The sequence below is a fragment of the Dama dama genome, chromosome X (assembly GCF_033118175.1).
Source record: "Dama dama isolate Ldn47 chromosome X, ASM3311817v1, whole genome shotgun sequence".
NCBI lineage: Eukaryota > Metazoa > Chordata > Mammalia > Artiodactyla > Cervidae > Dama > Dama dama.
The window spans coordinates 37,885,009-38,029,187 of NC_083714.1; the positions used below are offsets into that span (position 1 = coordinate 37,885,009).

Below are 144,179 nucleotides of genomic sequence, written 5' to 3' on the forward strand. Positions count from 1 at the left end.
CTCTCTCTGCCTAGGATGAGGACCATCTAAGTTTCTTGATATTCGATTTGTGGACAGGATGACTCACTCTCCAGCTCATGCCTAGACGTCTTGGAGCTGGATGAGCATCACTGGGACACTGGACTCACTGTGGAGACTGACAGATTTGGGTTCAACTCTCAGCTCCACTGGGCTTCCCAGGTGGTGTTAGTGGTAAAGAACCTGCCTGCCAGTGCAGGAGACGTAAGAGACACAGGTTCGATACCTGGGTCGGGAAGATCCCCTGGAGGAAGGCATGGCAACCCCACTCCAGTATTCTTGCCTGGAGAATTCCATGGATGGAGGAGCCTGGCAGGATACAACCTATGGGGTCGCAAAGAGTCGGACACGACTGAGCACAACAACACGGCACAGCTCCACTACTTCCAAGCTGGGTGGCTCTAATCCTGAACCCCGTTTTTTTCTTCTGTAAAATAGTGTACAACAACCAGTACAGCAGAAGTAACCACCTCACTGGGCTGCCAAGCATAGTTGTTTTTCTTTTTTAATCCATTTATTTGGCCATGCCAGGTCTTAGCTGCAGCATGCAGAATCTTTTAGTTGTGGCACATGACCTCTTAGTTGCGGCCTGTGGAATCTAGTTCCCTGGCTTGAGATGGAACCTGGAGCCCCCTGCATTGGGACTGCACAGTCGTAGCCACTGGGCCATCAGGGAAGTCCCTTGCTGAGCATGTTAATTGAGAGAGGGCATGTGAAGTGTTTAGCCAAGTGCTTGACACATAACAGGTATGGAGTCAAGGAGGCCTTCCTGGCATAGTCTGCTAAGCAGTCTGGAGTCAGCCTACAGGTGACATCACCATGGCCCGCCATCCCTGACCATGGTGCAGGGCACTGGAACTGGCATCCTTGACAGAATGTCACCCTCTCCTCAGTTGCCCCCCATCACAATTCTAACCCTTTATTCACTTGTATCAACTCTTCTGACTGGGGACTGGAATATTGTCTTCTGTGTCAGCTAAATATTTCACAAGATGGTACCCACTAAGGCAGCTTTTCAGTGTGGATGAATGTTCACCGTGTCTTTCACCAAGTTCATTTCCCTCTGCTGCTCTAAGCTTGTAGCTTTCTGCATTCTCATGCCTTTTAGTGAAATCTGGATTCTGAAAATACATACATAAAAAAGTAAATCCTCTTCTAGGTTTTGCTCTCAAGCCCGGTTAAGTCTAATCTGGCTCCCTCTGATTAAAAATTGATTTTCACTTAGGCGGTGACATGTATGATTTCTCTAAACTAATTTTTCTCTTTTCCTGGGTTATTCTTATAAAACCTCCCTCTTCAAGCCCATTTGGGTGACAAAGAGATCCTTTTCCTGGGAGCCACTTTGCCCTCAGAGGCTAGCTTCCTCTAAATCCTCCAGATTGCTCTGAGATATAATTTTCAGCTTTTGTATTTTATTATTTAAAACTAGAACTCCCACAGAGACCAGCCAGGAGATCAGCAGTGGGCGTGCTCGTCTCTTGCAAAGATCCCACAGTAAGCAAACAAGTGGGAGTCTGTGGGCCAGGCAGGGCCATTCTTGCTTTTGTTATCATCATTATTAAAACCGACCTAGGGCTTTTGTGTCAGTGGGAGGTCAGTTCTCAACACTTTTCCCCAATCCTTCAGTTCTGACTTTCCTTTCCAAGTCAGCAGAAGCCCGGAAGGTTTCTTTTCAAGTTTCTCTCTTACCCATGTGATCTAAGAAAGTTGCCTCCTCTAAGTCCTCCTTTGGCTTTTATGACTCAGCCCCAAGCTTGAGGTCATCTTTGGTAGAGCATTTTTACTCGCACAAAGGCGAGAGAGAGTGCGGTCCCTCCTCAGCTCTGCTTGGTAGCTGGCATAACTTAGATCACAGCAAGTTCCTGCTGGGACCGGTCTTTGGTCTTAGGAATCATCTGATACAGCCCCTCCATTTACCAAGGTCAGGAGCTAAATCCCAGAGAGGTCAAGAGACTAGTCCAGGGTCACACAGTGAGCTGGAGGCAGAACTAAGACTCAAACATTGTTTTCTTTGCCTGTGATGGGGCGCTCTTTCTACTCAGCCAGGGGGAAAGGGTGTTGCTGGCCCAGCTCTGGCTCACGCCGGATGAACACAAAACTGACCGTGTTTTTCATGTCCGCTGTGGTTTGCCCAGCTGATCAAGTCGAAACTGCTCTGGCCAAATCGACCATCAACTTTTGAAGTGAACAGAGTTGAAAATTACTGTCAATAATTTATAGAGTGGGGCTGGCCCTGTAAGTTCTGCACCTACTTAACACCCTCCGGCTCAGCTCCCCAAGCATCTCCTCCACTGCCATTATGCCTGTTTCACGGTGTCTCCTGGTGGGGATCATTCCCCCCCCCCCCTTTTGTAGATGTCTCCTGCCAGGGTTCACGTGGACACGTCTCATTCCTCAGTGTGATTAAATGGATCATTTTATCCTTTCGTCACCCGGGGGAAACCAGCTCCGGAAAGCACTGGAGAGATGTGAAGGGAGGGTGAGACAAGAAGGCAGGCAAAGAAAATGGGGTGGGGGCAGAGCCAGCCCCACCCCCGTCATTGAATATGTGTATGTTACTGTTGTGGGAAATATAAACCAAGAGCTCAAACCAAAGATATCAGAGTCGAAAGCCAAGAGAAATGGACATTTACACAAGGTGTACTCTTTCCAGGAACTCAACTGAGTACCTCCCACAGACTGTTCTAGTGAACTCATGTTACAGCCCAGTGAGGCTGTTATAGCCCCATTTTCAAGGATGAGAAAACTGAGGCTCTGAGACAGCTCAGAGAGCCCTGATGAAACCCCAGGGCAAGGTGCTCTCCAAACCCATGCCCTCTCCTTTTTAAAATAAACTCATTTGAGATTGGCTTCCTCTTTATTCTACCCCTCAGGCAGCTTTCGGAAGGTACCTGGTCAGGCTATTTTATGAGTGGAGACTGAGGCCCAAATAAGAGACATGAGTGTATCAGGAGTGGAGTCTGACCTGCTGCCCCTCGTGGTTGCCAGGCCTTGGCTTGCCCTGGCTTTCAAAGTCCTGCCTGAACAGACTCCTCCAAAGGCTGTCGGTGAGAAATGGGGGTTTCACTGTTGGGGAAATGGTGGGCAGTTCTCATCAGGAGAAGGGCGGCCATGGGTCTGATGTTCAGAGTTGACCATGAACCCTGGTCTAGTGCTTCTTTCTCTTGCCTTTGCAGCATGCATTCATTCAGTATACACATTACCCCTACATCCTCCTCCTCTTTTCATTCCTTCAACCCCATGTGTTTTTTTTTTAAAGGCTAAACAGATAAATTCAGTGCTTCATGGGAGAAAAATAGACAACCATTGAGAGTGCTGTCTATAACACACCGAACCTGTTTAGAATATTAAAGTCAAATTTCGGAGCAGTGCTTTCATGAAGCAATGCTGTTCATTCAGTTTGGAGAGATGCAGAAAAACAGCAACGGAGTGACAACAGTTTGCATGTCTTCAATCCTGGTGACAAAAATCACCTATAATTGATAGTATGAGTTTTTTGTTTTTTTTTTTTTTAATTAGCAACAGCTGGAAAGACAGCTTTGAGGCAAATGCTCGGGGCAAGGGGAAAGCATATTTCCTTAGTGTTTTATACTCTATAAAGAATGGCAGCATTTTTAAAAGTAAATTTATTTACTTCAGTTATTTGCCAGCACTTTATCTGACATTAAGTTTCCACTGTTTCTGTTTCAATTTGAACAGGGGACCCTGCTGTTACCCCTGTCACATAGGCTCAGGACAAGTCCAGCTGCTGATGGCCTAATGGGTCCCCACCATGTGACTGTCACAGAAAGCGGGAAGGATTGGGTTCTGCCCTGCGATGAGGCGCTGAGAGTTTGGCAGCACTCTGGTCCTTGAAGAAGACAAGAAAAGCAAGTGACTTACCGTATTAGAGCAGGACAACTCCCTTAGGGCACAACACCACGGTGACTTCTTACGAATAGGGCAACTGAGCCCAAGAGCGAATAGGTGTCTTCGTCGTGGTCATACAGGGTCCTGTTCTCGGCAACCCAAGTCTCTGGTCTCCCAGGCCAGGGCTCTCTCAAACACTTCCTACCCTCCTCTCAGACACCAGCAACCAAATGAGTAACTGGGAGCACACTGCTTAGTATGCAAGCCAGCCTGACCTTTATGCTCCCAGAATTGGCAACCTTTTGTGGAAACCATGGGAGGACAAGGTTCTGGATAAATGATGAAAAGAACGGCACACTGTGGAGACAACCAGAAGCCCTGCTCAGACTGCAGAGTCCTCCTCATGTTCCAAGTCCTGAATCCCAGATATATACACAGACGACCACTCAGGCTGCCCTAAGAAAGAAGATGCAAAACCACAGACCTGTTCCTCATCCCAGTCCTCAAAAGAGGGCTGATTTCAGAGTATGAGCATGTGTGCTAAGTCGCTTCAGTTGTGTCTGACTCTTTGCGACCCCATGGACTATAGCCCACCAGGCTCTTCTGTCCATGGGATTCTCCAGGCAAGAATACTGGAGTCGGTTGCCATTCCTGACCCAGGGATCGAACCCACACCTCTTATGTCTCCTGCATTTCAGGTGCATTCTTTACCACTAGTACCATCTGGGAAGCCCTTCTAGAGTATCAGGATCTTTGTTACTCAATTCCTGAGGGGAACCAGTTCCTGGAAGATGGGCCCAGCCCAGCAGTGCAAGAGGTCTTGGAATGTCCTACGAAGGCCCAGGCATGGCCTCAGGAGAACATGGCTCTCAGGACACACACGGGAAGAATTCCCTCTTCTTAGCAGGAATCCTCTTCACCCCAGGAACAGTCCTCTGAGACTTGTTCCCTACTCCCCCGCAGACAGTTTCTTCTCACTTTTAGGAACCCAGATATATGAAATCCACCACGAGAGAGTAATTCCTTTATTTTTCTTACAGGATAAGGTTAGAGGAACATCTTAGAAATGCAAATACCCTCCAGTGAGCTGGTATATATAGTCACACTAGAATACACTCAGGTGGCTCAGTGGTAAATGATCTGCCTACCAATGCAGAACACTCGGGTGATGTGTTTGACCCCTGGGTCGGGAAGTTCCCCTGGAGGAGGAAACGGCAACCCCCTCCAGTATTCTTGACTGGAGAATCCCATGGACGGAGGAGCCTGGCGTGCTACAGTTCGTGGGGTCGCAGAGTCGGACACGACTAAGTGAATGAGCGCACGCATCCAATCTCAGAAGCCGGACTTCACAGCCTCATCCTGCCCCTTCTTTGTGCAGAGCAAAACTACCAACCTGACTGCCCCTTCCTCTGAGAATCAGATTGACTGTGTGCATGTGTTCCTCTTTATGACCTAAATGAGTAAATCCTGACTGTTTCCTGTACTGGTTACCAGTGCCCCACCCCCATCCAAGGCACCTTCCCATGTTTCAGTTCCACTGATATCTCTTAGAGCAGGAACTCCAGAGTTCTTAAGAGTCACTGGGGGCATGAATGTGTGACCCACTGTGTTCTAGAAGTGTTTCCCTGGGGACCCACTGAATGTATTGGTGGGTGGGAGGTGGTCCTCATACGGCACCATGAAGAGAGCCACCTACTGAAGAGACCAAAGGAGTCGAATGGGTGACCTGGGAGCAGGCAGGGACAACTGGCAGGTTGAGCTCCTCGGTGATCCTCATGGCTCCCCTGGCTCTCCCCTCACCTGCCCTTGCAGATGCGTCCCACAAGCCTGGGGGCATCTGGGGAGCTCTCTGGGAGGCCAAGAGGTCTGCCTTGAAAGTTGCTGCATCTGACTCCTTAGTCTGACTCCTTCACCCATCAGCTGATCCCCCCATCCCTCCCCAGGACACCCAGATAGGTGAAATGCCTGAAATGCAGGATTCTCAAGAATCCCTCATGCTTGCCACCAGACGAAGGGACTCTCACTGTCCCCAGTAGCTTGGGGGCCACATGGAAGTTCAACCAGGACTGGGGACGTCTGGGGAGGAGGTAAGGGTAAGGGGCACAGCTGTGAAATCTCCTGAGAAGGGCCTCTGCCTTCACTGGCCCATGACTCAGTTGGCACATCTGAGCTTAGAGCAGGAGGTAAACACTGCCTCATATTTGGAATTGCTCAAACCCATCCCTGGGAAGCCCTGGTGGTTCAGCAGTAAAGAATCCACCTGCAATGCAGGAGATGTAAGAGATCGGGGTTCAATCTCTGGGTCGGGAAGATCCCCTGGAGGAGGAAATGGCAACCCGCTCCAGTATTCTTGCCTGGAGAAATCCCATGGATAGAAGAGTCTGGTGGGCTACAGCCCATGGGGTCGCAGACAGTCGGATGTAGAGACTAAACATCAACATCAAAGGCCATCCTCACAGTGACCTAGATGGTCAGAAAGGAATTAGTCCTATTTTACAGCAGAGGAAACTGAGGCTCAGGAGGGGCAAGTCATAATCCCAAGGCTGCCCAGCAAGCAAATGACAGAATCTCAGGTCTGGAGACCAGTGCTCGCTGCCTTACTGCACAGAGAGAATAGATGAGGGATGAACAGAGCTCAGCAAGGGATCAAATGTTCTAAGCGAGATCCTGGGAGCGCCTGTCTCTGGAGGGACTTACTGCCACCCCCAGGACTCCGCTCACGGGCCCCCACCTCCCCATCAACACTGTTCTGAGACACCACTGCCAGCCCGAGCTCCTTCTGCAGGGGTGGGACTGGACACCGGTGGACACTCATTCACAGAAATACCAGTTCCCAATACCTGATCAATCAGATGGGAATGGTCAGAGTCCTGAGTCCTGGGACCTTGTTCTAAAGGGACATTCCTTCTTTCCTTGCCAATCCTCACAGTGCTGGTCCTGCAGCTGAAGAGAGCCTTTCCGGACACTTGGCTTGAGGGCGCTCTGCACCTGTTTATTAAAAGAGGTGGTGTTAGGAAATGGATGGCTTCCTGGGTTCAAACCCTCAGGCTCCGCTGTGTGACCTTGGGCACATTCCTTTCCCTCTCTGGGCCTGCTTCCTCATTTGTCACACCACCTTGGATTAGATGCCCCCCCCCCCCTCCATGTAGTATTTAATCATGTGCCTTTCTTTTAACGAATCTTATGAGTGAAGCCTTCCTGTAGACACGGGGCTTGATGCTGGGGATTGAGAAAGAATAGGGAAGTAAGGACCAGTCCCTGCTCTAAAAAAGCTCAAATTCTCATTCCGAAACGTTTTTTGTTTTTGGGGGGTTTTTTTGGTCATGCTTTTTTCTTCATGCTGACTTACCTTTTCAGAAAATGCCCCCGCTTCCGCTGGAGAATGGAAATTGGCAAGGAGAGAGGGAAAAGGCCCAATTTGCACCTTTGCTATTTTAGGGGAGGCTGAAATTACGAGCCAAAGTGTAGTGATGTGCTCACTAGAGTGACCTCCGTCCCCCCAAACCGGAGAAAAGCCAGGTCTTTTGCTTAAGTGGTTTGAGCTCTTAGGCGTGAGGCATTATTACGTAAATTCAAGCTCGCTCCTGATCCTTAGTACCCTGAGTTGCCTGAAGGGGGGAATGGCACTGCCTGCGTGTGCAGCCGGGGCGCTCGGGCCGCCGTTGCAACCGGAGCGAGGAGCGCTCGCCCGCACCACCTGTCCCCGCCGGCATTCCAGAGTAGAGGCCGAATTGGCAGCAAGCCGGCCCGGATCAGTCGCCGCCTCAGTCCGCGCGGGCCCTCCTAGGGGTGTGTCTCGCGGATTCAACTCCCAGCCGCTCCTGGACGAGCCCCTAAAGGCTGCTGCTTCTCTGGCGGGAGCCGCGCGCGCCCCTCTCTTCGCGCTACTGCTCCGAGGCCGCCGCAGGCGGATGCACGACCTCAGGAGACGCTGGGACCTGGGCTCCCTCTGCCGGGCCCTGCTCACCCGGGGCCTGGCCGCCCTGGGCCACTCTCTGAAGCACGTGCTCGGCGTGATATTCTCCAAGATTTTCGGTCCCCTAGCCAGGTACGTTTTAGGCGAAAGCGGGACTCGCGCTTCCGGGCCAGGGCGCGCGGGAGCGGTGCGGGAAGGGAAAGCAACCGCGAGGAGAGGAAAGGGCGCAAAGTTCCGGCTGGCCCGCGGCGGCCGGGCTCGGGGGCTCGGGGGCTCGGGAGGGGAGCGGCGCGCGTTTGGCTCCGCTGCGGCTCCTTCCCCGCGCTTCCGCGGGCACCCTGAGCGCAGCGTCTCAGCTAGCAAGTCGGGTTGCTCGCGGACCCCCTTCCCCCAGGGGAACTCCGAACGCCGGGCTCTGAGCTCCCTCGAGGCGGCCCCCAAGGTGGGCAACCCAGTGCGGGCAAGAGCAGGGCTTCGGAGGCGCACGGTGAAGGAGCCCGAGATCGGGCAGGCGAGGGGGTGGCGGCGTGCGCGCCAAGGGGACTGGGGGCAGAAGCCCCGGGGAGAGTCCGGTGGGCGAAGCGGGATGGGGATGGGAGCCACGGAGCCACCGAGAGTGGAACGAGATGCGCGGAGGCTCGGACCCGTGCTATGAGTTGAGGAGTGGGGCAACCGGGGCAGGCGGGGTCCCACGGGGACGAAACCCCGCGGAGCCGCTCCAGAGAGCCCCGGTGCGGGGAGAGGGCAGGCGGCCAGCGGTAAGGAGTCGGGGGGGAGGGAGGAGGGGTGTGCGGCAGAAGCCACAGCGCTGAGCCTGCCGGGAAGGAAGGAAGCGGGGAAGGGCGCCGCCGCCGCCGCCGCGGTGGAGCACTCGGTGCCGAAGGGAGGGGGAAAGGGGAGCAACCGCGGCGCCAGGGGAGGGGGCGCTGCGGGCGCGCGGCGAGCGCGGGCTGAGCTGCGGGATTGACGTAAGGAGCTTGGGTTTCCCCCAGCGTCGGGAACATGGATGAGAAATCCAACAAGCTGCTGCTGGCTTTGGTGATGCTCTTCCTATTTGCGGTGATCGTCCTCCAATACGTGTGCCCCGGCACAGAATGCCAGCTCCTCCGTCTGCAGGCGTTCAGCTCCCCGCTGCCGGACCCGTACCGCTCGGAGGATGAGAGCTCCGCCAGGTTCGTGCCCCGTTACAATTTCAGCCGTGGCGACCTTCTGCGCAAGGTAGACTTCGACATCAAGGGCGATGACCTGATCGTGTTCCTGCACATCCAAAAGACCGGAGGCACCACTTTCGGCCGCCACCTGGTGCGCAACATCCAGCTGGAGCAGCCGTGTGAGTGCCGCGTGGGTCAGAAGAAATGCACTTGCCACCGGCCGGGTAAGCGGGAGACCTGGCTCTTCTCCAGGTTCTCCACGGGCTGGAGCTGCGGACTGCACGCCGACTGGACCGAGCTCACCAGCTGCGTGCCCGCCGTGGTGGACGGCAAGCGCGACGCCAGGCTGAGACCGTCCAGGTGAGTGAGCGCCCGCGGCCGAGCGGGGCCCCCCGGAGCCGAGCCGGGGTGCTGACCCGGCCCGGCGGGCAGGCAGAGGATCGGAAGGCGCGGCCGATCGGTGCGGGTGACCCAGGGAGCACCTCGGCGTCCCTGCAGTGGCGCCCGGGTTGGGCTGGGCAGGCGCCTGGCGCCCTGGCGCGTGGGAGCAGGGCGCTGTGGCGGCTCGTCCATTCCTACCCGGGACGGCTCCTGTGTCTGCACACGGGTTGGCCTGCTTGGCGCCTCGGAGTGCGCGGGGGGAAGCGGCCGGGAGGCCTGGGACGAGTGCCCCCCGGCAGCCGCCGGGACAGAGTACCGAATGTAGATTCCGCACTGGAGCGCCGGAAAGAGCCGCGCTTTTCGTGTAGCCTGCCTAAGCCCCTCTAGCCTCTCTCTTTTCTCTGCACCCAGCTTCCCAAGCCGCCTTTCTCTTCTTTGACGATCCCGCATTCTTCCCCCTCCTCCTCGGCCTTTCCCCTCGCTTCGACTATTCGCCTCTCCTTCTCTTGCTTGGGATCTTGTCAGCTCCTGGCCGCTTGCTCTTTCCTTTTCCCTCCGTTTTCCTTTCTCACTTTGCTTCCCGTCCTTTCTTTAACCTTTTATGTTTTTTCCCCCCTCTTCCTTCCGTAGTTTTGTCGCCTCGCTCCTCCTTTCTTTCCGCTGGCTTTACTCTCCTTGGGCGAATGAATGTCCCTCTGCGGCTGTTTGCGGACACCCAGAGAGAGCTTGCGCCCCTGGCTACTGGCTGCACGCGGGGCATCCCCTGCGCCTTGCGAGTGCAAGGGGCACCTCACGGGCCGAAGGGCGGGTTGGGACGCTGCTGAGGATCCGGTGTGGGGCTCAGTCTTGAGAAACCTCTCCTGATTTACAAACTCCTGAGCCCTAGAGCAGGGAGCTGCCAGTCCACTTGTGGGAACCTAGGGCTGATGCTGAAAGAGCTGTTTTATGAAAAGCCTGTCACTTTTGAAGCGAGGGCATTTTCCTCCAGCCAGCTGCAATGCCTGGTTGCTGGCGGTCAGGGAGTGCCATAAAGGGGGGAGTAGGAAGGACTCTTTGGGGTGCAGTTGCCCCAGTCAGGGCTCCCATTCTGCTGGTCTCTATAAAACAGAGCGGGCTGCTGCAGGGGATGCCGGGAATGGATAAGGTGAGTTTAGTTGACAAGGCCATGCTCTCTGCCTCTCCACCGAGCTGACCACAGGAGGTTGCTGCTGCTACAGAGGCTGCTTCCCTGGACAGATTCCCCATTCCCTTCTCATGGGGAGGGCTGCTCTGCTCCAGACACTGTCACCTTTTGTTGGTACCTCTTGGAATGCAACAGCCAATGCGGGTTTTTCTGTCCAGCCCCAGACGAATGGAGCCCTCCAACTTTCTGGTCATCACTGAGATTTAGACGGAACCTCACTCCCTACTTACTTTCCCATCCCTCAGTTTACAGTGTCCTTTCTGAATGCTGGAATTCTGGGAGAATCTGTTGAACTTTCATTTCCCTTCCAGCACTAACTTCCCCTGTCCCCAACCTCCTAAGCAAACCTTGACCTTAGGAAGGTTGCCACGTCAATCCATTGTGAAAATTGTACATTGTCACTACAAGACTTTAGGGTTGAAGATGTTCACAAACAATTTGGCAATATTGAAAATAATTCCTCTTGCTGATGGAGCCTGTAGGTGTAGTGAGAGGTGCTGATATAAAAAAAGCTCTTGAGGGCAAAAATCGAATTCCACAGCCATGGCTGTGGCAGAGGAAGAAAAATGAAGTCTTGGCCACTATGGACTCCCCGGCCCTCTCTGGAGTTCCACGAGGCACATGTGCCTTTTAAAATCCCTTTGGACAGGTAGTGTGACATAGTGTGTAAACACACATTATTAGTATTGTGATCTTGTGTATTTGATGGCCACTGTCCTCTGGCAGATTCCTTCAGAAAATTCCCATAGGATAACGAGGACCCCTCAAGGGGAGGGCTTAGCCTCTTGGACAGTCCCCAGTGGAAGCAAAATTATTTGAAATGAAATATGATTTCCTTGGTCATCTAAAGGGTGATACCACAGTGCCATCTAGTCTAATAAAGGAAGAATCACTTTCTAAAGAGTCGGAGTTACTTGGATCTTCTGATATTCACCAAAATGAAGTAAAATTTGCTAGAGAAACACGTGGCTACCCCAAGGGTACTTTATTTCCTTAATTCCTACCCACCTCCGGAAATCTTCATCTTAAAGAGTAGTCATAGCCGAAGGGTTCCAGAATTTCCCAGGATGCTGACTGCTTACAGGACCAGTTCTGTGAACTCTGCTAATCTGTGTGAGAGAAGGTGTGCACAAGTGTGTGACAGTGAGAGTGTGTGTGTATGTTGAAAATTTAGAGACAGAAGCATCTGTGCTGGTGGTGATGCATGAGGCCGAGGAGCTGGTCTCAGGAGACAGAAAGTCAGCCGTGGGGAGTTCCTGTGTGGAGCAGCCTTCCATGCCAGTTGCTGGTGGGCTGTGTGGTCCGCTGAGCTGAGCAGAACAGCAGTTCCGTCTGTTAGGCCTGGGAGTTCTGACGCCTGGGCCTCAGTTCCAGGCCAGCTGTGAGCCAGCTGCATGCCCTTGGACCCTAGCCTCTCCCAGCCTTGTCTGTGTGGAGAGTGCATTCCGGTTCCTGATGAGCTTTGCCATCCCTTATCTCTGCTATGTCTCTGTAAAGTTGTGCTGTTGGTAGCAAGAAGGCAGAGTGGACAGAAGTCTCCCCATTTATCAGATGAGACAGAAGCCCAAAGGGGTTGAAGGACTTTCTCAAGGTCATTGGACTCTTCAGTGATACAACAGGGATCTTGCTCCAGCTTGGGCTGATTCCACAGCCCTGGCTCTGTTGACTGGAACTTCATGAGCAAGGTTTTTTTTTCTTTTTTTTTTTTTTGCGAAAGCACAGTAAGGTATCTCATGTGAGTCATTACCACAAAGTGAACACTCCATGGATGCTCACTGGTGTTATTATCACCTACATCATCACCGTTTCCAGTCGTTTTTACACATGTGTTTGAATGAGTGATTGGACCAGGGTTGCGCAGGCATTGGGAGAGAAATAGAATTCTACCTCCCTGAAGCTTTATGCTCACCAGGAGAAGGTCTGGTGGCTGGGTGGCAAAGGGGCGTCTCATTGCCAAGGCGGGAATCACTGCAAAGCTGAGCAGGGTGGGAGTACTCTGGGGGCCTGGTGAATAAGCGTCAGGAGGAGCCGTCAGCGGCTAGAAGGGACACCTTCTGATTCACTACATCCGTCCATGCTGGGGTGGGGGAGGCGGGCATGAGAGGCCACCGAGCCTGCAAGCCAAGACCTGAATCGTGCTCCCACTGCTACATTCTAGAAGTGCTCGGGTGATATGTAACTGCTGAGTGCAAATGGCTGCCATCACGCTGCCTGGAGAGGACAAAGAGAGAGTGCTTGGCTGGCAAAAGGCACCAGTTTATTAAGATTTGTGTTTGTTTAAAAAAAAAAACACCTAGAAATTGCATTTCATGCCTCTGTGTGCGAATATGTTGTTTAGGGACCAGAGCGAAATCCCGCTCATTCGAGAATTCCCAAGACTGCTTTTGAAAATGTATCAAAACATGGTTGCTGATCAGTTCTTCTGACTGCCAGATTCTGCAGGCTTTTTCTCAGACCAAATTCCCTCTGTTTGTAGCCAACTCTAGTGCATCCCTGAGTCTGTGGGAGGACCTCAGAATTGGGCATTGAGAAAGTGCACCAGGCTCATTCTTCCCCGGGGCACTGTGCTGGCTGGCACACTAGGGTGGCAGCTGGCGGCGGGAGAAGATCAGCTTCCTCGGCTACCCAAGTCAGAGAATCTGGTCATCATATTCATGGTGCATCTTAGACATTTAGCGTCTTTACATTTTGCAGCAGTCATAGGGGAAGAGTAATTAATTGTCACCTAGAATCCACTAGGTTATCACTGACAGGAAAGGACTATATGGCATTTCTACGGAGCATAGCTTTCTCTCTCTTTTGTCTTCTTTGTGGTCACTCCTTTTTAATACTTGTAGTAAAGGCTTCCTTTTCTTTTCCTTTGGTTTAAAGGTGGCTTTATTTATTTATTTATTTTTGGCCGCATGGCTTGCGAGATCTTAGTTCCCTAGCCAGGGATCGAACCCAGACTTCATCAGTGAGAGCACCAGGTCCTAACCACTGGAGTGCCAGGGAATTCCCAAGCTCTATTTTGACACAACCATGTCTTGGTAAGAAGTCCATGGTGCATGAGCCTGCTCATGGCTCAGGTGCCCATGCTCCACTCCTTCCCTCATGCAGTGAAGCAGGACGATGAGATTGGCATGTGGAACAGGGCGAGACAGCGAGTGAATGGATCAATTTAGGCAGCGGTGTGGTCCTTCTGGTCCCTCAAGCTGTAGGCCACTGGGTTCTCACAGGCGTAGCTTCAATTAGCCGAGGATGATAAGAGCTGTTATTGCCTCCTGCCCTGCACACATGTATTTCCCAGGAGAGGGGGAGAAATTCACCATGATAAATTAACATCTTTGCCTGGATGGCAAATACGTTGCTGGCATCCCAGCCAAGCTCAAAGTTCTCAAGGTGGTATAAAAAGCTATTTGGAATTAGATTTTCTTAATAGTAATTTTAGATTAGTGCTGTTATGTGGCAATAAGAATGTTAGAGCTTGTCTTTTCTAGATATCTGTCGTCAAGTAGTATGAAGTGACTTTAAAGAATAGTCACCTCTTCTATCTGTCATTCGTGAAGCGAAATTTTGTGAAGCTGCCCATTATATTCCAGGAGAGATGTGTCATCTTTGCTCTCACAGAACTTAGAGTAGAACAGAATAATTTGGTGTTTTAGATATTTAATAAAGAAGATGGGTTTTGTTTGGAAATGATTTGAATATCAATAATGCCTTCAAAATGTCATACCTTTATTGGGATATGTTTTAAAAATAGAGAAAAGTTCATCTGTTTATGTAACAGTTTAGGTCTAATCAGCAAACTTTGTGGAGTAAGTATTATGACCTCTGCCTAGTGCTGGCAGTTGGTGGAGATTAGAGCCCAGACAAATCCCCAAAAGTCGAGGTCACCGTCTTCAGCCTCAAGTTCATGATGGCAAAAATGTAGAACTATGGAGTATAGACAGGTGGGGAGAGGGGAAGAGCCAGTGATTTGGCAAGTCCACCCCCACTCTGTAAAATGGGAGACTTAAACAGGTTGCTTTCTAAGGCTCTTTTCTTTCTAAAAGATGATGAGCAGGCCAGAAAAAGGAGAGATCTGTTTGGAAAGCCTTCTGGGAATAGGTGGCTTGTTTTCGGGAAGAAACTGGCTTCTCAGGAGACAAGGGTTTCATCCCTGGGTGGGGAAGATCCCCTGGAAGAGGAAACGGCAGCCCACTCCAGTATTCTTGCCTGGGAAATCCCATGGACAGAGGAGCCTGGTGGGCTACGGTTCATGGGGCCCAAAGAGTCAGACATGACTTAGGGACTAAACAATGAACAAACAACAAAATTTAGAAGAAAGGAGGCATTGTGGGTGGATGTGGCATCCTCATGGCATCTCAAGGTCAAGTCCCCGAGAAGGTTCATGCCTGGGGGAGGGTTAGGGAGCCTCATTGTAGAGGTCCTGGAATGGCAACCAGAAGGTCAAACCCTAGAGGTATGAGAAACTCTTGCATGGCAGGAATGTAAGAAGCACAAAAGTAAATGTAGTCAAGTTAAAGAGAGAGCTCTGATTTCCGGTCTGGAGTCAACATGGTACCACTGACCAAAAAAAAGAGGTTGAGAAGGGGCTCTAATGAGCACTGGGAGGGTATTGAGAGTTGTGACCAGTCTAACTTGCCTAGGTTTCTACTGGCCAAGGCTTGCAAACAAGTGAGAACCGGAGTTCCGAACAGGTTAGGGCTTAGTTGTATACATAGGAGTCTGTGAACCCAGTTAATCTGAATTCACAGTTGGCAGTATTACTTAAATGATTGCTGCAATTTTGATGTGGGAATCTTAGCCAAGGAAAAGACTGTTTGAATAGAGGAAAAGATCGACAGTTATGATTATATAAAAATGAGAAATGTTTATCTGTCCAAAAATAACCAGAATGAAAAGGCATGTGTCAAACAGATGAAAATATGCACAACAAATAAAACAGACAAAAGGCTGACATCTTTCCTGGAAAAAGAGCTCCAACAAATCGAGCAGAAAAACAAAGGCTATGACCAGAAAATTTTGCAACAGGGAACCAAAGCTAGTTTACAGAAAGGGAAAAGCTTAGTTTTCAGTTTCTAAACTAAAGAAAAAAGTTTAGTTTCACTAGTACTAAAGAAATGCAAATTTCAATTGTATATAGGAAAAGCTTTTTGCTTCTCTAATTAATTAATTTCTCAGATTGAAAAAAGACAACTAGGTATACATCACCACCGCCGCCAAACAAAAAAAGGGTAGTAGTCAGTGTTGACAAAGGTGTAGTAAATACCATCATTCATATACATTGTTGATGGAAATGTAAATTGAAATGATTCTTTTGGAAATAAAATAGACAAACAGAGAACATCGGCAGTATTTCTTTGACCCAAGATTTCTTTCCTGGGTTTTACTGAAAAACCGTCCTGTACATGTCTTTCTATCACTCACTCATTTATTTATTCATTTATTTACAAATATTTATTGAATATCTCATCAATATGCTATGTGCTGGAGGCACTGTGAGGAACCAAGTGGACATGGTCCCTGGCTTCATAGAATGGGAAAGGTAGACATGAAACAAATAATTCATTACTGAAAATGTGAGAAGTGCCATGAGGAAAAAGCAGAGGGTGACATGATAATGGTATCCTAGGAGGCTACCATTATTTGTAAGTTATTTGGAGTTATTTGTAAGTGTAACAAATTGGAAAAATCTGAACAATGTATAGGAGAATGGTTCAAGAAATCTCAGTACATCCACTTGAGGGATAATTTCAAAGCCATTTAAACATCCTTTTTAGAGTATGGAAAATTGGTAGTGATTTAATGCTCAGGGGAAAAGAGATAGACAGTTATGGGCCCAGTTTGACAACAATTATGTGAGAGAGCGAGCAAAGGGGTGGGGGTGGAAGGAGAGAGGCAAATCATCTTTCCATCCCTCTCAAATCTAAGCATAAAAGGCAAAGAATGGAAGAAAAACACCCAAATATCAATGGCTCAGTTAGTGACTTATTTTCTTTCTCTGTTTCTTTGAAGGATTTTAATTTTCTTTACGAGTATGCATTGCCTTCATAATAAAAATAAATGTTAACAGTTTTTAAAATGATGCTTTATTATGGCTTTGATAAATTACACACGTCTGCTTTTTGGTTTCTAAAGACTATTGGCTGGTTATTTCATTAGCCTCTTGATATTCTGGGAGTCCTTAATGAGGAAAGCAGCCTTGGCTAAATAAACTCTGAGACTGAAAGGCAGAGGTATTAAGTTAGACATCGACTGTTGATTTTTCTGATGATTGGCTGTTATCACATTCCAAAGAATCCACAGAACTCTTATACTAGTACAGTACAGAGATATTTGAGTGGATTGCCATTGCTTGTTCTCTGTTTAAAAATTAAATGAAACAGGAAATTAATAATGGCACACAGAAATAAAAGGCTTACTCTCTTCAGCCAGAGCCACCCAAGATAGCCTGGACTTTGAATACTCATGAGCCTCTTTTCAAGTGAGCTGATACGAGAGCTAATGGTCTGATTAGAAGAGTGAAGTCTTGGGGTTGGGAGAAGGACTGTAGGTTCTAAACGTCCACAACTGAGGGCTTAGATCAGTTAGTGCATGTGCTGCCCTTATCCAGGAGAGAAGTGGAGTCCAGTCTGCTGCAGCAGCCTCCCCCTAGAGCAGTTTCACTTCATAAGAGCATTGCCCCCGGTTAACTGTAAATTAAGTTGACTAGACCAACGGTCGCCAACTTCTTTGGCACTAGGGACTGGTTTCATGAAAGACAATTTTCTCATGGACTGGGGATGGTGTGGGGATGATTCAAGTGCATTACATTTATTGTGCACTTTTTCTATTATTATTTTATCAGCTCCTCCTCAGATCATCAGGCATTTGGTCCCAGAGGTTGGGGATCCCTGGACTAGAACACTGCATTCCTCAACTGCTCTGGGTATCTGAGGGGCCACTAAATACAGTGAGGTTCAGAATCTTATTGTTGAAACTCCACAAAGACTACATTCTAGGGACAAGCTATTTTGACAGTGTAAAGAATGTGCTTCGCAGTTGGGAAGCTAATATCAACATTCTGTGCCAAATAAGATGAGATATTTAGTCACTGAGATTAGGAGAAAAAAAAGGTATAGATGGGAATATTCGGTCTCCCATTAAATTGTAATGAAGATTCCAATTAATGGTATATGTCTTCTAATACAATGTCATTGTAAGCTAGGAGAAATATTTGTCTAAACTTTTAGTAAAATATTTATTGGCAGAGAAGCTTTCCTAGCTTTGCTAGGTATTGGACTTTGCAGATTATTCAGTTGGTCTTATTGCATGCCATTTGTTATTTCTGCCATTTTGCCTCTAAGAACAGTGTTGAAGACTTTGACACATTTCAGAGCATTACACAAAATAAATCTGTCTTGCACATTCCACTGTGCTTTTTCTGGAATATTATAAATATTCAAATATAGGCACACTTGCAAATTCAAAATAAAATTCAATAATGCAAATTTGGCATAAATTCCATATTTATAACTTAGCAATAGCTTTGAACTTGTTATCCTATGATATAATTGTATCAAATATGAGCTCCTGGGAATTACCAATAAATATATTTTTCTGATTAAACTGTGGGTTCTTTTTTAGTCACAATTTAGGCTTCAATTCTTGTATATATTATAAGAGAATAATTTGCACTTCATTTACTCTAAATTGTCAAGAATCATGTTCTTTCTTGATGTAGATGTCTGCAAAGAGGGCTTCTTATTCAGTTTGATTGGTTTTTGAATTTTACCAGTGGAGATGCCCTACTGAGCCTAAGAGAATTGGTCTGTTTCTGTGAAGAGTGTAGTTCTAATGAATCACTTCCATGCACATTTCGGAAGGAATACAGAGCAACTGAAAGTGTGCAATGCATTGGTTTACATCGAGACCTTTGGAGAAATGAGCAATAAATCTAACAGGTTTCTTTGGAATTCTCCTAAAATTGGTAAGTCACAAGTTTCTACTTCTTAGGTGGCTCTACCTAAGACTTATTGTTTAGTCACCAAGTCATGTCCAACTCTTTTGCGACCCCATGGACTGTAGCCCGCCAGGCTCCTCTGTCCATGGGATCTAGTTCATTATTTCTACTAAAAATAACTTAGAGACTGAATTTCTTTCAAAGTGTGAAATTTGATGAGTGTGTGAGATCATGCGATTTTATTTCTCCCGTTTGGGCTTTCTCATCATTTATAACTAGAACTGAGAGCAACAAAAATGAAGCCCTGTAAGTCTATAACTTCCTACTAACCCACTTCAGTTTTCAAATTGCTTTGGGATTTTTATGAACCATCCCTGTGAAGTTCATAAAAAGCAAACACAGTTGACATGATATGTGAGAGAGAAATACAAAATGTTCAATATAACCATTTTATTATTAAAAACCTAGAGTCAACAGCTTGATTCAGCAATAAGTCCTAAGGAATTTCCTGGTGGTCCAGTGGTTGCGACTCCTTGCTTTCACTGCTGAGGGCCCAGGTTCTCTCTCTGGTCAGAAAACTAGGACCTCACAAGCCACATCTAATATTTATGAGTGTGTGTGCTTCTACACACACACGATTAGAACTGGTGTCAGCTCCCAGTCATGGTCAGGTAAGGGCATAATGGTTATAAAAGAGCAAAGTAGAAAGAGTGGGGGCAGGAGAGAGGAGGGATTGGAAAGAGAAACAGAGTAAAATTAATATTTCATGGACATCCCAAATGTGTCAAGCACTGTGCTAGGCATTTTCACTTACAATTTCATTTAATCCTTGAAGTATCCTTGCAGTGCATACACTTTCTAAATTCTCATAACACGGATAAAAATTTGGCAAGTACTGTTTTAAAGAGAGGAGAAGAGGAGGAAGAGGAAGAGGAGGAGGATTGGAAAGGAGGGTGAAAGGAAGGAAAGAGGTAAAAGAAAGAAGGAGGGAAGGAGTGTTAGGGAGGAGGGAGATGTCAAGCTTGCCTCATCTGAAAAACTTTGAATTTTTGGGACCCTGCATTATTTACCTCATCATTCTGAGCCTGCCCCTGCACCCCACCCAACTAAATCCAGTTGTTAAACTAATTGGATCATGTGGGTATAATGTGGATAACTAAGACTTGTTTCACACTCTGGAGGAATGAGATTAGGCCCAATTCACAGCTTTTCAACTGCTCTTATTAGCTTTGCAGGGATCTTTTCTAAAGAGGATACCCCACTTCCATGGGGATCTATTTTTTTATCCTCCAATTCTGCTTCCAGAACATTATCGTTTTGAACAATTCTTGCAAATCTAGAGGCAACAGATTTTGATGGTAGTAGGAAGTGGCACGCTCCTTACTCTTGTCACTTAGAACTGCATTTTGTAGTGAATGGTCTAGAAATCTAGAACCACTTTTTCCAAGCTCAAGCGTGACCCAGAAAAAAGAAAACCTCCTTGCATTCTTTTCAAAGTAATATATGTGATTTTGGAATTTCTGTATTAAGTCCTTTCTTCGTAGGAGAAAATAAAATCCACCTTAAAATGATAAAATATTCAATCCAGTTTTGCCAAGCGGAGTCTAATTTCAGTTCACATATTATAATTTATAATTCTGAGTCCTAGGAGCCAAAGCCCCCTTAGACCACCCCTTCTTTCCATCCAGGCTTATCATTTGGAGATCTCATAGCTTCCTTGTCTGTAAACACCATCTGGTGGAAGTGAGAACACTGCTAATGACCTACATGCTTTTGGGTACATAGAGACCAGGGGCTAGTTGTTAGTATCTCATTGGGGGAGTGGCATCTTTGAGAAGAGAGCTGATGATGCTCCCTGGCAGGAAAAGGGTGAGAGGGCAGGGGGGTAGGTACAGGGGAGAGAAGGAAAGCGTGTCCTGAAGCTCTGCTGTAGGCTTGCCAGAATCTGGGGAAGTGTGGGGTGGGGGAGGGGAGAAAGCCTTACTCACAGAAGAATTAGATGGTTAAAGAATTCGTAATAGGGACTTCCCTGCTGGACCAGTGGTTAAGACTGTGCTTCCACTGCCAGGGGTGAGAGCTCCATCCCTGGTCAGGGAACTTAAGTTCCTGCATGTTGCACAGTGCAGCCAAAAGAGAAAAAGGAAAGAATTCATGATAATTAAAAGGATGTTTTTGTGTTAAAGAGGAAGAATACAGCCACAAAAACATAATTACTGCAAAATATGCTGCACTCGACCAAATAGCCACTTGATGACTACCACTGTGCCTCTGCTAGAAAGAAACCAGCTCTTTCGTGAGAGGAAAAACATGGGTATTATGTCTATTTGCATGCTCATGTTAATGGTTCACAGTCAAGCCATTAATTAAACAATAAATCCTTACAAGATAGGACTGGATCAAATAATGCACAGTCTGGCAAGTAGTTTGTGAGAGGATGATTCTGGAAATAGGGTCAAGCCTGGGACTCGCTGGATGCCCAGCAAGCATCTGCAGTCCCAGGTCTAGAAGAGTATAGACCAGTTTGAATGAGATATTATATCTGTTTGAGGGGTTTTCTTTTCCCAAATGCTACTTTGTAAAGGGTGGTTTGCCTGGATTTATAAGAGAAGAGCTAATGAAAGAGAACAGCAGGACCATTCCAGGTGAGCCTGCTGTAAAGGGTTCCTGTTTGAGTTAGGGATTCAGCTGACACAGCCTGCAAGGCTATTAGAGTGATGCCAGGCTTTTTGGTAACTTTCCTGCAGTCTGTGGCCAGTGGGGCAGTTTCAGCCCTGCATGAATGGTTTAGTCGCTAAGTCGTGTCTGACTCTTGCAACCCATGGACTATAGCCCACCAGGCTCCTCTGTCCATGGGATTTTCCAGGCAAGAATACTGGAGTGGATTGCCATTTCTTTCTCCAACCCACGTGGATTAGGAGTTTATATTTAGTTAGAAACCCCTGTCCAAGAAGTTGAGGAGTCTTTTTTTTTTTTTTAATGTTTTCCCAGTTTGAGACATAATGGAGCAGACCCAGGTAAGCATGTGAATAGCATCTATTTACACACAGGCAGGGCTATGCTGTTTTCCTGGACAATCATTTTTTCCGCATTTCCTGGAGGAAGTCTTGGAATCACAAATCACAATTTGTGGCTCGCTCTGAGTAATGAGTCATTTGATGGAATTTCATTTGGTAGATTTAAAGAGAGTTAGTGTTGATCTATGAAGTCAGATGATTTAAGAAATTGAAGCAGTAACAAGTAAATTGCTTTTCTCTTGTACTGAAAAATGCTTTCTAGGCGTTTTCGGCTTTTCTTTTTAAAATGGATTTATAATACTGTTTCTCGCCACCTCAAGGCTCAAGTTTTGAGCTTTGCTCTGTTGAATCCTAAATGGTTCCTCATTTCCCACGAACAGATTGTCCAATGGAGTTTTTTTTTTCTTTTTTATTAGTTGGAGGCTAATTACTTTAAAACATTTCAGTGGGTTTTGTCATACATTGACATGAATCAGCCATAGAGTTACATGTATTCCCCATCCCGATCCCCCCTCCCACCTCCCTCTCCACCCGATTCCTCTGGGTCTTCCCAGTGCACCAGGCCCGAGCACTTGTCTCATGCATCCCACCTGGGCTGGTGATCTGTTTCACCATAGATAATATACATGCTGTTCTTTCGCAAGATCCCACCCTCACCTTCTCCCACAGAGTTCAAAAGTCTGTTCTGTACTTCTGTGTCTCTTTTTCTGCTTTGCATATAGGGTTATCGTTACCATCTTTCTAAATTCCATATATATGTGTTAGTATGCTGTAATGTTCTTTATCTTTCTGGCTTACTTCACTGTGTATAATGGGCTCCAGTTTCATCCATCTCATTAGAACTGATTCAAATGAATTCTTTTTAACAGCTGAGTAATATTCCATGGTGTATATGTACCACAGCTTCCTTATCCATTCGTCTGCTGATGGGCATCTAGGTTCCTTCCATGTCCTGGCTATTATAAACAGTGCTGCGATGAACATTGGGGTGCATGTGTCTCTTTCAGATCTGGTTTCCTCAGTGTGTATGCCCAGAAGTGGGATTGCTGAGTCATATGGCAGTTCTATTTCCAGTTTTTTAAGAAATCTCCACACTGTTCCCCATAGTGGCTATACTAGCTTGCATTCCCACCAACAGTGTAAGAGGGTTCCCTTTTCTCCACACCCTCTCCAGCATTTATTGCTTGCAGACTTTTGGATAGCAACCATCCTGACTGGTGTGTAATGGTACCTCATTTTGGTTTTGATTTGCATTTCTCTGACAATGAGTGATGTTGAGCATCTTTTCATGTGTTTCTTAGCCATCTGTATGTCTTCTTTGGAGAAATGTCTGTTTAGTTCTTTGGCCCATTTTTTGATTGGATCATTTATTTTTCTGGAATTGAGCTGCAGGAGTTGCTTGTATATTTTTGAGATTAATCCTATGTCTGTTGCTTCATTTGCTATTATTTGCTCCCAATCTGAGGGCTGTCTTTTCACCTTGCTTATAGTTTCCTTTGTTGTGCAAAAGCTTTTAAGTTTCATCAGGCCCCATTTGTTTATTTTTGCTCTTATTTCCAGTATTCTGGGAGGTGGGTCATAGAGGATCTTGCTATGATTTATGTCGGAGAGTGTTTTGCCTATGTTCTCCTCTAGGAGTTTTATAGTTTCTGGCCTTACATTTAGATCTTTAATCCATTTTGAGTTTATTTTTGTGTGTGGTGTTAGAAAGTGTTCTAGTTTCATTCTTTTACAAGTGGTTGACCAGGTTTCCCAGCACCACTTGTTAAAGAGGTTGTCTTTTTTCCATTGTATATCCTTGCCTCCTTTGTCAAAGATAAGGTGTCCGTAGGTTCGTGGATTTATCTCTGGGCTTTCTATTCTGTTCCATTGATCTATATTTCTGTCTTTGTGCCAGTACCATACTGTCTTGATGACTGTTGCTTTGTAGTAGAGTCTGAAGTCAGGCAGGTTGACTCCTCCAGTTCCATTCTTCTTTCTCAAGATTACTTTGGCTATTTGAGGTTTTTTGTATTTCCATACAAATTGTGGAATTATTTGTTCTAGTTCTGTGAAAAATACCGTTGGTAGCTTGATAGGGATTGAATTGAATCTATAGATTGCTTTGGGTAGAATAGCCATTTTGACAATATTGATTCTTCCAATCCATGAACCCGGTATGTTTCTCCATCTGTTTGTGTCCGCTTTGATTTCTTTCATCAGTGTTTTATAGTATTGTATAGGTCTTTTGTTTCTTTAGGTAGATACACTCCTAAGTATTTTATTCTTTTTGTTGCAATGGTGAATGGTATTGTTTCCTTACTTTCTCTTTCTGTTTTTTCATTGTTAGTGTATAGGAATGCAAGGGATTTCTGTGTGTTAATTTTATATCCTGCAACTTTACTATATTCATTGATTAGCTCTAGCAATTTTCTGGTAGAGTCTTTAGGGTTTTCTTTGTAGATAATCATGTCATCTGCAAACAGCGAGAGTTTCACTTCTTCTTTTCCTTTCTGGATTCCTTTTACGTCTTTTTCTGCTCTGATTGCTGTGGCCAAAACTTCCAAAACTATGTTGAATAGTAGTGGTGAGAGTGGGCACCCTTGTCTTGTTCCTGATGTCAGGGGAAATGCTTTCAATTTTTCACCATTGAGGGTGATGCTTGCTGTGGGTTTGTCATATATAGCTTTTATTATGTTGAGGTATGTTCCTTCGATTCCTGCTTTCTGGAGAGTTTTAATCATAAATGAGTGTTGAATTTTGTCAAAGGCTTTGTCTGCATCTATTGAGATAATCATATGGTTTTTATCTTTCAATTTGTTAATGTGGTGTATTACATTGATTGATTTGCAGATATTAAAGAATCCTTGCATTCCTGGGATAAAGCCCACTTCGTCATCGTGTATGATTTTTTTTTAATATGTTGTTGGATTCTGTTTGCTAGAATTTTGTTAAGGATTTTTGCATCTATGTTCATCAGTGATATTGGCCTGTAGTTTTCTTTTTTTGTGGCATCTTCGTCTGGTTTTGCAATTAGGGTGATGGTGGCCTCATAGAATGAGTTTGGAAATTTACCTTCTTCTGCAATTTTCTGGAAGAGTTTGAGTAAGATAGATGTTAGCTGTTCTCTAAATTTTTGGTAAAATTCAGCTGTGAAGCCATCTCGTCTTGGGCTTTTGTTTGCTGGAAGATTTTTGATTACAGTTTCGATTTCCTTGCTTGTGATGGGTATGTTAAGATCTTCTATTTCTTCCTAGTTCAGTTTTGGAAAGTTATACTTTTCTAAGAATTTGTCCATTTCATCCAAGTTGTCCATTTTATTGGCATAGAGCTGCTGGTAGTAGTCTTTTATGATCCTTTGTATTTCAGTGTTGTCTGTTGTGATCTCTCCATTTTCATTTCTAATTTTGTTAATTTGGTTCTTCTCTCTTTGTTTCTTAATGAGTCTTGCTAATGGTTTGTCAATTTTGTTTATTTTTTCAAAAAACCAGCTTTTAGCTTTGTTAATTTTTGCTATGGTCTCTTTAGTTTCTTTTGCATTTATTTCTGCCCTAATTTTTAAGATTTCTTTCCTTCTGCTAACCCTGGGGTTCTTCATTTCTTCCTTCTCTAATTGCTTTAGGTGTAGAGTTAGGTTATTTATTTGGCTTTTTTCTTGTTTCTTGATGTAAGCCTGTAATGCTATGAACCTTCCCCTTAGCACTGCTTTTACAGTGTCCCATAGGTTTTGGGTTGTTGTGTTTTCATTTTCATTCATTTCTATACATATTTTGATTTCTTTTTTGATTTCTTCTATGATTTGTTGGTTATTCAGAAGTGTGTTATTTAGCCTCCATATGTTTGAAGTTTTAACAATTTTTTTCCTGTAATTGAGATCTAATCTTACTGCACTGTGGTCAGAAAAGATGACTGGAATGATTTCAATTTTTTTGAATTTTCCAAGACCAGATTTATGGCCCAGGATGTGATCTATTCTGGAGAAGGTTCCGTGTGCACTTGAGAAAAAGGTGAAGTTGATTGTTTTGGGGTGAAATGTCCTATAGATATCAATTAGGTCTAGCTGGTCCATTGTGTCATTTAAGGTTTGTGTTTCCTTGTTAATTTTCTGTTTAGTTGATCTATCCATAGTTGTGAGTGGGGTATTAAAGTCTCCCACTATTATTGTGTTACTATTAATTTCCTCTTTCATACTCGTCAATGTTTGCCGTACATATTGCGGTGCTCCTATGTTGGGTGCATATATATTTATAATTGTTATATCTTCTTCTTGGATTGATCCTTTGATCATTATGTAGTGTCCTTCTTTGTCTCTTTTCACATCCTTTATTTGAAAGTCTATTTTATCTGCTATGAGTATTGCGACTCCTGCTTTCTTTTGGTCTCCGTTTGCGTGACATATTTTTTTCCAGCCCTTCACTTTTAGTCTGTATGTGTCTCTTGTTTTGAGGTGGGTCTCTTGTAGACAGCATATATAGGGGTCTTGTTTTTGTATCCATTCAGCCAATCTTTGTCTTTTGGTTGGGGCATTCAACCCATTTACATTTAAGGTAATTATTGATAGGTGTGGTCCCGTTGCCATTTACTTTGTTGTTTTGGGTTCACGTTTATACAACCTTTCTGCATTTCCTGTCTAGAGAAGATCCTTTAGCATTTGTTGTAGAGCTGGTTTGGTGGTGCTGAATTCTCTCAGCTTCTGCTTGTCTGTAAAGTTTTTGAATTCTCCTTCATCTCTGAATGAGATCCTTGCTGGGTACAGTAATCTAGGTTGTAGGTTATTCTCTTTCATTACTTTCAGTATGTCCTGCCATTCCCTTCTGGCCTGGAGGGTTTCTATTGACAGATCAGCTGTTATCCTTATGGGAATCCCTTTGTGTGTTATTCATTGTTTCTCCCTTGCTGCTTTTAGTATTTGTTCTTTGTGTTTGATCTTTGTTAATTTGATTAATATGTGTCTTGGGGTGTTTCACCTTGGGTTTATGCTGTTTGAGTCTCTCTGGGTTTCTTGGACTTGGGTGGCTATTTCCTTCCCCATTTTAGGGAAGTTTTCAGCTATTATCTCCTCGAGTATTTTCTCATGGCCTTTCTTTTTGTCTTCTTCTTCTGGGACTCCTATGATTCGAATGTTGGGGTGTTTCACCTTGTCCCAGAGGTCCCTGAGGTTGTCCTCTTTTCTTTTGATCCTCTTTTCTTTTTTCCTCTCTGCTTCATTTATTTCCACCATTTTATCTTCTACCTCACTTATCCTATCTTCTGTCTCCGTTATTCTACTCTTGGTTCCCTCCAGAGTGTTTTTGATCTCATTCATTGCATTATTCATTTTTAATTGACTCTTTTTTATTTCTTCTAGGTCTTTATTAAACACTTCTTGCATCTTTTCAATCTTTGTCTCCAGGCTATTTATCTGTAACTCCATTTTGTTTTCAAGATTTTGGATCTTTTTTATTATCATTATTCTAAATTCTTTTTCAGGTAGATTCCCTATCTCCTCCTCTTTTGTTTGACTTGGTGGGCATTTTTCATGTTCCTTTACCTGTTGGGTATTTCTTTGCCTTTTCATCTTGTTTAGATTGCTGTGTCTGGAGTGGGCTTTCTGTATTCTGGAGGTCTGTGGTTCCTTTTTATTGTGGAGGTTTTACCCAGTGGGTGGGGTTAGACGATTGGCTTGTCAAGGTTTCCTGGTTAGGGAAGCTTGTGTCGGTGTTCTGGTGTGTGGAACTTGATTTCTTCTCTTTGGAGAGCAATGGAGTGCCCAGTAATGAGTTTTGAGATGGGTCTATGTGTTAGGTGTGACCTTGGGCAGCCTGTATGTTGACGTTCAGGGCTATGTTCCTGCGTTGCTGGAGAATATGCGTGGTATGTCTTGCTCTAAAACTTATTGGCTCTTGGGTGGTGGTTGGTTTCAGTGTAGGTATGGAGGCTTTTGGACGGTCACTTATTACTTAAAGTTCCATGTAGTCAGGAGTTTTCTGGTGTTCTCAGGTTTTGGGCTTAAGTCTCCTGCCTCTGGATTTCAGTTTTATTCTTCCTGTAGTCTCAGGACTTCTCCAACTATACAGCACTGATAATAAAACTTCTAGGTTAATGGCAAAAAGATTCTCCCCCGTGAGGGACACCCAGAGAGGTTCACAGAGTTACATGAAGAAGAGGAGAGGGAGGAGGGAGATAGAGATGAGCAGGAGGAGAAAAAGGGGGACTCAAGAGGAGAGAGACAGATCTACGCAGTTGTCTGTTCCCAGAGTGTTCTCTGTAGCCCAGACACCCACAAAAATTCACAGAATTGGATTGGGAAGAGAAGGGGAAAGGAGGAAATAGAGGTGTTCTGAGGTAGAAAACAGAGAGTCAAGATTGGGAGAGAATAATCAACACACTCCTGAATAAAAATGGGAACTGAATATTGGATTCTTAAATGTTCACAATTTGTATCATATAATCAAAAACAAAAATTAAAAATCTAGAGTAGAGGTTAGACTCTTAAAAATACTATATTAAAAACAAAAACCAAAACACACACACAAAAATTTTAGAAATATATATGAAGTTTGCTTTAAAAATAGGGCTTCTCTTTTTTTTTTTGGTAAGGTTATAGTGTATTGAAAATGAAAATTAAGGAGTGGTAGAGGAGTACTAGAGGACTTTAAAAGAAATAAGAGAAAAAGAAACATAGAAAATAGAAGAGAAAAAGGAAGAGAAAAAAAAAAGAAAGAAAGAAAAAAATTTTTCCCTAATTAAAAAAATCGTAAAAATCTATGAAAGTTAAAGTTAAAGGAAAATAAAAGAGAAAAAATAAAAAAGAAAAAATTAAAAAAAAATTTTTTTTTTCTTACTAAAAAAAAAGTAAAAATATATCTAGGAATTTCTCTGGAGCTGTTGCGGTCAGTGTGGTTTTGGCTCAGTTTCGGATAGCTCCTTGTTCCACCTTACACTTCTCGATATCTACAGGCCCCTTCTGGTGTAGTCGGTGTTTTCTAAAGGGATTTTAATCTGTTGCACCGGTCCCTTCTGAAGCGGTTCCCTTTGTTTATTTGGCTTCTGTTTGCCGGTCTCTTCAGTGCCTCATTTCCGCCCTGTCACAGGCGGGCAGAGGTGGACTCTTATTCAGGTAGCTAGTTCCGTCACGCTGCGGGGAGGAGCTGGCGCTGCTTTCTCTGTCTGCGCTGCTCAGGCTCCCGGCTGCTCTATATGGGGCGCGCCCCACGCTGCGCGTGGTTCCAGCCCTCAGTGTTCCACAAAAGCGCGGAACAAAAAGCTGCGCCTGCTCTTTGTGCCTTCCCCGTGAGAGCAGTCCAGGCAGCCAGGGGCTTGACGGGTGCACTCTGCCTGGGTGCAGCGCACCCACTCCCTTCCGTGGTCCCAGTCTCAGTTTCCGCCGGCGCCAGTCGGGTGCGTGCGCCTTCTGCCCTCCACGTCCCCAGCCCCAGTCCCCGCCCGCGCCGGTCGGGTGCCTACGCCCTGTGTCTCGCTGCGACCCTCCCGGCGGATGTCGACCATCCAGAATCTCAGGAGGTCTTTGATTAGAAACTGGGGGCCTGTTTGCAGTGTGGCAGGGGATGCGGTCCTTGGGGCCGAGCCTACCCCCTTCCCCTCCCCACTGCCTCCTGTCTCCGGCGGGGCTGGGCCGGTCCGCAGCCTGCGAGCTCTTCTCTGGACTTTCTCGGTCCCTTTGTTCTGCGAATGGCCGGCAGTGTGTTCAGGCCAGTTAATTTTCTCTCTCTCTTTTGCTCTCCCACAGTTCAAGGTGGCAACTCACAAAAGCTCCCTCCGATTGTCCTCAGGGCACTCAGGCCCGGACCCTACCCCAAGCAATGCCGCCCGCTCCTCTCCGTTCCACTCCCACTTGCTGGTGGTGGATGCGGGTGTCTGGGGTAATTTTCTGCTGGGAGTTGCTTTTAGGCTCGTAATCTGTGGGTTTTATTTATTGTTTCCCTCCCAGTCAGGTTGCCCCCCGAGATTCAAACACTTCCCCCAGGCCCGCCAGTGCGAGGGTTTCCCAGTGTCTGGAAACGTCCTCTATTAAGACTCCCTTCTCGGGACGGATCTCCGTCCTTAGCTCTTTTGTCTCACTTTTTATCTTTTATATTTTGTCCTACCTCCTTTCGAAGACAATGGGCTGCTTTTCTGGGCGCCTGATGACCTCAGCTAGCGATCAGAAGTTGTTTTGTGAAGTTTGCTTTGCGTTCAGTTATTCTTTTGATGAATTTGTAGGAGAGAAAGTGGTCTCCCCGTCCTACTCCTCCAATGGAGTTTTGAATATCTTGTTTTGGACCGTATGAGCTAGAGTTTTTTTAATTCTCCTGGAAACACAAATGAATATATATTTCCTTTTAGAGGTTTTATGTCTTCTGACTGATCTCATGAAAAAAAAAAAAAAAACTATGCACATCCAAGTTCAAATTATTTACTTTTATAGTCAAGACGTGCCATTGACCAGCCCACCCTCACTTGCCTTTATTTATCTGTTTATCTGGGAGGGGAGAGGAGGTGGCTGCTAGAGGGGTCAGGGAAAAGAACTAGCCTGGCTGCTTCCTTCAGACCACTCACTGGCCTCTGAGCAGGAGAGATATGCGAGTGCACACTTCCTGGAACTGTTTGCAAAGTGCTGGGGTGGGCGCGGGGGCAGGCAGCTGCCTCTCAGAGCAAACAGGGTACCTCCAGGAAGGCCGGAACGGAGAATCTCTCTGCCCGAGAAGTGGAAAGACCAGAGAAGCTCCCAGTGGGCCTTTTCTGTCTTTCTAAGTTCTCCTGCCGTCCCTCCCCTTGTGGACATGTGCCCCGCCTCCAGCAACTTCAAGGCGCTATGTTGCCAGGACCCTTGAGAGTCAGTCATGGTGAGAGGCAAATTGCAAGTGACACATGAAAAAAGATCCCTGTATTAATTGCCTGCACGTCACAGAAATTCCACAGATCTTGAACTCATCGAGGGAAGATACGGTGTGACTCAAGGTTTGTAATCCCAGAGCCCAGCTGACAGTGTTGCCAATGGTTGATGCTCAATAAGTGTTTCAAGCTGCCGAGAAAAATAAAGTACCACAGGAGTCCGGAGAAGGGGACAGCTGACCCACAAATGGGGTCCTGGAACCGTGCTGAAGAATGTGTCATGAGGAATAAGATCTAGAATTTGAAAGAGGACTTGGGACAGGTCAGGGCTCTCACTACCAGAATAGGTGAGGCATTGAAATAGGAAAGTGAAATTAATATAGCATATTTTTCATCAGTCTGGTTCTCTAAACCACAGGGACCTCTCGGTGAACCTGGAGTTTGGTGGCTTCAAGGAGACATATAAATGTACAAGAATTCAATTCATACAGCTACAGTTAGATGAGGACTTCCAGGAAGATGCTGAAACGAGGAGTAATCATGGGGTATTGTTGAAGCGAGCAGCTGTCCTTACAGGGTTGCTGTCAGAGATGGGGGCAGGGGACTCTGTAGGTCTGTTTGCTGGAAATGGTCCTCTGTCCTATTTCTCCTGTTACACTGCTCATCCATACAGCTTTACCTCTTGTACGGATTTTCCACCATGGTGGCCTTTGTAAGACATAAGGTGAACAAACTGCTTATTAAGGTAAGTCAATGGAGGCCCCATTTTAAAAAGGTTAAGATGTACTCGAAAGTGTCAGAGCATCCCAGGAATCATTAACAGTGTACAGAATGCACAGCCTGGTATTTTCCAAAGGCCACACTAACCTTTTCAAGCATAGAGCAGGCTAAAAGGAATAGATTTCCTCACCATGTGATGAGTGAAGAAATCTTTTAAATGCTTATTTTCATTTACTCGCAGAAAATCATCTCTGTGGAGCTCAACACAGGGAAATGAATCTCGAACATTTTAGCAACTCACTTAAAATATCATTAGAGAGTACTTGGCTTATTAAAAGCTGAAAACCAAAGACCAGGAGACCTCTGGAACTAATAACACCTAGAGAGTAAGCCAGAGGCACCTATGCCCTTGTGTTTGCCAAAAATGTCTTTGAGTTTAAACTCCTCATTGTTAAGGAGGGAAGCTTAAGTTTTGTCAAACCTTTTTTTCCCTTTAAGTACACCCACTTTTCTATGTAATTGGCTCAACACTGCTATTTGCATAATAGTCATATTTTTCTGCTTCCCAAGAGGTCTGTTAAGTGGAAAGGTGAACTACAAAGCTTTGCCGAAGTGCACATTTGTGTGTGATGTGCAATTCGCAAATCACGAAGAAAATTATATTGTTTCCATTGAGTTTATCTTACATTTCGAAACTGAGGATTCAAAGCTTATTGACCCCTGAGCCACGTTTAACCTGCTTTCCTAAAACGCTGCCAAAGAACGATTTCCTGAGCCTTGACTCTTCGAATAATGTTGGTGCCATGAACCCTGAGTTTATCAATGCCCTAAAGCAAAAGCATTTTTCTTTCAGCTTTGGTTTAACGATAAGATTTTTCAGTTGGAATCAGGGATTTCCTCACAGCGGGGCCATGTGTTAGCTAGGAGGTTAACTACCAGATGAATCCTTTATCCGCCCCCCACCCCAAGTCTTGGTTTGTTGAACTGTGAAGTGAGAGATATCTCTAATTCCAAGTGTATTGGGCATTTGCGTCTAAGGATGTATGTCACCCAGGTCTTGATACATAGTAGGTATTTAAGAAATATGTGATATTATCTTTTTTTCTTTTCTTTTGGAAGAAGAGGACAGATACACGAGTATCTGTCCTGGATTTATTTATTTTTAAATTTACTTTTATTTGGCTGAGTGAGGCCTTGATTGTGTCATGTGGGATCTTTCCTTGTGGTATGCAGGCCCCAGAGCACACGGGCTCTCTAGTTGAGGCACGCGGGTCCTGTTGTAGTGGCGCTCATGCTGAAGTTTAGTTGCCCCATGGCATGTGGGATCTTAGTTCCCTGACCAGGGATGGAACCCACATCCCCTCCATTGCAAGGTGGATTCTTAACCGCTGGACCACCAAGGAAGTCCTGAGGATGACATTTAAATGAATCAGAGGGCTCGAACTTTGGCATGAGGAAGACTTAGATTTGAATTCTGCCTCTACTGCTTTTTGTGGCGGGGGAAGGGACAGGGGGCTGTGTGATCTCAAGCAGATTACTGAGCATGGGAGCCTCGGCTCCTTTATTTGCCGTGTGGCCATAGGTAACATAAATATGCATCTCCAAGTTTGTGTTGTGAGGATTAAGTGAGATAGTGCATATAAAAGCATGTAAGTGCTCATATTGCTGTGGTTGGTATTGTTATGTCCTTCACAGTGGTCATGATCAGTTTGGGGTTACTGCTGATGGTGTCCTGAAAACATGTTCCCTCCAGATTTGCTGGGTTTCGTCTCATGACTTCTTGTATTCGGAGATGGTGAAATGTGCAACTTCCTTTCCTGTGAATGCCCTTGGAAGCCTCTTGCCCACTTCCTTCCTGAGTATGGGGTGGGGTGGGGGGGGTGGCTAGGTCCTTGCAGGTTTCCTGATTGCCGAGTGCTTCTGGATGTAGCCGGAGGGCATCAGATTGCAGTGTGGAATGGAGGAATGGTATTCTGTGTGTGATAGTGATCAGATCAGGAAGATAACAGGATACTTGGCATCCGGCATCTGACAACTTGTCACACAGGTCACTTTTGAGCCCTAGTTTCCCCTTGACAAGGTTAGCCACTCATGCCAAGGGTTTCATGGCCAGAATTCTGGCTGAGCAATAAACCCTGACAGAGAGGGAAAATGTAGGCTGGCAGGAAGGCTGGCATGGCCCTTAGTGTCACAGGCTGGGACTTGCATTCATATGAATGAATCGCTCATCAGTTGGTTTCGCTCAAGGACCAATGCAACATAAACTGATCAGAATAAAGGGGAGTGGAAAGAATCTAAATTTCAAATGACAAGGAGTTAAATGTGTTATCATAAATCTACTCTCTGGATAGATTACTCTGTGCAATTATTTTTAAAGGAAAACTTGGTAATTAACATTAGAAAAAACTTATAATGTTAGCTGAAACAAAACATACAAACATAAATATATTGTATGCTATATAAATTTAGTGTAATTAGAAACTTAAAACAAGAACAGTAGGCAAATCTACAAAGACAGACAGTAGATTAGTGGTTGCCTAGGGTTGGGGGATGATGGCTAAGGGGTGTGGGGTTTCTCTGGGGACTCATGAAAAATATTCCAGTATTGATTGTGATTAGGACTGTACATATCTGTGAATATGCTAAGGAACCTTGAATGGTACATTTTAAATGTATGAGATGTATGTTATGTGAATTATATCTCGATAAAGCTGTTAACAAAAATCAATAGCAACAAACCTTATATATTATTTGCTTACAGCTTACTAACTAAATGAGAATTATTTAACCAGATATTCATATCATCAATGTTCTTGGTTCTGCCTTATTAGATTTACATAGTTTGTTTCTGAATACATCTCCATCCAGTTACTGAAAATGTATCAAGAGCATATCTTGCTTTAAATATAAAACTCATACAACCTGAGTCAAAATTGTCCTTTGGAAGAGTCAACAAATTTCAGGATCTGATTGGTGAAAAATGTTAAAACTTAGACGTCTGCTGTTATTAACACTCTTACTAGAAATTCATTCCTCCTGTGTTCTAGCCTCCTTTGCCTTTACTTTGAGCACAACTAAAATCTTCTTCTTACAGTGTTTCTGTGCATAAGTGATTGTATGTGTGAGTGTGGTATGCATGTGTGAGTGACTGTGTGTGCACAAACTGTATGTGTGTATGTGATATTAATGTTTTACTTTTTATGTGCATGGAGGCCTACATAGAAAAGAAATAAAGAGCCAAAGAGGTGGTTAAATACTGGGGGCTTAGATGCCATTTTAGCAGAGGGTGATGTATTTGTGGAGAAGTTGAAAGGGCTTCCCTTGTGGCTCAGAGGTAAAGAATCTGCCCACAATGCAGGAAACCTTGGTTCGATCCCTGGGTTGGGAAGATCCCCTGGAGATGGAAATAGCAACCCAGTCCAGTATTCTTGCCTGGAAAATTCCATGGACAGAGGAGTCTGGTGGGCTACAGTCCATGGGGTCACCAAGAGTCAGACATAACTGAGCGACTCACACTTTACTTTACTTGAAAAGGCAAAGGAGAAGGGGTTTGGGATTCTAGGAGTGGAATATTGTGGGAAGGTAACTATATGGGGAAAACTAATGGCAGAGAAAGATTTTTTTGGTAGGGCTTGTTTGTGCAGACCCATCTCCATGTTGATTTTCTGTCTCCAGTGATATCACTTGTCTCTTCCTGGTTTGGGAGACTGGACAGAGGCTGCTTTTCACAGGGAGAAATTTATACCCTGCTTTTTGGCTGAAAGGGGAAGGGCAGAAAATTCCTCTATGTCCCCTGCTTCTCAGTTGCCTTCAGCTCAGTATAACTCAGTGGTAAAGAATCCTCCTGTCAATGCAGGAGATGCAGGGGACACATGTTTGATCCTTGGGTGGGGAAGATCACCTGGAGGAGGAAATGGCAACCCACTCGAGTATTTTCGCCTGAAAAATCCCATGAACAGAGGAGCCTGGAGGGCTACAGTCCATGGGCTTGCAAAGAGTTGGATACGACTGAATATGCATGCTCTCTCAGTATAATTCTTATGCCAAAGAGGCATCATTTGGGGCGGTATATTCTGGTCCTCTTCATAATCATAATGCAGCTCAAATTTACAAATCTTGATCTTAAATCCAATTTATAAATTCAAACAAGAATTAGTTTTTGTTAAAATGTTCAGAGAAGTGAGCTTCAAACCATGGAGACTGAAGAACTGGTGGGAAGATGAACTTTTTCAAGTGAATAATTTTTTTAAATTAATTAATTTATTTTAATTGGAGGCTAATTACTTTGCAATATTGTTGTGTTTTTTTGCCATACATTGACATGAATCAGCCATGGGTGTACATGTGTTCCCCATCCTGAACACCCCTCCCACCTCCCTCCCCATCCCATCCCTCAGGGTCATCTCAGTGCACCAGCCCCAAACACCCTCTCTCATGCATCGAACCTGAACTGGTGATCTGTTTCACATATGATAATATACATGTTTCAATGCTATTCTCTCAAATCATCCTACCCTAGTCTTCTCCCATAGAGTCCAAAAGACTGTTCTTTACATTTGTGTCTCTTTTGCTGTCTCGCATATAGGGTCATCGTTACTATCTTTCTAGATTCCATATATATGCGTTAGTATACTGTATTGGTGTTTTTTTTTTTTTTTCTGGCTTACTTCACTCTGTATAATAGGCTCCAGTTTCATTCCCCTCATTAGAACTGATCCAAATGCATTCTTTCTGATGGCTGAGTAATATTCCATTGTGTGTATGTACCACAGCTTTCTTATCCATTCATCTGCCGGTGGACATCTAGGTTGCTTCCATGTCCTGGCTATTGTAAACAGTGCTGCGATGAACATTGGGGTGCACGTGCCTCTTTCAATTCTGGTTTCCTCGGTGTGTATGCCCAGGAGTGGGATTGCTGGGTCATATGGCAGTTCTATTTCCAGTTTTTTAAGGACTCTCCACACTATCCTCCATTGTGGCTGTACTAGTTTGCATTCCCACCAACAGTGTAAGAGGGTTCCCTTTTCTCCACACCCTCTCCAGCATTTATTGTTTGTAGACTTGATAGCAGCCATTCTGACTGGTGTGAGATGGTACCTCATTGTGGTTTTGATTTGCATTTCTCTGACAATGAGTGATGTTGAGCATCTTTTCATGTGTTTGTTAGCCATCTATATGTCGTCTTTGGAGAAATGTCTGTTTAGTTCTTTGGCCCATTTTTTTTATTGGATCATTTATTTTTCTGAAATTGAGCTGCAGGAGCTGCTTGTATATTTGTGAGATTAATTCTTTGTCAGTTGCCTTGTTTGCTATTATTTTCTCCCATTCTGAAGAATGTCTTTTCACCTTCCTTATAGTTTCCTCCATTGTACAAAAGCTTTTAAGTTTCATTAGGTCCCATTTGTTTATTTTTGCTTTTATTTCCACTACTCTGGGAGGTGGATCATAGAGGATCCTGCTGTGACTTATGTCAGAGAGTGTTTTGCCTATGTTTTCCTCTAGGAGTTTCATAGTTTCTATTCCTATGTTTAGATCTTTAATCCATTTTGAGTTTATTTTGTGTATGGTGTTAGAAAGTGTTCTAGTTTCATTCTTTTACAAGTGGTTGACCAGTTTTCCCAGCACCACTCAAGTGAATAATTTGATAAAAGCTAGTCTATCCATTGAAGTTTAATTCTGAAGGTCAGTGACTCCCTAGTTATCCCTCCCCTCCCCATGGTCACATGTTATTATCTTTTGTCTCCTATGATTTTGTCTTCTTCAGCCTCCCCATCCATAAAACTCTTGGTTGTCCTACAGTTTCTTCCGTTAAATAACATAGTCATAAAAACTACAGAGAGAAGAGAATGTTCAGAGTGGTCTTATTTATACACCAGCAGCCCCTTTTCCACATTACTGCCATGCTTTTTATACTGAAAGGCAAGGAACAGCTGCTTCTCTTGGCTTTGGTGTCCAGCTCAGCTGTTTCATATTCATCCTGTTGCCTTAAGCATCTGTTGATAGGTGGGAAAGCTCACTGTGAAGAGAAGCATTGTTGCCTTGGGTGGCTTCAGCCTAAGACAGGCCTGACCCCTTTGTCTGACCCTGGAGCAGAACGTGTGTGTTCCTCCCGGTCCTCATTAAGTACAGCTGTTGGGTACATTTTAGTAGATGAGAACCGTTTCCGCAGCATCTCTATTCTGAGAAGCGAGCAGCAGTGTCCAGAATATAACTGGACGAGGCCTGTGTGCAATGGAATGTCTGTAAGTGGCTGGGCCTCACTGTGGAGAAGCCAGCCCGTTATTAGTCCTCCTCGTCTCAGAAATAGAGCTTTTCACTCAAATCCCCTCCTAGGCCCTCATTTTGGATCAGAGAACCTGGCAACTGGGGGTCTCTTTGGTTGCAACCCTTCATTTTACAGACGAGATGGATGTCCCTGTTAGCAAAGTGTTTTGCTTTTTAATAAAGCCAGTTAGTGGTGTTTTGTATGTCCCTAATAATCCACAGTATTTCAGAGTTATTTCCTGGCCTCTTTTGGTCACGTTCCTGGAAAACCTCTTTCTCTTCATGTTTATGATTTGGGCTTTAATCCAGGATATTGAAATGGTAGATTGCCCACAGGATTTATAGTTAGCTTTCAGAGATACCTTAAAAGGAAGAAAAGTTCTAGAACAATGAAAGGCCTGAAACAGTTTCTTGAGAACTGTTCTTGTTTGAAATTTGAAAAACAAAACAACCCCCAGCATCCCTCTGCCCCCCCCCACTACCTTCTGTTGTATTCTATGGATGTCACCATTGCCACACGCAGTGGTGGTCAAGTATGTGTGATGAGTGGAATTTATGTATTCACCCGAGGTAAAATGCCCTGAGACTTTCCACATTGGATGTAAAAGCTTGGGCCTGAGAACCTCACTAATGACTTTTTAAGAGCAATTCTTTACAGAGCCCAAGTCTTCAATCTTGTAACTGGACCATCACCCCCAGTGACAGCCCACTTTGAAGGAGGCCTCATAAAGACAAGGTACAGGCTCTTTCTAATGGCTTTAGCTAATGGAAAACCTGGAAGGGGAAAGTGAAACTGTCCTCAGATTTCACAGGTGAAAGGAGAAAATCTCTAGAAATTTTGAGAAGTGACAAAATATAAAAATTTTGGTTTGAAATGCAAGAAGTAGCAGGGGATGATGAAAAACACTTGAAAGTGCTTGCTTTTGTTATTGGCAGTGATAAAAATGTCTCAACTTGCTTGCCTCTGGATTATTCACCTAGCAGAATAAATCAAGGGTGATCAAAATTTCTTAGGAAAAAGAAAGAATCTGAAGGACAAAGCTGGTCACCTAAAGGCTTTACCTCTGTGGTCATTTCCCCATTTGGGGCACTGGGTTCCTGGTCTATCCTAGCAAGGTCTATGTGGCCTGCGGGATCCACAGGCCCCTTTACATTTGCGTTTTTATTATAGGCTCTTTCTCTAAATTTGATGCATTCATGTAAAAGTGTTCTATGTAAAGCTTGGTACTCATATAAGAGAGTCAGTGTAGGGTCTGGTATTATCTTGAGAAGTATGACATTATTAAGCCAATGTTCATCTTTCTGGCTTGATATCAAAGACCCTGGTGCGACTGATAAGAGCAGGACCATCCTGACACCCTTAGGTTCCCTATTGTTTGATTTTGTAAAAGTGACATAATTATATTTCATAGGAAACACAAACAGTGGATATGTTGTCCACAGACACAAAGTGATTCTAAGACAACTTTAGGACAGAGACTCAAAAGAAATCACCTGAAATTCCATCATCACAACATAATTGTAAGGGAGTGGTTTTTGTTTTTTCATTCTCTATGTTTCTTTTGTCAGGACAAATCATCATGTACATACAAGGTTTGGTTTTGTTTGATTTTTTTAATAGTGTATGTATACAAGTAATGTTTATAGTTCTCTTCGTGCTCAGCTGTATTTTCTCCATTTTCAATAATGAAAATTTACTACAAAATTCATACCAAAATTGTTACAGAAGAAGAAAGTATCCACTTCCTATGGCACAATATAATTTTAACATCTGAATCGAAGCTCTTCAGATCCATAGTATCTACTAGTTTAACAACTCAGATATTAATATTACCCAAATAGAAAGTACACATAAGGGTTTTGTATCCCCCCCTTTTTTTTTAAATTTTTTAATTAATTAATTTTTTTTATTAGTTGGAGGCTAATTACTTCACAACATTTCAGTGGGTTTTGTCATACATTGACATGAATCAGCCATGGAGTTACATATATTCCCCATCCCGATCCCCCCCACCACGTCCTTCTCCACCCGATTCCTCTGGGTCTTCCCAGTCCACCAGGCCGGAGCACTTGTCTCATGCATCCCACCTGGGCTGGTGATCTTTTTCACTATAGATAATATACATGCTGTTCTTTCGAAACATCCCACCCTCACGTTCTCCCACAGAGTTCAAAAGTCTGTTCTGTATTTCTGTGTCTCTTTTTCTGTTCTGCATATAGGGTTATCATTATCATCTTTCTAACTTCCATATATATGTGTTAGTATGCTGTAATGTTCTTTATCTTTCTGGCTTACTTCACTCTGTATAATGGGCTCCAGTTTCATCCATCTCATTAGAACTAATTCAAATGAATTCTTTTTAATGGCTGAGTAATATTCCATAGTGTATATGTACCATGGCATCCTTATCCATTCGTCTGCTGATGGGCATCTAGGTTCCTTCCATGTCCTGGCTATTATAAACAGTGCTGCGATGAACATTGGGGTGCACGTGTCTCTTTCAGATCTGGTTTCCTCAGTGTGTATGCCCAGGAGTGGGATTGCTGGGTCATATGGCAGTTCTATTTCCAGTTTTTTAGGAAATCTCCAAACTGTTCTCCATAGTGGCTGTACTAGTTTGCATTCCCACCAACAGTGTAAGAGGGTTCCCTTTTCTCCACACCCTCTCCAGCATTTATTGTTTGTAGACTTTTTGATAGCAGCCCTTCTGACTGGTGTGAGATGGTACCTCATTGTGGTTTTGATTTGCATTTCTCTGACAATGAGTGATGTTGAGCATCTTTTCATGTGTTTGTTAGCCATCTGTATGTCGTCTTTGGAGAAATGTCTGTTTAGTTCTTTGGCCCATTTTTTGATTGGATCATTTATTTTTCTGAAATTGAGCTGCAGGAGTTGCTTGTATATTTTTGAGATTAATCCTATGTCTGTTGCTTCATTTGCTATTATTTTCTCCCAATCTGAGGGCTGTCTTTTCACCTTACTTATAGTTTCCTTTGTTGTGCAAAAGCTTTTAAGTTTCATTAGGTCCCATTTGTTTATTTTTGCTCTTATTTCCAGTATTCTGGGAGGTGGGTCATAGAGGATCTTGATGTGGTTTATGTCGGAGAGTGTTTTGCCTATGTTCTCCTCTAGGAGTTTTATAGTTTCTGGCCTTACATTTAGATCTTTAATCCATTTTGAGTTTATTTTTGTGTGTGGTGTTAGAAAGTGTTCTAGTTTCATTCTTTTACAAGTGGTTGACCAGTTTTCCCAGCACCACTTGTTAAAGCAGTTGTCTTTTTTCCATTGTAAATCCTTGCGTCCTTTGTTGAAGATAAGGTGTCCATAGGTTCGTGGATTTATCTCTGGGCTTTCTATTCTGTTCCATTGATCTATATTTCTGTCTTTGTGCCAGTACCATACTGTCTTGATGACTGTGGCTTTGTAGTAGTGTCTGAAGTCAGGCAGGTTGATTCCTCCAGTTCCATTCTTCTTTCTCAAGATTATTTTGGCTGTTCAAGGTTTTTTGTATTTCCACACAAATTGTGAAATTATTTGTTCTAGTTCTGTGAAAAATACCGTTGGTAGCTTGATAGGGATTGCATTGAATCTATAGATTGCTTTGGGCAGAATAGCCATTTTGACAATATTGATTCTTCCAATCCATGAACACGGTATGTTTCTCCATCTGTTTGTGTCCGCTTTGATTTCTTTCATCAGTGTTTTATAGTTTTCTATGTATAGGTCTTTTGTTTCTTTAGGTAGATATATTCCTAAGTATTTTATTCCTTTTGTTGCAATGGTGAATGGTATTGTTTCCTTAATTTCTCTTTCTGTTTTTTTATTGTTAGTATATAGGAATGCAAGAGATTTCTGTGTGTTAATTTTATATCCTGCAACTTTACTATATTCATTGATTAGCTCTAGCAATTTTCTGGTAGAGTCTTTAGGGTTTTCTATGTAGAGGATCATGTCATCTGCAAACAGCGAGAGTTTCACTTCTTCTTTTCCTTTCTGGATTCCTTTTACTTCTTTTTCTGCTCTGATTGCTGTGGCCAAAACTTCCAACACTATGTTGAATAGTAGTGGTGAGAGTGGGCACCCTTGTCTTGTTCCTGATGTCAGGGGAAATGCTTTCAATTTTTCACCATTGAGGGTGATGCTTGCTGTGGGTTTGTCAAATATAGCTTTTAGTATGTTGAGGTATGTTCCTTCTATTCCTGCTTTCTGGAGAGTTTTAATCATAAATGAGTGTTGAATTTTGTCAAAGGCTTTGTCTGCATCTATTGAGATAATCATATGGTTTTTATCTTTCAATTTGTTAATGTGGTGTATTACATTGATTAATTTGCAGATATTAAAGAATCCTTGCATTCTTGGGATAAAGCCCACTTGGTCATGGTGTAGGTTTTTTTTAATATGTTGTTGGATTCTGTTTGCTAGAATTTTGTTAAGGATTTTTGCATCTATGTTCATCAGTGATATTGGCCTGTAGTTTTCTTTTTTTGTGGCATCTTTGTCTGGTTTTGGAATTAGGGTGGTGGTGGCCTCATAGAATGAGTTTGGAAGTTTACCTTCTTCTGCAATTTTCTGGAAGAGTTTGAGAGGATATTTATAGGACATTTCACCCCAAAACAATCAACTTCACCTTTTTCTCAAGTGCACATGGAACCTTCTCCAGAATAGATCACATCCTGGGCCATAAATCTGGTCTTGGGAAATTCAAAAATATTGAAATCATTCCAGTCATCTTTTCTGACCACAGTGCAGTAAGATTAGATCTCAATTACAGGAAAAAAAATTGTTAAAAATTCAAACATATGGAGGCTAAATAACACACTTCTGAATAACCAACAAATCATAGAAGAAATCAAAAAAGAAATCAAAATATGTATAGAAATGAATGAAAATGAAAACACAACAACCCAAAACCTATGGGACACTGTAAAAGCAGTGCTAAGGGGAAGGTTCATAGCATTACAGGCTTACATCAAGAAACAAGAAAAAAGCCAAATAAATAACCTAACTCTACACCTAAAGCAATTAGAGAAGGAAGAAATGAAGAACCCCAGGGTTAGCAGAAGGAAAGAAATCTTAAAAATTAGGGCAGAAATAAATGCAAAAGAAACTAAAGAGACCATAGCAAAAATCAACAAAGCTAAAAGCTGGTTTTTTGAAAAAATAAACAAAATTGACAAACCATTAGCAAGACTCATTAAGAAACAAAGAGAGAAGAACCAAATTAACAAAATTAGAAATGAAAATGGAGAGATCTCAACAGATAACACTGAAATACAAAGGATCATAAGTGACTACTACCAGCAGCTCTATGCCAATAAAATGGACAACTTGGATGAAATGGACAAATTCTTAGAAAAGTATAACTTTCCAAAACTGAACCAGGAAGAAATAGAAGATCTTAACATACCCATCACAAGCAAGGAAATCGAAACTGTAATCAAAAATCTTCCAGCAAACAAACACCCAGGACCAGATGGCTTCACAGCTGAATTTTGTATCCTTTTTAAACCTGATGTTCACAGAATAAAACCTAGTCACTGACAAACGAGTACATCTTCTTGACAGTTATTTGGCCCATCGTCCTATACATAGATTTTCTCACGTTTCACATTATCTCCTTAGGAGTGACACCCAGGAATGGAATTACTGAGTCAAAGGTTCTGAATCTGTTTTAAGGCTCTTGATACATGGTGGCAAATTGCTTTCCAAAAGGACTGTACTAGTTGACATGGCTCACAACAGCAAGGCTGGAGTCTTCCTTCAGGCCCACACATGAGTGAATCAATCATTTAAAAAATACTTAAAAATTTTTTTTGAAGTTGATTTATAACATCATGTTAGTTTCAAGTGTACAGCAAAGTGACTCAGTTACACACACACACACACACACACATACCCACACACTTTTCTCTTACAGATTCTTTTCCCTTATAGGTTATCACAAAATATTGAGTTTCCTGTGCTATACAGTAGGCCCTTCTTGTTTATCTATTTTATATATAGTAGTGTGTATCTCGGAGAAGGCAATGGCACCCCACTCCAGTACTCTCGCCTGGGGAATCCCATGGATGGAGGAGCCTGGTAGGCTGCAGTCCATGGGGTCGCTAAGAGTCGGACATGACTGAGCGACTTCACTTTCACTTTTCACTTTCATGCATTGGAGAAGGAAATGGCAACCCACTCCAGTATTCTTGCCTGGAGAATCCCAGGGACAGAGGAGCCCGCTGGGCTGCCATCTATGGGGTCGCACAGAGTCGGACAGGACTGACGTGACCTAGCAACAGCAGCAGCAGTGTGTATCTGTTAATCCCAAACTCCTAATTTATCTTTCCCCAACTTTCCCTTTTGGTAACCATAAATTTGTTTTCTATGTCTGTGAGTCTGTTTCTGTTTTGTAGATAAATTTATCTGTATCATTTTTTTTTAATTCCACACGTTAGCAATAGCATATGATATTTGTCTTTCTCTTTTTAAATGAGATATAACCTGCATACAGTAAATGCAGAAATCCTCAGTGCATTTGCTTAGTGAATTTTTATTGGGTTGGCCAAAAACTTTGTTTGAGTTTAAATTTTTTGACCAACCCAATATATAGGTCCATCCGTGAAAATACTATGCAGATCAAAATTATACACTGGGATATTTATATTTTCATCATCCCCAGAAGGTTCCTTCATGCCCTAGTCAGTATCTATTCCCTGTCAGAGGTAACCATTATTCTGAAAGGCCCTCATTATCCTTAGGAAAGGTCCTTCTCTCTTTGGAAGTAATTTGACAGGTGATCTCTCAGAGGAGATCTCCATGTTCTTGGACCCACGCAGACTTCTCCTACCTCATGTCAGCAGGCCAGAGCAGAGGCACACCATCTTTATTTCATTTCTGCCCAGTTGCCTATACAGAACTTAGCTTATTATGTGCTCTGGTTGTCTTAGGATAACTTGTGTCTGTACCCAGCATACCCACTAGTTTTTGTCTTTACTCCGGGAATTAACAAAACCAACTGCCATCTGTTCCAAATCACATGAGGTAGCAGCTAGGGGTGATGAAGGTGTGTTACAGAAATAAAGCGGAAGCAGTGCTGCCTTTAAAAGATACTCCCCTCCCCCCACGTGCCCCCTGGCTGTCTTCTTTCTATAGATGAATTAAAACAGAGGGTGTGTGAAGAGTGTGGTTTGCAGATCTTGCAATACTTTGCCAGAATGGAATTGCACTTTGTACTGAAGTCCTCAGAAGTATGAAAATAGAGTCTCATAGGGTGAGTGGGACTGGCTGAGGATATGTTATGCTTGTGTTGGTGTGTCCAGTTTGAAGTGTAGAATCAGAGAGTGAATACTCACTTGCTCAGACTAATGGCTCATTTTGCTGTTGAGTTTGATGAAAATCATGGCTCCTAATTTTCCATGAAAGCTTTATCCAGCTGCCTTAATCTTTACTGAGATGGACTGTCTCTTCAGAGGTAAAAAATACACCTTAAATCAGCTCTAGTAACCAGATAGAGATCAACATCAGGGTTAAGATCCTCATAGGCAAGAACTTAGGAGCCAACAGCAGTTGCAGGTATACATCAGGTGTCCAGAGCAGAAACTGAGACATCTAGCCCTAAATGAAAGATGAGGGAGCCAGTCTTCAATGATGGAATGTGTGCTTTCATGTGCTGTTACTCATTAGATTTCACAATAAGATAGGAAAGGTATTATTCCCCTTTGATGATGAGGAGAATGAAACATGTTCAAAGTCTCACAGTTAAATTTCTTCTTTGCGATCCCCTCTTTGCCTTCTACTGATACATTTCAAGATGTGTATCCTCCTCCTGCTTTCCTTCTCTTTTTCATCCTTTTGTTCTTTGCTGTGACAGACTGTACCATAACAAATGGTCTCTGATCCAAGGCGGTATGCCCTTCAAGGTCACCTCCAATCTTGATTCCTTTGTGAAGTCTTCCCTGGCACTGTGGACCATAGTAAGGCCACGAGTCTATGACCTCTAGTCTTGCAGCTCTAGCTGATATCTTCGGCAGCTCCACAACAGCTATAGACGTTGCATGCACAGAGCACTCAGTGGTTCCTAGGCTTGAATAACGCTATGAGAAAGATGGGGTTCTGCTTCAGAAGATAGCTTTTGTAGCCACAGTCAGTGTAAAAGTACAAATGGTCTCTGAATGTTCCAAGGGCTCCTGAGTGATTTCTGATCAATGGAAGCTCTTTAGTTCCCCAACTACTGCCTTAAAATCAACATCGTCATCCAACACTGATCATTCAGTTTATTCCTTTGCCACCCTCCCTACTCGTAGGCATAAACCACTTGACTGTATTTTGTTTTAGTATTTCACCAGGGAGCTTTCAAGCTTCTTAATTAATAACAAAAACATATTAAGCTGGACAGAAATGGCCTGACCGTAGTACATTCCTTTACTGAGTATCTGCAGTCTGGTCCCCCTCTGGCATAGGCTTTGGGAGCTCCCATTCTCTCCAACAACCTGTGAGCAGTTCACACCTACAGCACTAGATCAGAGCAGACATGAAATTCCAGCCCCAGCCGGTTGTTATAGGTGTTCTCTGAAAAGAACAGTGGTAATGTTATTAATGCATCTAATTATCAGTGTGTTCACACACTTTTTATTTTCAAAGGACCACAGCAGTGCTGGGCAGTAGAAATATAATGTGTGTCACATATATAATTTAAAATTTCCTAGTAGTCACATTAAAAATGTCAAAAGAAACATGTGAAATTAATTTTATTACATTTTATTTAGCCTAATACATTAAAAATATTATAATTTCAACGTGGAAGTACTATAAAAGAGATTTTACATTCTGTTTTGGTACAAAGTCTTGGAAAATCAGGTGTGTAATATATGTACACACCACATTTCATTTTGGACTGGCCACATTTCAAGTGTTTAAGAGCCATATGTGGCTACTGGCTACCATATAAGATAGCCCAGGCCCAAAGGAACTTTTAGTGCAACTTGTCTTATATAGATGGACCTGGGTTTGTTCATTTTTCCAGTAGTCGGGTATGGATGTGAGAGTTGGACCATAAAGAAAGCTGAGCGCCGAAGAATTAATGCTTTTGAACTGTGGTGTTGGAGAAGACTCTTGAGAGTCCCTTGGACTGCAAGGAGATCCAACCAGTCCATCCTAAAGGAGATCAGTTCTGAGTGTTCATTTGAAGGACTGATGTTGAAGCTGAAACTCTTTAATACTTTGGCCACCTGATGAGAAGAACTGACTCATTGGAAAAGATCCTGATACTGGAAAAGATTGAAGGCAGGAGGGGAAGGGGATGACAGAGGATGAGATGGTTGGATGGCATTACCAACTCAATGGACATGAGTTTGGGTAAACTCTGGGAGTTGGTGAGGGACAGGGAGGCCTGGTGTGCTGCAGTCCATGGGGTCACAAAGAGTTGGACACGACTGAGCGACTGAACTGAACTGAACTGAAGGTTTGTTTGTGGGTTAATTTAAAAAAAAAGTTTATTGAACCTCGACTCTATGCTAGGCACTGAAGGGGGAAATGAAAGAGTGCAGTGCAGTGTCTGCCATCAAAGCGGTCACATGTAAGAAGTGAAGTCATTCTGGCTATAATTTACAATGTCTCCAACTGCAAGGCAGTTTTTGTGATGAATTGCCAAGCAAGTGATTTACATAGTAAAATACTATCTTTAGAGGAGAAAGTAATCCTTGTCAGCTGAAGTAGTTAGGGATGTTTCATGGAGGACAAGGGAATGGGACAAACAGAATATTTATCAAAGGTGGAGAAAGGGGGAGTCAACAGGTAAGGCAGTGGGTAGAGCTCAAGCAAAGATATAGGACTGGTTAAGTATCAGAAGCATTGTAAGAGAGTGAGTAGATTAGCTTGGCTGTAACTGCGAATTCACACAAAGGGAATTGTAGAAAGAGAGGTGGGGTTTCTTTTGGCTGTAATATAGAGAGGTGAAATGTTTAGAGAGGTGGCTAAGGTGCTTCTGTTAATAACCGCAATGAATATAATAATAGCAGCTGCCATTTGAGTGATTAGAGATCAGTCCCTCTACTAAGCACTTTATATGTATTATGTCACTGAATCTTCCAAATGAGAAAGTTGAGTCTCTACAGAGGTTGAACGACTTGCCTGTTGTCACACATTTAGAAAGTCAGCAGAGGAAAACTTTGAATCTGAATGTATCTTAGTCCAGAGCATTCAGCTTAACCATTAGCAGTGATGCTCCTGAGAAGGTTGGGGGCTGTGATCTGTGTACCTTGTGTCACAGGAGGCCCCTACTGCTATTGGCAGAAGTACTACAGGGCTGCTGAGGTATCATGTCGACATATGGTAGAGAATCTCCAGCCATGGATTCTCAGCAATTTGTTTCTTCCGAAGAGGTCCAAACGGGCCCAGTTCATGTGATACCTCTATACTGGGTCTGTACATCCCAATGTCCCATTACTTGGTTTCTTCTTTTCTCTTTCCTCAGTATCCTAAAGTCATACTAGAATGCCAGAACCTTCATAGACCACTTAGTGCAATACTCTGATCTCGTTTGTTATTGTTGTTGTTCAGTCACTAAGTTGTGTCTGACTACTCGTGACCCCATGGACTGCAGCATGCCAGGCTTCCCTGTCCTTCACTATCTCCTGGAGTTTGCTCAACCTCATGTCCATGGAGTCAGTGATGCCATCCAACCATCTCATCCTCTTTCATCCCCTTCTCATCCTGCCTTCAATCTTTCTCAGCATCAGGGTCTTTTCCAATGAGTCGGCTCTTCGTCTCAGGTGGCCAAAGTATTGGACCTTCAGCTTCAGCATCAGTCCTTCCAATCAATTCAGGGTTGATTTCCTTTAGGATTGACTGGTTTGATCTCCTTGATGTCCAAGGGACACTCAAGAGTCTTCTGTAACACCACAGTTTGAAAGCATCAATTATTCAGTGCTTCAACTTTCTTTATGGTCCAACTCTCACACCCATACATGACTACTGGAGAAACCATAGCTTTGACTATATGGACCTTTGTTGGCAAAGTGGCATCTCTGCTTTTTAATAGTCTGTTTAGGTTTGTCATAGGTTTTCTTCCAAGGAGCAAGCGTCTTTTAATTTCATAGCTACAGTCACCATCCACAGTGACTTTGGAGCCCAAGAAAATAAAATCTGTCATTGCTTCCACTTTTCATTCTTCTGTTTGATCTTTTGTATCCGTTTGATCTTTTCCCCTTTCTAGTTCATCTTCCATATTGGATCTTATAGGAAGAAAAAACTTCCTGAGGCCCAGAGAGGAAAGGACTTGCTCAAAGTCATGGGGTTGTATAAGTGGCAGATCTGTGTCCCCATCAGGCTTCTTTCCACTCAGAGAACTATGCTAACAATTTCAAAAGGCCTTCTCAATAGAAAGCAACATATTCAGAATAAGAAGTGAGTTTCAATGACTAATTGTTTTAGCTGTCTAAGGCTCTTTAACAACTGAAAAACTTTATCATAGATGATAGGTATCCCTGAATTAAGAAATGGATTTCAGCAATGACTGCTTGGAAATGAGTTTCTGTTAAGTGGACTTGGTAGTCTTATGAACTTTGATAAAATCAGATGTCCTTCAAATGGAAAAAATAGTGACCCTGCTGAATAGAATAAAATTGTGCTTATGAATGCAGCAAATCTCTAAAACTCACATTTTTTTAAAAAAAGCACATGCTTTTATAATTAAAACCTTACTCTGAATATGGTTCCAGTTGGAGAACAAATAATAAAAAAAAGTAATACTTACAGTTAAAAAGCATACTCAGATAATCACAGAGTGGAGGCCAGTTATTCTGGCAGGTGTTCAAGCTACCTTCCTTATCTGACAAACCGTTCACTACTCAACACTTAGAGGCCCTCAAAGGTACCACCACTTTTAATTTTTTTGCCCTTTTACTTCTGACCTCTAACATCAACTTTACAGACTCCTTTGCCCAATAATACACTGTTTTTCTACTTTCCTTGGAAGAAATGACAGTCTAGAAGCTGAAGGCCTGAAATAGCTGGTTGCTACTTAATTTTTGCTGCTTTTTCTTGTGTCTGCTGGGACCTGGTGTTTGTCATGCTCTTAAGCAGGGCCAAGAAGGAACAAAAGAGGCAAAGCCTGTCCTTGCCATAGTGAAGCATAGTCATTTCAGAGAACAGAACAAAAATCACAAAACAATTAGCAAATTAAAATAATACAAGATAACAGGGGCCTACTGTATAGCACAATGAACTATGTTTAATATCTTATAATAACCTATAATGACAAGAACTTGAAAAAAAAAAAAAAGAACTTGTCCCACCTTGTTCCCATTATATGGGGTGAGTGTAGGGGTGTCTAGGGGTCAGGCCAGAGGGGTGGCGTAGGTGGTTTGCCCACCTCTTTGGTGGTATTGTGTGCAGGGGGCATGTGGTATCCTGTTTTTTCTCCCAGCTCTTCAAAAGTGAAAATTAAGCTTTTTGGTCTCTTTGTATCTTTTTGTCCAGAATTTGCCCCAACTGCACAGGCATACAGTTACTTTTAGTTTCTTTGTATTTTGTTGCTTGAGGAGACATTTGTCCAGGTGCAAGCATTGCAGCACTGCAGCAAAAGGTCCCAGGTCCCAGCCTGTCTGACTTAGGAGCTATCTGTCCATGGAAGAGACCTAGGCAGCAGGATTATACCCATGAGGTCAATCAGAAGAGAGGGGTGGTCCCTACCCACTGAGCTTGCCAGAGCACATCCACACCAGGAAAAGGCAGCAGCAGCTCCAGAGAGAAAGAGACCTGGGGGTTGTCACCAAGGTGCCATTTTTTGCTCTGGGTACTAGATGGACAAGGGTCACCTTGCCAAGCTGAGCATTTAGGTGACAGGAGTGCAAAGGAAAGGAACTGTGAAAAAGCATGTTGTGGAAGTACTAAAAGAAGTTTGGGGAGGCAAAGCGTATGGACCAAATAGGTCCCATCGGCAGCCTGGGACCATATTTTAAAGAGCTTCCTATGCCATACAGAGTTAGCATGTGACTTTGGAGAAAGATACTGCTAGGGCAGAGGACAGTGTATTCATGGGGAAAGGTTGCCAGGATGTCCTTCTTCCTCTTCTCTCCCTGGGATCCCAATTCACCAATACAGATTAGCTCAAACACCAGCACTGCACAATGTCTCCGAGACTCTCTGACCAATTGCACCACTACACACATACACACACACATCTACGCACACGCCACAGAGAATACTTCCTCCTCAATGCTCCCATTTCACCACTTAATTGCTTTCATCCTGGCACCTAGCAGGATTTAGTGAATGAACTTATATATTATGTCTGCTTCTTCAACTAGAACATGCCATCTGATCAAGAGCAGAAAATGCAGGATGGTTTTTTTTTTTGTTTTGGTTTGTTTTTTTTTTTGGTTGGTTGGTTTAAGCACCATCATTCCAGAGACTGGATGCACCCACTTCTCTTTGAATGTGGTTTCCTCGGGTTGATTTCTTTTTCTAAAAAAAATATTTATTTATTTTAATTGCAGGCTAATTACTTTACAATATTGTGGTGGTTTTTGCCATACATTGACTTGAATCAGCCATGGATACTAGAACCCTGTCCCGAACCCCTCTCCCACCTCCCCCCACATCTCATCCCTCTGGGTTGTCCCAGTGCACTGGCTTTGAGTGCCCTGTTTCATGCATCGAACTTGGACTGTGCATTGAACTTGGACTGTGAAATGCATCCATTTCACATATGGTAATAAATATGTTTCAATGCTATTCTCTCAAATCATCCCACCCTCACCTTCTCCTGCAGAGTCCAAAAGTCTGTTCTTTACATCTGTGCCTCTTCTGCTGTCTCGCACATAGGGTCATTGTTACCATCTTTCTAAATTCCATATATATGTGCTAATATACTTTATTGGAGTTTTTCTTTCTGACTTACTTCATTCTGTATGATAGGCTCCAGTTTCATCCACCTCATTAGAATTGACTGAAATGCATTCTTTTTTTTATAGCTGAGTAATATTTCATTGTGTATATGTACCACAGCTTTCTTATCCATTCATCTGCTGATGAACATCTAGGTTGCTTCCATGTCCTGGCTATCACAAACAGTGCTGCAATGAACATTGGGGTACATGTGTCTCTTTCAATTCTAGTTTCCTCAGTGTGTATGCCCAGCAGTGGGACTGCTGGGTCATATGGCAGTTCTATTTTTAAGGAATCTCCACACTGTTCTCCACAGTGGTTTTACTAGTTTGCATTCCCACCAACAGTGTAAGAGGGTTCCCTTTTCTCCACACCCTCTCCAGCGTTTATTGCTTGTAGACTTTTTGATAGCAGTCATTCTGACTGGCGTGAGATGGTACCTCATGGTGGTTTTGATTTGCATTTCTCTGATAAGGAGTGATGTTGAACATCTTTTCATGTGTGTGTTAGCCATCTGTATGTCTTCTTTGGAGAAATGTCTGTTTAGTTCTTTGGCCCATTTTTTTATTGAGTCATTTATTTTTCTGGTATTGAGCCATTTATTTTTCTGGTATTGAGCTGCATGAGATGCTTGTATATTTTGGAGATTAATTCTTTGCCAGTTGTTTTGCTTGCTGTTATTTTCTCCCATTCTGAAGGCTGCCTTTTCACCTTGCTTATAGTTTCCTTCATTTTGCAAAAGCTTTTAAGTTTAATTAGGTCCCACTTGTTTATTTTTGCTGTTCTTTCTGTTACTCTGGGAGGTGTGTCATAGAGGATCTTGCTATGATTTATGTCAGAGAGTGTTCTGCCTATGTTTTCCTCTAAGAGCTTTATAGTTTTTGGTCTTACATTTAGATCTTTAATCCATTTTGAGTTTATTTTTGCGTATGGTGTTAGAAAGTGTTCTAGTTTCATTCTTCTACAGGTGGTTGACCAGTTTTCTCAGCACCACTTGTTAAAGAGATTGTCTTTTCTCCATTGTATATTTTTGCCTCCTTTGTCAAAGATAAGGCATCCATAGGTGCGGGGATTCATCTCTGGGCTTTCTATTTTGTTCCATTGATCTACATTTATGTCTTTGTGCCAGTACCATACTGTCTTGATAACTGTGGCTTTGTAGTATAGTCTGAAGTCAGACAGGTTGATTTCTCCAGTTCCATTCTTCTTTCTCAAGATTTCTTTGGCTCTTCTAGGTTTTTTGTGTTTTCATACAAATTGTGAGATTATTTGTTCTAGTTCTGTAAAAAATACCATCGGTAGCTTGATAGGGATTGCATTGAATCTATAGATTGCTTTGGGTAGTATACTCATTTTCACTATATTGCTTCTTGGCCTTTTGGCTAAGATCAAGTGTAGTATCTGTCTTCAGGCTGACTTCTGTTTGAGCCAGCAGGAAAAAACTTCTTCTTTGAGCCCCTGTCTCTGGCGGGAATCCTCTGAAGGATAGCCTGAGGCAAGGATCTGGTGTCTCCTGATGGACGGGTAGGGTTTGGGAGGGAAGGCAGGAAGTCACAGGGTTGGGATCTCAGGGCAGGTCTACCAAGGAGGGTGGCTCAATTACCTGCCATGGGGCACTCCTGAGAGCTGGCCTTTCCCTGGCAGAGAGGTGGGCAGGCGGTGTGAGGGACATAAAATCCATGCATTTTTGGATCTCTGGGTGTGCATTCACAGAGGTGGATGGAAGGGGAAGATAAAATGGGTGGGACAAGGTACTGTCTGCTGAAGCTCTCTCTGCAGGTGCCACAGAAAATGTTTTATCCATCTTTGTACCTAGTGTGGCACATAGTAGGAATTCAATATATGTTTGTTGGATGGAAGAAATTGCTGTTCTATTTTCCACAGACAACACAGCAAGCTGAGTCTGATTCTGCTCCTGTAAAGCGGTGGTGTTAAGATTTTCCTCCTTGCCGCTTTCAGAGACTATCAGACACACTGCTTCCCACCACTGATTTCTATTCAGCTGAGATTTGTGCAAAGTCAACGAAGGAGGAGCTACGTTTATTATTTGTTTGCAACACATTCCAGTCAGTGCTTTGGTATTCAAAATCCACTGTACTTTTGCCTCATTTATTTCTAAAAGAGAAGTCAGGAGATAGTCTTTGCCCTTTGAGTAATGGACATGGGAAGTCAACAAAAATACATTTAAAAACACATGCATTCACTTTTCATTTGTCCGAGTTCAAAATTAGATGTTTCTCCTCCATTATCTCATAAAAGCGTGTGATTTATGAAAGAAACTGAAGCGAGTGTCATTAAAACTGATTACCCTAAGTGAATAGTGATGTATTTGTGGATATGCAATGTGATTATGATGTTAGTGAGAGTAATCTAATGATCAGTGGGATAATGTGATTTTGTGGTGTTGATAAAAGACTAAAAGCAGAAGCCCTTGGTGAAATCGCACCTCTGATCTGAAACAAGCCCCAAATTATGACCAAAAGGGCATTTGTTTTGACTCCACCCATGAAGTTAGTGCCCAGGAAGACAGTGCCCTCAGACTGCCCCAGCTGTTGAGAGTCCAGTCTCCTGCAGATCTTGGAAACTGGGAGAGAGAAGGGAGCACACAGCAGGAAGGGGAAAGAATTTTCTCTGAGAGAGGCCCTCTCCACAGATGCTCCCAGTCCCTCCAAGAGTCACCACCTGCTCCTTCTTTGGTGCCCGGCACCCTCCATCCCTCTGCAATCCCTTTCCTCTGGGTCTCCCTGCATCAATGGTCCTCCTCCTCCTCCTTGTGCATCATCACTTTCTCACTCAGCCGTGGATCCTCCACCTCTCAGGATTTCTCAGCTTTGAAAATGACACTGTCCTTCCTTTCTCCTTACACCCCCCACCGAACGGGTAGGGCATGCACCCTGACCTTGTTCCCTCTCCTGCCTTGCTGCTCCCTGCCTCCTAACTCCTCTGAATATGGATCTGATCCTCCTATTGTACTGGCCTGAACTGATATGACGCAAATTATTAAATGCCACTGCTTCTTGTTTCTCCATCATATCTAAGCTCTCAGAGCATTTGATGACTTCTTGAAATTCTCTCTGCATATGCATCCCCAATATTTCCCTCTCCTGGCCTCTGCTTACTCTCTAACAACCCCCTTCTCCACCTCCTGCTGCCTACATGTGGGCAGATTGAAGACTTTGGCCTCACCTTTCCTCTTGTCTCCCTTAGAGATGCCTTTTTTCTCCCACAACTTAGATGACCACCACTCTGCAGCTGCCTCTGAAATCTAGGACTCCAACCAATCACATTGCTCCTGGCTTCCATTCCCATCAGCACACAGATATAATTCCCCTCTTTGCTCTTTGCCCTCTGCCCCTGTGGCATGGTTCACTGCAGTGCAAAGCATTTTTCCACGACATCCAAAGTGAGAAGAGCTAGATAAAACCAGGCTGAACATTTAGCTCTGCCACACACTTCCTGTCAGACCTGGACAATTTTCCCATACAGTCTGAACTCCCATTTACAGAACCAAAAATAATAACTCATTCTTACCTTGCATGGTTGTTGTGAAAATTAAAAGCATTCATGGTCATCACCTGGCCCATAATAATTATTTCTTATGTTTTAGCTGTTATTATTAATATACCCAGTAAATGTTTTATTCCCTGGCTTTATTCCCTGGTGGCTCAGTGTTAAAGAAACCACCTGCCAATGCAGGGGTCGCGGGTTCGACCCCTAGGTCAGGAAGATCCCCTGGAGGAGGAAATGGCAACCCACTCCAGTATTCTTGCCTGGAGAATCCCATGGACAGAGGAGCCTGGTGGGCTACAGTCCGTGGGGTCACAAAGAATTGGACACGACTGAGCAACTAATCAACAATAATAACAACAAAATGTTTATTGAATGGAGGGGATGCTTCAGGTACTGTTGCAGGAAGGTGAGATGGGGACAGGAGGTTTGAAGACTTCCCACATCCTACAATATCAAGCGCAGGCACCTCCTCCACAGGGACCAATGCCGTGCAATGAAGATGACCAACCACCACAAAATATTACTTTTTAAAAATGTTTTTTACTACAGAAAGCATCCAGTTTAATCCCACTACTGTATATAAACTACTGTATACAAACCCCACTTTGCGGTTATTCCAGTTTTTGTTGGTTACTTAAATAGAAAACAATTACCTCAGTGAAAACTGCACAGACAAAATGTGCTCTTAGAGAAGGAAATCATTATTTTATTCTCCTGAAATTAAAGCACACTCTTCTCCCCAACTCAGTCAGGTTACCTTCTGGGAGATAACAGACTTTTTCTCCTAGGTAACTTTCTCACACACTGCTTGATTAAGCAGTCAGCTTCCAAAAGGATTTTCTGCCAATGGGAGAGGGAATCAGTACTCTGATTAGCAATTTGTCTTTGCTTCATTGACAGCTCTGGTTTGTTGTTACCTAAGCTCATTTTTTAAGCAAATCTTTTCTTTTGCTATAGTTTTATATTTACAGAGAAGTTGCAGAGTTCCTGTACACCCATCATCCAGTTCTCCCTAATGTTAGCATCTTACATAACAATGGTACATTTGTCAAAGCTAAGAAATTAATGTTGATAAATTAGTATTCATTAAACTACAAACTTTATTCAGATCTCCCCAGTTTTTCCACTAGTGTCTTTTTTATTCTAGGATCCAATTCAGGATACCATTTTGCATCCAGTCACTATGTCATTTTAATAAATATTCCCTTGATATTGCATAAAGTCAGATAATTACTCTCAAAAGGTTCTGTGCCCCAGAACAGTATAAAAAACCTGGGAGAGTCAATGTAGGGTGGAGAAAACGGATGAAAATGGAATTTAGGCCCATCATACAAATAAGCAAAATTAGTTGGAAAAAAATTTTCTCAGATAGTGCCAAAGTGAAAGGTTAAACATTTGGTTTCTTCCTTCTCCTCCCAGCCCAGAATTTTCTCTAGTTTTGCCTCCCCTGGGAGGTTGAGCTCTGGTTATGTTGCAGGGAGGAAGCCAATTCTGACTCCATGTTGGAACTGTTTCTTTGACTTGCTTTTCATTGCTTTTGTTATTATAATCATACAGAATGGTTTGCCTCAGGGAATCATGCCCCTTGGCCTGACTGGTAGACTAAAGTTCCTTTGTTCAGAACCCTACCCACCTGTGGATGGCAGGAAGGAAGAAGTTAACACATCCCCTGCCTGAAGCTTGCCATTCTAGGAGATATTTGCAAGATTAATAGCCTTTTTTCTTAGCTTCCTCTGATCCATCTCTGATCTATAAGAGAACCTGGCATCCAGACCCCAATAAGATGGTTATTTTGAGGCACTAGCCTGCCGTCTTCTCAGTCTCCTGGCTCCCCAATTAAAGTCTCTTCGTTCCCTCAACATCTTGTCTCTCAGATTCATTGGTCTATCATGTGGAAAGCAGAGCAAGCTTGGACTTGGTAACAGTTGCACTTCTACGTTTCAGTTTTGACTGTTAAGCAGTTACCTGATTCACCTTCAAATTGGGAGAAACAAAGAGTCGTGTTCATCTTTTCTCGAAACTCAGCTGTGTGACCTTGAGCAAGTCCATTTAGCCTTTCTTGGCCTCAGTCCCCCAGCTGCACAAGCTGAGGTTTGTCAGTGGTTGACAAGGGCTGGTCTGTGGATCTGTCATATCAGAATCAGCTGGAAAGTTTGTTGCAGTGCTGATTTGCAGACCCTGCCCAACTTATGAATATCTGGGCAGTTGGACCTGAGGCTCTGTATTTTCACACACACACACACAGTTACCACGGGTGATACGGGTGCACAGCAGGCTCCGGGGCACATGGGGTTAAACAAGCTGCATGCTTGCATGGGTTTGTTAGGTAGGTAGAGCAGGAAAAAGGAGTCCAAAATGGTGGTGGCTAAAAGACGAAGAAAGTGAAAAGCCTTCGAAAATGGAACAAAAGAAAATCCACGGACTGGAGTGAGAACTTCAGCTAAAACAAACACGCCCCTTCTTGGCCAGCCCAATTTGCATAGGGCAGGCTCAAGGAAGGGAGGAGACAAACATATAAGAAGAGGAAGCCAAGATGGATTGAGGCCTGCCCTTTGGGGTCGGCCTGCCCACATGCCTCAAGTGTGTACTATCCTTTGCTTGCCAAATAAAACTGAGCTGTAACAGAGCTGTAACACTGGTCTGCCATTTCAAATCTTTGCTGTGGCAAGACAGAACTGAGGAAAGTACACACTCCCCTGACATATCTGGTGCCATGACTCGGATTTAACCTGGCTGAAACAACCTCAGCTCAGGCCCAGCAAGGCGGAAACCAAGCACAGCAGAAGCCCAACTTGGCAAAAGCTCATGTGGTGGAAGCTGAACACAAAGGAAATCCAGTGCAGTGGAAGTGACAAGAAGCCCAGCATGCTGGAAACTGGGGCAGCAAAAACAAACTCGGCAGAAAGCTCATGTGGCTCAATCTCAGATTCCAGAAGACCTCCAGTCAAGGTAGGAAGTCCTCACCCCTATGGCAGGAAGGACATATTGCTAACAAAATCTGAATTCCTTTATAGTCTCTCATTTCTTATTTCCTTGAACCCCCTGTGAACAGGCGAGTGGCATGCAATTGAGTGACTCTAGCAGGGGCTACTCCCCATTGTGTCCCAAAGGCTCCACTATCTGCTGTGCCCTAGTAGCTGTTGCCCAAGTGCATGAGGGTCCTTCTGTCCTTAACCTCCTTTATGCCAAGGATCAGGCCAATGAAAATTGTGGGTGCAGGTCAGGCATTTAGCAGTTCTTCGGCAAGTTATGAAAAGGGTTCCTCTGCTTTTTCCTCCTGTCCTTCAGCTCTTCTCTCCACTGTTTGATTGGGCAGGTCATCATCTTTCAATTTCTGAAAATTGTGTTTGAAACCGTTTACCTAAGATTGGGACTCAAAGCCATGTGGCAGGGACTTTGTGCTATGCTTAGTCACTCAGTTGTGTCCAACCAGAACTTGAGCCTGGCCAAAGCCCATGGTGCCTGGTTTCAGGACCTAATGAAGCTCAGGTTCTTGATGTCTCATTGTAAAAAGAATTCAGTGAGACACAGTGATAGGTAAGAGGTAGCCTTGTTCAGATTCAGAAAGAAGCACAGTCCACAGAGTGTGTGCCATCGCAGAGGGTGTATGTGGTGGCCATGAAATGTGTGGTTAGTTTTTGTGAGCTGGGTGAATTCATATGCTAATGAGTGGGAGGATCATTCCAACAATTGGGGAACCACCCACTTCTTGGTCTTTTGATAGTGCCTTGGAACTGTCATGTCACCTCTGGGTGTGTCATTTAGCTTGCAGATTGAGGATCAAGGCTTAGTTGAATTTGACTTGTCTGCCATCTTGGACCCACTTGATTTTAATGGGTTTATGTTATGACCTTGGGCTATGTCATTCTTTCAAAAGTTGTGCCCTGCCCCCTTCCCTCCTGTTTCATTCTCTTTTCCTGAGCCCCATCTGGGCCCACAGTTTTGCCCATACAATCTTCTAGCGGGACAGCCAGAAAATAGCTGACCCTTAGGAGGGAAATCCAATCCCTCTAGAGATTCAGGCCTTCACCTTCCATGTTTCCCACAACATGTATAACAACAACATCTCTCAGTGAACCCGCTAGGGCAGGTGACAGGCACACAATGCCTGCTAGAAGTCCATCTGTTGGTGGCATCCCTTCAAGGGCAATTGAGCTTCCAGGGACAATGTTTGCCATTTTGGGAGTTAGCCCTGAAGGCCGTTTGGGCCCAAACCCTTACCACCCTTCTCCTAAAGTTACAAACATATCCCTGGATCAAATCTCCATTCCACTTTTATGGAACATCTGGTCTGTTGCCTCTTATCAATTCTTTCTTAAGCCACTTACTAACCCCTACAACCAGGACCCTGCCCCCTTGTAGGCAACATCACTCCACCCAGCTTATAATTAAAATACTCCCTAACAGTACCAGATAACGCACTCCTTTGTCATTACTTCTATTATTCTATGACAGTGAAATGTTTACCATGGGAAACATCCTAAACTGCTCTTATGGAGGACTAAGGGAAGAAATCAGTGAGTTACATTCCTTCAGGGCAATAAGAGGATAAGGCCTATGGCTATTTTGCCAGGTTCCCAGTCTCAGGGCACAGGCTTAGATTGCTTTACATCATGGTATCTATTCCCATCTGCAGTGGACAAACTGGCAATGAGTTAAGACTACAACCCCTTAATCCTACCCAGTGCTAGTCACACTGGAGACCTTGGGGATGCCAAACTCCAGCCTGGGGTCCCAGGAGGTCAACCTGCCTTGACCTGCCTAGGGATTTGGTCCCTGGGAGGTTGTCATGCCTCAGCTTGCTCAGGGATCCACTCGCCCAGGGTCCCAGGAGGTCGATCTGCCTCAAGCTGCCTAGGGATCTGGTCCCTGGAAGGTTGTCATGCCTCAGCTTGCTCAAGGATCCACCAGCCCAGGGCCCCAGGAGGTGGACCTGCCTTGACCTGCCTAGGGATCTGGTCTCTGGGAGGTTGCCATGCCTCAACCTGCTCAGGGAGCTGCCAGTCCAGGGATCCCAGGAAGTTGACATGCCTTGACCTGCCGAGGGACCCAATTCTTGGGAGGTCGACATGCCTTTGCCTGCCTGGGTATTCGATCTCCAGAAGGCTGTCATGCCTCAACATGCCTGGGGATCTACACCCTGACCCAGGGACGCCCAGCTCTCAGGTTGCAACAATACTGGGTAGAATAAGCTTCAGAAAGACTCACCCCTAAGGAAGTCCACCCATGGAAATAGAAGGAAGCTTATGAGTTGTGGGACTGTGCCCAGTCTCAGCAGTATCTCAGGAGCCCAACGAGAACCCCATTGCCTTTCTGGAAAGTCTAAAAGAGGCCCTCCAAAAGTTTACCAATCTGAACTTAGACTCTTACGAGAGACAGGTGATTTTAAAGGACAAATTCCTGCCCCAGTGTGCATCAAAGATCAGGATAAAGTTACAACAGCTACGGCAGCAAGACCCTGCTGCCCCTTTAGATGAAATGGTCCAGATAGCCACCAATACCTTTTATAACAGAGAACGGGAGAGGGAGGCCAAGGCCCAGGAAAGGGAGAGAAGGAAAGAGACAAGGCATGCCCAGATGCTGGCCGCCCTTCAGGGAAGCCTTATGGCAAACCCCGAGTCCTTGAAGGACAAGGCACCAGGCAAATGCCTTATCTGTAGACAAGTGGGGCATTGGGCCAAAGAGTGTCCAAACCATAACAAGTCTCCTAAAATGGCTTGCTATAAATGCCATCAGTTGGGACACTGGACGGCCCTCTGCTCTGGGGACCCAACAGCCTCAAGGTCAAGTGCCAAGCCTTCCCTCAGGATTGTTCAATAGGACTGAAGCGGCCCCTTCCTATCAGCCTGCCTGTCACAGATAACCATCATGGGAGTGAAGCCAAGGGTGAAACTGGATGTGGCAGGTAGGTCCCAGAATTTCTTGGTTGACACAGGGGCTGCCTACTCTGTCCTGACCTCCTACTCTGGAGTCTTCTCCTCTCAAACCTGTACCATTTTGAGTGCTACAGGAAAAACAATTATGAAAAGACTCACCCGAGTGCTTCTTTGTTGCTGGGACGGACAAATATTTTTCCACCAGTTTCTGGTGGTCCCTGAGTGTCCTACTCCCTTTTTGAAAAGAGATCGTTCCCTGCCTTCAAAATCTTGCAACTATTGCAGTCCTGATAGAAGATACTTTAAAACTCTCTTGGGGACAAACTATTTTTACCAGTCACCAAGTGAAACAACTCCTGAATGGGAGAGGCCATTTATGGATGTCTGATCAAAGGATCCTCAGATAGTAAGTAGTGCTGATGGAAAATCCAGGCCTGACTATATTTCCTTGTGAGGTTCTTAACCCAGCTACCCTCCTGCCTACCCCCGAAGGCTCTCTCCCCTTTCACTCTTGCCTAGAAACTTCGGACCAATGGACAAAGCCCTGAGAGGGATTGTCAGAAGATCCTCTGACCAATCTTGAGGAAATCTGGTACAATGGTGGAAGCAGCTTTGTCTTGGATGGGAAAAGAAGAGCCGGATATACAGTAGTCTCCAATTTTGAGACCACAGAGGCTAAACCTTTGCCACCAGGTACTTCAGCCCAATTGTCTGAGCTCATAGCCCTGACTTGAGCTTTAGAGCTGGGAAAAGAAAAAAGAGTAGCCATCTACACTGACTCCAAGTATGCCTTTCTGGTGCTACATGCACATGCTGCTATTTGGAAAAGAAGAGGCTACTTGACCACCCGAGGGTCCCCAATCAAATATGATGATCAAATCCTTAGGCTCTTGGAGGCAGTCCATCTGCCCACTGAGGTTTCAGTTTCCCTTTGTAAAGGACACCAAAAAGGGAGCACAGAAGTGACACAAGGGAACCAAGCAGCTGATCAGGCAGCTAAGAGAGCAGCATTACAGAACCATGACCTAATAGGGGTGGCCACCTTAGTTCCACAGACTAATTTGCCAGAAACTCCTTCATATACTGAAGGTGAGACTCTTAAAGCTTAGAGTGAGGGCTTTCAAGAAGATCATATGGGGTGGTTCCAAAAGGAGAGACTCTTTTTTTTTTTCTGCCTGGGAACCTCCAATGGAAGTTGGTTAACTCCTTATATGCCATCACTCATTTAGGGGAGAAGGCCCTCCAAAGATTACTAGAAGGGTCTTTGAGAGGAACGGGCCTCCAACAACTATAAGGCAAGTGGTCTCCTCTTATCCCACTTGCCAATTAAACAACCACCAAGGAGCTCAAAGACCCCAGCTGGCCCAACTCATCTAATAGCATGGGGCCTACTGAGGAGAGGACTGGCAGATGGACTTCACCCAGATGCCAGTTTCTCAAGGGTATAAATACCTACTAGTCATGATAGATACATTCACAGGATGGATTGAAGGCTTTCCCACCTGAATTGAGAAGGCTGAGGAGGTAGTAAAAAAAACTACTCCATGAAATCATTCCGAGATTTGGTCTGCCAAGGTCATTACAAAGTGACAATGGGACATCATTTACTTCTAAGGTCACCCAAGGGGTCTCCAATGCATTGGGCGTTACTTATTATCTCCATTGTGCCTGGAGGCCTCAGTCTTCAGGAAAAGTAGAAAGAGCCAACCAATTCTTAAAATCAGCAATAAAAAAGATAACCCAGGAGACCTCCCTGGGATGGAAGGAGGCTTTACCAATAGCTCTCCTCTGCACATGTATTGCCCCTAAGGAACAGATTGGTCTTAGTCGTTATGAGATGCTATATGGGAGACCTTTCATTTATGTCAATGACTTCTTCCTAGATCCAGAGGCTCAGACCCTCTGGTCTTATACCATGACCATTTGGCAATTCCAAAAAGATACATGCTTGTGGGGTGTTAACCAGGACCCCAAAGTTTCTAAAGAGCCACCACTATATGCTTCAGGGACTCAAGTCCTAATTAAAGTCTGGAAATATGGGTCCCCAGAGGCTCAACTCCAGCCCATATGGAAGGGCCCCTACCCTGTAATACTTTCTACCACCCCAGCAGTCAAGGTATAAGGACATGTCTCCTGGATTCACTACTCACAAGTCAAGCCATGGAAGAAAACAGAAGAGGACACTCAATACACCTGTGAGCCCATGGGAGATCTCAGATACCTATTCAGGACTACAGATGAGTGCCATTCTAATGAACACTGCCAAAATTAAGTTTCTGGGGATAAGACTTCTCAGAATAGCTCTAAAGAGCCAACCCAGCTTGGTACGGGTTGTACTCCAAATAGACAGGAGATAGATCCCCTGATCCCTGAACAAGGAGGGACTTGAGCCATCTTGAATGAGACATGTTGTTTCTGGGTAACACCTCCAACCAAGTTAAAGAAAGTCTCACAGTCTTCAAGAAAAACATTCAGATCCTTCAGAATCTCAAAGAATGAGCTGGAGAGTTCTTGGGGTTGCTACAATCTCTCTTGGGGGATCCTTCTCCTGGAGAGGGGGAATTGGAGTTGACTAATACCCCTACTAATCCCTGTTATCACCATATTGATGCTGCTTATGATCACTCCATATATTATCAATTGTCTAACCCATTTTGTCTCTGGCCAGGTCAACAAGCTACAACATGTAGTACCAGTTCAACAAGGATGTATAAAACTACACCTGACCCCAGAAAATATCACTCACCCTTAGATGGACACTGCCATGAGGACTCTGAGGCTTGAGACTAGCAGGAGGGGGAGGCCCAATGCCCCTCGCCATCCCAGCTCAGCAGGAAGTAGCCAGTGAGACTTCGACGCCCCTACTCCCAAAGATTTGGGCCTTCCATCTCTTGAGGAGGGAATGTTAGGTAGTTAGAATAGGAAAAAGGAGTCCAAAATGGCGGTGGCTAAAAGACAAAGAAAGGAAAAAGCCCACAAAAATGGAACAAAAGAAAATCTGAGGACCAGAGTGAGAACCTCAGGTGAAACAAACAGCCCTCCTGGCTAGCCCAATTTACATAGGGCAGGCTCAGGGTGAGGAGACAAACAGATGAGAGGAGGAAGCCAAGACCCTTGAGACCTCTCTTATTGGGTCGGCCCACCCTCACACCTTGAAGGTGTACTATCCTTTGCTTGCCAAATAAAACTGAGCTGTAACCAAGCTGTAACACTGGTCCACCATTTCAAATCTTTGCTGTGGTGAGACAGAACTTAGGAAATCACACACTCCCCTGACATATCCAGAGGCAAAAGGGCTTTAGGAAGTGACATTTAACAGGTCAAGGAAAGGGATCAGCCTCCTTGTGGGAGCAGGTCTGGTGTTTCCTGGGACTCACAAAGCTATCTTGTTAGGAGACAGCTCCCCACTGCCAAAGCTCCTATTGCATTCTACCTAGGCATTCGGTGGGTAATGCATATTTAACCTACATAGTCAGAGTTCTGGCTTTCTGTACATTCTATTCAAATCGATTTGGGGGAAATTACCTAAAGACACAGAAGAACTGTACAAAAAAGATCACGACCCAGAAAATCACGATGGAGTGATCACTCACCTAGAGCCAGACATCCTGGAATTCAAAGTCAAGTGGGCCTTAGGAAGCATCGCTACGAACAAAGCTAGTGGAGATGATGGAATTCCAGCTGAGCTATTTCAAATCCTAAAAGATGATGCTGTGAAAGTGCTGCACTCAATATGCCAGTAAATTTGGAAAAGTCATCAGTGGTCACAAGGACTGGAAAAAGTCAGGTTTCATTCCAATCCCAAAGAAAGGCAATGCCAAAGAATGCTCAAACTACTGCACAGTTGCACTCATCTCACACACTAGTAAAGTAATGCTCAAAATTCTCCAAGCCAGGCTTCAGCAATACGTGAACCGTGAACTTCCAGATGTTCAAGCTGGTTTTAGAAAAGGCAGAGGAACCAGAGATCAATCGCCAACATCCACTGGATCATCGAAAAAGCAAGAGAGTTCCAGAAAAACATATATTTCTGCTTTATTGACTATGCCAAAGACTTAGACTGTGTGGATCACAACAAACTGTGGAAAATTCTGAAAGAGATGGAAATACCAGACCACCTGACCTGCCTCTTGAGAAATCTGTATGCAGGTCAGGAAGGAACAGTTAGACCTGGACATGGAACAACAGACTGGTTCCAAATAGGGAAAAGAGTACATCAAGGCTGTATATTGTCCCCCTGCTTATTGAACTTATGTGCAGAGTACATCACAAGAAATGCTGGACTGGACGAAGCACAAGCTGGAATCAAGATGCCGGGAGAAATATCAATAACCTCAGATATGCAGATGACACCACCCTTGTTTCAGAAAGTGAAGAAGAACTAAAGAGCCTCTTGATGAAAGTGAAAGAGGAGAGTGAAAAAGTTGGCTTAAAGCTCAACATTCAGAAAACTAAGATCATGGCATCTGGTCCCATCATTTCATGGCAAATAGATGGGGAAACAGTGGAAACAGTGAGAAACTTCATTTTTGGGGGATCCAAAATCACTGCAGATGGTGAATTTAATTTAATTTCATGGTGCAGCCATTAAATTAAAAGATGCTTACTCCTTGGAAGGAAAATTATGATGAATTTAGACAGTATATTAAAAAGCAGAGACATTACTTTGTCAACAAAGATCCATCTAGTTAAGGCTATGGTTTATCCAGTAGTCATGTATGGGTGTGAGAGTTGGACTATAAAGAAAGCTGAGTGCTGAAGAATTGATGCTTTTTGAACTGTGATGTTGGAGAAGATTTTGGGAGTCCCTTGGACTGCAAGGAGATCCAACCAGTCCATCCTAAAGGAAATTAGTCCTGAATATTCATTGGAAGGACTGATGTTGAAGCTGAAACCCCAATACTTTGGCCACCTGATGCAAAGAGCTGACTCATTTGAAAAGACCCTGATGCTGGGAAAGATTGAAGGTGGGAGAAGAAGGGGATGACAGAGGATGAGATGGTTGGATGGCATCACAGACTCAATGGACATGAGTTTGAGTAAACTCCGGGGGTCGGTGATGGACAGGGAGTTCTGGCGGTCCATGGGGTCGCAAAGAGTCAGACAAGACTGAGCAACTGAACTGAACTGAACCGAACCTAAAGACAGGAGCTTCCCTGGTAACTCAGACAGTAAAGAACCTGCCTGCCAATGCAGGAGATGCAAGAGATGCTGGTTTGATCCCTTGGTCAGGAAGATCCTCTGGAAAAGAGAATGGCAACCCACTCCAGTATTCCTGCCTGGAGAATCCCATGGACAGTGGAGCCTGGCAGGTTACATTCCATGGAGCCTCAGAAAATTGGACATGATGAAGTGAGTAACACACACACACACACACACACACACACACACACACACACACAGAGAGAGAGAGAGAGAGGGAGAGAGAGAGAGAGAGAGAGAGCTAAAGACAAGATAGAGAAAAGTTTTACAAAAACATTGGAATTTTAGTAAATGACAACTTGTTGCTAATTTGTGTCTGACTCTTTTGTGACCCAATAGACTGTAGCCTGCCAGGGTCCTCTGTCCATGGGGTTTCACAAGCAAGAATACTGGAGAGGGTTGTATTTCCTTCTCTCGAGGCTCTTCCAGACCTAGGGATCAAACCCATGTCTCCTGTTTGGAAGATAGATTCTTTACCACTGAGCTAACTGGCACTAAATGACAACTTAGATAGTTATATTTGAAGCTTCTGTGTTGATTACTTTTCATTCCTTACTTGGGAGTACAGAAAAAAGAAAATGAACTCATTTTACATGATACTGTAAGTTAATCTACTTATTTCACTTGTACTCTGCCTTTTAACAAATCCTCTTAAATGTATTCTGATAGCCAAACATGGTAAGGATATGTTAGTAAGTGGATTTTGTCTGTGATTGTTGCAAATTTCTCCATTTTACTTCATAGAACCTCAGAGCTGAAAAAAGCTCAGTGATCATAAAATCAGGATAGATTATAGATCAAATAATTTTATTAAATGGGGGAACTGAAAAATTCAGAATGCAGACAAAGGGCACATTGTTTTGACTGAACTAATAATTAGTCAATTCACGTCACAACCTTTTGAGGCCCTGTTATTTTTATATTCTGCAGATGAAGAAACTGAGGCACCAATGTGCAAGGTCTGCTGATAAGTGAAAGAGGAATTCAACCCAGGTCTGGTGCCTTAATACCCTGGTCTGGAGATGTTCATGGGAGCCATATTTGTAATAAGAATGGATCAAAAATAGCAAACTGTGCAGCAATTAAAATGGGCAGACATTTTATCTTGGAGATGAGAGAATAAATTGATACAACCATTCATGAAAGCAATTAACAATATGAATAGAGTGCTTCTGAAAAGTTTATACTCTTTGAACAACAATTCGTTGACTAGGATCTTATCCTAAGGTATTAATCAGAAATTTTGAAATGGCTATTTGAAGAAATACTTACTGAGATAGCATCTAAAAATTATTTTTAACTGGAAAGACACGAAAGATTCACAATTAGATAATGAGTTTAATAAATCAACGGTTCTTTATGTGCCATACTGTCACACAAGCATTTTAAATGGTGTTTTAATAACATATGAAACTGTTGATAGTATTTTAAGTGAAAAAAAGCATGATCAAATTATTGCATGCACATTGTGATCCCAGTTTCTTTTTAAAGAAAAGTATGTGGGGAAAAAAAAGAAAGAAAAGTATGTGGATATGTTTTAAAAAAGCAAGACTGAAAGGAAATAAACCCAAATATTTAATTGTCTTAAAAATGAAAAATAAAGCATTAAAATGGTTCTCTCTGCATGGTGAAATTAGAGTTCATTCTTTATTATCTTCTTTGTGCCTTTCTGAATTTTGAATTCTCTTTAGTGAGGAACAAACCACTTTTATAGGCAGAAAGAATAAAATGCTATTATTTAAAGAAAAAATTTAGATTACAAAAATAAATACCATAGAGAACACTATGATGCATTGAGTACAAATATAGAAAACTGTGTATACAGTAGAGTGTATGAAAATATATACATAAATAACTATGACAGCAAATAAAGGACTGTATGAACATACTGTGTGCATGTGTTAGTCACTCAGTCATGTCCAACTCTTTTGCAACTGCATGGACTGTAGCCCACCAGTCTCCTCAGTCCATGGAATTCTCCAGACAAGAATACTGGAATGGGTTGCCTTTTCCTTCTCCATTGGATTTTACTGACCCAGGGATGGAACCCAGGTCTCCTGCATTGCAGGCAGATTCTTTACAGCCACCAGGGAAGCCCATAGGAACATACTACAAAATACTAAAAGTTTAGGGGTTTAGATGGCAACAATGAAGTGAATTTCTTCTATCCCTTTTTATTTTCTACAGTCTCATTAATTAATATGATTTTTAAAACAATGTTTCAAAACTCTTCCACGCCACCCCCAAAGTCCTATGACTATGTAGATGTTATGTAGGTAAGAGCACATGAGCTGTATAAACACATGCTGTCAAATCTTGACTCTGAAATTATGAGCCGTGTGTGTCCCTAGGCCATTAGCTTAACTTCTCTGTGAAATAACATAGCACCTAGCTCTTCAGATTACTAAGAGTGTAAAAGAAGATGATGGACACTAACTGCTTATCATAGAGCCCATCAGAGTCACTAAAAGGGTTTTCTGGCCGTTGGAGAAGGTAACGTGATGAGTTTCTGGTTTTCACTAGTGTGTCTTCAGTTTCACTGTTGGTCTGACTTCACCAGGCCTCCGAAAGGTGGGGGTAAAGTTGATAGGTCTTCTAGACCCTGTGTGCAGCATGAGGAAAATACTCAACAGTGTGGATGAGAGGAGCCTGAAGGAAATGTGTTTTTCCCCATCCTGCTGATGATCTGATCCACACTGGAGGTCTCTGTAGTTGGTAGCTCTCCTGCCAGTGAATGCTCACTTTGGCTTGACCTCCAGTTATTATACTTGAACTCCAAGATGGGTTTGTTTATTATCAATGTCTGCCCCTCTTCTGTGTACACATGCCTTTAAGGAATACTGAGGGCTACACAGGCAGGTTGTGGAGTGGCACACACGCAGACACACAACAGGGACGCACTCCAGTATCTCCCTGTCAGTCCTCCCTGCTCCTGTAGATCCATCATTAAATTCAGTCCTTCAGGTCAATTTCACAGTTTCCTAAACTGGAGTATTTATCCTTACACTCAGTCACATGTCAATATCATTAATTTGGTAGGGACTTCCTCTAATCTTCCCTGGTGGCTCAGCTGGTAAAGAATCTGCCTGCAATATGGGAGACCTGGGTTTGATCCCTGGGTCGGGAAGATCCCCTGGAGAAGGAAACGGCAACCCACTCAAGTACTCTTGCCTGGAGAATTCCATGGACAGAGGAGCAGGACAGGCCGCAGTCCATGGAATCGCAAAGAGTCAGACACGACTGTGTGACTTTCACTTTCTTTCACTTTCCTCTAATCAAATATCTTGGAAGAAGGTCTAGGGTAAAGTGAATTTTGAAGACAAAAGATTATTTCTAAATTAGTGACACTTGGCCCGGGGGGCTCAGATGGTAACTAATCTGCCTATGATGTGGGAGACCTAAGTTCGATCCCTGGATTAGGAAGATCCACTGGAGGAGGGCATGGCAACCAACTCCGGTATTCTTGCCTGGAGAATTCCCCATGAACAGAGGAGCCTGGCGGACTACAGTCCAGGGGTCGCAAAGAGTCGGACACAACTGAGGACTAAGCGAGTGAGAAGGCTGAGTGTCGCCTAAGTATAGAGTCAAAGGTAGGGAGGTGAGGCACTCAAGGAGACTGCCCAGCTCCGAGGTGGTGCAGAGAGGCGGACCTTGGCATTCATTACTTTCACTTGTAAAATGGCCCAGAGGACCAGGCCTTCTCTACCTTCTGAAACCTTCATCTCATTTTTAAAATCAGCAGAAACTAGTGGTTCAGGGCCTGGGGCCTGGGTAAGACACATAGATTCCCAGTCATAATTCACATCTTACCTGTAAATATTACTTGAGAGGATGATATCTTCTACCAACAGGGCATGCAGTGAATATTACACGAGATGCTACAAAGAGTGAGTGACACAGAACTTGGCACCAAAATAAAAAATAAAATAAAGCCCTCAGTAAATGAGAACAATTATTACTCTGCTCCTTGAGATCACTCATATTCCTAAAGACGTCCCCAGTTTCAAATTTCCTTGCTTTCATGGAAACAAAGACATAAACTTCTCCTTGATCTGTGGCAGTTAACTGTGTATAGAAATACAATAGCAGCATTTCCCTCCTTGATGTGCCCCAGGCTTTCTCAGGCCAGGGTTACCTTAACTCACAAAACTGTCACAGTGAGGCCAAGGGCAGACACCAAATGCTTGGGTAGCTTCCTCCCACCTCCGGCGACACTCCCTCATCACTGGCGTCCAGCGGATATGGGCAGTGCAAGCTGTATCTGAATGGGACAAAATTCATTACCGGACTCTCACTATAAGCTCTGCAAGCTCAAGAAGGTGTTCTGAAATGGAGTCAGGTTAATAGCAATACCCCAAATGTCACCAGCCATCTACTCACCTAACCCTTCAGTCCCTTACAAAATTCCCCCTCAGAACAACATTTCAGAGACTTTCTGGGGAGAGGGGCACACATTATGGGGATGCTATGCTAATGGGTGGCCCACTCCTTAACATAGATTGGGTAATAAATAATAAGGAGATAAGTCCCAGCTGCTCTGAAAGACCAGGGGACGCTCGGCTTGGGGCCTCTAGACTAAATAGCTGGAATGGAGTTGCTGACACCTGCAACTCCAAGTCATCAGGAAATCCTAGGAAGTGACCCATGCCCACCCACCCAGCAGGCACAGCTGCAGCCAAGACAGACCGGCACAGTTTTGCTCTCCTCTCCCATGGGGAAAGAGTTTCCTGACCACAGTGATAAAGCTATTTGATGAATGTTGAAACCATGGCAAGCTGTACAGAGGACATGCAGTTTTAGTTAACAGGAAATTTTATACAAGCAGTAGAAAGAGTATTAAATTTTAGGAACAAACAATGCCAAAAACAACCTGTTACTAACTTACCTCTTTGGATTCTGTACCCTTACTACGACTTTATAAGACCAGGTAGTGTGGTGTAATGATAAACACTCCAGACTCTGGGGACCAGAGTTTGAATGCAGGCTTGACCAGGAGTTAACCTTGCACCCCTTGCTTCCAGTCCATGCTCTCTGGACTTCTGGGCTGGTGAGCTACAGGCCTCTGAGAGTCTGCCATTCCTCTAGCAGGGGTAGAAGATGTCCCTTCCACCCCCACAATGCCCAAATATTTCTTTATGGCCTTCAAGAAGTGGCCAAAGGGACCACTTCTCATAGGAAGGTATTAGATTACCTACTGACTTTTTTTTTTTTAAGTCCATTTATACTTTATTTTTTTTTTTTAGGAGATAACTTCAATCCTGACCTGGAGAGTCCACACCTTGCCACCAAATCTCTCAATGCATTAGGTTCTATAACTCAGAGCTCTGCCTTGAAACATTGGATAATGTACTTGGCAGACCACAAGCTTTTTTGATCACATTTATAGTCATTGTGAATAATAAAAATTTACAAGTGGGAGCTTACAACAACAACAAATCACAGGGAAAATATAAGCATTTTATAAAATACCAAAAAAAAAAAAAAAAAGCAGAAAACCGCTTCACAGGCACAGAAACAAGAAGAGTTCAGGAGAAATCAACAATATGTCTTCTAAATAGTGTTCTCTGTAATAAAAGAGCATTAATGAGATTCAGCAAGCTATCATTCAGTCTTGTGGACCTGTCCCAAATTCCAAATTTGATAAGACAGATGTTGAGATTGGTTCAACGAGGGAAAGCTGACAAATAATCAAACAAGGTAGCTATGCCCAGAGACTTAGTGACACAGAAAACGAAGGTTGCAGGAAGTTATCACAAAAAAGGTCCTGCTGGGGAGACCAATCAGCCTGAGACACTGCCTTGCACTGTGTGGGATACAAATACAGTATATACATACTCTGATATCTCCCCATACTTAAGATTCCAGGATTGTTTGCATAAGCACAAGTGCACACCTTATAAGCAATGAAAACCACCCCATGCTCAAACCAAGTCCAAAGTCTGGGGCCCCAAGTCATGGGACTTCTTTGGGTTGAAGTCTTCAGGGTGAAGTTCACGACTTCTGCAGAGCTGCTGTGATTCTTTGAGATTCAGAAATCTATAGACTTAAGGTTAACCTTAAATCCCACCAAGGCAAAATACGACATACAAATTAAAGAATCAAGGGCAAATAATTATACAGAAGCTATAGATGACACTTCCCATTTCCTCTAGTAGAAATGTTCTTCCCCTTGAGTTCTGTAAACTGCAAACATCTGGGGTAACCACTCATCTGGAATCATGCGAGATTTCATTTTTACCTCTAACTCCAGGTTCCCAAGGCCATCTATTCTGGGTCCTAGGGGAGAAAAGCCCAATCTGGTTCCTGGCTAAAAGCCTGCTTCTCGGTTAAAACTGCATTCTACATCCTTCGAGCTTGGCACCCTGACTACACAACCTGTAGTCCCCGAGCTGATATTAGAACAGAGTCTACAATGGGTCTTTCCATCATCTTGTAAGGCTGCTGTGCCTGACTGATGGGAGAGACTGAGAAAAATCAGTGAATCTTAAGGGCTTCAGGCCACTTCTATTCTTTGGTCAAGTTGATTGAAGTACTATGGGTTTTATCAACATTTGGAGTTGAATAAGCAGCAGCAAGTTGACAAGAAATGAACACAAATATGAAGAAGATGCAACAGAAGCTCAGAAATACAACCCAAATCCAAACTATTACATGATCTGCCTGGTAACAGTGAGTAATTCCTATACTGTGACATTGGAGTTAGCACAGTGGGTTGAGAAGACAAACCCAAATCCAAAGGCTTCAAAGGTGATTATTCAAATTGCCATTACAGGTCACATGCATGTGTATAGGTCACATAAAAGAAAAGCAATTAGATTACCTCCACATCAATCATGCTACAGTTGACTAAGGGCTTCAGTGATGTTTGAATTAGTTCACAAGCCAATAAAATGCACAAATACAACAAATCCTTCTAGTAATCTCACCTATGAGTTTAACCCAAAGTCATCTCATCAGCCAACTCAGGTCTCGAGTTGAATTGAAATAGTTCATGAGTTGATAAGAGTGCATGGAAATAAACAAATAACAAATCAGAATCATTGGGGATCTCACTTATAATTTCTTTTGAACTACTGACATGAGCAAAACTCAATGTTCAAAAAACTAAGATCATGACATCTGGTCCCATCACTTCATGGCAAATAGATGAGGAAACAATGGAAACAGTGACAGACTTTATTTTCTTGGGCTCCAAACTCACTGCAGCCATGAAATTAAAAGATGCTTTCTCCTTGGAAGAAAAGGTATGACAAAGCATATTAAAAAGCAGAGGTATTACTTTACTGACAAAGGTCCGCATAGTCAAAGCTATGGTTTCTCCAGTAGTCATGTATGGATGTGAGAGTTGGACCATAAAGAAAGCTGAGTGCCGAAGAACTGATGTTTTTGAACTGTGATGTTGAAAACTCTTGAGAGTCCCTCAGACAGTAAGATCAAACCAGTCAATCCTAAAGGAAATCAGCCCTGAATATTCATTGGAAGGACTGATGCTGAAGCTGAAGCTTCAATACTTTGGCTACCTGATGTGAAGAGCCGACTCACTGGAGAAGACCCCGATGCTGGGAAAGACTGAGGGCAAGAGAAGAAGGGGATGACAGAGGATGAGATGGTTGGATGGCATCACTGACTCGATGGACATGAGTTTGAGCCAGCTCCAGGAGCTGGTGATGGACAGGGAAACCTGGTATGCTGCAGGTCATGGGTCACAAAGAGTTGGACACGACTGAGCAACTGAACGAACTGACAAGCACCTTGAATTGGCTTGGGGATGTAGAGATATCCGGGTTTTCCCCACTGGTACCCCAACTGCACAGGTGGTCCTACAGAGAAGAAAATTGCCCCTCTAAGAAGGGTCACCAAAGCAGAATACCAACACAGCACCGTAACAGCCACATTGCCCACTTTAGATGCAGGACCTGTTCTAGCATTTAAGAGGCAAGAGAGCTCCCATGGCTTCTACTTGGCCTTATCATGGTAGTGTTTGTTCATGGATCAGAAAGCCAGGGTAAATTTTAATGCTGCATATGCAGCCGCTTTTTTGTTTCTAGTATGTTTTAGACTGTATCAATGAACAATAGAGTACAACAGATGTGAAAAAGACTTGGAGGAACTTCAAACTCCCTCCAGGTAAGTGATTCTAAATGTGCTTTGGGTCTTGTATTTCGTGACAGCCAGATATATGTGAAAAGAACTTGAACCCAGAAAACTTTAGAAACATAAACTGCATATATTGTGTAAAACTCCAGAATAAATGCTCAAGGTCTAGAGATTTCTATATCCTTCAATACCATAAATTCTAGGAACTATGTGTAATGTCCTCATCCTTGCCAAAAAAAAAAATAAATAAATATATAAAGAGAGAGAGAAAGAAAGAAAACACAAAAAATAAATGACTATTTTTTAAGCTCTTTCAATAAAGTTGTATGCATGTTATCCAAATTCTTTGCATGGATTAAATATTGTATACCAACTTTCCAAATTTTGCATTCCAGGTTCCTGCAAACTCTCACCACAGAGAAGAAGAAAATCTTCCTAGTTGCTGATAAAAAGTAAAGCCCTTGGTCTAAATCAAAGTGACCAATAAAAATTTTTTCACATATAAATTGAGGTCATCAAAAATACATATGCACAATTTAAGAAAGGTGGGCTTCCCTAGTGGCACTAGTGGTAAAGAACCTGCCTGCCAATGGAGGAGATGTGGGTTCAATCCCTGAGCCAGGAAGATCTCCCGGAGGAGTGCATGGCAGCCCACTAAAGTATTCTTGCCTGGAGAACCCCACGGACAGAGGTGTCTGGTGGGTTATGGTCCGTACAGTCACACAGAGTCGGACGTGACTGAAGTGACTTAGCTCACACACCCATCTTTGAACAGTTTATGCCTTGCATTTCATATTCCCTCCCACAAAATGATTCTTTACTTAGACTAGATCATAAAAACTTCAGTTGAGGACTTCCCCGGTGGCCCAGGGTTAAAACTCTGCCCTTCCATGCAAGGGATGTGGGTTTGATCCGTGGTCCGGGAACTAAGATCCCACATGCCACGTGGTGCAGTCAAAAAGAGAAAGACAACTTCCGTCGAGTTAAAAAGAAATAAATAAAATGAACTATTGTATAGCTCATGTTCAATATTTAATTTTTTTTAATTTGGAGTTTTTTGATACTTTTAAATATTCAGTTCAGTTCAGTCGCTCAGTTGTGTCTGACTCTTTGCGACCCCATGAACCGCAGCGCGCAGGCCTCCCTGTCCATCACCAAGTCCCAGAGTTCACCCAAACCATGTCCATTGAGTCGGTGATGCCATCCAACCATCTCATCCTCTGTCGTCCCCTTCTCCTCCTGCTGTCAAAATATACTAATATGATTTAACAATGTTTAATAAAGTCATGTTATCCCAAAATGAAGAAAGATGAAAGTAAAAGTCTCCCAGAAATGACTACAGTTGTTATGCTGCTGTATTCTTTCCAGATTATTCTCTATACATTTACTGGCTTTTCATTAAAATGGAATCAGACTATGCTAGCTGTTCTACAACTTCCTGTCTTCATTTGATATTTCATAAACCTTTTTCAGGAACTTTAGATGCAGATTTGTCTCAATCTTAACTGCAAAGTACTTTTCCATTTTCTGGCCATACTGAAAGTTTTTTAAGCATACCTATTAAAGGGTGGCTGAATGCAGCTAGAGGCTGAGAAGTGCCAATGTCTACTCTTCATAATCCAACAAGTTTGTTATTTCAGAAATTAAGTCATTTCTGATGTTGAAGGCAATCAAAACATTTTTGAAATATCCTTTGAAATATTTTTCAAATATCCAGTCTATGAAAATTTCTTCAATCTCTCTCCAGTCCCTGGCCACCACCTTCTCTTTCCTGCCTTTTGGATATTTTTGCAACCTTAATTATTATGTTCCTATCTTTTACCCCTCACTCCCCTTTTTTCCATAAATCTCAATTATTCTCTTACTCTAAAGTGCTTTTACTGTACATGCCAAACACTCTAGATTGGATGGAGCATGGCCAATTTATTCCAAAAGAGCATCAGAATTTTTTTGTATTTCCTCTCCTTCTAAACTGTTAGGAGAGAGGATGTTTCTTCTTAACCCTAGTGCTTCTATATATACATCATCCTGGTTCCCCCCATCTCTCCAGGAAGAGAGATTGGAAATCACTTAAATGTACTGATGGTTGCAAAAAATGCCACCAAGTGCACACTTTTAACACAATTAGACCCAGTACTCCATTTACCTTATCTATTCAAAGTAATTTGACTTTTTTTTTTTTTTTTGGCTGCTTGGCATGTGGGATCCTAGTTCTCTGACCAGGGATAGAACCTGAGCCCCCTGCAGTGGGAGCTTGGCTTCTTAACCACTGGACCACCAGGGAAGTTCTGACAGATATTTCACAATAGATGCCTGAGCCAGCCAAGTGCCTCTAAAACATGCTGCTCCACCCACAGATCAAACTGATTCCTGTTGCAATTATTTGGCTATCAATTCCAGATTTTAATTACCTGAATTCTGTACCTTGGACAGGTCCCTTCATGTTTCTATCATGGATGCAATGTCTCTCTGCCTGGCTTCAGATTTGGGTTTGTGGTTGAGGCAGTGCCACTGGGTTTATTCTCCTCTCTACACATAGAACAGATGGGCTTCAGTGCCTCATCTCAGGTACCAACACTAGGCCCTCAAACCCCAACCTGGAGCAATGCAGACCTGGAAGACTGGCTTTCTTTCAAGGACAACTAGTATGCCATTTACTATGTTTAAAAACTGTTCTAGTCCCGTCTGATAATCCATTCAGTCTCTGCTTTGAAGAGTCCACAGTTGAATGAAATCAAACTATAAAGTGTATTACAGCTCTAATCATAATACAGATAAGAATGTATTTAGGATTTTCTCTATTGTCTTAGATATGTCTATGCAATCCTTGTCTCAGTCATTAATAATGGTCAAAAGACATTATTAGGCTCCTCTCTTGACTGGACTTTCTAGTTTTATCAATTATCTCTGAGAAAGGTAGTGACTATTCTTCATACTCCTAGAGAGGAAAGATCCGCAGGTGGTTTCGTTTTCAGTGAACACACTTCCTTTACTTTTCTTCACTTGCTTCAATAAAGCGGTGCTGCCAATGAAATAACATTTGTGAACAGCTTGCAAAGCCACAGACAGCCAATCCCTAGTAACCCAGGCGGCCACCTAATCAGCTTTCAACTGGAAAGTTGGAGTAAGACTTTAAATTGGGCCTGGGTAAGAGCTCCAGTAGCCAGGTTATTAGATGAGCAATAGGGGAGAGCTGCAAAACATGGAGAAGATCTCAATATATCTGTTGTTAAGGCACTTGGATCTAAGTGTGGCGTGTACATGTCTTGAGCAAATATCAGATACACAAAGGGGAATGATTTTCTGGGAGAGAAATCAGAAAAAAAAAAGGAAGAACTAGGTTCCAGTGCCATTCTCTGAGATAAGATCCTCTGCCTGCCTTTTGGCAATAAACCATGTTTGTCACTAGCTGGTATGTTAATATCTATTTCTTCTTAGAATAGAGCTGAAAATATTGCAAAGGCACATTAGCATCAATCTAGCTCATCACCCTTACTTGACACAGGAAGAAACAAGTCCAGAGGGGTCAGGTGGCTTGGCAAAGGAACCACGTGTGGGCTAGTCAGTATCAGAACTGGATCTGAGTGCAGTTCAGTCTCTTGACATCTAATTCAGTGTGCTTTCTGTTAAAATTCACCTCTCAAAAAATCGTATGGCTCATAATCAATAGTATCATTAGAAAGTGAAAGTGACTCAGTCATGTCTGACTGTTTGCGACCCCATGGACTATATAGTCCATGGAATTCTCCAGGCCAGAATACTGGAGTGGGTAGCCGTTCCCTTCTCCAGGGGATCTTCCCAACCCAGGGATCAAACCCAGGTCTCCCACGTTGCAGGTGGATTCTTTACCAGCTAAACTACCAGGGAATCCCAGTATCATGAGGAAAAAAAATTTCAGTTCAAAGATTTTTTTTCTTTTGAGACTCTACTGGCAGCAAATCTTGTACCTCTTGAAACTAACTAGTCTAACTTACATTTAACTGAGGCCAAATCACTGGAGAATTCATCTTTGCATATGCATATTATATTTACAATGGAAATAGATTTCCGTCTTCCTTTCCTTGTTCTAGTTTAATGTTTCAGTTTGGCTATACTTATCAATAAGCTCCAGGTAGCAGGAAGCGCTGGACTGATGGCATAAGCCATGCACTACAAGCAGTCTGCAGCCATGGCAACCTAAGTCTTGTGGAGATGGCACGTAATGGTACCAAGCAAAAGGAGGCTCTGAATAAAACTCTATTTCCCATTCATGATCACCTTGGCAGCCACAGCAGACAGAAGTCATCCTTTCTTACTTAGGTCACCAAATCACTTCAAGGCTGTTCTGTTCTAGAAACTTCTCTGGAAGAGAATGTGATGAAGCATCAGCATAAGTAGCTCAACACGAAGAAAAATGGAGCTACTCCAAAACATGACCATCCCAAGCACGTGTGTGGGCAGTCTCTGTGTGTAAAGGAATTCAAGATTCATTGAATAATCCCAATCACAGAAGCCATGATAGACCTTAACTGAGGTGTGAGCAACACGGCATCAGGTGAACTCATCTGAGTGCAGAAGCCCCGGTAAACAGTGTTTGTGGAAAGAGAAATTCTCTGCTGAACAGCAGTAAGAGTATAATCACTCGCCCTCACTGCCCTCCTTCTTAACTCTCATACCTGCAGTCCCAGGGACCTCTGGACACACAGGAAAATGGAATTATTTCCCACTCTCTGGGGGAGCTGCATCCCCCCTTCCCAAGGGCCGTGTAGGCTGGCCATTTCGAATGCTGGGTGTTTGTATGTCAGCAAGTACCTGCATTCATTTCAGCTTCCTGAAGCATTTATGAACATAGGTTAGTCATATTTCAGCCACAATATGGGAGATAAGACAGCCAGGAGATCTCATAGGTAGGTTGTGAGGAATAAATAATGAAAAAGCACTTTGCAAAATATGAAGTATGATCCTAACGCTCAGTAGCATAAGATACTTTACTTGACCATTAGCCTACTTCATCACCAGCTGCCTGGAAGGAAGGCGAATGCCAGGCTTCATCAGCACAGCCTCCAGTTATGGATTGGGTCATAGAGAACAAAGTAACTTAGATGGGAGCTGTTTCATCTCAAATGAAACCAGGTCATTAAATTTTTCCAGAAGACGGCCAGTTCTTGGGATCTCATGACCCCCATTAACTGTTCAAAACGAAACTTTGTAATAAGGTAAAAGTTGATTTAATCTGTTCATTTCATCTGGAAAAACACCACTAACAATGTATTGATTTTTTTCTTCATAAAGAAGGCAACTTATTACCAGATACTCGAGCCTAAGATGGTCTAATAAAGTGGCAGAACACAGAGGTAGAATTGTAAACAAGGGCCCCATACCAGCAATTCATTTTCTGATGCTGGAGCCCAGGAACTAACACCATTCAAAACACTGATATCTAACAGATGGTTGAGACCAAACTATGTAGATGAGGCTGACACCATAGAAAAACTGAATCAACAAAAATGACGCAGGTCTGGAATTTCTGAAAAACAACCAAACCTTGCAAAGCTGGTGATCCAATGTGAATAAGACAAGCATTCTCTCCTCAGCTCATTTATAACCAAGATGAGATGACAAATATGTATGATGTAAAGAAAGGACAAAGCTTTCTGTAAAATATTAGAGGAAGGACTTTACACCATTCTTCTTTCTGTACCTCCACTTACCCTGCCCCTAAAAAGAAGGAAAATATCTCTGTTTTAGGCAGCTGCTCACTGTAAATTGCATCTTCAGTAGAAGTCATTCATAAAGGTTTCTGTTCCTTCTTTTGTAAAGCAAGCTCCTGTACATATTCACGCATGTTCAAGTGAAATATTATGATGTCTGGAATTTTCTTCAAAATAATCCCATGGTGATAGGAAGGGAGAAGGGGCAGAGATCAAACTTGAATGACCATCAGTTGATAGTTATGGGTCGATGATGTGAACACAAAGTTTCTCTGCACTACTTTTCAACTTTTCAAAGTTTCAATGTTTGAACATTTCCATAATAAGTTTATAAATCACCATCTACCTTGGAGAGCAAGCTCAAACACTGGTCATCATTAACAGTAAGTATTTTCTCATAATAAGTTTCCTCTGGAGAGTGGGAAACCAAATCAACCCTGCACTGGAAGTGGACTCAGAGAATAGGGGTCAGAGGCTCTGGAGATGTGGTTTGCCAGACTCATCAGCATCTGGCCAGGACTGCAGATGCCAGCATCTAAGGATATTTGATTCCTGACAGGAGACTTCAGACCAAGGATCCCACAGAAGATTATAAATAAAAGCACTGAGTGGCTCTGTGGTGACCTCTATAAAGACTCATAACCCCAGTCACAAATGTGAAACAAAGTCATCACGTGTAAGTAATGCCATACAACCGAGGATGGAATTATAGGAAAGCAAGGTATGTTCCATGGAATCAATTTGGGACCACAGCTGTTTCTAGAAGAAAGAAAGTAAAAGCATCTGCCCATTGCATGCTTTAACTCATTCTTTGTGCTGACTCTGAATCTTGTTAATATCAGGGGACCAATAAACATGAGTGGATTTGGTGCTGATTTCTACCCTGAAAACCCAATTCCATTCATCTTTTTTTAAAACTTTGTATTTTGTATTGGGGTATAGCTGATTAACAAAAAACGTTGTGAGAGTTTTGGGTGGACAGCAAAGGGCTTCAGTCATACATACACATGTACCCATTCTCTTGTTTTACTCTACTGCAGAGGTTGAAAAGCTAAACACACACACACTTGCCTGGACTTGAAGTTACTGGGAGCCATATGCAAAATGTACTGTCTGGAGACTGCAATAACTGGATGGAAAGAAGGAGCCACCAGGCCAATGTGTTAAGGAAGGCAAAGCTGGACAACCCTCAACAATGCCTGCTAGAAACAAGTATGTTACACTACTGTTCAGTTGGGGTTTTGGTTACAAGCAGCCAAATACACTCTTATCTGCTTCAGAAAGAGATCCAATGTCTCCCTAAGCAAATGAGAACCCAAAAGAGATATGTGTGCTGCTAAATGTTTAACAACCAACTTTCTGAAAGGCAAAAAGCAAAGACCTGATTTGTAAAGTTTGCCAGTTTTTGTGGTGTGAAAACTCCCACCATGGCCAAGTTCAAGATACCAATGGATATCATCAGTGGTGAAGTTGGGAAGGAATGTGCATATACATTTGGCAGCAGTACAAACTGGCTCCAACACACCACTGGTTGGGACCTATCTAGAATTCCCAGGAAGCCAGACTCAAGCAAATTGCTTAGAAACTGCCTCTAACTCCATAGAGAAATGGTATTGAGGTGCGAGAGATGACACAGGGAAGATGGATGGGAAGGAGGAGGAAAATGGAAACAGCATGGATTATTCCAGAATTAGTAAATACTTACCAAGCTGGAAAACATGACTTTAATGCCTGGATTTCCTTGGGAGGCAAGAGTTTTAGAACAGAGATCTCCAACCCCAGGGCCATGTATTGGTACTAGGCCATACAGCAGGAGAGGTGAGCAGTGGGTGAGTGAGGGAAGCCTCATCTATATTTACAGCTGTTCCCCATCACTCCCATTATCGCCTGAGCTCCGCCTCCTGTCAGATCAGTGGTGGCATAATAAATATAAAGAACTCAAATCATCCTGAAACCACCCCCCTCCCCCAGTCTGTGGAAAAATTGTCTTCCATGAAACCGGACCTTGGTGCCAAAAAGGTTGGGGACCACTGCTTTAGAATTCTAAGATATCAACAACTTGGGAAGGAAAGGTCTTGTGCTATTTGGTTATTTCACCTGACTCAGATTTGGTTCTGTAACCATTAGGCAAACCTGAAGTGCAGGTACCTCTGTGTTTACTACTTATTTAACCTTTAAGCCTATACATGGTATTTTCACACGAGATATTTCTTTTCATCCCCACAATCATTCATAGATAAAGAAATTAATTTTTGTGCTTTTTACATATTAGGAAGCTGAGGCACAGTTCAGTTCAGTCGCTCAGTCGTGTCTGACTCTTTGCAACCCCATGGACTGCAGCACGCCAGGCTTCCCTGTCCATCACCAACTCCTGTAACTTGCTCAAACTCACGTCCATCGAATCGGTGATGCCAGCCAACCACCTCATCCTCCGTCTTCCCCTTCTCCTCCTTCAATCTTTCCCAGCATCAGGGTCTTTTCAAATGAGTCAGTTCTTCACATCAGGCGGCCAAAGTATTGGCGCTTCAGCTTCAGCATGAGTCCTTCCAATGAATATTCATATTCATGATCTCCTTTAGGATGGACTGGTTGGATCTCCTTGCAGTCCAAGGGACTCTCAAGAGTCTTCTCCAACACCACAGTTCAAACTTCTCCAACAGGCACAGTCATTAAATAACGTATTCAAGGTAAGGCGGCTTCACAGCTTACCTCGTACGGAAGTAAACATTTGTGATGACACTTCTGACTACAACCCCAGCCAGTGTGGGGCAGAATTGCAGACACAGGGAAGGTTTCTTTTAGTGACCATTGGATTGCAACTTATGAAGAGAATGCTTAGTATGGTGGTTTATAATGAATACAAACACAGTACCTTGTTTTCCTTCTTTATGGAAATTGCTCCTCTAACACAAGAACAAAACCCACAGAGACCGTGTATAAAAAGTATTATCAATTTTAACATTTATTCCTCAGACTGCGTAGTTTTCCATTTTAGTAACAGTTCAGATTGTTGGCACTTCAGTTGCACTTATAGATAATTGCTCATAAAAAGAAAAGGGTAAAAAGAAAATCAGAAGCTTCTAGAAGAGAAAACTGAAAATCCTATAGAGAAGATAATCATTTCAATAATGGATATAATTATTGCTAAAGGACAGTTTCTGCTCAGCAACGTTTTCATTTATTACTTGTACTTCTCTTTGCTGAACTCCAACTTCTCCCTCAGAATTGTGAATGTGATCCCAGATGGGAAAAGAAATACAGCCATTAGAACAAAATCCAAATATGAGTAAATGAAATATGCCTTATACCTACCAGACTCAGGAGTGATTTCAGAATCCAGTTCTTGTCTCTTCATCACAAGACCCCAAATGCCACCAGTGAGAGGGGAGTATAGCTTCAGTAAATAAAGATTCACCTTGACAGTGCAATTACTATCAAGTGTTGGGGAGACCAGCCTACTGAGAAAAGGAACGTTTTCACGGGCTCTAAAGAAAGGTTATGAGAGGGAGAGAGAAGCAAGAGTAAGAGGTGAGTAGAATGTGGAGCGCTGGGGAAAGGCAGTCTTGGGGGTAATACTGAATGGAGGTTGCTAATATTAATAAATGCAGAGGATTCGGAGACTGAATGAGCTGACATAAAGGTGGGCTATGAACGATGGAAGGAATTTAACCAAAGCAAAGTGGTCTAATGTAACAGTACCCGTGAACCAAGCTGTTGCATCCAGAGAGGCTGAGGGTTTGCATGTCTGATGTAACAAAGTGGAAAGCTATCTCCCTCAAAATCAGACAGAGGCTTGTGTGAATTGGGGACAATCCTATGGACAGTCTGTTGCCACCCTCAGCCCTCTGGTTAGAGCCTGATAAAAGGACACTCACCATGTGCAAGAATGTACACTCTGTACCAGAGGACACTGCTGAGTCCCACAATGCCCGAGACCCTGTAGCAGGTGTAGAAAATAATTGCTGCATCAGGCCAGCCTCTGAGACTTCCATTACCACCAACTAGTCTTTCATAATGCAAATCAGTCAGTGTTCTCGGCACCAGAACAACTGGAAGCAAAGTGGACTGGCGTGTTAGTATAAAACCTCCCCAAATCTTCCTTGCTTCAGTAGACAAAGCCACAAGTTCGCAGATGAGTTATCCCAATTGCCTTTCTGAGGGGTACCCAGGACTTTAGAATGAATGTATAACTTCTTTTAAAATTTTTAAGTGAAGCAAGGGTTCTGTGGGGGTACAAAAAGGAGGGATCAAGGATTTTAGGCAGGATTCCAAATGGACATACCTACTTTCCAGTATTTTGGAAATACGTTGCTGAAAACATAAAATATTAAGCCCTGAACACTGAACTATGTCCCAAAGGTCAGAAAACTGAGGCTCAGAAATTTACTACCTCAACAGTCACACGGGATTCTAATTCAAATAAATCAGAGGCCCGATGGCACTGAAGTGAAGAATCTGTGCCGGTTATCAATGTGTTGTATCTTAGCTCCAAATTCCCAGGTCCATACCGCTGTGCGATAGTGGACAGAATTCACTTAACATCCCTGGTTGACAATGAGCACGATGCTGGGCTTTGCCAGTAGAGGGCGTCGGAAGGACATTGCAAGAGAAAGTTCGCGGCTGCTTCCGGCAGCTGTCAGGGGTGTGGTGTGCCGTGGGTCAGCGGTGTAGACGCGAGGATGTCTAGGGGAGAGGCATGTGGATCGGTGACTCCGAATGGGCAGGGGATGTGAAGATAGCAGGTGGACAGAAAGATGCCGTGGAGGCTGTGCATGGGCAGGACAACACAGACTTGCCCGCAGGAAGGCTGACCCGGCTACAGCTACTGCTGAGCGTGTAACCTGCTGATGGCAAAGGTCCATGCGGAGCCCCGGATATGGCGCCATTCCTTGGCAGGACGAGCCACCTGCCTGTGGGCATATGGGTTACCCTGGACCTCTTCTCCCACTGTTGTTTTAATTGCTAAGTCACGTCTGACTCTTTGTGACCCCAGGGACTGTAGCCCGCCAGGCTCCTCTGTCCATGGGATTCTCCAGGCAAGAATACTGGAGTGGGTTGCCATTTCCTCCTCCAGGGGATTTTCCCAACCCAGGCACTGAATGAGCGTCTCCTGCATTGGCAGGTAGATTCTTTACCACAGAGCCACCTGGAAAACCCTTCTTTTCCCATAGAGGGAATAAATATTTGTCCACACTGAAGTAGACATATATTCTGGAAATGGGTTTGTCAACCCTGCCGGTAAAGCTTCCGCCAGCACCGCCACCCCTGGATTCACAGAAAGCCTTATCTGACAGACGGCAGTCCAACCTTGCACCTCATCAGGGAACTTGTCTCCCAGGAAGGAAGTGCAGCCACGACCTTGTACCCATGGAAATAACTGGTCTTATGACACCCTCCATTACCCCACAAGCACCTGGCATGATTGAGAGGTGAAATGGCTTACTGAAGACTCACAGTGTCAACTGGGAGAAAACACCTTGCTAGGATGGGATTCCGCCTCCCAGGATGCAGTTTATGTTTGAAATCACAGATCGTCATGTGTCCGCCATACCCAGAACACTGAAGTCCAGGAATTAAGGAGTGGGAGAGGCAGTGGGAACAGCTCCTGTTACTATTACACCCAGTACCACACTTCCCGCATTTTTGTTTTCCACACTAGGAATTTTGAGCTCTACTGTCTTGGAGATATTAGTTCCCAAGGAAAGGATGCTTCCTCCCGGGGCCACACAGATGGCTTCAGGGAACTGGAGGTGGGAAGTGCCAACTGACCATTTTGATCTTGTGTCACTGAACAAACTGGTGTAAAGAGGGGTTCGTCTACTAACTGGGGTGGTTTATCTTGATTTCCAAGGAGAAATCAGTTTACTGCTACATCATGCAGGAAAGGAAGTCTGTGTCAAATTAAAAAAAAAAAACAAAAAAAAACACCTGACTGAGGTCAGAAGAGACCGAGGTAAGGAGGAGGCTACTGCAATAGGAACAGGAGATATGCAAGTGCCTCAAAGGGCAGGCAGAAAGTGTTTTTCTTTTATAGGAACAAGGAACTCTGGCTAGAAAGAACCCATGTGGGGGAGTGGGATGAGCCTGTGGCATAATCAGGCAGTTAATCAAGGAATATCTTTCTTGCTGGTCAGCCGATTCTCAGGAGGGGTTGTTAAGGAGGGGCCGTTCCGCATTCTGAGGCTGAAAGCAAATCAAAGTTCAGGGATCTGTGTGGAGGAGAGAAGTTTGACTAACGTCTGGTCAAGTCAAACTAGCCAACATTATGTCCAGATTGGCTAATGGAAATAAATGTGCATATGTGTGTGTGTGTGTGCACGCCCATGCGTGTGTGTGCATGCAAAGTTGCTTCAGTGGTGTCCAACTCTGTGTGACCCCGTGGACTGTAGCCTGCCAGGCTCCTCTGTCCATGGGATTCTCCAGGCATGAATACTGGAGTGGGTTGCCATGGCCTCCTCTAGGGCATCTTCCTGACCCAGGGATCGAACCCACATCTGTTACATCTGCATTTGCAGGTGGGATCTTTACCACTAGTGCCACCTGGAAGCCCATGGAAAAAATAGTTCAATTCAGTTGATGAGACAGAGAATGGGAATTGGGAGGGTCTGTATCTGGCCTTGTCACAGGTAAAGAAGGGGGCCAGCCCAGGCCTTACCTACATCCTATGGGAATAGACGCTCTTTACAATAAGTCATTTCCTGGAACACAAAAGGGTTGAGGGATTTCTTTCTTTTTTTCCCCAGCTTTACTGAAATATAATTGACATTAAACACTGAATAAGTTTATAAAGTGTACAACATTTTGATTTGGTACACCTATATATTGCAAAATGATGACACCACAGCTTTAGCCAACTCCTCTATCGTGTCACATAACTACTAATTCTTTTTTTTTCTCAGATTTATTTATTTGGCTGTGGTGGGTCTTCATTGGTACATGCGGGCTTTCTCTAGTTTCGGTGAACCAGGGGCTACTCTTCATTGCGGTGCACAGGCTTCTCATTGCAGTTACTTCTCGTTGCAGAGCACAGGCTCTAGGCACATGGGCTTCAGTATTTGCAGTGAATATGGGCTGAGTAGTTTCGGCTCCCGACCTTTGTTACTCGAAGGCATGTGGGATCTTCCCAGACCAGTGTCTCTTGCATTGTAAGGTGGATTCTTAACCACTAAACCACCGAGGAAGCCCCTACCATTTCTTTTTGATGGTGAGAACATTTAAGACCTGCTCTCAGCACCTTTCAAGTCAATACAGTATTATGTTAACACAGTTCTATCGGCATTATTAGCTATAATCACCATGTTGTATGTTAGATCCCAGAACTCATTGTTCTTAAAACTGGAAGTGTATATACTTTGTGGGACCATTGTATGGAGGATGTGTGGAGGTTCTTGGGCATGTTATAAGGAATGGAGCATTAACCACTGGACCACCAGGGAAGTCCCTGTAAAATCTTTTGATGCAATCTCAGTATGGCCTTGGATGTCACCTTCCTTTCTTTTTTGTTTCAGTCGAGTGCCATTTTGCAAGGTGTGTGTATGGGAGTCACTTACTCCTCTCCTCCCCATTATTGTGTTATCTTTAGCATAAGGAACAGTCTCTCTGGATACAAGAGACCATTAATCAGCTTATCCAGCTGTTTAGTGATCACATAGCTTGGGTAAGGCTTTGGTCGCTGTTCTTCATGACCTGCCTCATCCTTAGGGAGCAGAGTTTTAGATTCTTTTTTTTCCATTTATTTTTATTAGTTGGAGGCTAATTACTTTACAATATTGTAGTGGTTTTTGTCATACATTGACATGAATCAGCCATGGATTTACATGTATTCCCCATAGATTCTTTTTGAGGCCCACTGTGTGTTGTCATCTAAGAATGAGACAATCCATATGTTATGCCATTGCTACGCCCATTTCTTCACTTGAGATGCCCCTCTCTCCACATAATTGAATTCTGTGCAACTTTCAAGGCTCAACTTAACTGCCATGTATGTCTTTAAGTTTTCTCTAATCAGCCCAGACAATAGGAATCCAGCTTCTCTGAAATTCTTTTCCTTTCAAAGTTTAGTTGTTCTTTTTTGTGCTGTGGGTTTTATCAGTTACATGTTTATATATACATCCCAGACTCAAAAGATTATGAGTTGACTGAGTTGGTTGATTACAGTCCAGTCTAGATTGATATCACTGGGAATGAATGAAGAGGAAGAGACGGAGGATTGGTTGGATATGTGGTGGTTGAGGGAGAAGGTTGATGCTACTATTTCAAGCTTGGTAGCCTCACTGACAGAAATAAATCAAGGCCTCTCTTCTGAGGTAGATTATCCACCTTTTGTTGGCTAGTATAGAAGAAGTACTCAGTTAATCCTCATTGAGGCTAACTGAATTCACTTCAGTTGGAACCTTTTCTGTATCCTTCTGATATTTGTTCAAAGTCTGTGTGGTGCTCGCCATGCCATTCTTCTGTTTGGGCTTGCCTTGACAGATATTGCAAGGAATGGGACCCATATAAGTCTGTCATACCATGGTCCCTCTTCTCCATCTGTATCCTCTGTGGATAAATTGTGTTCACATCCACACCCTCCATCCTGCGGCACCTCTCCATACCCCAGCTTCCTCTCTCCCCACTGCCGTCCCTGTGTTCATTTCTGCCCTAGGCTAAAATAGGGGAAAGAAAGGCATCTGGCCCCATGAACAGTGGAGTATTGCATCTTGCCTTGTTCCAATAGCAATAGGAACATCCTCAAATGATGTCTTCCTAATGGGGGATTTCAAGCAGCATCAGAGTGGAAGCCTAAAGGAAGGGCATTTTTTAAGGGCAAGATAGTAAATACTTTAGGCTTTACAGTCCTTTTCACAACTACTGCACTGGGCTGCTCTAGTTAGAGATATGTAAATGAACCATCAGGACTTGTATCCCAATAATGTTTTATTTACAAAAATAGAGAGCAAGCCATGTTTAGCCCACAGACTATGGTCTACTGAACTCTGGCCTATAGTCTTACTCTATGACATTCCACTGTTCCTGAAATCTAACACAAAATCAGTGGCCATTTCCTTTCATCTATCTATCCATCTACTTATCTATCATCCCATCTATCCATCTATCTTGCATTTCCATGACAGGAAAATTTGTGATATGCAAGGAAAAGGCAAGGAAGTATGCCTTTCCACTGAGAATCTTGGCTGTGAATGCTATAAGTGCTACCATGGCAGAGATGCCTTCCAGAAGCTTCAGGGGTTGGTGAGCTCTAGACATAGAATTGGAACAGGGAAATAGGAGTAGCTGTCAGATTCCATTCTTGGAAACCTGCTCATTTTATGCAGTAAGTTTTATGCTGCAAAAGCAATTTAACAAACTTATGGGTACCAAAGGGGAAATGTGGTGGGGGGAGGGATAAATCAGGAACTCGGGATGAACATACACACACTACTACCTAGAAGATAGATAAACCAACAAGGACCTACTGTATAGGACAGGGTACTCGACTCAATATTCTGTGATAACACATATGAGAAAAGAATCTAAAAAGGATGGACATCTATATACACACATATATAAGTGCATCACTTTGCAGTACATGTGAAACTAAAGTGAAAGTGTTAGTCGCTAACAAGGAGGGCTAACGCCAATGGCCAGCAACTCAGCCCTGCAGAGGTACAGAGTTTGCTGGGGAAGCAGGAGGCCCGCTGTGTGTGGCTTTGTGTCGGGGGGCTCGGCATCAGGCCTGTGGAATCCAAACCTGGGGAAAGCACGTGATCAAAGGGAGTCAGGGCACATGGTGTCCAGGAGGGGACAGCAGCTACTCATCTCCAGGGTGGGCCAGGCCAGAACTGGGAAGTCTCAGGGATCTTACATTCTGGTTCCATGGTTGGGTTTGTGAACCTCCTAGATTCTCTCACATCACAGCTCAACAGTGCTAACCCCCGTCGACAACTGGAAATGGCAAGAGAACCTCTTTCACCCTCTACTGAGAAAGCTCAACCTGTGTTTACTGTAAAGGAGAAATGCCTAGAGGAACTCTGCCCACTGTCACAGATCAGGTACTGAAGGGTGAATCGGGCTGAGGCACTGCGTTGTTAACCGGCACTGCCCATGTCTTCGTTACTCAGCTTCCCTATGTACCCCCATGTACATTTGAACTTTTTTTTTTTCACATTTGAACTTTTTACAGCAGCAGAAGGATCCCATGTTTCTACCTGATAGATACATCAATCCTTTTATGTGTTCACCATTCCCCCCAAATTAGATGACTCAGTCCCAAGTCATTGCATCCATCATGGGATCTGTTAATTATCCCTCCGATTCAGTCAGGCAGTCATTGAATATTGTTACCTTTAAAAACTAAGTTGTAAAATTAACTTCCAATAACTTGTATATAAAAATAAAAATAGGAAGCAGGATAGAGAAAAAGAAAATGGTTGAGTATATACAAACAGACACACTCATATGATAGACATAGAGAAAATATGCAAAGCTACTATAGACATTGTTTCTGTAACTGGTCTCAAGATTTTTGCTTAATTACAGATTACAATTTTACTTCGTCCTTGGTTAAAACCTGAGATGCTTTCGGTTCTTCGCCTGGTGGTGTTACTAAAACTATCTCCCAGGGGTCTGTGTCTTGAATCATTCTACTCTTTGTTTTCCATTACCTTCTACTATTGTGTGGTGGCAAGAGTAAGGGTCCCCCAAAGATGCCCACATCCTAATGCTTAGAACCTGTGACAATACTGTTAGGAGACAAATGGGAATTAAGGGTGCTAATCAGCTGACCTTCAGATAGGGAGATTATGTTGAATTATCTTGACTTAGTCTCACCATGATTCTTAAAAGTGGCAAAGGAATGTAGGCGAACCAGAGATGGCAGTGTGAGGACTCAGTGCAGCATTGTGGGCTGTGAAGGTAGAGGAATGAAGCCATGAGTCAAGAAATGTGGGTAGCCTCCAGAAGCTGAGAAAGAAGACAGACTGTCCCCTTAGAGGATCTGGAAGGATTGTAGGCCTGCCAACATCTTGATTTTAGCCCAGCGATGCCTCTCTTGGACTCCTGACTGCCAGAATTCTAAGGTAATAAATTTGTGTTGCTTTAAGCCATTTAGTTTTGTAGTAAGTTAAATTTTTTAAAATTTATTTTTAGCTGTGCTGGGTCTTCATTACTACACTTTTCTCTAGTTGTGGGGAGCAGGAGCTACTCTTCTCTTGTTGTGGAACATGGGTTCTAGAACACAGGCTCAATAATTGTGGCACACAGGCTTAGTTGCTCCATAGCACGTGGGATCTTCCCGGACCAGGGATCAAACTCATGTCCCTTGCATTGGCAGGCAGATTCCTTACCACTGTACTAACAGGGAAGCCTTGTGGTTAATTTTTTAAAGAAGCAGTAGAAAACTAATACAGAGTGTCAAAGAAAGTTTTTATATCCACAGATTATCCAGAAACCTGATCTGTAAAATAGAGAACCAATTAAAATCCATAATAAGTAGTCACTGAGTCACTTAAGAATTTTTAATTTTTGTTTGAAATAACAGTGTAATAGGTAGACAGTGTACAGCCACTCATTGTGCACCAAGAATTTCTTCTCACAGAACAGTGATGGATTCCACCCAAACTATTTGTCCCAGAGGACAGAGCCTTACTCTCATGGATACCACAACCAAGAAGGTTGAACGCCTATTCATTTGCCCTGCATCTGCAAGTGCAACAAGCTGAAGAGCAGCATATGCAGAATGTACAATACTCTATACTCCACACCAAAAAATTTTAATCTCTTAAAACTACTAGCATCTTCATTCTCCTTTCAAAAGAAAATTACTTTCCCTCACTCTTTGCAAAACTCTTGCTTTGATGCCAGCAAAAATAGGTTCAGATTTAACTATTTTATTAGAAGCAAAAAATCTGAAATTGGGAAAACAGAGTGTCACTCTCTTCCTCTAAATCTAATTCCTCTAAATTCATCCTTCAACTGCTCCAGCTGCTGAGGTGCTACACAAGTTGAAGAAATCTCATTATTGTGTCTTCAACACCTTCCACAGAGATAATTAATTCAACCTAGGAAACATCCCCCTGCCAACCTCAGCAATCTTTAGCTTCCATTCAGACCTCTTTTTAGACACGCTGTGTTCTGAACAAACTTATTATCCCAAACTTTAGAATCTGGTTTTTCTCTCAGAGGCCAGTTTTAAACTTTCTCACACCACTGATTCTCATTCACCTCTTTTAAGGACCTCCAGAATGGACAGCATCAACATGCTCTTGGATTAGTACAGCCATACTAGAACCATATCCCATCCACAAGGGGGGCTCACCCATGCTGGAAAAGGTGGGACTGAAAGTTCAGTCCTTTTATATGATGTAAGAAAGTCTCTCAGTACAAATCATTTGTTAATAGCAAAGGTACAAGGCATTACATGTTCACTGCCTCAAAGATGGCAAAAACCTAAATTTTTAAGCACAAGCTTAATATCAGAATTACTAAATCCCTGAATTACATGGCACTTCAACAGAATATGACCACCTCAGGATCCATGAGGCTTTTACCAAGAAGCAGATCATATCCAGGCACAGGTTTTTTGACACTGTATCAAATCAGTAACAAGACTTTGAAATCCTACAAGTACATTTTAAAGCATGTATGAAAAAAAATAAAATAAAGCATGTATGGTTTACTCATTGAGGAATAAGGCCACCATACTACAAAGTAAGTAAAAGAAATCTGGAATTAGTCTTATAAAGTTGAGTGAAGCTTGGTCAAGACTTCAGGTAAAGTTCTGGTCACAAACATTCCTTTTAGGCAGTGCAAGTGTCCCTCTGAAGAAAATGGCATGGTGGTCTGAGATAACCAAGAACACTGTGCCAGCAGACAAACAGGAAAACGTGTTGAATTTCTTGCGGGCAAATCAACTTCTCCATTCTCAGGGTTTAAGCTTGATGGTATATAGCCCTTTTGGCATTAAGGAAAAGTTAAGCAAACAATCTGTAGACTTGATAGGGTGTTCAGTCTCATCTATGTACGCCCAAGAGGATGCATAAACTACAGGCTTCATTTAGAATTTATTGCCAGGGCCCTAGCAACTATTGTTTCATTGCCAGGACTTCAGCAACTAGTTTTTTCATTAGTTTCGCCAGAACTACAGAAACTGCTTTTTCCCATCAAACTGCTGAATCTGATCAGCAGAAGAGTAATTTTGTGTCTTTTGATGTTAATATTAATACGCTTACAAAGGAAAGGTATGAATGAATATAAGAAAAAATGTGATCAAACTCCTTTACAAAATATAAACAATTCAAATATACAACAGGAAAATACACCAAGATACTCTACACACTATGGTAGTGATTCTCCAACTTTCTGGAAGCTCGCCATCAAACTGCCGCCTCTCTCCTCAGTTTTGGAATTAGTGGGTCCATGGTGGAATCAAGAAACCGCATTTCTCACAAGTCCTTCCATGTTCCTTGTAGTACTGGTTTGAGGACCACACTCAAAATTCACTGCATTAGTAGAATATGGAAAGCACAGTTCTAGTCTAGTAGGGGAGATGAATATTTATCAGCCAGAACTGTGGGCTAAGGTATCTCTATCAGGGTTAGAACAAAGGTTTATTTTCAAGTAAGTGTTTCTGCTTGAACTTTGGTCCCGGATGCTAGTTGCTCCTTTGTGCTTGGCTAGAGCTGAAAGTTTTCCTTCCATGGAGAAAGTCATAGCCAGAGAGGCAGTCAAGCAGATTTGTGCAATTTAAGTCTGTATTTCTTCCTACTCTTGAGAGGTCTTCCATGCCTCTGTGCTTTAAGGTGGGGAGCTCTCCCTTTCCAACAGCTCTTCAAAGATCTCATTATGCATGTAAAAGAAAACATACCCGGAGGAAAGTCTAGCTTTTTGCATTGTGGCCTCTTCGATATTTGACACCTGCAAATCATTGAAAGTGAACCATTCCTGCCTCACAAAGTCGAAGGCATCGCAGATATAATGGCCTGAATTTAGGCTCTTCCCAAGATGGCTGAGAACACCAATGAGCCGGTAGGCCTGAGGATCTTCCATCCCAGCTTCTCCTTTTGGTTTCTTGGATGCAGTTTCTCTCTTCTCTCTACTTAAAGAGCCCTTTTTTCCAGACTTTTTTCTGTGACCCGATGCACCTGGGGAGTTCACCTTGGTTCCATGGACGCCTGATTCCTTTGATCTGAGTTTCTCTGTGCACTTTTGCTTTCGAATCTTTGGCTTTGGAAAGCTTTGAAGCAGTGCCAGCCAAAGGGCTTGTTCATAGATTTTCATCCTTTCTTCATCTGGGGTCTGTTCAGCCACTGAGGAAAGTTCTTCTGAAATTTTGGCTTTTTCATCGTTATCTTTGGTGGTCTTAGCCACAGCCTGAAAATCTGCAAAGATATTGATTCTCTCGTCCAGTAGTTTTGGATTTTCAGGCACTTTCTGACATATATCTGGGTTGCTGATGGTTATATCTCTCAGAGGAAATGAGCCATCTTCCATATTCATCATTAAGGCCATAGCTAACAGCTCTCTTGCAATGATTACTGCATCTTCTGAGTCTGCCCATGCGGAATCTAGTATCTTTACTACAGAGTATTTTCCGTGGTCTTTTTGTTTCTCTTCTTCTCTCGAACCTTCATGATGAACATCATCTTTTTGTGGTTCGGACTCTTCATCTGGTACAATGTGTGAAGGCAAAGAACCCATGAATTCCAAGGTCATCTTTGCTGAAGCTCGCAACTTACTGATAGCTGTAGAATTTATGTTTTGAAAGATTTTTAAAACTTTGAGATTCGTAAGATGTGTTTTCTTGTTTAAAGGAAATGGTGGTCTGGTATTTTCATTGCAATGGGAAGATATCTTTAAATTTTTGGAAATAATGACTTCATGGTCATCCTTCTTTAAGGGCCGAAACTCAATAAAGTTATAGCGCTTCAGATGAACAATAAAGACCCTAGGTAGCCTACTGAATTTATACATTTTAGAAGATTTCCTGTGTTTACACTGTTCACATGTATACTCAAGATTTTCTGTTCCAAAGAAAAGATCAAAACTAGACTGAATAGAAAATGGAAGTGCTTGCCGTTCTTGGGGAAGGTTGATGGAGAGGTAATTGCTCAATTCTGTCTTAGAAACAACGTGCCCACAGGCTTTACAAGTGATGGAGCACAGCAACTCAAACTCGAAATTAGTGACGACAGGACAAAAGAGGGCTTGCTTGGCTGCACTGCCAACCAAAAACGGTTGAGGTAAATTTTCTTTCTCAGATTTAACTTCAGTCTTCCCAATTGTGTTTAATTTTTGCATGTTTTCTTTCATCTGATTTAAATAATGACCTAAGAACTCATGGGCATCATTCTGCTTGTTGCCAGAGAATATCTCTGCAACTGCTGAAATGGTATTTTTAACATTCTCAAGTAACCTCTTTTTGATATTTACGTTATAAATATCTCTCAAGACAAACAGCTGTGCCAAGCACATGCTAAGTGCATCAGGGGGAATTTTACACCATGGGAAACTCCGACTGAGCAAGTCATCAGCAAATGATGGAATCAAAAATAAAGACTGTATAACTGCATTCATGTAACAGGTATTTCCCAAATTGGGGAGGCCTTGCCATAGTTTCTCTGGGTAGTAGTCAAGAGTCAGTTTGAGTCTGTCCGAAAGCGGGTCATTCTTATCATACTTTGGAAATGTGAAATATATATTCTCAGATAGTTTTGGGAAAAGATTAGTGCCATGTAGGTAAGGACTGGTCTTAAATAAAAAGTCTAAATCTAATTTATTCTCCTGTTTTAACCCTTTTAACTTCAGTTCCTGCTTCTCACTGTGGCTTACATATCTTAATGGGTGTGTCTTGGATCTCCTCTTTCTCACTGAGCTACTCTCTTTTTGGGAATCCAGTGAGGCCTTCTTCATTCTCTTCCCATATCCATCTTCTAATAACTGTTCATAGGTAGATGTTGGTGATTCTGATGAAGATGAAGGTGAACGCTTTTTTTCTTTCTTAAAAGACCGACTACCTGACTTCTCACCCACTTTTTGAAATGAAGTCTCATCAACTGTCTTCTGTACTGTTGTGCTGGCAAAGGCACTGCTATCCACATGAGGTCCTATGGGTGGTGGAAGATCATCTTGATGGACTCTATCCAGGAATGCCTTCAATTTTTTGACATCTGTAGAGGATGTTCCTTCCATAAACAAGAAGCTATTATCTTGGAAAGTTAAATACAGGTGATTCACTTTTTCTCCATAGGATCTCATGATCACGCTTTTAATATTATTATTTAGTTCAAAAGTTGTGCTTTCTCCATTACCGAAATAGACCACCAATCTAGTTTTCTTCTTTTTTCCCGCTGCTTCAACAATTGCTTCCTTCGGCTTAGGCATCCCATTCTTCCTGGTCCATATTTGGACAAAACCATGTGCTACCACAGGAACCATGGTTTTTCTACAAATAAAATACACCTATCTTGAATTATTGACAATCTTAACGTTCCAATATGTTGGCAAGTTCGCCTCTGGAGACAACACCAAAGAAATAGTTCTTTAGTTCTGATCCTGTTTCAAGTGTTTATCCTAGAGTCTCTTCGGGCTCTGGATAATCCAGCTCTCTAGTGATAAAACCAGTATGCTTCAAGAGCTATCCACGGTTGCATGAGGGCAGAGTCTTGATTCCCAAAGCAAGGCCTCTATGGAAAAATAAATCAAGAAAAATTATTTAAGTTATCAGAGAAATGCCTGGATAGACTTCAAACCTTACTCTCACACTAAATCTCTTTTCCACTGCAATACTAGATTCTATCCTGATTAATTTCCACACTTCAACTGAAATCATTAAACACTTGGAAGACTTTCAGTACATAGCTGAAGAGCATAATGAACAGTGTCTCAAGTGTATGTATATGATATGCTAATCCCCCTGTAACAGAATGACCCCACAGGCCAACCACAATAAGTGAATAAGAAAGTGAGAGGCCCTATGCAGCCCTCAACCCAATAACAGATGGACAGTTGAATCTACTTCCTTCCAAATCCTGTTATGTTCCTTTCTTACATGTAGCACCAGAGTAAGTCCATACATTCTACCCCATGTAGGGTGGGGGCCTAACTACCACTGCTTAAAGCAGGTGTCAAAGAATTGACTAACTCCAGCTCTGGCCACAGGGTCCATATAACCTTAGCTAGCTCCCTGTACTCAGAACCAGCCGGGAAGGATTAGATGTACTTAATCACTCAAAACTTTAAATTTCTGAATAACTCTGTAGTGAACCAATCTGAATTAATGAATAGCTCAGCACTTAGCACTACAAATGTTTTTTATCAGAAAGCATATGTCCAAGAATTGATTGGAAATTATGTTTTCTCCCTACATAGTTAAATATTATTCCTGAATCTTGTCTATGTTATTAACTTGCTCAACAAACCCTATCTTTATGAATAATACTAAATGAACCTTCTGCTTGATTCCTATCCACACTATCAAAAACTCAAAATTGGTGAAGCATACATTAATGAGATTTTTGTTTTATCAAGTATTTTATCTATCAACCTATGTTTACTAAAGTAGGGATTGCACTCATCCATATAAAAAAGTGCATATGAATCCAAGTGAGAATGATTATGCTTATCATGGTGGAAATGGGGCCATAAAAACTCTGAAGCACAACTGCAAATTCAAGTGCTTGGATTATTTATAGTTCACAGTCCTACTATTGGTGCTAAGTAAGAGTTTAAACTATTCCTCTCCACAAAAAGTCTTCATTGCTCCTATTTCAACCACTTGAGAGAAACTACAACTCCAGAACCACTTCTAGTTTGCATTTCAAAATGCTGTGATCCCAGTTGATCTGTATTTATCAAAAATGGTTATTCATTCTTTCAAATGATAGCCAAGATGATCTAGACTCTCATGGCATTTCCACTCTTTGCTTTGAGGAACACAGTGCAGAGATGTGTTTCCAAAACAATGGCTTTACTTGTCATACTTCTTCCCAGTTCAACTTGCTTCCATTTCATTCCCAAATAAAGCAGACTTCTTTGAGTCCACCGAGCACTGGAAATGAAGATTAAGGACTGTGTTGCTGATACAGTTTAATGGTCACTGCTCACTTCCTAGCACCTCTTTAGCTTAAATCTCCTTTCTCGATTCTGCCTCATTACTCAAAGGCTTTTAGGGTTTCCTCTGATTGGTAGGTTTGGGGGAAGATTTTACACTAAAATGTATCAATTCTTTAAAACTCATCTGGAGAGAACTTTGTGACTATTCTATACAGCCTAAAGTAAACTTCAGCAGTATGATACTCTTCCTCCTTGGCCAGCCCCTCACCAAATTCAAAACATATGGATGACAACTACATTTAAAAGTTATTAAAGTCAAGGTGCTTTTCTCTCATTTTGGTCCACAAACTCAGTACATTAAGTTTGATTAATCATCTACTAGTGCAACACACTGGGCTAGCAGCTGATCTCAAAGTATAGCCAGAAACCCATAAAGTTGCACTACTCCTACATATTTGGAGACATGGCCTACAGTGTCAAGAACTTGATCCAAAGGTAGAAACACTCCAGGTAGAAATGTCTGCTTTGTTGTTACTCTACTAATTCACTTTACATTGATCTTCTTGGTCACTGAGTATTTGCTAAGCACCTGTCTTATGCTGATTATGAGCTCCTGAGTGTCTGCTTCATGCCAAGTACTGTGTCAGTGTTCTCAGGGACAAAAGGATGTGAGCACTCACTGTCACTAAACATCTTAGACTCCAAACATCACTGCGTAAACATCACAGTTAAAGGGGCCTTGCTTCCAGTGGGAGAATCTGGGAAAATATCCTTTCACTGCCATTTTCTTGAGCTTAACACATTCCACAGGTGGGAGCTGTATTTTGTAAAAGAGAAGATCACCTGGACTGAGATTTCTCAAGCCCTACCCACAACTCTGCAAAATGATGAGGCTCAACCTACTGTTTTGCAGAGCAAATAAGAAACTGGTCCTTGGGAAGAATGCCTGCAAACTTGAGAACCTGGAAACCCAGGTTATTCATTCTATAGTAAGATAATATAATGAGGACTTGTGAGGCTTTTAAAGTATTTACCCTCTGTATCCCTTATTCCCACCATTCATGCTGTCATTATTTCAAGAATTCGAAGGGAGAGAACAAAGGCAAACCTGGCATATGGGGAGAAATCCTGCCCAGTTACTGAAGCAAGCCTTACTGGATAGAAATGATGCAGGACCCATGAGGTGGTGTGCTAGGCACTGAATGTGCTAAGCAGGGAAGATGGGGGCCGGGTACCACCAGAGGTTTCCAGTGACTCCTAGGTATCTCCACAAAGCCCGACCAGGGGCTTAAAACACCCAACAACTTCAACTCACACTTACTTTAAACTAAACATAGCTTACTGTCCTAGGATAAGCCAAATACACTATCAGGGTCAGTAAGATAACTGAAAAATGATCATCTTTTTCCTTTGAGGACTCTATGCTATAAGACTATGATTCTAGGTAGAATATACTTAATAAGCACATTGAATTTCCCAAGACAGTGCAAAATAAAAGGTATTTCCCCCACCAATTAGATGACATGTTTTAATCTGGGCTTAGCAACCATGGTCACCATACAAAAAAACATGGTTATGAATATATTGGTTTTGGCAAATGGGAAGAGGGGATTTTCAAAACCCAACAGGCATTCCTTATTCATTCATTCCTGAAACAAACTTGTATGGCACATTAGCAAGCATTGGATTAAGCACTAGCTATAGAAGAATGGGAAAAAAAAAAAAACCCAAGATTTCATAAAACCTTCATTCTAGCAGAGGGATAATAATATACAAACATAAAATACACAGAATACCAGATGGTGGTAACTGTCGAAGAAAACATAAAGTTAAGAGGACAGGGTGTGCCCCAGGCTTGATGGGGATGTACTTGCTGCCTTCCCTAGAGTGGCCCGAGAAGCCCGGACTGATAAGGATGACATCACATAGCAAGGCCTTGAAGGAAGTGAGGAAGCAAACACTTAGATGCAGGGTGGTCCAGGCCCTCAGGTGTGCTTAACACGTTATAAACAGAAAGCAGATCAGCAGGGCTGGAGATCAGTGAAGAAACTTCAAGATAGAAGAGAAAGAAGGTGCAAACGTTTTGTAAACAAGCAAACCAAGAGAGTGAGTGGCCTGGTAAACTTGCTGAGCAGCACAAAGGGTCCACCTTCAGGCTAGTGGTTGTGAATTTACAGCAAAACCAATGGGTGTGTTTTGAGTTTTTCTGCAGCTATACCTAGCTGTCCGGCTGCCACGATGCAGATGTGTAATAGACAGAGTTATGAATTTAACTTTGCTCAAGATTTTGCCATTAATAACCAAGTAAGAAGGAAATAACTAACCTAGACAGCATATTAAAAAGCAGAGACATTACTTTGCCAACAAAGGTCCATCTAGTCAAAGCTATGATTTTTCCAGTAGTCATGTATGGATGTGAGAGTTGGACCATAAAGAAAGCTGAGCGCCGAAGAATTGATGCTTTTGAACTGTGGTGTTGGAGAAGACTCTTAAGAGTCCCTTGGACTGCCAGGAGATCCAAGCAGTCCATCCTAAAGGAGATCAGTCCCGAATATTCATCAGAAGGACTGATGTTGAAGCTGAAACTCCAATACTTTGGCCACCTAATGCAAAGAACTGACTCATTTGAAAAGACCCTGATGCTGGGAAACACTGAAGGCAGGAGGAGAAGGGGACGACAGAGGATGAGATGGTTGGACGGCATCACCAACTCAATGGACACGAGTTTGAGTAAACGCCAGGAGATGGTGATGGACAGGGAGGCCTGGCGTGCTGTAGTCCATGGGGTCGCAAAGAGTCGGACACAACTGAGCGCCTGAACTGAACTGAACTGAAGAAGGAAAAGTCAGGTGTCAGAAGGGAGTGATTATAAATATGGACTAGAAAGGGCGAAATGGGAGTGGAGAACAGAAACATGGAGACATAGCCTAAATCTCAGGAGACAGTGGGGGTGGGGCTAGGGGTGGGGTGGAAGCATCAGGGGACCAGGAGTTCAGCCCCCACTTCTGTAGCTGTACTTCTGCCCCGGGCTTCTGAGCAGCTGCCAACTGCCTGTAGACTTCCTTCTCAAATTCTACTGCCTTCTTCCTTTCGGTTCTTCCATTCTTTCTCCCTTGGCCCCAAAGCTGGAAGTAACTAATGGGAATGGGGGTGGAGAGATGAAAGTTAGGCGTCTGTGGACAGGGTTAGAGGCAGGCAGGATCAGATGGGGGAGGGGGAAGGGAAAACCATCCCCTCTCTTTTTTCAACTTCCCAAGTCTGGGTTAAAGGTCAACACATCAAGAGGCGCACTGCCTCTAGGGCATTAGCAATTAAATCCTGTCATTATGTTTGGCCCCAGCTTCAGTGCACATGGCTTTTCAAAATGATTGGATCAGGGCAGACTGCTTCTTTCTCTGGTTTAAAGGTGCATTTCTGCACTCAGCAAATGTCCGAGTCATTGTATAGCAAAGAAATGCCATTATTTTGCCTCTTGACATACGCTGCACATAAATCTCCCCATAGGAGGCCGGGACCAAAATGGGAAGAAATCTTCACTAGCAAATTGTTCCCATGAACTACTCAAGCTTTGAACCTTTTCTCAGAGACAGCTTTAGCAGAGCTTTTTGTTGTTGTTTTTCATTCTTTTAAAATGATTATGTTAGTGCTATTAATAAGACATAGTTGATTAGGAAAACAGAATGCAGATTCTTTTCCAGAAATTAAATATGATTTCATTAAGAAAGTGCTCTTTCATGACAAAGTGCACTTGTTACACTGAAACCAGAATATTTGTTGGTACCTAGTCGAATATGGACATCAGCTATGGACAAAACGTGAAGATGAAGCAATAAGGCGCTCCTGACCTCAGACAGGTTGTAAGACAAGTATACTGAAAAATGGCAGTTCAAGGAAAACGTATTAAGTAAAATTCAGTTAGTGTTGGGCTTCCTTGGTGGCTCACACGGGAAAGAATCTGCCTGGAACGTGGGAGACAGGTTCGACTCCTGGGTCAGAAAGATCACCTGGAGGAGGGCATGGCACCCCACTCCAGTATTCTTGCCTGGAGAATCCTCATGGACAGAGAAGCCTGGTGGGCTACAGTCCACGGGGTCGCAAAGAGTCGGACATGACTGAAGTGACTAACACACACACACTTTCAGTTATTGTTATGTAAGAGTTCATGGGTTTCCTGCCATCTCAGCTTCTTATGGCATGTCTTCTCTGCCTGAAGTTCACACATAATCTCCCTATTTTTGTCCTAGTTCTACTCTTCCTTTTAAGATCGAGTCCAAGTCTCAGTTCATTCAGGATGAGTGCTAGGGCTGAGTTTTCATGCCTCAGAAACTCAGAGCATTCACTTTTTTAAGACTGTCACTTAGCCTATGCTACCTTGCATGGCTGCTTCACATGAACTGACCACAAGTTAGCAGGTGCCAGAGGATGACGAGTGGGCATACTCATCATTCTGTACTCCTCAACCGTACTCCAATTTCTTTCCAGTCAGCGTGGCGTGAAACTGTCTTTCCCAAGGGAAATCATAAAGCTGGACAAGTAGGAGTCCTTCAAGGGTTGCGATCAAAGAACTTTCCTTAAGAAAACAGTGCCCAAAGTTTTAAGATGAGGGCCGGCAGGACAGGAAAGGGGTAAAATTAAATGGGCTGGAACTGTTACTGGAACATCAAGCTATCACATGAAGAGACCAGGTTAAATGAGATGGGAGACTGAACAGGTGAAAACTACCGTCTATAGAAATTCAAAGGCACACACACTTAAATGAAGCAATTCTATTACGGTTTTGTCCTCAAGATATACTTGCAAAACTGTTCATCTTTGAAATAATCAGTATATTTAACTTAAATAACTTTTAAATGACCTATAAAATGAGAGTTTCCCTCTTTTCCTGCAATATCGCCAAAGATGCAAAATCAGTAAATAAAAAAAAAAAAAAAACACATGACATAAGAATTGCTATACCTATGTAGAATATCAATTAGTTATCAAATATAATTTGAACTAAGGAAAGTCATTAATAAGGAGCATTGTGGCATTTCCCCTACTCCCACATGGAAGTCAAGTGTGGCACAGGAACTAAGATTGGGGAATCACTTCCCAAAGAGATGTGTGGCTGCATCTCACACTGCTTGCACACTTATTAAGCAGCTTAAATGTTTAATTCCAAACTCATGTGCTAGAATGTGAGAGACTTGGGAATACTTGACATGTTTCCTCTGAGGTGGAAGGGCAAAGAAACCAATGCCTGCTCAAGCTGAAAAGTCAGGATACAGAATGAAGTGACCCCAATCACAGGGCAAGAGGAGGCCACAGTGAAAGCAAGTTCCACTTGCTCTATTTGGACATGAAGCTGTACACGATTTGATGGGCTAAGTGCAGATAAGTGGACTACAACCTCATGAGGAAAATCATCCCAAACTGTTTGCCAGAAAAAGGTGACCCTCCAGGTAAGAGGCCCTCGGGAACACTGCAGAAAGTAGGGAGTGAGGAGAGAAACCACAGATTAGCTGGGTACCCTGGTTCTTTCCTGTGTACAACAAATAGCAAAGTCCCCTCCCCAAAAAGCTTTGAGGAGATACTTTTCGGATAATTAGTGGAGTGGATTCTGCTGAGGTGGATCAAGCAGGATGTTTCTGGTCTCACACAACACAAGGGGGAGCTACAGCATTTTCCTTTCCAAGGTAAGAAAGTCCAAGTGTTAGACAGTCATGTCTGACTCTGTGACCCCATGGACTGTAGCCCGCCAGGCTCCTCTGTCCATGGAATTCTCCAGGCAAGAAAACTGGAGTGGGTTGCCATTTCCTTCTCCAGGGGATCTTCCTGACCCAGGGATCGAACCTGGGTCTCCCACATTGCGGGCAGACTCCTTACCGACTGAGTCACTAGGGAAGACCCTTTTCTAAAGTAAGGAGAAGGAGGGCAGCAATTCCAACACATCTTCAGCTTGGTTATGGATAAATGTGACACTGTCAGGCCTAGGAAGAGCTATGAGGGAACTTTACAAAGCGACTCTTGGGGAAAACAAACTCAAAAATGTATTAGATGCCGCAAGTGCTGGGATTAAAATCTCTTCTCATACCTTTAAAACACCCATCTAAAAAAAAAAAAAAAAAACACCCATCTGTCTTATCTGAAAGATCAGTTAGTTCACTGAACAGGAGAAATGCAAAGTTGCCTTAACTTGCTCATTGCTTTACTTTAACTTGCCTGTGAATAGTCTTAGGAATGGATTCCCAAAACCTAAGTCATACCTCCAATCCTTCTAAAACAGCGATTCTCATTCATCTCCCTACTTAAAGCAGTCCCTCATTCTGCATACCAGTTTCTTCCCTCTTTGCTGCCATTAACAAAAATGCCTGTATGTGCCTATGTATGAGAGAGAGAACACTTCAAAAAATCAAAGTAAGTGCTCCTGCTTCCAGTGACTCTAACTCATTGTTTGAAAAAGCAGACCTCCTCTCTCAGCTTACTCATCTTGGAACAAAAAGGAACTCACAAAGCTGAAATGAGAAAATGAGCAGCTGCTCTGGACTTGCATCCTTGCACAGCATCCCTAGAGTCCAACAAAGCACCTCATTCCTTCTTTCTCTGCTGATATTTTAGTGATGTTTATGTGGTGCTAATGGAAGCACTCCTCAAGTGAAAAAGGCAGAGTTAAGAGGCTCTGCTCCAAATGATGAGCTCATTTATGAAAAAGCACAGTCAAGAAAACATACCACCTTGCCTCAGAGGGCTACATTCCTTCAAAATGTAATACTGAATCAGTGTGCTAAACACCTGAAACTAACATATTATAAATCAACTGTGCTCCAATTTAAAAAGGAGGTGGGTGCTGAACTTGCTTTCATTTTCCACCCATAGGACTATGACTTTACTAGCCCTGAATGAACTCTTAAAGAAGAAAGGAAGACATGACTAACCAAGTAGTAATAGCCTTTAGCATGAAACACTAGGTTACCACTCAAATGTTTTAAACATAACCAACGATCAAGGCATACATAGCTCAAATGTTACCTCTCTCATGAATCTGTCCACCAGTCTCCCAACTCAGTGCTATCCCTCTTTCCTCAATTCTTGCTTCTTATCTCTGCTAACTTAAAAAAAACATAAACACCTGATGGGAGGCAGGGCACATGTATTCCCCCAGTAGATAAGTGCTGAGAACCAGTCATATACCCTATATAGCTTCCTATGTCTATATTCGCATGAGTCTTCTATTCCACTATTTTCATCAATATGACCTTCCTACCCAAAATGACTTGGCCCAGAAAGTTACAAGCTGCGAACAGCTTTTCAGTTCATTCCAGCAACTCTTCAAAACAAAGCCTCAACTAACAGTTTATATCCCACGACTTTTTGAACCTCTTGCCTCCAAATCCCTGTTGTGCCATGCCCACCATTCTAAACTATTTTATCATGATCTTTACCCAATCAGAATGAAGCATCAATCTTTACCCAAGTCAGATTCTCCATGGATTATTACCTGTGTGTCATTTCTCCAAGACACAGTAAGGATTTCCATTTACGTCTTTTGGATAAGTGAAACCTTATTTTTTTTTTTTAATATATGAAGAAAGCTTTCTTTTTTCCATAAAGAAAGCTGAGCACCAAAGAACTGATGCTTTTGAACTGTGGTGTTGGAGAAGACCTGAGAGTCCCTTGGACTGCAAGGAGATTAAACCAGTCAATCCTAAAGGAAGTGAGTGAAGTCACTCAGTCGTGTCCGACTCTTTGTGACCCCATGGACTGCAGCCTAGAAGGCTCCTCTGTCCGTGGGATTTTCCAGGCAAGAGTACTGGAGCGGGTTGCCATTTCCTTCTCCAATCCTAAAGGAAATCAGTCCTAAATATTCATTGGAAGGACTGATGCTGAAGCTGAAGCTCCAATACTTTGACTACCTGATGCGAAGAACTGACTCACTGGAAAAGACCCTGAGGCTGGGAAAGATTGAAGGCAGGAGGAGAAGGGGACGACAGAGGATGAGCTGGTTGGATTGCATCGCTGACTCGATGGACATGAGTTTGAGCAAGCTCCGGGAGTTGGTGATGGACAGGGAGACCTGGTGTGCTGCAGTCCATGGGGTCGCAGAGAGTTGGACACAACTGAGCGACTGAACTGTATGTACTGAACTGGGTAGTGAAAAGAAAGAAAGCACATATCTAGAAGTAATCACCATCTTTCCAACCTCTAGGTACTTATGCTGGCTACTTACTTTCCTGCTGAGGGCTTGAAAAACATGCACAGAAGCTGAATGAACTAGGGGAATGAGTTATGTGAAAAGTTGGATTTCTTTGGTATGAAAAAACTGAGGCTCATGCTCTAGAATACTGGACATATCCTAACTAATGTGATAGAGTGGGCTGCTGCCAAGCATTTGATTTCAGTGTTATGGCTTTTTCACTATAAAAAGGGGTTAGAAATGAAGGCCTGCTACTGGAAGGGGATGTTTACTCTTCTGAGATGTTAACTTTCACCTCTGGTTATAGCCTCAAGGTGATTAAATGATGGCTAATTGAGGCAACACGGACAAACCAATTTAATTTACATTAAGAAATCAAGAATGACAGCAATAAACCAGATTATGTCCTCATATACTTTTAGTTAAACAATAAGACACTCAGTTTAATATTTTTCATTTACTATTCTTGGAATGGCCCAGTTAAATAAATGATGACCAAAAGAAAATTCAAATACATGGTCACTCTTATTTCCTAATTACTTCTAATATTCCCTATTTTTCTAATGCCTTTTCTTTTGTTCCCCTGTATTGCCCAAAGCTATTTACCCATGCTTTAAATCAGGTTTCCATTTACATCTAGCTATTACAAAGAATCTAGGTGATAACAGCCTACTTTCTCTTTATTACTCTTACAACATCTTAGCTTCTGTACGTTTCTCTTCCATTCCAGTCCTTCTCTAGGCTGAGGATCTAAAAAGCTTTTCAAAGGGTATGCTTCCAGCTAGTCCTCATCATTTATTCAAGGCTCAGAAACACGTGATTTTATCATCTGGCTTCTTAAAGGGGCAATGCCTTTCAGCCATCACAGAAAGTAAAACAGAATTAAAGCTAAAACAAATCTCTTTGTCACTGCAATTCTCAACTACTCTCAGCAACTCCTTTACTGTCATCTAGGTCCTTGCTATACTGAAATCTTAGGTGGCTCCATGCCTAATGAGTGAACACACCAGAGTACCCATGTCAGCATTTTCAACCACTCACAGACACTAAAGCACAGAAGAACAACACACTATAGGTATAATTTCTTGAAAATAAGAAGCAATATTAGGCAGAATGACAGAAATGTATGGAAGTCATGCTGTCTACTTAAAAGAATACCGATCAGAACATTAAGAGACCAGATGTCTGGGGTTTGCTTTGCTACTAGCCAACTGTGAAAACTGGGCACCAACCATCCCTTCACTGACCTACTTCACCTAGTAGAGCTCTGGCCAACAGAACTCTCTGCAGAGGTAGAGATGTAGTTTATCTATGCTGTCTAATATGGCAGCCACCAGCCACATTGGCCATTGAACATTTTCACGTGGCTAACGAGACTGAGGTCTAGAATTTTCATTGTACCTAATTTGAAATAGCTACCATATGGGACAGCACAGATAAGGTGACTGTAACCATAGCTTAATTCCTTGACAGTTCTGGAAATTCTACCATTATATTTACTTCCATATGGCTTTCCAATCCCCCTTCCAGACTGTTGAGGACATCTGACACAGTTATCAACAGACACTAGAGCCCAGACATCTTGGAGTGTGAAGTCAAGTGGGCCTTAGGAAGCATCACTACGAACAAAGCTAGTGAAAGTGATGGAACTACAGCTGAGTTATTTCACACACTAAAAGATGATGCTGTTAAAGTGCTGCATTCAATATGCCAGCAAATTTGGAAAACTAAGCAGTGGCCACAGAACTGGAAAAGGTCAGTTTTCATTCCAATCCCAAAGAAGTCAAAGTTGCTCAGTCATGTCTGACTCTGTGACTCCATGGAATGAATTCTCCAGGCCAGAATACTGGAGTAGGTAGCCTTTCCCTTCCCTTCTCCAGCGGATCTTCCCAACCCAGATTTCAAACCCAGGTCTCCCACATTGCTGGGGGATTATTTACCAGCTGAGACACAAGGGAAGCCCAATCCCAAAGAAGGACAATGTCAAAGAATGTTCAAACTACCGCACAATTGCACTCATTTCACATGCTAGTAAAGTAATGCTCAAAATTCTCCAAGCCAGGCTTCAACAGTACTTGAACTGAGAACTTCCAGATGTTCAAGTTGGATTTAGAAAAGGAAGAAGAACCAGAGATCAAATTGCCAACATCCATTCGATCATAGAAAAAACAAGAAAGTTCCAGCAAAACACCTACTTCTGCTTCATTGACTACACTAAAACCTTTGACTGTGTGGGTCACAACAAACTGTGGAAAATTTTTAAAGAGATGGGAATACCAGACCACCTGACTTGCCTCCTGAGAAATCTGTATGCAGGTCAAGAAGCACAGTTAGAACTGGACATGGAACAAGAGATTGCTTCAAAATTGGGAAAAGAGTATGTCAAGGCTGTATATTGTCACCCTGCTTATTTAACTTATATGCAGAGTACATCATGCGAAATGCCAGGCTGGATGAAGCATAAGCTGGAATCAAAATTGCCGGGAGAAATACCAATAACCTCAGATATGCAGATAACATCACCCTTATGGCTGAAAGTGAAGAGAAACTAAAGAGCCTCTTGATGAAGGTAAAAGAGGAGAGTGAAAGAGCTGGCTTAAAACTCAACATTCAAAAACCGAAAATCATGGCATCCATACCCATCACTTCATGCCAAATAGATGGGGGAAACAATGGAAACAGTGACAGACTTTATTTTCTTGGGCTCCAAAATCACTGCAGATGGTGACTGCAGCCATGAAATTAAAGACACTTGGTCCTTGAAAGAAAAGCTATGACCAACCTGCTGCTGTGCTTAATTACTCAGTCGTGTCTGACTCTCTGTGATACCACGGACTGTAGCCTGCCAGGCTCTGCTGTCCATGGGGATTCTCCAGGCAAGAATACTGGAGTGGGTTGCCATACCCTCCCTCCAGGGGATCTTCCAAACCCAGGGATCGAACCCAGGAGTCCCTGCTGGCAGATTCTTTACCATCTGAGCCACCAGGGAAACCCGAGAACAACAGAGTGGGTGGCCTATCCCTCCTCCAGGGCATCTTCCTGACCCAGAAATCAAACAGGGGTGTCCTGCATTGCAGGCAGATTCTTTACCCACTGAGACACAAACCTAGACAGTGTATTAAAAAGCAGAAACATTAACATAAATGGAACTAAAGTTCCATTTAGTCAAGCTATGGTTTTTCCACAGAGTTGGACCATAAAGAAAGCTGAAAGCTGAAGAATTGTTGCTTTTGAACTGTGGTGTTGGAGAAGACTCTTGAGAGTCCCTTGGACTGCAAGGAGATCCAACCAGTCCATCCTAAAGGAGATCAGTCCTGAATATTCATTGGAAGGACTGATGCTGCAGCTGAAACTCTGATACTTTGGTCACCTGATGCAAAGAGCTGACTCATTAGAAAAGACCCTGATGCTGGGAAAGATTGAAAGCAGGAAAAGGAGATGACAGAGGATGAGATGGTTGGCTTGAATCACTGACTCAATGGACACAGGTTTGGGTGGACTCCAGGAGTTGGTGATGGACAGGGAGGCCTGGTGTGCTGCAATCCATGGGGTCGCAAAGAGTCAGACATGACCAAGCGACTGAACAACAAAGCAGGAGTCTACTGAGTTTGTGTAGCTGATAAAAAAAAGATACCTGCAAGACCCATTTTGCCATTTAATGTTCACACTTTCCCTTTTTACCAACTGAACATAAATAGAATAAGGAAGCCTTCTTATCTCATGAAACAACAAGATGAAGATGAATACTGCAATAAAGAAGCCTTATTAATCCCAAGAGACAACCACCAGAAGATAAAATACAACCAGAATTGAAGACTGAAAATATTTCTTAAAAACATGGTTCCTTGAAGATGCCACTGAGCCACTGCAATAACCATCATATTTATTTATGCTACTGAAGTTCTGTTTTGTTCCTTGCCGTTAAAAGCTCAGGACCACTGGACATGGAATACCATGAGGTTTAAGTCCAATGGTTGGGAAAGGAAAAGTTGTGTTAGATTAATTGACTTAAAAAGCTAACATGTTCAGGGTGGCAGAGTAATATGAAAGCTCGTAAGAGCACTGATCCTTAATGAGCTGGAGCTATTACACAAGGAATGAATTTACAACCAGCACGATTTCTGTGATGTGACCCTGTAGTTGACATTACATGCAGTAAAACATTTTGTTACATGCAGTCAAAACTTCCTAAATGAGAGTTTTAATCATTAATTCCATATTCATGTTGAAAAGCCTTAAGAAAATTTGACAACCCAAGATAAAGCTCTTATGTGACAAATAACGAAAATAATTAATCTCCTACTTATGTAAGCCAGTAGAATTACTTAAAATGAACAGTTTCCTGATAGTCTAAGTTTCTATTCCACATTCACATTCACTTCTAGTATGAAATAGATGGGATTCTGGCTGTCAATAAGGGAGCAGTTAAATATAGAGAGAAGAAATTTTAGAAATGAGAGCTCCACATCAACAAGCAGAAGGCAATGGGAAAACAACAAAGTGAGAGCAGTTAACAGCTCCTCTGGATGGAGAGTATGGTGCTAAGAGTCACTAGGATGTGGAATTTAGTGAACCCAAGATGTGGTCCCAGAGATAGAGAATGAAAAAATGATTCATGACAGTGGGGTCTGAGTTCAAGAGAGACTGAAGTAGACAATTGGTTATCCATTTAAGGAGCTAAGACAGCACCCCTGGGTGGGAATGAAATAATATTCAGATTGCAAATGGCACCTGATGCCATATGTATGACCAATTGAATGAACACAGTGGGTCTGAATATTTACAAGGCTTCAGGATGACTTGACTTTTGCATTGCAAGGTGGATTCCTAACCACTGGACCACCAGGGAAGCCCCAAGAATGACCTGACTTTTAAACATAGAAAAGGGAGTGAATGTGTCTGTGACTACCGAAAAGGTGGAAAAACATAAAATTTGATTTTTATTCCTGTTAAAGACTTCACAAAATGAGTTTCACAATTGCAGAGAGAAGTCCCTCCACAGGTATCACTGGAAACATCAGCTTGATCATATTTCATCTCACTGAGGATGTGTGAGCGCTGAGCAGACTAGGAATAGTGTGGGGAACGGCTATTGATTCTGTCTGTTAGCCAGCAATCAGAGCACTGCCTGCCCATCATGGTGACCCAAGATCCCTGGCCGCCAAGATTGGTACAGCTGACGCACATGAGCTATGTGGAGACAATCGGATGCCACAGAGCCTAAACCTCTCGTCTTACAATATAGACAACGGGGAACACTGGCAGTTGTGTCCTCTTACCACACGGATGGGCCTCTTTGTGCCAGGTAAGAGCCAAGACTTACAGGAGAAGAGAAAGCAGCGCTGAGAAATAGAATGAAAGTTAATGCTGTAGGTGAACTCAAGTGCCTCCATCAGATTCCTCAGTAATATGCCATTCATTCCCTCTCTTGCTTAGAAGCCACTTTGAATCGCTTTTCTTTCTGACACTTTTATTTAAAGTGACTCCACTAATATACTATGTGTACATTACTTGGTTCAAGATATATGGTCACTGTAAGAAGCCCATGACATGGATATATTAAGAAAGGAGGATATGAACCCTGAATACAGTATAAACTCATGTCTTAACAAAAATATGACTAGAGAAAAATACCGTGTTAATATTTTTTACTACTGATAGAAAACAGATTCATCCTTGAGACAGGCAGAGTAAGTAGGATTAATCTTTTCATGTGAAAGTTCAGGGGCCAGGTCAATGTTATTTCCTAGATGTAAGTAAATCCCCCATCCCTCTACATGCCAGTGGGCCACAGAGCAGGAACCTCTCTGAGGCCGGTAAATGCTCAGACTTAAGAACTGTTGGCACTGATGAGACACAAAAGATCCTTACTCTCAGTCAAGTTTGTCAGGTAAGGACATTCAGGTCAGAGAAGTTTTAAGTGTCTGAGCCAAGACTAGAACTTGAATTTCCTACCTAAGTACTTACCTAAGTGCAGAGTCTCCTTTCCTAAGTACACTCTCTCCCCTTCCAGTCTACTCATTATGTGAAAGGAAAGGGGACACATTCTGGGGATGAGGAGCAATACAGAGAACTAAAGTACAAGGAATCATGTCAGGTTGAAGGAGAGAGTTGGGGTAATGAGGATATTCATTATTTCGGAAACTAACTGTCCGAGATAAACTCCAAGAACTTCTGCCTTATTTTGATTTCTATTTTCTAGTGCCCGGAGTCTGTTCCAGGGGCTATGCTTCCTGTATGTGGGCAAGAGAATAATAGCCTTCCAGAGAGTCAAAAGAAGTGATTGAGTCCTCTAGACAGCATTTACTTCTTTAACTTTAGATGGAGCTGACCAGGTGGGCATGTCCTTGGTCTCAAAGCTCCAATTAATTTTTTCTGCCTTCCTCTTTTCCACTCACTTTACATTTTCCCTACTGAGTTTTAATGATGCAAACAGCACTGAGGCACCATCATCTTCCATATGTAAACTGAACATGGATTCACATAATAGTTTCACAGCACTGAGCATTCAAGTCACAACTGCTGTCTGGTTTGTATTGCTCTGTCTTAATGGCCAACAGAAAAGACTCTCAGAGACCTTTATAGGGAAGCAGAAAACTTCTTAACATAATAGCATCTTAACAATTCACTGGAATGCATTATGGGTTTAGCTGGTTTTGAGAGTCTGTTCTTTTCCAAGCTTCTGATGCACATTTTTTTTTCCCCTCTCACCGCCCATAATGAACCTCATTATCTTAATTTATCAGTCACTCAAAATCTGAGTGACTTGAAAATTGAAGACCATCCACTTGGATAAATTATTTGGTGTAATGCCTAATGATACAACCTAAACAATCGTATCGAATCTTACCCTTGAAATCCTAGTCCTGCATTCTATTACCCCATTTAACGTAGCCCACAGAATAACTGGTGCTTAGGTACTGTCACGGAACTGCAATGTTGACAATAAAATTATGGGTGTTATTTATCAGCTAAAGCATCTGTTACAGTCCTAGAAGACAATCACAGAGATGGCCGCTGCTTACCTACAGGTGGCTGAAACTCCAGTTTCAAAGATCTTCCTGATGTGTAGTAGCCAGTTAGAGAGCTCAGGTACTAATGACATTCTTAAAAGAATGCATTTAAAATCTGCAACAGAGATATGCTCATGAATATTTGAAATAAAAAAACAGCCTAAAGTTTCAAGATTGATTGCACAACCATGTCTGCATTTACTGAAGAGATGGGGATGGAGGGTATGGGAAAAAATATTGCTTTGACTGAGTTTTTAAGAGAAGTGCTGTGTTGCAGTTGGTGGGGCTGGGGGTAAAGGATGTAATTAATTATACTCAGTCTAGCTTCATGATTGAATGGAGGGTACCCCAGCTCTCAGAACGTTGCCAGTGACAGATTGGAGCTACACAGATGCAGCAATGGCCCTTGCAGTGGGAGTCATTACATTAGGTGTCAGGCGATGTAAATCACAAGCAAAGAATGCAAACCCCCACTCAGAGACAGAGATTAGAGTGAGCCATGGAGTTGAATTATTATGTGAAATGTCTTTCTGCTATTAAAACACAAAAGAGACAAGCCAAACTGCCCTTTAAACAACTGTAAATGCCAGACTTCCACACAGGGAATTTCTTTGTCTGTGTTTTATATGCAGGCAATACTTTACTTATTGTTCCCACTGATCCTCCATGGCTAAAGAAAGAAGAATGGAGGATGCCTTAGTCAGCTTGGGTTGCCATAACAAATACCAGAGACTGGGTGGTTTAAAAAATAGAAGTCTATTTACTCATAGTTTCAGAAGCAAGGCTTGGTTTTTTGGTGAGATCGCTCTTCCTGGCCTGTAGACGGCTACCTTCTCACTGTGGTCTCACTAGCCTTTCCTCAGTGTGTGCGCATGCAAAGAGATCTCTCTTTCCTTATAAGGCCACTAATCCTACCTGATTAGGCTCTCACCCCTTTGACTGTATTTAACCTTAATGACCTCCTAAAAGCCTTCTCTCTAACTAGTCACATTGGTGGTTAGGGCTTCAACATACGAATTTTATAGACACAATTCAGTCTAGATCAGAGGTGATGCTCACTGGGGCTGAAAACATGATTTGTCAGCAGTGAGATCTGTTCTTTCTTCATCGGAACAAGTCACAGGATCTAATAAGCAAAACAGAGTGTAATCACAGGGTCCCGCAGTTGTCTATTAAGGACATTGCCCATGCTGAACAGAAATGAATAAGTACTCAGTCACATTTGGCAGCCATTTTTTAAAGATTAGACACTCTCCGTCTGACTGACTTCACTTAGTATGATAATCTCTAGGTCCATCCATGTTTCCGCAAATGGCATTTTTTCCCATTCTTTTTTATGGCTGAGTAGCATTCCATTGTATATATGTACCACATCTCTATCTATTCATCTGTCGATGGACATTTAAGTTGTTTGTTTTGGTTATTGTAAACAGTATTATGAACATAGCGGTGCATGTATCTTTTTGAATTATAGTTTTGTCCAGGTATATGCCCAGGAGTGGAATTGCTGGATCATATGATAATTCTATCCTCAGTTTTCTGAGGAACCTCCATTGTCTTTTCCATAGTAGCTGCATCAACTTACATTCCCACCAACAGTGAAGTAAGTTAGAAAAACAAATGTCATATGATATCACTGATATGTGGAATCAAAAAGATGGCACAAATGAACGTGTTTACAGAACAGAAACAGACTCATGTAGAGAAGACACTTGTGGTTGCCAAGGAGGAGAGGTAGTAAAAAAGGGAGAGGGATGGAGTGGGAGTTTGGGGTTAGTAGATGCAAACTATTATACATAGAATGGATAAACAACAAGGCCCTACTGTGTAGCACAGGGAACTATATCCAATCTCCTGTGATAAACTATAATGGAAAAGAATATTTTAAAAAGAATGTATACATGTGTATAACTGAGTCATTTTACCACAGAGCAGAGATTGGTACAGCAATGTAAATCAACTATACATCAATTTAAAAAAAGATTATGACCTGAATGAACCCTGTAGAGTTCAGGTGCTATCAAACTGTGAACACTTGGGCTATTCTTTCCCAATATCTGAGCACTGCCATTTTCTACCTCTTCCCTTCTGTAATCCCTTGCTGCCAATATGGAAGATGTGGTGGCAGTTCATTGGATCTTTTGTTCCTCCTGCCTGAACCTCTTGACATTCCTTACTCTCACTCCTTTCTGACCCATATGAATTTTCTGAAAACACAGAGCTAGAGATTCCTAGAAATAGACAACTGAGGGATTTCTCTTTGTCAGGAGCTACACAAACAGCTCAGTGACTCAGAGGCAGAGATTTTGGACACATAACATTTGAAATTGCATACAATCATACCCATAAAAAGGAAAACACTAATTGAAAAAGATGGATGCACCCCAATGTTCACAGCAGCACTATGTACAATGCCAAGATATGGAAACAATCTACATGTCCATCAATAGATGAATGAATAAAGATGTCGTATATATATATATAAAATAGAATATTACATAGCCTTTTAAAAACTGAAATTTTGTCATTTACAGTAGCATGGATGGACTTGGAGGGTATCATGCTTAGTGAAATAAGTCAGACAAATACTGTATGATATCACTTATATGATATCACTCATACTTATATGATATCACATATCACTTATGATATCAAGAAAACTAACTAGTGAATTAAAAAAAAAGAAAAGAAACAGACTCATAGAGAACATACTAGTGGTTACCAGTGGGAAGAGGGAAGGGTGAAGGGGAAAGAAGGGTAGGCTTCCCAGGTATCTCTGGAAGCCTACTGATCCCTAAACTCAACAAGACCTTTTGTGAGCTCAGCCTTTTTATACACTCTATAATCTACAGAGAATCCATATCCTTCAGTAAACCCTTAATAATGACTCATTTAAAATTATTTATTTTAAATAGATTGTTATTTTAGAAAGTTTTAGATTTAATGCCCATCATTATCAACAGTGATACATCTCTTGCATTTCTGGTATTAGTAGTTTGTGTCTTCCCTTTTTTAATCTTCACTACCCCGGCCAAATTTTACTCTCTTTTCAAAGATCCAGATTTAATTTCGTTGATTTTTTCTATTGTTTTCCCATTTTGAATTTCACTGATTTCTCCTCTAATTTTTATTGAATCTATTTCTTTTCTTTCATTTACTTTAGGCTCATATTACTTTTCTTTCTCCAGTTTCCTAACATATAAGCTGAATCATTTTAAAATCTTCTTTTCTAAATTTAATGCTATAAATTTTCCTTCAAGCACTGCTTTTGCTGCAACCTTACATTTTGATTGATAAGTTTTATTTCCCTTCTTTGTTTAGTTCAAAATATTTTAAAATTTATCTTGAAACTTCTTCTTTGATCTATATGTTATTTAGAAATGTGTTGATTAATCTCCAAATATTTGTGGAACTCTTATTTTTTATTGATTTTTTAACTGAATCTTATTGTGGTCCAACTACATCCTTTACGTGACTTCTATTCTTTTAAATTTGTTTAGGTGTTTTTCATCACCCAGAATGTGATCTATGTTGGTGAATGTCCTATGTGAGTTTGAGAATATGTATTCTGCTGTTGTTGGATGGAGTACTCTTTAAGTGTCAATTAGATCAAATTGACTGATGATGTTTTTCTGGTCAACTATGCCATTACTGACTTTCTGCCTGCTTCACCTATCAATTAATGAAAGGAGGGCACTGAAACTGCCAACTATATTAGAGGATTTGTCTATTTCTTCTTGAAGTTCTACTTGTTTGCCTTATGTATTTTGATAAACTGTTGTGAGATATAAATGCATTAAGAGTTTCGTTATGTTTTCTGGAAGAGCTTTCTCCTTTTTCCCATTATGTAATGCTCCCTCTTATTCCTGATAATTTTCCTTGTTACAAAATCTATTTTGTCTAAAAATAATACAGCTACTCATCTTCCTCCATCTCTTTACTTACAAACTACAGAATATTTACATCTAAAATGGGTCTCTCATAGACAGCATATAGTTTCATGCACTCTGAAAATCTGTTAATTGACACTTTTAGATCATTTGCCTCTAAAGTGACTACTGATATAGATAGATTAATATCTACTATGGTAGTAACCATTTTTATTCCCTGCTCTTCTTTTTTTTCTTCCTCTTTATCCCTGCCTTTTCTGGTTTTAATCAAGTGTTTTATGAGTACATTTTACCTCTTCTTGTAGAACATCAACAATAGTTTAAAAGAAAATTTAGTGATTCTCCTAGTGTTTGCAATACGTATTTACAACTAATCTGACTTTCTAATAACACCATACTTCTTCACAAGTCACGCTCGTATCTTATAACAGAGTATTCCCAATTCCAAATGCCTATCCTTAATAATATTGCCATCAATAGCCTCACTTTATCCAGATGCTATAATCAACCAAATATTCTCTTAGCATTACTTGAACAGCTACCTATCAAATAAATTAATGTTAATTAAGTTAAAAAATTTTATTTCACCTTCATTTATCCCTCTTGAACACTTTTCTTACTAATGTAGATCTGATTTTCTACTTAAGTCAAGTTCATTCTCCCTGAAGAATTTCTTCTAATATGTCTTGCAGGGCAGGTCAGCTAGCAACATAAAACTAAAAAATTTAGGAACCCTGAGCCTTACAAAAGTGGAGTCCCTCAAGCATTGCACTGTGGCAGGAGACCTCATGATGCACACCTAGTTGTTAAGAGCATCGTCTCTGGAGTCCAATTGCCAAGGTTTGAATCCACTAGGCGAGAAACAACTAAACTGCTTTAAGGTTCAGTATCCTTATGTCACATTTATACAGTGAGAATTAGTGCTCATCTCACTCTGGCTGGCACATACTAAGCACTCAACAAAACTAATAATTATGGTTTTGGGTGCTAAGAATGATCCAAGATATGAGATACAAGAAAGAAGCCTTTAGAAGTATTGCTGCTGCTGCTAAGTCGCTTCAGTCGTGTCCAACTCTGTGCAACCCCATAGACAGCAGCCCACCAGGCTCCCCTGTCCCTGGGATTCTCCAGTCAAGAACACTGGAGTGGGTTGCCATTTCCTTCTCCAATGCATGAAAGTGACAAGTGAAAGTGAAGTCGCTCAGTCGTGTCTGACTGCTAGCGACCCCATAGACTGCAGCCCACCAGGCTCCTCCACTCATGGGATTTTCCAGGCAAGAGTACATGAGTGGGCTGCCATTGTCTTCTCCTTAGAAGTATAGAAGTCCTGATAATTCCTAATACTCCTATCATTCTACTCTGGTACAATGCATCCTGTTTAATAGATTAGTGTTAAGAGCACCCAAGAATGACAACAGGCCATCGCCAATTCCTTCTCTGTGACCCAGCATTTCCCAGATCCAAGGTGTTGAATGTTGAATGACTGAAAGGGGTGTTAATCAAAATGGAATTCAGTATTACAGTAAAACTGAGATTTAGTGTATGAGAGGTTTGGGCTTTTACACAATCACTTCTCTAAGATGTTGAAGCACTCTTCTGCTGCAGCAAGAGACAGTATGACACACAGAAGTCCAAATTAATAATTCCCAATAGTACCATTCTGCTCTGTTGAAATGCATTCTGTTCAGCAGATGGGTGGAAGAGCACAGAAAACTGACAACAAAAACAGATCTTGATCGTGCCTTGAAATTACACACAATTTTAAAAAAACACCACTTACCACAATGTGCTGTGCTTAGTCGCTCAGTCATGTCCGACTCTTTGTGATTCCATGAACTGTAGTCCGCCAGGCTCCTCTGTCCATGGAATTCTCCAGGCAAGAATACTGGAGTGGGTTGCCATGCCCTCCCCCAGGGGATTTTCCCAACCCAGGGGTCGAACCCAGGTCTCCCGCATTGCAGTTGGATTCTTTACCATCTGAGCCACGAGGGCAGCCAAAGAATGCTGGAATGGGTGGCCTATCCCTTCTCCAGATCTTCCCGACCCAGGAATCAAACCGGGGTCTCCTGCATTGCAGGCGGATTCTTTACCAACTGAGCTACCAGGGAAGCCCACCTACCACAATATGAACATTTAAAATGCCTTTTTCCCCTAATACTAATAAAATACTAAAGATTTACATTTTTCTTCCCAGATTGTAAAAATCTTTCTTCTCACAGTTGCTTTGAGTGCTTAAAAACACTATGCAGATTATTACACTGCATTTAGGATCAGAGCAAAAAATTAATATTGTTTTTAAAGTTGTATCATGTAAAAGGTTCACTAACAAATGTACTAGGGTAATCATAAAGGCAAACCATATCCAAATCTTAACACCTCTAGGATGGTTTAATGTTCAGCCTCAGAATATAGTAAAAATAGACAATTATGCTGGTTTTTCTAAATATTAACCACAAACAAAAGTTTGCTCTAGGAAAATCCTTGAAACATGTTAAAAGGAGACTATAGAAGCAATTAATGAATTGAAGTTGGTGGTTTCTCAGTTGCTAACATACTGTCTTCTAGAATGTCCTCTTTGCTTCGTAAATCCAGATATAGAGAGACACATAATGAATGCTCCAATAAGGCAGAATGGACAGCAAAGTATGTTGAGGGTCTTATTTCTTTAAGTCACTTCTAAGTATGAAAGACTCGTCCCCCTACAACCAGTCACTTCCAAAAAGATAATCTGGGTATGCTTTCACAGGCTGTGAAGTGAGGAATAGCATATGAAACTTTGGCCCTAATAAGAGAAGCTTAAGTGAACAATGAATGGAAAAGAAAATACAAGAAACAGTTCTTCAAAGAAACAGAGCCTTCTAGCACCAAACTGTAAGATCAAGCTCTAAAATCAGAAGCCTGACCCTTATTTCACAGTCTTGCTTTGGGCACTATGAGATAGTTTAAATATTGAGAAAAACCTATTTCGTTCACCTATTTCTTGTACCCAGTGACAATATGGACTCTCAGTTCAAGATGAAGGATTTGGTTAATTACCAGGCAGGAGAAACTGGTAGGGTTGAGTGTGCCAGGAGTATTGCAGCAAGTAGGAGGCTGGATGAGCCCGTCATCTGGAAAGTTTCCATTTTGCACAATACAACATTACTGCAGGAAAAGTCTCAAGAATTTCTGTGACAGAGGGATGCTATATATTTCAAGGAGCAAAGTGCAGTATAGAGCTTAAATTAAGTGACTTGTTGACATATACTAAAGTAAAAACTATTTGGATCACCAAGGTGGTATTTTGGGGGCATTCTGCCAATTAGGGCCTTCCTTGATAGCTCAGTTGCTGAAGAAGCCACCTGTAATGCAGGAGACCCCGGTCTGATTCCTGGGTTGGAAGATTCTCTACTCCAGTATTCTGGCCTGGAGAATTCCATGGACTGTAAAGTCCATGGGGTCGACTGAGTGACTTTCACTTTATTTCTGCCAAATAAGAATGAGTTGATTTGCAGCTCAAAGGAATAGTGCTTACTGTAGGTTTTTAAATTTGTAATTATCTGCATAGGCAGACTCCTACACAAATAACCTCCTCCTTTTTTCTATTTGTTTCTTGAGATGTTTTGAAATGGCTCATTTAATGCATGATCTTGTACTATTTTTATTTACCCAGATTCAAGAGGAAAGGGTATAGAAATCAGACGTGGAACAAGTTCACAAAATAAATTCTATTCAAATCCCAGGCACGAACAGCATGAAAGGCAACCCTCATGATGTGTTGGCAAATAGAAAAGTTTATAGTTGATGCCTATATTGCATAATGATATTCCAAGGGAAGGAGAAACTATATTTTCATGAGAAATTAAGGGGAAGACAGAGAGGAAAGGAGGTTTATATTTTATTTCTTAGAGAACACAACTAAGATTAGAAATAATGACATTTGTGTCTACTATCATCATAGTCAGAGTCATAATCATGAGTGAGAAACTTCAGACAGCCTATTAAGAACATGTCCCATGACAGACCCAGGTAACAGAGAGTAAGGAGTTCACTGGGACCTAGAAAAGGGTGTCTGATGAAGCATAAGTTTCTTAAGATTGAGAAAATGCTCCCAGAATACAGAGCAAAAGTATAAGATAGAGGTAAGGAGAAATACAAACATAACAGATGATTGGTCCAGGAGACCCAATATCTATCTAATAGAAGATCCAAAAAAGACAGAAAAAAGAAAAATTTAAGAAGAAAACTCTGGGCCCATGGATTTGAACACAGAATTCTATACAAGTACCAATCAAGTGTGAGGTCTAAATAAAAATATTTTCAAATAACTAATAGTTCAGAAACTCTGCCTTATGCATACCTTTCTTAGGAATTTACTTAATGATTTAGCCCACAAAATAAGGTGACTATAAAAAATAGTGTGCTTTTAACAATAATGTAAAATTATAATGTAAAAGAAAAGGTATGCCTGACAGAGTGCAGAATGTAAAAGGGAAAGAAATGAAGTGAAGGACAGATGTGCAATATACATCTCCTTGTTAAGTATGGACTCTTGATGCAACGAGAGATGAATGTTAAAGTACAGTGGCTAAAACAGTAGAGAAACGGTGATGTAATCTGGGAGGAAAGAAGCTAAAGATGAGACTGGGGTAAATGAGCCATTAGAGCAGAATACAATATGCAATCTCCTAAGATAAAAATTTAAACAATGAGTATTAAGAGAGTATATGTAGACAGGGAAATAGCCAAAACTAAAAACAAATATTAAAAAAATAAAAACAGATATTAGAGAAGGGGTAGAGAAACATGGCAGAGAAGGCTCCTGATCATCATCACAAAAGCAACTACGTTTAAAAGCATTTTTATTTTTTACTCCAAAATATTTTAAATTTAAATTAAAGGAAGTAAAGTCAACATTTATAGTATCTGTCCTCTTCTCCAGTGTGCTGGCATATTCTAGCTTAGCCAGCTACTTGTTATGAATCGAATTACTTTGGGCTCTCCCTGTTCACTCCTAAGAACTCCAGGAAACCTGTGCCTTCCTTACACCTTCTACCCTCATCTGTCTGCGCTTTCTCGCTGCTCTTTTAGGTATGATCTTAGCAGCATGAGTGTCTTTGTTACTCCTCTAATAAAATTCTTTCCCCTGTAATATTTAATTACTCTAATTTTCCAGTTGATCTGATTTGTTTAATGTGAGTTATATAAATTTCTCATACGAATGATAAAACATTGATAGTCTGATTTATCTTTCAGACATATTAAAACCAACTAATTTTCTCTTCTCAGAAAATTATGAGTGTTTGGGTGGCATTTGATTATTATTGACTGACATATTAAAGCTCCAGGGTGAGCATAAAGATATGTTCAAATTTAATAACTTTAATAGGTCATTATTTGATGTTGATGAATTTCCACTTGTTAGGAGAAAACCTCCCAGAATTAATGAACTTATTTGGACATCCTGATACAAACTTGAAGTCTCAGTTAAATTAAATCATGCTGAAAAAAATAAAACAAACACATGCTTGAAATGAGCAAATGAATTATTTGAAGGCTGAATAAATACAGACACAAGCGGCCTAGGGACGAGTTTACTAAGAGCTTTAGAAATGTTTTCAGTAGAGCCTATAATAACATAAACATTTTAAATATAGTTTACTTGGAAAAGTTTGTGTGTGTGAAACTCTGCTCTTCCTTATACAGGGCACCATCTCCCTGACCTCCTGCAGTCCAGTAACAGTAACTTGACCCATTAAGTACTTGGTTGGAAAGGAGTGAGTTTTTTAAAAGTTTAAGAGCAACTCATCAGCAAAAAAAAAAAAAAAAAAAAATTTGCAATAGCCCAAATGGATAAATGATGTGAGCATTCATTATTATATAGAGGCCACATGTAGAGATAAACTCAGTGCTGTAGTTCTCACACACCAGTGAAATAGTTTCTTTGCCTAAGTGTCTGTTTCAAAGGACTAAACAGGAGCCGTCATCCCTTTTCCCTTTGCTTCTTGCTTTTGCCTGGTCCTGGTCACTGTTCTGCTTTATTAGATGCTTGGACCGTGCATTCCTATCTGTACTTAGAACAAGGCTGAGTACATAAGAGACTTTAGAGATCATTCCATTAAAACACGCTAATCTTATACACAAAACTTAGAGCTGGGGAGGTGACCCCAAGGTCATGGGGCTACTTAGCAAGGAAGTGGCACAGGGCTCAGAGTACATGGCAGGCAATCAAATGTCTTATGATCAAATAAAGAAATAAGTGCTTGTAACATGAAGAGGAATTCTTACCGTGGGTATTATGTTGGACTCCTGAGGTTGGCCCCTGAACTCCTAAAAACTGTATGTCTATGGATATGTGCAAAAGCCTTTTGTTTCCCAAAGAGATGGTATACAATGTCAACAGATTATGAAACTGACCTGTGCCCCACCCCACAAAGTCAAAGCAATACAGCACATCTTCACAAAGAGAACTCTTGGCCTTCCAGGTGACACAGGCTGTCATGTGGTTGCCCTGCTGTGTGTGTCCACGTGTGCAGCACACCTAGTGGGTGGGGAGAGCACTCCCCACAAACAGGCACCCCAGCACTGCTCCTTTCCTTCTCCAATGCACTCACTTCAAATACATATGTTAACGTATGGAGGACGTCTGGGAAGAGAGGAAAGGCGCACCACAGAAAGCAGGAGACAAGATGGTAGTGTCAGCTCAATCACAGTCTATGTGGTCACTATCTCACTCCACTGACATTTCTTCACTTACACAGTGGACAGTGATCTCCAAGGGCCCACCTGTCTATGACAGTTTGAGACTATGGACCAAGTGCTAGGGAAGAATACTGAGAACGTGGCTTAACTGATCTTATCAGGAACTCAATATAAAGAAGAATATAAATGGTCCTGTGTGCTAATTTCCTGGTACACACACAGATCACCAAGAAAACCTCTGTGAGAAGCTTGGATGAAGGAGCCGGTTTTATTTCTATACTCAGGAAAGCAACTAGTATGTGGCACAAAACAGCCACTCCTTTTCTGACCTTGCAAAATAATCAGCGTTACAACTGTACCTGCACGTATCTACAAGCATCTGTTTGATAGCCTTGAACCACACTGAAGTGCTCTGGTCAGATATTTTTCTCACCACTTCCTCTGGGGAGGCATGCAATACTTAATGCAAAACTCAGCCTAAACTGTTAACACAAAACGTTTCTAAACAACTCTGGAGATTTATAGACTGAATGTAGAATTATTCCCTGTTCTTTTACTTCTAGTCCAAATGCAAAGAAATTAATTTTCTGGTCATAATTTCAGCACTTCTGGGGCATTTTGGGGACAGAAGTAAAAATAGAACATCATTATATTGTCAGGTCCTATGGCTGAGTATGACTAATAGCGGCAGTGTCACAGACATAATAATCCAATAAAGCATCTGTGTACTCAGGGCCAAGCTGCACCACAGCCGAGAAAGATGTAAATCTGGCGGCAGCAGCAGATTTCCAGCAGCAATTCAACTTTAAAGATCCCAGGTCTGTCTGTGCCCTCCCACTTCTGTCCCCTTGCCTCACACCTTTCTCCTGAGTGCTCTCCCTCTCCTTTATGGATTCTGTGTGCGTGTGGGAGTGTGTGTGTGCCCAGTTGTGTCCAACTCTTCTGCGACCCCATGGACTGCCAGACTTCTCTGTCCACGGGATTCTCCAGGCAAGAATACTGGAGTGGGTTGCCATTCCCTTCTCCAGGGGATCTTCCTGATCGAGGGATAGAACCCATGTCTCCTGCAGTGGCAGGCAATTCTTTACCACTGTGTCACCTGGGAAGCCCCTGTGGATTCTGACTTTTCCTCTATCCTTGGGAAGCCAAAGCAAGAAGCACCCCACCATTGACCTTTTCTAAGACTTCTCTATTGAAATGGCAATGTTTCCTTCCTCTTAACTCATTATACAGATGAAATGAATTTAAGTTAGTTTTGTCTCTCTAACTAGATTGTAAGATCCTTGAGGAAAGGGTCATTTCTTGCCATGTTTTTTAATTCTCTCTTCCATGTCTGGCATTGTCGTGAGTCTATTTCAAGTATGTAATGCACTCTGAATCCTAAGCAAATCTATTTTCTTCATTGCTTTTACTTGAGATAAAAAAGTACTATGAGATAGGAAAAGTGCTATGTAGTCTTTGAAAACTAACTTTTTCTGTTTCACGATGGTTCACATTAGTACAACAATGGTCAAATACCTCAGTGCTCTTTCCTCTGTGTCCACTTATTTTCTACGACAGTGTCAGATATATTAAAAATAGTTCACACCTGACTATCGAAGTAAGAGAGAACTAATCAATAGTGTTGATCTGATATTTATGTTGCCTAGAGTTTACGGACCTGCAATAACTCTCTTGGGAGAACTATATTTTAACTGCTAGTCCGATGTTAAATATAATATTCCTGTGATATTTTACCTACATTAGTCTATGAGTTAAACAACTTATCCTAAAGTTTATGCCCAATGAGCTTTTAAAAACAGTCTATATACCATGTAGCTGGAGGTAACGAGTGAGCCAGTGTTAGGCCAAAATGGAAGTTATAAAGGAAAGAACTAGCCAAGATTTTATTTTCAGATAAGGAAGGCAAAAGGCTGACTCTTGACTGGCCAAGTGAGGAGTTTTGCTTCACTCACCATGTTGGCATATATTTGCCCCCAAATGTTTTATCTTATTTTGAAGGTTTAACCTGAATTAAAACTCCCTGACTTTGCCTTCATTATCTCTTGTGATTAGTTGCTTTAAAGGGTTGAGGAAAATTTTGTAGAGGTTACACATGACTTTTTCAAGGCTGGTCCCAGGCATCAAAGAGCTAAATAACATATCAGAAGTTTAGTCCTTCTGAATACAGATTCCCCTTTCTACTGAGTTTCAGCAGAAAAAGACTGCATTTAGATTAAAAGGCATAAGAATAAAAAACAAATGAAACACTTGCCTTATGAATATGACCACCATTTATATAGTACTTATCATTTACAAAGTGCTTTTGTATCCCAAGCACTAAAAGCTTCAACCTCCTCACAGCTCACTGCCTACATTAACATGATTTTACTCTTCAGCTGTCTTACCAAACAATTGAACTATTCTACAGTATTCATCAACATGACTTTACAATTCCAGGTAACTCTTGCTCATGAAGAAAGACATCGCAAATAATTCTGTGGCTCATTCCAGAGATGTCCCAAAGATACTCATATGAATCGTGAACAGACTTTCGGCAGATAGGATTGAGATCAATACCCTTGTCTCAAAAACCTTGCCTTGTTGTGTCCAACAATCCAAAGTATAATATTATGTCATGAACTTTACCTAATCCTAATCAATCTGCCATACTCCAATAGCCACCTGTAATCATATTCCCAAACTGCATAATTATCCCCATTTAGCTTGCAAAATAGTACTCTTCCTTACCACAGTAAAGATAAACTCAACTTGTCCTTATCAACAAGTTATTCCGGTGATATTTCTGAGGACCCAGTATTCAACAATGCTTTAACTTCTTCTCTCATAACAGCCGCTTTAAGAAGCTGGGGCAGATCCCATCGTCTCCATTTTATACTTAGAGTAATTAAAGTTCACAGAAGTTAAGTAATCAGCCACATCAAAGAACATCAGCAGTGGAAGAATGAAAACAGGTGAAGTTCAAAGGAAGAGTTCTTAAAATTAACTATGAGATCTTATCAGTCAGCCTGAGCAGATAGGGAAATGCCAGATCTTTAAGACCAGAAGGGACAAATAAAGGAAATACATGTGAGTCTACATACTCTGTAAGAGTGTATTGTACAAACAAGGATGTTTAAGTTGTTACAAGATCATAAAGGGTGACCAAGATCGTGGAGAACTTGAAATAATAAGAAATAATGATATATAAGAACTCAGAAATCAGAGGGGTTTGACCACTTCCACTCACTGAAGGAGCCATGAGCAGGAAGTGATTAAGAAGCACAAAGGGTATGGAAATACCAAGTAGGAAAATACTTCTTGAAAATTAAGACAAAAAAAAAAAAAAAAAAAACCTAGACAAGATTAGAAGAGAACTCCAGGAGTACCAGTATAAAAGAGTTAACAGACCAACTGGATGATTTTCTAGGGACAGTTCCTGTAGGTGGATTGGCATATAGGAATTGTATGCTTCTTAAGGGCTCAGAGCAGAGGAATTTGTGGAATTAGGAAACATATATCAAAGCTGAAACATGATAAAGTCTAGCCAAGCAGGGAAGGGATGAAGAAAACCAAAGCTGAGAGCAGATTCTAGATGGCCTGCTGGTGTTCATAGAAGAGAGACAGGATTTAGCTGAATAGACGCTTTCTGACAGACACAAACCATATCACGTTCACAAGTGTCATTGCCATGAAACCTCACAAAGAACATACTAAGAAAACAAAGATCTGGCCTAGAAAACAAAAAAGTAGAGGAAGAAAAGGCACTGAATCCCAGCACACAGAACTAGCCCAAAATAAGAAAAAGAAAGAAAAGATCGATACTACCATCTTTTCAACTAATCAAAGTAATATTTAAAGATGATTTTTAGTGGGCAAAGATATCAATGTAGATGAGATTTGAAGGCAACCTCAGTTTGAGATGCATCAATTAACTGCTTTAAATGCTTCATTTAGATATATATGCCATCTATGGTCTATTTATCAAACACTTGAATAAAGAACTGGTAGCTCCACACTTTTATTTTTTTAGCTCCACACTTTTAACACTGTCATCTTTCTTGGTCTGTTATTACAGTGACAGAAAGATTGATGGCTCTTGATACATGAGGAAAGGATGGTAGTACTGATCATCTTTTTATCATCTAGAACCTGAGAATGGCTCCTTTTAGCCTTGAAAAGTTATTGTACTCACCAAAATGCAGAATATTTGGATTCCACTGTAGTTGTTTTAGATACTAATTTCTTAGTGGTAGTTTCTCAACCTGGAAAAATGACAGTTCAGTCTTAGGTATATAAACACACATCATGAAGGAGATAGGTCAACTTAGGCAGTATGGAAACAAGTGAAGGAAAAGCGTGTCAACTGGAAAGTACTCAATAGGCAATTCATAGTCAGACCATCTGTAAGGAGACCATCATCAAAGAACCTTTCTCAGTTCTCAGAATTAGTTTATATATTTGATTCGTTTTTCTCCAGAGCATCTTGAGCCCACTGGAAAATGAGGAGTTTGGAATTGGATTGGTTTATCTATTCATATCTGCAGTAACATGGGAAGAGCAGTTAAGAATTGTAGAGATTTAAGGGTCCCCAGTACAATGCTTCAAGTGTGTATAAGAAGATGTGTAGGGAAAAGTGGTATTTGCAATAAGTCATGATTTTGCCTCCTGATATATCCATCTCCTTCCATATTTGCTAGCTCCATCTCAGACCACAGTAATAAAACTTCCAAATCTGTAATATCCTTTATGTTACTTGTTTAGTTGAGGAGATGCCAAAGCACAGGGAGGATTGAGAAGAGGAAAGGGGGTAGGAGACACCCCCTGAACCCACAATGCTCATGATACCTCTCACACCAAAAGCCCTATCCTTCTGACTGCTTCGTCCTCATCCTCGGAGCACAGTACTACTGTTTCAAGCCTTCTCCCCATCTCTGGGCTGGGCTGCAGAACCCTGAATGTAAGAGACCATTTCCTACTTGTCATTCCCTCTCTGATTCCTTTTCTGAGGATTTATCCGCTGGGATTCTTCTCCCCTTAGAAAAACAGACAATAAGTGGCCAAAGAACTACACCTAAAATCCTTTTAGTGCTCCCAGGATTCTCTGAGCAGTTTTCAGCACCAGTTTACTTCTATAGTTGCACAATCACGTGTCACTTCTGGATAAACATGGTGAGCAGGAAATGGAATGGTGGTAGACTGGGGGAAGTATTATTTTGATGAGTAAACCTCATGGAATTATTTCATTCTTTAAATGTCATACTTGTATAAGTCTGATAGAAGTTTTTTAAAAAAAAAACACAAACTTTTATTTTGGGACTGCTTTGTGCACCCACTTTGTGCACAGAGGGATTGCAGGGAGTGCATGCCAGGCCCACAGCTGGACAGTCAGTGACCAAAGGACAGTCTTTTCTGGATCACTTTTGACTCATTAGAACTCCATGAAAAACATGAATTCCCACAAATGCCTACAAATGACAAGTAGAATTTACCATGAAATGAGACAGTAGGGTCATGGTACTGCTAAGAGAACCTCTCATTTTAATAAAATTATCCTTATATCTCTTGATTCTGCTGAGAAATCACAAAACAAAATAACAGGAAGGGAGAATAAAAGCTTTCACGATAAGGGTAGTATTTATGTCATTAAAATGCACCAAGTTACCTTCCATTCTGTGTGTGTGTGTGTGTGTGTGTGTGTGTGTGTAATGAATCCAGCCAAACCACCGACAAGTAACATTTGGAAATTAGACAAAATTGATTCCTAGATTCAAGCAAAAGTTCAAGGTGAGAAGGAGGAGGTGAGGAGCAGACGCCGATGGAAAAGAAGTCATTACCAGCTAGCTCCTCTGGAATACCAATAAACCTTAGTCTTGCGAAAGCATATTTTTATGGAATTTCATAAACATTCCCCTGTGGGTCCCTTGACATTTCCAACCTAACTACATACATAAATGGAGAAAACAGGTCTATAGAATAGCCAAAAATGAGAGATGCTGAAATAGGTAGCTGGAAAGATTTTTGCTTAAATGAGGAATCAAAATTCCCACTGTGTTGAAGTACCCAAATGATCTACACTATACTTACTAGGTGTGTGTGGGGTGACCATTTTGGTCAAAAGTCCAAGGAACAGATGGGTTTTGGGGTTTCCTTATGGCTGGATGCCAGCTATGACTTTAACTGAGTAAGGACCAGTTTCTTTGCAAAGATATTTAAATTAAACAAGTGACACTCACATCCAAGGCTTCTAGTTGTTTCTAATTAACACTCATGCAAGCTGTGAAAATCTTTACCTGCAGCTATTTTGCTTATTCTGTGAATCAAAATGATGTATTAATAAAAACACTTTTCTGTGACTGTCAAATGTCCTCACCTCCACAAAGATCCTGAGAGGCACCAGGATCAGCCCAGGTGGAAACAGTGAAACTGGATCTGTTGAGAAAACATCATGTTTAGAAAAGTTATTCCCTGACCAGCAAGCTACACATGTACCTTTGTGCACTATAAACATTCTCCTCTACTCTCTTCCCACCATGCTTTTTTTTTTTTTAAATATTTTTATTTATTTATTTGGCTGCACCGGGTCTCTAGTGGCAGCACGTGAGTTCTTCCATCTTCGTTGAGGCATGTGGGACCTTGAGTTGACGCATGTGAACTTTTAGTTGCAGCATGTAGGATCATAGTTCCCTGACCAGGGATCGAACCCCGGTCCCCTGCATTGGGAGCCACTGGGCCACCTGGGAAGTTCACCGCACTGTGCTTTTAGCTGACACCTCTTGCCTTGCCTCCTCTAAGGAAGTCCTTCTCTAGACAGTAAAGCCTGCATCATCAGCTAGAGAAAGACCCAGGTAAGGAGAGCAGAACCTCCACTCTTGACTCTGGAAGAACTCTAGCAGAAGCTCACAGGTTTGCTCTTTGGGGATCGAGCAGTTTCAAGACTCTCCTGAGGCACTCGCAGCTATCCAGAGTCCTAATGCAGTATTCTACTAGAGTTCTCTGCACATTCTGCCTGATCCAACCACAATGTGGCAACCTCATCAGCTCCTTCTGGACTTTGGATAGAACTTCTTTAAAGTGTGGGCTTCCTTGGTGGCTCAGATGGTAAAGAATCTGCCTACAGTGCAGGAGACACGGGTTCGATCTCTGGGTCGGGAAGATTCTCTGGAGAGGGAAATGGCTACCCACTCCAGTATTTATGTCTACACACAGTTACTGGTGGAAGCAGATTGGAACTGTGATCTGACTGACTCCAAAGCAATCCAAGTGGCAAGTTATAAAGTACCAAGCATTAGAGCTACATAATGCAGGCATTTACACATGACTCTAGGTTATAAGGCTTATTGTTAGACTGCAGGGGAAGACTGCATTCCAAAATGTATGCCAGAGTGAGCAACAACTCCAAATGTAAAAACTGTGATTAGAAGATGTCCCACGCTGTGATTTGGTATTCCAATATTCTGAAAGCTTCAATCCCAAATTAATATGAAATCTCATCACTCACCAGAAAGGAATCCAGATCCAGTTACTACTAACCTTGTCAGAAAATTACCTGCAAAGGTGAAATCAGGTTCACACACAAGACCTTTACATGTTTTAAAGAAACATCAGAGAGCAATCTGGGAAAAACAGCACCAAACATGGGGAATTCTTACCAATCAAGCCTTGTGGTTTGGCCACTGTACTGACAGAGACTAAGACCTGGACATAGACAAGGGAGAGCATTTGTTATAGAGGAGCTTCAAGGTAACCCAATAACATTAGCACCTTTTGTCATGATCACCTCACTCAAACCCATTCATCCCACGGTGTAACTCAACAGGAAACACAGGGGTCAGGGAGACTTGAGCATGCAAATCTCAAATCTTATCCCCAGCTTTCAATACCTGAATCCACTGAAAATTTTTAACAGTGACACCAAGTGTTGAATATGTTAGAAGTCAGCTGAACTACCAGACCTGCCTTAGAGTGAAAATGAGCAGTCTCTCTCAAACTTAGAGACTGAAGGCTTAGTATGTACGAAACATGATATGTGGTCCCAGTAATGTCTGTAGGAGCAGGAAAATGCCCATAATGTATGGAAGGGTAAAGATTTGGAAGAGTATGACCTACATATTACCTTAATTGCTGGCCTATGCCTTCAGCACTCCTACCAAATGTCACAATGAGGGTAAGTAGGCTGGCAGACTAACATTCCCTGCTCCCCACTTGGTCCATGAATCTCATCCCTCCCCCTTTTCCAGAGATAGAGCTGGGCTCTAAAATTACATTCAGATCCACATTCTCATACCTGTTGAAACAGAGGAATTTAAGCAGCACCCTGTACTCTTGACTCCCGAAGTTTGTTTTCTACAATCTAGTTCATTCCATATGTCGATGTCTGCTATTGGCTTTCCGAAAAGAATAAAAAGAAAAGTCAAAATTCTGGTTTTAAAAAGTCGAAGTGAGGTTTCTTTGAAATTCAAGCAGTCTGATTTTGCCAAATGTCTCTGTAACAGTAGCACTCGCAGAGTACAGAGGAATACAGACAAGTATGGGTAAAAACATGCTCCTGCTTAATGACAACAACTAGTTGTAGAAACACGGTCTCTACCATCGAGTTAGGCAGCAGTGTCCAGGAGTGACCCTGCCACTGCTGGTAGTTCCTATCTCTAGAGACGCAGGGAAGGGGTCCAACACCTTGTGTAATGAGCCAGGAGACAGCAGAGTTGCCCTCTGCCCAACACCCCTCACCTCTCACTACACAGCAATGCACTTATTCATCTGGCTGGTTCTGGTTCTGGTTCCTTTTTCTTCATGTTACAAGTCCACAGATTTATCAGTACTGGACTTTTCCACGGCAGGTCCTCAAAAAGGTAGTAACTTAACAAATCTGCAAAGAGACTTGCCTGAGGGTGGGCAGCTTAGCCCCACAGAAGGAAAGTTACTTAACTTGCAAACTTACTTAGGTGAGTGGCTGGAACAAACATCCCTTTTTCCCCCTTATCCAGAGGAACTTTTGGAAATGGTTGGTGGGTACCCAATCATGCAGAGTGAAATATAACATAAGGGACAGCACTCATCTTGTGGCTACAAGATCAGATGAGATTGCTACTGCAGAGGTCTGAGTGCCCCTTCAAAATGAACCACAGTTCATCCTGCTTTAATCAAACATCACAGGGAAAGTATGAAATATTAGGCTAAAAGGCAATGTCCCTTATCTTCTATGGGGGGGGGTGGGTCTCAAACTGATCTGTTTATTTTATTTTCAACACCATAGCTAAAGACTTAAACCTTTGAAATGAGACACTGAGCTGTTCACTATACTCCACAACAGCATTTCATGAGGTATTAGTGTAAGTAATCAGTAACACAGTTATTTAGAAAATCAGAGACAGCAGAAAGCAGCTAGTATCATTAGGGGTACTTTTATGAATAATCCAAACCATTAAATAACATTGCTGCTATCTGAAACTGAGCACAGATCCTTCAAGGTAGTAGCAATGAGAGAAATGTAATCATTGCTAATGTTGGCTGTCGTGGATGTGTTCTTTGGAAAATATGCCCTCTAACACGTGCACCCCAATGTTCATCGCAGCACTGTTTATAATAGCCAGGACATGGAAGCAACCCAGATGCCCATCAGCAGATGAATGGATAAGGAAGCTGTGGTACATATACACCATGGAATATTACTCAGCTGTTAAAAAGAATTCATTTGAATCAGTTCTAATGAGATGGATGAAACTGGAGCCCATTATACAGAGTGAAGTAAGCCAGAAAGATAAAGAACATTACAGCATACTAACATATATATATATGGAATTTAGAAAGATGGTAATGATAACCTTACATACAAAACAGAAAAAGAGACACAGATGTACAGAACAGACTTTCGGACTCTGTGGGAGAAGGCAAGGGTGGGATGTTTCGAGAGAACAGCATCGAAACATGTATATTATCTATGGTGAAACAGATCACCAGCCCAGGTGGGATGCATGAGACAAGTGCTCAGGCCTGGTGCACTGGGAAGACCCAGAGGAATCGGGTGGAGAGGGAGGTGGGAGGGGGGGATCGGGATGGGGAATACATGTAACTCCATGGCTGATTCATGTCAATGTATGACAAAACCCACTTCAATATTGTAAAGTAATTAGCCTCCAACTAATAAAATAAATGAAAAAAGAAAGAAAGAAAATACACCCTCTAGGATTCCTATGAGCAAAGTAGATGCAATAAAGGTGCCTTCAAGCCTGACCCTTGGACCTAGACCCCACAGTCAAAAATGGGGTTTAGAACTTGAAACGGTGGTATTTGTGATGCTAGTTAATGTCCCAGTGCCTAAAACCTCGGTATGTCATGTAACAGAGGCAGAAGTAGCTCTCAATCCTACCAACAATCCAACTTTCTGATTCTAAACATAATCCAGGAAGAGAATATTCGGAAATCACTAGTGTTCTACCGAAAAAGGTGTCCAGCAGTCACCGAGATACTGAATGCACATAATTCAGGTAGAAATCAAGAACAAACCAGACAAATTCACTAACAGCATCATTTTACCTCAAAGCAAGAACTGGGTTCCTCTCCGAGTTTGGTCTTTGGGTTTCTGAGAGACAAGGGTTTTCCTCTCACTTAATTCACCCCATAAATACATGCCAGGTAACGGAGGCACAAGCGACCATTACCATTTAGATTTCAGAAGCCTCCACTAAAACCTCCGCTGGGTGTGGCCAGTAGGGGGAGGCAGCGCGTCCGGGCGGGACTTGGAATTCCTGCCGTTTTTGGTCCTGACTACCCTGGTACCCAACACTGCTGTCCTTCTTGCTTATGAACAGAACCTGTACAAATCATTTCCCCCCTGTGGAACAACAGGGGGAAAAGGACCTGGGAAAGAGGAACTGGACCTAAATTTTAAAATTACTATTATGTTAAATGCACACTGAGCCTGTGAAATAAAACTCAACCCTGCACAACACGACTTCGCTGCCTGGAAACACAAGGCCCTCCATCTCCCCGTTACTTTCCTGATTTTTATCTTTAAATGTCTCACATCTTTCAAAGCAAATACATGCCAAAGGCTAGGGACAGAATATTTTATGGAATAACCCCATATTCAACATGTGATTTTACAGGAGACAAAATCCAAAACGCCACTCAACTCTGGCCAGTACCAGGCACTTTTGAGCATCCACTGTCCTAAAACAAGCTCGTGGCCACTCAAAATTGTTCAGGTGTGTATTTTTACACTGAAAATACCATCAGTCTATTGATTAGAAAACTTGTTTCTTATTTGTGAATTGAAGACAACATACGGGTTTTTTTGTTTTTGTTTTTTAACACAAAGCTTGTGAAAAGGACCAGGATCTACATTTAATGAATTCAAATGATACCAAACACACAATTCCTCTGTAAAAGTGCCAAACCACACTACAAGGCAGCCTATGACAGACACTTAAGTGCATTCACTATCGTAAAACATTAAAGACTCTGCCTGATTAAATCCTGCATTTGTAAATCCTGAGTACCCCAAAATGTTTATTTTTAAAGAAATTTATGAAATGGGCTATAAAAGCACAATGTAGACAAATAAAACTATACCAAATACACAATTACCAAATAAAAGGCACACAGTCTGACTTAATCTTCTCCCCCTGTAAATGTAAACTTTCACAAAACCTTTCATAAGAAAACTATGAAATCCCCAACAAGGAAACTTAACTGAAATGCAAAGAGAATGAACAAACAATTGTTACGTAAATTTAAAGGCCAAACTGCATCCAATATTGGCTGAAGAGAGGCTTTGGGGTATCCACAGTGTTTGTAAAACACCAAGTGCAAATAAGATCAGGCTTTTCAAGGAAAGCACATGAAAAACCCCAGGACCATGTTTGTTCAAATATGATATCAAATATACAAGCACATTAAACAAAAACATAAAACTGCCCCAACAGTGACTGAAAGCTATTTAAAGTCATTAGGAAACAATCCCGGTGCCAATCAGACCTCTGATTTCCTCATTTCCAAGCTTAAAATGTCAGAAATTTTTTTTTCTTTTTAATTGAATCAGCGTCTGAGAGAATTGATTCCAAAATTTAATGACACAAATGAGAACTCACACGTATGGGCACCCACGCGGGCATGCACGCAGGTGGGCACGGACATGGGCAGGCACACAGGCAAGGCCACACGTGCGGGCACACAGGTATGGGCACACATGCAGGCAAGCAGGCGGGCACACACGTCTGCAGGCACGCAGGCAGAGGCACACACGCGGGCATGCAGGCATGTGCATGCATGCCTGGGCACACATACAAGCATGCACACAGACACACAAGCATGGGCATGCACGCAGGCATGGGCACAAGCATGGGGATGCACGCAGGCATAGGCACACATGCGGGCACACAGGCCTGGGCATGGAGGTAGGCACGCAGGCATGGGCACACACACTGACAAGCAGGTGGGCACACACGTGGGCAGGCACGCAGGCATAGTCACACACAGGCACCCAGACATGTGCATGCACACCTTGGCACACATACGAGCACGTGCACAGACACGCACGCATATGCATGCATGTGGGCATGCACGCAGGCATGGGCACATGGGTCTGGGCAGACACGCAGGCAGGCACGCATGTGGGCAGGCACCCAGGCATAGGCACACACGCGGGCACGCACGCACGCATGGGCACACACGCAGGCAAGCAGGCAGGCATGCACGTGGGCAGGCGCCCATGAGCAAACATGGAGGCACGCAAGCGGGCACGCCCACAAGAACAAACATGGAGGCACGCAAGCAGGCACGCACGCATGAGCAAACACGGAAGCACTCAAGTGGGCAAGCGTGTGGGCCCACGCACGCACGTACGCATGCATAGCCACACACGCACAGACATGCCGGCACGCGGGCACACACGTCGACGTGACACATAAGCAAAAAATTACTCTCAAAGGTAACCAAAAGCGACTAACTGTCCCAATCCCATGCACAACTCCTCTCAGTTTGTTAAGTTTCTCCTTTTCAGGTTGAAAAGAACAGAAACGGAGGGACCAAGACCAAGAATTAAATACACAATGACACCAATCATGCAGAGATTTAAAATAAAAAGCCAAAATCAGCTCCCTGGCAGCCCCAAGACTCCCCTCTACCTGCTCGGCTAACCGTACCTTAACAACGTTTACGAAAGGGAACCAAGACCAATATTTAAAACAAGTAAAATATTAAAGAGTTATCATGCTGTACCATAAAGCACAACATTGTGTCCAAGTTCGGCTAAAGGACCCACACAGTCAAAACTCCAAAGCCCTGCAGACTAGTAAAGTATATTATCAATTACAATATTATTAAAGTATATTCCTCTATAAAAAGCACATTGTAAATAGTCAACTAGCAATGACAAATAGAAATTAACTTAACCTTATTCACCTAGGAGCAGTGGCTGTTTTCCCTCACCCCTGAGGACCGCCTCACCGCTGAAACGACCAACTCCCTACGCACCCACCAAGAGACCCAGGGAAAAAAAGGCGGTAAGAAGCAAGTGCACTCCTTTTATAGCCAGCTGACGGTCTCACCTATAAAGATCCTGCCTGGCTGAGGCAAGAGTGATTGACAGGTACACTATCCACTCGCTCTTTCTCTGTATGTGGAACTCGTGCCTGTATCCCAAGCATCACTCTTACTGGTGGAAAGAATTCCCGCTTCACGTGTTTGCCTTTGAACTGGGGTTGCAGGAATTGTGGGAAGCACAGGACAAACCACGCAGAGAGAGACACAAACCAGACTCTGTGATTGGTTCAAGCCATGAGTTCAAACTATTTCAATGGTCCTAGGCAGCTTTGCATTGCATTTGCCTCCTTCTAGAAAGTTCTTTGCCGCCATTTCTGCTCTGGGGGTAAAATTAAAGTGCAATAGGGGAAAATTAAAGTGAGCTATCAAATCTCTCAGCAGCGACTTTAATTCCCCACAGCAACTATATTTGAGAGGGCTTGCTTAGGAAGCACATATACTAAAATTGGAAAAAAGAAATGGAGATGGTACTGAGCTAGGAATCCATCTGAGGGGGAAAGTGAGCCTAAAGAGCTGCCCACCTGACAACTGCACAAACAAATGCACTAGGGGCATGAAATAGGGTGGGGGGGTCCAATCAGTGACGTTTAGATACACAGAATGGAAACTACCTCACTGAGCATGAGCAGTTGGGTGTGCGTTCACACCACAGGGAGGATGGGCTGTGAGAGAACTGGGGGATGGGATCATGAGGACAACTAGGAAATGGGCAGAATCGTTTGAACTCATGGCCCTCTAGCCACAGTGTTCATGTTTTACTGATTACTAGAGTCATCGTCCCTTTTGTATGGTTCTTCTCGTTGGAATATCCCCTCCCCCTTTTCCCTTCAGTGCCCCTGCCCCCAGGGCCCCGCTCCAGTGCAGCCTCCTGCATGAGGCCTTCCTGATTCTCTTTCCCCACTCCAGCAGGTAACGGGCTCTCTCCTGGTGCTGTCGGGTGGGCACTAGGGGGAAAATATCAGAGCTGGAGTGGACACGAGTGTTGGGGGCTCTGGGATCCATTAGCACTGGGCTGGACTAGGTGAGAAGGCTCCAGGCCTGTTATTTTTTTTTCAGGTTTGGACTTGGTTGCAGACATTCTAGAAATTTCAGAGTAAACAAACAACATAGTAACCCATACCTACCTCCTGACTGATCAGAGCAGTTTAAAGTCAAGCTACAAGTTGAAAACGAACTTAGTAACCTAGGTAACATACAACAATCAACCGGATTGGTCAAAATCACTACATGGTAATAATAGTTCATACTGGGCAGGAATGTACCATCATGACAGGAAACTGGAGGGGTGGATGGAGTGAACTAAATGATCTGAACCAGACAAGTGCCCTTGGGCAGTTAGGGCATGTGATGGGGATGGTATGGTCTGCTATTTCAATTTTTTCTACTGGACTCTCCAGAGGCCTTCAAGTGGAGAGAACAGGTTAGAAGAATTAAAATCCTCATCCCTTGGAAGTCCTAATTATTTGATTAAGATTGGATGACCAAAGTGTGGTTCTTAAATCCCCTGCATCCATACCAGTACAGAGCTGCCTTTTTTGTTGTTCAGTTCAGGTCAGTCGCTCAGTTGTGTCCAACTCTTTGCAACTCCATGGACTGCAGCATGCCAGGCTTCCCTGTCCATTGCCAACTCCTGAAGCTTGCTCAAATCGGGTGGAGAGGGAGGTGGGAGGGGGGATCGGGATGGGGAATACATGTAAATCCATGGCTGATTCATGTCAATGTATGACAAAAAACCACTACAATATTGTAAAGTAATTAGCCTCCAACTAATAAAAGTAAATGGAAAAAAATAATAAAAAATAAAATGGATAACCAACGAGGACCTACTTACTGTATAGCAAAGGGAACTCTGCTCAAGTTATGTGGCACCCTGAATGAGAGAGGAGCTTGGGGGAGAATGGATACAAGTGTATGTATGGCTGAGTCCCTTTGCTGTCCACCTGAACTGTCACGACGTTGTTAATCGTCCAATATAATTGATTTTTTTGTTGTTGTTGTTATTAAGGTGATATTCACATAACAGATAATGAAATTTAACATTTCAAAGTGAGCAATTCAGTGGCATTTAGTTCATTTATAATGTGCAACAACCACTTTTATGTCATTCCAGAATATCTTCATCACCTTAAAAGAAATCCAGAACCTTTTAAGCAGTTGATTCCCATTCCCCATCCCCTCAGCCTCTGACAACCACCAGTCTGCTTTCTGTCTGTATAGATTTGCCTTTTCTAGAAGATTCATATGAATGGAATCACACAGTATGTGAGCTTTGTGTCTGACATCTTTCACTTAGCTTACTGATTTTGAGATTCCTCTAACACATATTCATAATTATTTGTTTATGCAGATATCTTCTAAATCAGATAGAAGAAAAATATAGTTACCCAAAAAATCCCTTTATACTTTAACACCTATATAGTTACCTTTACTGATACTTTTATTTCTTCATGTGGATTCAAGTTACTCTCTATTATCTTTTAATTTTAGCATGAAGAACTGCCAAAAAATTTCTTATAAGGGCAGCTGTGCTAGCAATAAATTCTTTCTTTATGTTTATCTGGTAATATCTTAATTTATCCTTATTCTTTCTTATTTTTGTTGTTCAGTTTAGTTCAGTCGCTCAGTCATGTCTGACTCTTTACGACCCCATGAACTACAGCATGCCAGACCTCCCTGTCCATCACCAACTCCTGGAGTTTACTCAAAATCATGTCCACTGAGTGGGTGATGCCATCCAACCATCTCATCCTCCGTCATCCCCTTGTCCTCCTGCCTTCAATCTGTCCCAGCATCAGGGTCTTTTCAAATGAGTCAGCTCTTCGCATCAGGTGGCCAAAGTATTGGAGTTTCAGCTTCAGCATCAGTCCTTCCAATGAATTTTCAGGACTGATTTCCTTTAGGATGGACTGGTTGGATCTCCTTGCAGTCCAAGAGACTCTCAAGAGTCTTCTCCAAGACCACACTTCAAAAGCATCAATTCTTTGATGCTCAGCTTTCTTTATAGTCCAAATCTCACATCCATACGTGACTACTGAAAAAACCATTGCCTTGACTAGATGCAACTTGTTGACAAAGTAATGTCTCTGCTTTTTATTTATTTATTTATTTATTTATTTTAGTTCTACCACTTTATTGCTACCAACCCATCTCCCTCCACCCTCGTGCACACATGCTCAGTCATGTAATCCCATGGACTTCAGCCCGCCAGGCTCCTCTGTCCATGGACTTTTGCAGGCAAGAATACTGGAGTGGGTTGCCATTTCCTTCTCCATGTCTCTGCTTTTTAATATGCTATCTAGGTTGGTCATAACTTTTCTTCCAAAGCGTAAGCATCTTTTAATTTCATGGCTGCAGTCACTATCTGCAGTGATTTTGGAGCCCCCCAAAATAAAGTCTGTCACTGTTTCCACATTTCCCCATCTATTTGCCATGAAGTGATGGGACCAGATGTCATGATCTTAAGTTTTCTGAATGTTGAGTTTTAAGTCAACTTTTTCACTCTCCTCTTTCAATTTCATCAACAGGCTCTTTAGTTCTTCTTCACTTTCTGCCATAAGGGTGGTGTCATCTGCATATCTGAGGTTATTGACATTTCTCCTGGAAATCTTGATTCCAGCTTGTGCTTCATCCAGTCCAGCATTTCTCATGATGTACTCTGCATATAAGTTAAATAAGCAGGGTGACATTATATAGCCTTGACGTACTCCTTTTCCTATTTGGAACCAGTCTGCTGTTCCATGTCCAGTTCTACCTGTTGCTTCCTGACCTGCATACAGATTTCTCAAGAGGCAGGTCAGGTGGTCTGGTATTCCCATCTCTTGAAGAATTTTCCACAGTGTGTGGCAATCCACACAATCAAAGGCTCTGGCATAGTCAATAAAGCAGAAATAGATGTTTTTCTGGAACTCTGTTGCTTTTTTGATGATCCAACAGATGTTGGCAATTTGATCTCTGGTTCCTCTGCCTTTTCTAAAACAAGCTTGAACATCTGGAAGTTCACAGTTCTCATATTGCTGAAGCCTGGCTTGGAGAATTCTGAGCATTTCTTTACTAGCATGTGAGATGAGTGCAATTGTGTGGTCGTTAGAGCATTCTTTGGGATTGCCTTTCTTTGGGATTGGAATGAAAACGGACCTTTTCCAGTCCTGTGACCACTGCTGAGTTTTCCAAATTGGCTGGCATATTGAGTGCAGCACTCTCACAGCATCATCTTTCAGGATTTGAAATAGCTCAACTGGAATTCCATCACCTCCACTAACTTTGTTCATAGTGATGCTTCCTAAGGCCCACTTGACTCCACATTCCAGGATGTCTGGCTCTAGGTGAGCAATCACACCATCATGATTATCTGCATCATGAAGATCTTTTTTGTATAGTTCTTCTGTGTATTCTTGCCACCTCTTCTTAATATCTTCTGCTTCTGTTAGGTCCCAACCATTTCTGTCCTTTATTGAGCCCATCTTTGCATGAAATGTTCCCTTGGTATCTCTAAGTTTCTTGACGAGATCTCTAGTCTTTCCCATTCCATTGTTTTCCTCTATTACTTTGCATTGATCACTGAGGAAGGCTTTCTTATCTCTTACTATTCTTTGTAAGTCTGCATTCACATGGGTATATCTTTCCTTTTCTCCTTTGCTTTTCACTTCTTTTCTCAGCTATTTGTAAGGCCTCCTGAGACAGGCATTTTGCTTTGTTGCATTTCTTTTTCTTGGGGATGGTCTTGATTCCTGTCTCCTGTACAATGTCAGAACCTCTGTCCATAGTTCATCAGGTACTCTGTCTATCAGATCTAATCCCTTGAATCTATTTCTCACCTCCGCTGTATAATTGCAAAGGATTTGATTTAAGTCATACCTTAATGGTCTAGTGGTTTTCCCTACTTTCTTCAATTTAAGTCTGATTTTGGCAATAAGGAGTTTATGATTTAAGCCACAGTCAGCTCCCACTCTTGTTTTTGCTGACTTTATAGAGCTTCTCCATCTTTGGCTGCAAAAAATATTATCAATCTGATTTTGGTATTGACTATCTGGTGATGTCCATGTGTAGAGTCTTCTCTTGTGTTGTTGGAAGAGGGTGTTTGCTATGACCAAACTCTGTTGGCAAAACTCTATTAGCATTTGTCCTGCTTCATTCTGTACCCCAAGGCCAAATTTGCCTATTACTCCAGGTGTTTCTTGATGTTTTACTTTTGCATTCCAATATCCTATAATGAAAAGGACCTCTTTCTTTGCATGTTAGTTCTAGAAGGTCTTATAGGTCTTCATAGAACCATTCAACTTCAGCTTCTTCAGCATTACTGGTCAGGGCATAGACTTGGATGACTGTGATATTGAATGGTTTGCCTTGGAAACGAACAGAGATCATTCTGTCATTTTTGAGATTGCATCCAAGTATTTTTGTTGTAGTAAACTAAAAATAACATGCATTTACTGCTTTAGCTATTTAAAGTATACAATTCAGTAGCATTAAGTACATTCATAATGTTGTGCAACAATCCCCACTGTTGAGTTCCAAACTTTAAAAAAATTCATCCCCAAAAGATACCCTATACCTATTAAGCAGTCACTCCTCATCATTAATAAAAAAAAGTGGCAGTAAAGGAGGAATAGAAGTACAAAAAGTCTATAAGACATAGAAAGTAAATATTAAAGTGACAAACATATACCTTAAATTATGAATAATTAAATTAATTGCACATGAATTGTGCTCTAAATGAAACACTGCAATGAAAAGGCAAAGGTCAGTAGAGTGGATTTTAAAAGTGATCTGACTATATATTATCTAAAGTATACACACTTTGCATTCAGACAGAAATAAGTTGAGAAGTAAAAAAAATGAAAAAGATATACCATGTAAATAATAATCAAAGAGAGCTGGAACAGCTATTTTAATACCAGACAAAATAGACGTAAAGACAAAAATGATTACTAGAGACAAAGATCTTTTTCTAATGAGAAAGGTGAAATCACTCCAGAAGTTATTGGCATTTATAAATGTGAATGTAACTAACAACAGAATCCCAAAGTACATGAAGCAAAAAGTAACAAAGCTGAAAGGAGAAATGAACAATTTAAAATTAATAGTTGAAGGCATTAATGCTTTTGATAATGGACTGAATAAATAGAAGAACAAAAATCAACAGGGAAAGAGAAGACTTGATTGATATGATAAACCAATTAGACAACAAACCATAGAACACTCCACCCCAAAACAGCAAAAAACACATTATTCTGAAATTCACATGGAACTAACTACAGGATAGACCATATACAGGCCATAAATCAAGTCTTATTAAATTGAAAGGCAATGAAATTAGACAAAGTATCTTCACAAAACAACAATAGGATGTAGTTAGAAGTTCAAAAAATAAATAAATTTGAGAAATTCACAAATATGTGAAAATGATCACCCACCTTAATAACCAATGGGCCAATGGAAACTAAAATACAACATAACAAAACTTGTGTGATGCAAGAAAAGCAGTACTTTTAGAGATAACTTTGCACATGTAAACACCTATATTAAAAAAGAAATAAATCAATAGCCTAAACTTTCACCATAAGGAAGTAAAGTATGAAGAACCAACTAAAATGAATGCAAACAAAGTAAAAATATAATCAAGATTAAAGGAAAAACCAATGAATGGAAATTGCAAAATAATAGTGACTATCAACAAGGTAGAAAGTTGGTTATTTGAAAGATGAGCAAAACTGACAAATTTTTAGCTAAACTGACCAAGAAAAAAAAAAGAATACTAAATATACAAAAATCAACTAGAGGACTTTGCCACTGACACTACAGAAATAAATGGAATTATAAGGGAATACTATGAAAAATTGTATGCCCCCAAATTAGATAATCTAGATGAAAGGGATAAATTCATAGCAGTATACTGTAAGACATATAGTATATGATGTTGTAGAAAGTGTTGGTTTTGAGTCAGAAAGTTCTGAGTTTGTCCATCAGCCTAACTATATACTGTAAGCTTGGGAAAATTACTCAATCTCTCTGGATTTTATTTTCTTCAACTGTTAAAAATGGATAATAATACCTACCTTGTGTATCTTTTTAGAGTTATAAATTAAATATGTTATGCATGATACTAGGTTATATATTGATATTAAATATAGGGAAATGTATATTATACATATATTTATTTATTTATACTTATGTATTAAACATCCATATATTTATTTATACTTCAGCAACTAGCTGTTCCTTTACAGGGCTTCTTTCTGGTTCTTCCTCCCTTCTAAATAATTAAGTGCTCAGGGCTCAGGCCTTGAGACTCTTCTCTACCTATCCTTATCCATGTATTGATTTCAGAGTTTAAATACTACATAAAAATATATTTGTACATATATGTGTGTATGAATATTCTCCATGGGATCTTTCTGACCA

At 42.3% G+C, this 144,179-nt stretch overlaps 1 protein-coding gene and 1 pseudogene across 1 annotated transcript; both read left to right on the top strand.

The window, feature by feature from the left end:
• The first annotated feature begins 7,487 nt into the window (after positions 1-7,487).
• Positions 7,488-70,959, top strand: LOC133052057 (heparan-sulfate 6-O-sulfotransferase 2-like). The gene is made up of 3 exons (XM_061136818.1): positions 7,488-7,915; positions 8,776-9,294; positions 70,921-70,959. Exons 1-3 carry the CDS (start codon positions 7,488-7,490, stop codon positions 70,925-70,927), a joined length of 954 nt encoding a protein of 317 aa, XP_060992801.1. The 3' UTR covers positions 70,928-70,959.
• Positions 52,452-52,569, top strand: LOC133053362 (U2 spliceosomal RNA; annotated as a pseudogene).
• Positions 70,960-144,179: the final 73,220 nt, after the last annotated feature.

Bases quoted from the DNA above. Each gene is read 5' to 3' on its own strand.
- LOC133052057 (XM_061136818.1), top strand. From the start codon at position 7,488: ATGGCACTGCCTGCGTGTGCAGCCGGGGCGCTCGGGCCGCCGTTGCAA. The intron at 7,916-8,775 runs GTACGTTTTAGG...GGTTTCCCCCAG, and splicing joins ATTTTCGGTCCCCTAGCCAG to CGTCGGGAACATGGATGAGA.